The sequence below is a fragment of the Anser brachyrhynchus genome (assembly GCF_964034855.1).
Source record: "Anser brachyrhynchus genome assembly, chromosome: 8".
Lineage (NCBI taxonomy): Eukaryota > Metazoa > Chordata > Aves > Anseriformes > Anatidae > Anser > Anser brachyrhynchus.
In genome coordinates this window covers 29,239,634-29,350,135 of record NC_137702.1, presented here as the reverse complement: position 1 = coordinate 29,350,135, position 110,502 = coordinate 29,239,634, and the positions used below count along the sequence as shown (strand labels likewise).

General features: G+C 38.3%; 1 protein-coding gene across 2 annotated transcripts; it reads left to right on the top strand.

Moving 5' to 3' along the window:
* Nucleotides 1–962: 962 nt before the first annotated feature.
* LOC308199067 (uncharacterized protein) lies at nucleotides 963–79,230 on the top strand. 2 transcript variants are annotated; one of them, XM_080602544.1, is made up of 7 exons: nucleotides 963–3,297; nucleotides 9,093–9,158; nucleotides 10,025–10,121; nucleotides 27,355–27,497; nucleotides 72,719–72,787; nucleotides 73,632–73,707; nucleotides 77,231–79,230. In XM_080602544.1, the coding sequence occupies exons 4-7, from the start codon at nucleotides 27,394–27,396 to the stop codon at nucleotides 77,258–77,260; spliced, it is 279 nt and encodes a 92-aa protein (XP_080458670.1). In that variant the 5' UTR covers nucleotides 963–3,297; nucleotides 9,093–9,158; nucleotides 10,025–10,121; nucleotides 27,355–27,393; the 3' UTR covers nucleotides 77,261–79,230. The 2 variants fall into 2 exon arrangements, with proteins under 2 accessions (XP_080458670.1, XP_080458669.1); XM_080602543.1 differs by having other exon boundaries at nucleotides 968–3,297; nucleotides 73,632–73,681.
* Nucleotides 79,231–110,502: the final 31,272 nt, after the last annotated feature.

The following is a 110,502-nucleotide window of genomic DNA, read 5'->3' as shown; positions in this document are numbered from 1 at the left end:
ATCAGTTTGCATGGGAGTGGTGTTGGAACTGTAGTTAAAAATGAATAATTGTTGCACTTAATTTTTTCCTGTGCTGCTCCTTGCATGCTGGCTCAGTTGTTGCTCCCAGCATGAAAGGGAAATCCTGCAAAGTTGATCACGCCTGTAAGTTTCAGAATGACAATATAAGATGTTTAAAAAGCTAAACCTCAGCCCCACCCTACCAGGCACAGTTGAGTGTTTATGTAAGTACACCCAGAAAGTCTGCATCAGCAGAAAATAAAGTGTTCTTTTCACTCATTTTTGAGGATCCAGAATAGTGCAAAATTAGTGAATGGCAGCTGTGTGTTTATTTCTCTCCATGAAGTGGAGATCATGTCATAGTCATAGAAGTATTTTGTGAAATAACATTTGCCCCAATTTATGGTACAGAACATGCACTAGAAATTATGTGCTTCTTTTCTCTGAAAGTACTTGTACCTAGCAATTAAATCCTCAGATAGCCTAGTCTCTGCTACCTCAGTTAACTTGCACAAAATCATAACCAGAAGAATGGGGAAATCATGGATGGAGGGGCAAGGGTGTTGCTGGGGAGCTGGACATTATGGCAGATCAAAACAGAGAGCTGCTTGTTGGTGAGTTCTGGTGCTTGGAACTCACATTTTGCAGAAAATTAAATGCTTAACCTAATAGCAGTTTAGGAGGTGGAAAAATTGAAGGTTTTCCTCAGGGTCAAGGGCATCTGCACCCTCTTTCTCTGATAGATGGAATTTCTCTCTCTTGAGTCTTCACACATGAAGTGCATGATGGGAATATGCACTTACATTTAATAGCCTAAAACCAGTAGAAGTGCCAATGTACTAGCTTACTTAAATTAGTCAATACGGATTATATTTTAATAAGCAAGTAGCAGTGTGGTGAGGACATCATCTTTCATACCTGTCTGGGTAGACTCCACTGAGTCTATTTTTCACATGGTTTTTCCGCAGATGTGCTTGGACATGGCTGTACTAAGACATCTAAAATTGCTTGATTGCCTGTATAGGTGGCTGTCTGGATTGTGGCAGTTCTCAGAGAAGCATGTTTTCCATAATAATCCACTGTAGTTTCCTTTAATCTCAAAGAATGTGCCAGCATATGGTTGAAACTAAGATTTTGGCGAAGATGAACCACTTTTGTATCTGTTGAATTTTTGCTCATTCTTAAACATAGGTGATTTCTGGAACTTCACTACTATTTTTTTTCTCTCAGTTAATTTTGAAACCCACCTACCTCTTCCTTTCTTAATTCTGCCAGGTGTGGAAAGAGAAAGGGCAAAAGTGCATTAAAATGAGGGTTCTCGTGGGGTTGTATCATGACTGGAAATTGGGGAACATTGCTATATGTTCCATTAGAGAACAGTCAACATGAATTACAAACTTGTATTTTATGATCCTTTCACTATCACAAAATCTGAGTGTTGCATAAAATCATGCAACGGAAAAAATTACAGAAAAGTCATCCAATATATTGCTGTGACTTCAATCACAACGAGTATACAAAGACATCCTGAAAAAGCATTTAGCTTGTTTGTGAGGACCTCTGTGGGTTAGGACTTGCAAGTTCTCCAGGCCGTCTATACAAAGCACTTTGCTCTCCTTACTGCTAAAAGTGCCTGAAATTCTCTTTTTGCAATTTAAGTCCATCTACTTTGCCTACAGATCTTACTCTTACATTTTTTTGCTTGTGGAAGATTCCTCTGTATTTAAAATCTGCCAGGATGGCCCCCTTGTTCTCTTGTGCTTTAGACTAACTTATCCCAGGTAATGTAATCATTCCTCAAAGATTTTTTTTTCCCCTAGTCCTCAGAGATGTTTTGTTTTTTTTTTTTTCTAGACCTCAAGTGATTTTTTCCCCCCCTCTGGAATGTCTTTAATTGGATAGTATTTGTATGGGGACATGCATATAAACATTTTTAAGAATAATCTAAAAGGTCTTGCAGCTTTGAACAGGTAGTGTTCTGCACACCAACCAATGACATCTTTGTGAAGATAGTATGTTAGTGGTTTGACAACAATTGCTGAATATGACCCTGTTAGCAAACAATAGTGCTGAGAGCGTGCAGGGTTGTTCCACGTGTTGCAGACTGTTGTTGTATCAGCTTACCAAACACTGTTGTAAGTGTCAGTTCAGGTAAATAAAAACTACTGGTAACTTAGTGGAGACAGTTTTCTGACAAAAGCAGAACCAGTGCTCCTAGCTCTATTTGGATTTGTGTTTAGTGGTGATCAGGTTCTTCTCAGGCCTTGCTAGAGAAAACCTAAGAAATTCTGTGTGAGTGTAAGTGATCTGTGTCTTATTTTATACTTTGCTTGTGGCCTCTCACCTGTAAAGATTTCAGATAATTTGTTCAGTAGGCTCAGCTCCTGGCAGCGTAGCAAACTGGAACTTTTCTGTAGTTGTTTTATGCCACAAAAATCTGTTTGAAAATCACATTCCTCTGTGACTGCTGCGAGTAATGGAAAGTATTTTCCTGCAGCTGTGTGCTCTGTGCTTTGCCACTGCAGTCCTGTCAGCTGCCCGCATTGTGTTAGGCCGCGCCGACACCAGTGTCCCCACAGTGACCAGGCTGGGGTCTCCTTCAAGATCCAGAAGTGGAAAAGCCCACTGCTTCAGGATCTCCCTCTTGCTCTGCTTTGAGTCTTTTCCACTTCTTGTTTTCCATGAAAAAGTGCTTGCTTTGTATGGCAGAACTGCCAGAAAGGGGGTGCTTACACCGTATTTTTTTTTGGGGGGGGGGGAGGGGGAAGGAGTGGAGGGAAGTTCATTGCCATCCTGGGGCGAGGAGAATGCTCATACCCCAAAAACTGCGTTTTCCTGGGAGCCTGAAACAGTAGCCAGTAGTCCTTGTCCCATTTCTGCTGTGTCCCTGACTTAGCCTCCCACATACCCTGAGCTTCCTCTGTATGCAAGACTCAGCTTGACCTTCCTGAGCTACCAACAGGCCCATTAACATGCCCAGCCACAAAGACCAGCTAATTACTGAGCCTGTGATTAGGTAACAGGTAACGAGTGATGAAGGAGCTCGTCTCCCAAGCTCGGCCCCCTCGCAGAGGCGCCTCACATAATCCGCGCCCTGGCCGTGAGAGGATATCGGCCCGCGCCCCAACGCTGCGGGCACCAGGGGTACACAGCTGCCTGTGAGAGGCGGTGGCCGTCCCCTGCTCTTCAAACAAACTGCCAGGCCTCTTCCAAAGAGAGAGAGGAGACGTTTTTGCACGATGAAGGTTTCTGGCCGGGGTTCGGCGGCCATCTAGCGGCTGCCCGCCCGCACGGAAGGTAGGCGGCCTGGTGCTCGGTTAGCCCGCCCTCACAGAGGCGTTTCCTGAGGTACTTGTGTGGCACCGGGGGTTTGCACTGGTTCCTTCCGCTCACGCGTGGAGCTGAGGGTCAGAAATGCTGTGGGCAAGGACTTCTGATGTAGCGCAGCGTCTTGGTCCTATGCGATATTTTGGTAAAGAAAGCAGCATGATACAAAATCAAATGTATACCCAGAAAGGATTTGAAGTTGTTTATCAGGGGAGTTTTGGAGCTTCTGGTCTTGGAGTTGCAGCATTCAACATTTCTGTTAATGACCTGGAAGGAACCTGCAGTCATTGCTGATAAAATTTCGGTTTCAGCCAGACAGGGAGAATAGGGAGATGCTGAAGAAGATAGGTAATGAATGCCAAACACAGGGCTCGCTAGGCAACCTGAGTGCGAGCATCAGACTGCAGAGGTGGAAAGGTTTATTGTGACTGCGTGGTGAGAAAGCCTCAAGGTCGCAGTCTGCAGCACTCAGTGTGTAGTGCAGAGAGATAAATAGAACTTCAGGGAAAGGAAGTGGGATTCCAAGGACTTGTCTGGGTGCATGTAGAGGCAGAACTGTGCCCATCTCTCTGTGTTCTGAATTGTCTGGGAGGCACAGTGGCTATGACAATTTCCTTAGCTAATGTTAGCTGCTTGTTTCCATGAACATCATGGCAAGGTGTAAGAGCATCATGTGCTATATGCCATAATTCATATTGAAATGTGTGGATATACATGTGCACAAGTGTACAGTGTGACTTACAGCTCACACATGCACAATAAAACAGTTTGTGTTATTTTATATACCAAATATCCACAGAAGAGCAAGTCTGCAACTAAAGAAAGATGGATAAGTGTAATGTTTGCTGTTAGTGTTCTGTTGGAATCTTCTTCCTTGTAAAGTGGGTTTGAAAGGAACAAGTCTCCACCCTAATCCAGATACTTGTTGCCTTGTTCTTTTAGGAAAGAAATTAAATAAAAATATTATTTTCTGTTTCAATAGAAATAGTAATATATATTTTTAATTCCAATTGTTTAATGTTTATCCGCATATATCTTGACCCCCTTCAGTTAGTTTTACACAGGCTCTTTCAGCTGAAAAACAACAACAACAACAAAAACAACAAAAAAAACTTCACTGAGAAAAGGCACATCCAAATAATGAGAACAACTTTAATTGATGTGTCTAATTTTTGGTCTAGCTGAGAGGAGTGAACTGCTCTTCCATAGTCCTGTTTGGTAAAATTTTGAATAAGCTTAGAGATTCTCAGGTGGCTGTCATTCTTTTGGGTTATTTAATTACTGGTAAAGAAGACAGGTTTTATTTATTTATTGATTGATTGGTCATATCACATATATTCCTTATCACATTGACTATGATCAGCATAGATTAATTAAAAAGACCTTAAATGAACTTAGTGACTCAAGATAAATCCATTTGTTTGGCCAGCTAATAGCTTTCTGGTCGTATGATGACTCTGACTGTAGAGTTCTCTTGTTCTCCTGTGACACTTCCCACTGCAATCAAAACACATTTCTTGTATTCTAAAGAAGGTCACCAGCTTGTAAAAAAAAAAAGCTGAAAGCATCAGAAAAAGAGAGACAAGAACAAAAGAAGTAGCCATATGTATGCTGAAGCACGGTTTAAATTTTAGGGACAGATTTTGATGAAAAACATGGCCAAAAATACAAGTGGAATATAAACAGAGTTCATGGAGTCTACAGTGAACTTGAGTATGGAGAAATACTATAAAGGATTTAAAAATGTTACTGAACTTTTCAGTTCCTAAACTGCCTTCTGGAAAGACAGCTAGAGGAATGTTCTTAGTACAGTCAAGTTTTCAGTCTTTATAGCTGGCTGTTGTAAGTGTCCAGATGCTTGATGAAGATACATTACTTTATATAAATTATGAATCTTTTTCAGGGGCTGTGACTGAAGTAAACCTGAGTAGCTAGATAGTAGTGTTCCATTCATGTTCTAACATCCTCTGGAGAGGATGCTGTTACAAGATTTCTGTTTCTACAGGCAATAGAGAAGTTGAGATGAGTTTTTATAAATGAACTGTGAGGCTGAGACTGAAAACGTATTTCTAGATTAGGCAAAATGTGTCGCTGAATCTTATGAAATCTCATCATCTCATTGGAGACAATAATTGTCCTAGATTTTATTTTATTTTTTTATTATGGAGAGTGCATATGGTACCTAGATACAGTAATAAACTGTTCTATATATATATATATATGTATGTATATAGATCAACTTTATGCCTCTGCTAGTGGTATTTCTCAGTATTGCTGTGGGCCACTGTCTGTCTTGAAAGCAAGCAATTTTCCTTTTGGGAACTGTGAGAAATAGTTCTTATTTTGAAAGAGGCAATATGTAGCGAAATTTTCTGAAATTAATTTTGTCAGCTTCATCTGCTGGAAAAACAAAACAAAATGAAAAACAAAACAAACTTAGGCTTTGTAGAAAATTGACTATGCATGAAGAAGTTGCTTTTGAATGTTATTTAGATACACAAGTTCAGATCTGATGACACAGAAGGGTTCTTCTCTTTTTATATTAAACAGAGCAAAAATAGTCATTGAATTTTGTAATAGATTATATTTTATTAACTTAAGCTACAAATTAGTAAGCGTTATTAAGTGGAAAAATATGTTATAGACAAAAACTAAAGGGCATGCATTAAAGATATAAAATCTTACTCAGTTTTGGGGAGAGGAAAAAAAAAAAGTAGTCAGTGCAGAGATATAGCAGTATATAGTGTCCTTCTCCCAGCACTCCAAGTTCACAGAATCATTAAGGTTGGAGAAGACCTCCAAAATCATCTGGTCCAACCATCCCCCTACCACCAAAATCACCCACTAAACCATGTCCCTAAGCACCGTGTCCAACCTTTCCTTAAACACCCCCAGGGACAGTGACTCCACCACCTCTCTGGGCAGCCTGTTCCGATGCCTAACTAATAAGATATTCATGTATTAATGGAAAGCAAAAGGGTACCCTAAAATGCTACTCTGAGAATTTCACGCAGACTAGCAATCACATCAGGCTAACTGCATGATTCTGATCCTTTCTGAACATCAGGTGGACATAGTGACATGGCCAGTGTTAGTCTGCACTGTCAAGGTTGGTTGATGGTGGAGGAGACTGCGTCCAGTTCTCCATCTGCAGCTTCTCCATCTCCGTTTTCTCTGCTCCTGAAGCTGACCGTCTCTGTGTATGCATTCTTTACTCTTTTAAAACCTATTTACATAACAGTCTTTGATGTGTACCGCTTCTGTTTCCTTTGTGCTGAAACATGGAAACTTGCATATGCACAAATAGAGGATAATGAAGGTCATAGGATGAAATTAAAAAGGGGGAAGTTTAAGCTGAACATGAGGAAAAATATCTTGCCAGTGAAAAGTATTCTGCAGTAAGCCCAACCTCCTGGGGGAATAGTGGAAGCTCCGTCTGCCGGAGTATTTAAAACTAATGTAAAAGTCAAATAAATATGTGGTAGAAACAGTTTTGCCTTGGCAATGAGATAGAACAGATGGCTTAACAGATATCATCCATTTCTAACATCTATGATTTTGTCTGTAAGATGTTAAGTCTCTAGAATTATCCTGCACAGGGCTTGTGTCAACTGAAGCTATATAAGCCATAAAAAACCCGTATGCCTCTGGGTTTTATTTCATTTTCCTCTTAGAACAGCAATAATGGTTAAAGTTCAGGGCATATACTGCAGATAAGTAACTGGCTGGGATTAATGATGCTTGGTTGTATGCTGTGCTATCAGTTTTTGTCAGCTGACCATGAATTGAAAGGAGGTGACCTCCGCCTCAGTCACTATCACTTAAAAGAAAAATTTCCTCCCTTCCTCTCCTAGACGCAGTCAGCTTGTAAGCCTCACGTGCTCACTTTGGTGCCAGATTGTCAAGTCATAGGTTGGATGTCTGTTGTAGGTTATTTATATAATTTAATTGGCCCAGACATCCTTGGCAATAGCTTAAAAACATATGTAATGTTTTTATATTTTTAAGCAACAGCTTAAAAACTGCTATAATAAACAGTCTTATCAAGTATTCCACACCATTGTCCTAACAGAATAAATCCCCACTAGACTCCAGATTTTCTGCTGAGCCTCACCTATCAGTCATGTCCTGCCTGGCTGCAGAGAAAACAAAGGGGTTTGCAGTTATCCTGCAGGTTAATGCATTTAAACTGGGTGGGGGGGAACATTCTCCCCCCTTCCCCCTCCCCCAATCCCCCCAAGAAAAACAAAACCAAAAAAGCACAAAACAACAACAAAATTAAACCAACCCCCCTGCCCCCCCCCCCCAAAAAAAAAAAAAAAAAAAACTAAAAAAAAGGAGCTCCTCTGCAGGGCATGTTGCTTGTATGCAGAGTTCCTTCTGTGCAGTGTGGAATTTGTGTCTGTCTGCAGCATTAATGTGTGCAGACAGACACCCACACATGGTGCTGGTTAAGGAGCCAATTAGCCAATTAATGTATCATACAGGCTGCAGTATAAAAAGACTCCATAGAAAGGCTTTGCTGCTCTAAAACAGTTATTAACCTGAAAGTTTTAAAAAAAAAAATCCATTAAATGTTTACTGAGCTGACATTGGTTAAGATTCTGGGAGGATTTAGCAGGATATGGCGGTGACAAAGCATAAAGGAAATACACTTCTTAGTTGGACCCACTTTCCAGTGAAAGTGATAAATCTGCAATTCTGAAAAATACATGATTTTGGTTATTTTTTTCCCCCAGTAAAGTTAGTCTGAGGGAGATAACCCCAAGGTAAATGACGGCAGAATGCTTGAACTTTGGCTGATGAGAATCAACAGAAGAGTTCATAATGAAAAGTCACTTGCTAAGCAATGTTGTCTGTATAAAGTTTGGTCACTTTTCATTCATGTGTTATGGTCACAGACCTCATCTTGTCCTTACTATAACAAAAAACTTCAGTCATACAGAACAGGATGAAACTTCATAGTGGTATGGCTAGCTGTTTTTTCTTATATTTCTGTATTTTAAAACTAAGGAAATGTTAGAAGGAACTTTGTAAAATACACGTAGTAGATGGATTCCTAACTGCTCTTTGCAACTTTGAAAGCCTCCTGTTTAATACAGAATCCCTTTTAGCAAACCCAGAAGGCAGAAATGGATTGTAATCCAAAGCAGAGCTTGAATACTCATCTATAAGCCTGTAAAAAGGGAAAACATCATGGCTGGGAGCTGATACCAGAGATAAATGTGAGTAAGAGGGCTTCTAAGGAGCAGCTTTGGCAATGTGCTTAAACTGCCCTTTTAGAAATGCTTTTAACAGTATGTGATAAGTGTATGCTTAAAGGAGGAATGTATCTGGGGTAAGAACTGATTAAAAATTAATTTACAACATCAGCATGAAAAGTAGTAGAGAACAGGCTAATATTTTATTTAAAATGGCATTACCTTCCTATGTTTCTCTAGTGTGTGTTTTGCTATGAAATTGAAGGCCATAGGATGCAATTCTGTCAGGACCTCCAGGAGGATTGAAATGTTTCTTTGAGGAAAGAAATTAAAAAAAAGTCAATTATAGATATAAGACTGGAAGGATCAAAGCACCATGTAAAGGAATAAAATTAGGAGACAGTTGTGCTGGTGTTGAATATGACAGCATTTTCCAGCACTAAGAAAGAAACAAAAGGGTGAAGTGCTTCATTAGGTGAAGCCTGAGCTAACCAAATTAATGTAAAATGCATATATAGTGAAACACAAAGTGTAATGCTGCATATGTCCTTTGTAATCCTGAAGGTCATCTTTGGAAAAACATCTGGGCTCTTTGACATTTGGCCAGTCTGAATCAACACATACAAGGAGGTGAGCTAAATGCAGAGCCAGGTAGAAGAAGCAGTGTGATTTTTAGAACACAATCTGTATGCTAATTAGTGGGTTGGTGCTGTTAGTTTTAACTAATTATGCTTGTTCCTACATGTTGGCTAGAATTGTAAGGTTAGAATTATAGTCCAACAGATATCACAGCTGGACCTGAGTTAAAAAAAGAAATAGCATTGCAGGAAAATCTTGTCTCGTTATTACCATCAACAATAAGTTATTGCTGAACTGCTGGAAAGTGTATTTTTCACTCAGGTGCTTGCAACCCTATATAAGTCCTCCCTCAAAACAACAACTAGCTAAAGCAGCTGATGGAAATCAAGAAAACAGAAGCAAATGCTTAAGGAAAAAACATCTTACAATGTTGATTATGAGGAGGAACGATTTCAGAAGAGTAGTAAATATGGTAATAGGGCTGGAAGTGCATTGCATTTTTGGCAGGTCTTTCACTTCTTTATTATTGTAGGGATAGCTGCTCTAACATAGGCCCATCTACCCCTGGTTTTGATTAACAGCATCAGTTCCTTTCTGCATGTAGTTTTGTTGAGCACTTTTTTTTAAAAAAAAATTTCAGCTGATTTAGGATTTCATCCACTTGGATCAGTACTTTATTTCCACAGACAGGGACGTAGTATATGTAAAACGTGTCTATCTCTGAACATAGCAATCCGTATTTTACCAGGTACATTTCTAACAATATAATTCAGCTTTCATTTAGACAGTTTTGTAATAGTATACTTCCCCTGATTTCCATAAATATACTTTATATTTACTGTGGTTTAAGTGGGATTAGATAGGATCCTAGAGTAAAACTGATACTGGACAAATAAGACAAATTTTATTTTGACTAGGTACATTAAAAAAAATCCACCTCCCATGTTCTGTCTGCTGAATCCATGATGAAGCTTCTCTTCTGTATCTGGAGAGGGAACCATTTCTGCTCTGCAGGTGAGTGCTGGCAGTGCTGGATTTTTACTGTGTGTTTCCAGCAGAGGGCAGATAAATACACCTTTTCCACCTTCTGGAATATTTGTAAAGCAAAGTTCCACTGTAAAAACATGAACAGCAAATTTATATATTGCAGCAATAAATTATGAATCTGTAAAAAGAAGAAATAAAATCAAAACAAGCTCTTCATATAAAAACAAAGCCAAACAAGAACCCAAACTCAGCTTTTCACTTGTTGCTTTAGCATCATCCTTTTTTAAACCTAATTCTCTTGATATATTAAGCCACGACATCAGCCGTTTTCTCTTCAGATTTTCCCATAAAAATGCCCATTCCCTGTATTTGAAATAGATCTGAATTTCCTGTAAGATTTTAGCTACTACAGATAAGTATATCACAAATAGAAGAAAGATACTTGACTTACAGCTCTTTAAATATCTAGCTGCAATATAGTACTATTTTTCACTGCCTTCTACATCTCCCAAGTAGTGTCCAGGGACTCTAAATAAATTTGTGTTTTACCACATCAAAATAATTCTGACTTTTTACAAAGTAAAAGAATGTCATATTAGCTAACAACTGTTGTAATAATATTGATAAATTTCCAAAACCAACTGGACTTTGCCGTGTTTGCATACATGTTGATGTCACTATTTGTTTGTATCATCATAATGTCTGCAAGTTCCAGTGGCAGGCATCTCTGTCTAGGTGCAGTACAGTGAAGAACTGCAGTCTTAAGTCAATGAATTACAACACAGCAAAGCAGCCAGCGCTACTCTGCTTGGATAATTACAGACTTTGACAACAAATGGATTATCTTGTTGATAAAGTATACTGCCCAAACTGATAGGCTTTGAAAGTCATGATTTTCCTCTCGGGATAAAAGTGGCATATCTAATCAAACTCTCTTTGTCTTTAAAAAATATTTATTCAGTATATGGAAGGAAAGGAAAAGGGCCTGGGCCGGATTTTCTCCAGCTGGTGGTCACACAGGATTGCTATTGAAGGGAAATGTGGGTAAAAGTCACGGTGTGATTGCACTCTGTCGTTAGGTGAGAAATGGTATCACCATGGGCTTCTCTGTTCGCGTCTTTTGTTGAGTTCCAACAAGTGGCATCAGTCTGAATAGTCAATGAAGTCATAAGAATCTAGAAAATGGCAGCTTTTTTTTCTTTTATCCTGCTGTTCCATTTCAAGTGATTATACACATAATACAGGAACAATTACAGTGTAAATTACTAGCCCTTTACTGACAATTTTGTCTTTCACATGCTATTCTTTTCCCGGTGGCTTATGCCCTCCTGCATTGCATTAAATTGCTCCTAGAGCTGGCAATTAAGTTGAATATGAAAGGCCTAAACCTTCAAAAGGAAGCTGGAATATAGGAGGGATGCTGGATCTGGCATAGGAGGCAGCCATTTGGCTGGCTGCATCCTTAGGCTGCTGTCCAAGAGCAATTGGACTCTAAATGTAAGAAGAGCACTCCCACCTGAGCTGCTCCTCCAGCAGATTTGCTTTACTTTCCTCACAGCTCAGGTTAGTGCCCTGTCCACCCAGTTTCATGGCTGGAGAGAGCTAAAGGTTGAATAATGGCATGTTTACAATTCTTGAGGCATTCTGACTGTTTCGGTGGAGGTAGGAGAAGAGTAAGATATATTCTATAATAGAAGCAGATTCCTTCAGTAAGTAAAGAATATTTTTATGGGGCAATAAAACAGTTGGACATTAACTCATAGATGAATTCCAGTTGCCTGCATGACAGAGACAGGCCATTTGCAAGCCACAGGGCTATTTCTTTTTCTTCACGCAGGACAAATATGGCCGTTTGGATCATTTTTTCTGGCTTCCAGCAAGGGATTGGTGATTTCTATATGCTAAATGGGATGGTGTTTTGAACTACTTGGAACAAATGGAGAGAAAATTGGACTGTTGTGATAAGAGCAGGGAGTTTCAATGCAGATGGATTAACAGGTCACCTTTATAATCTAAACTGCTTTTTTTCTTCACATAGGGCCAGCATGCACCTAAACTTTGTCATAATCTATCCTAGTCAGGCTCCTTCTTTTACCAAATGAAATAGTTTAAAAATCTACCTTTTCTATGAATTAATAATACCTTCAGAATTACCGCTCCACTCTGTCATAACCAAGAAATATTGTTCTGGGAGTGGAGGATGAATATACTTCAGGAAAAAAATATAAGGGGAAAAAAAATGTTTCTGTAAAAGAAAATATCTTTTGTCAAAACTAAATGAGACCATCTTAACCACTTCCGATTGCTTCACGTTTCTGTAGCCTATGAATTGTATCTCAGGTGTAAACGTGTCTTGCCCTGGAGCCATTAGGGCAACACAGGGGTTTGGCTGGATCGTTAGGAGTTTTGGTCACTACCGCACATTCTGCTTAATAATTTACTGATACTGTCATTCTTGAATCATAAAGAATATAAAGGAAAAGTCATAAGTACCTTACTTTCCTCTTGGTTAGTGATGTTCTTTGCCAGCTGTTAAGCCTTTGGGATATCTTCTTTTGTGGTGTTAACTCTAATTACCTCACTAGCTATAGGATTTTAAAATATTAGCCTCAGCTAAGTGGTGGGAACTGAAGACAATTGGCTGATGTTTTAATTGTGGCTTCATAACCGATTACAGACTATTGGACATTTCCTGTAGCCTAACAATATCCACATTGCTTGCTTGTATTCTGGGGCAAACAATATACTTTTTTTTTCTCAACACTTTTCTCTGTATTCCTGTTTCCAGGGCTTTTCAAATTTATCCACAACAATTAGTAAATATTTGAATATGTTTGTGGAAATTGTAGATCTGGTTGTTTGGCAAAATTTCAGGGGCTTTTTTAAAAGCATTTTAGCATTTCTCAATCTGGATGCCTGGAAAAAGGCCAGACAATAATATCCTCACATATCAGGCTGCACAGCAGCACAAAGGCATACTGTTTCTATGACAACAAATAGCTTTTTCATCTCCCCAAAATCAGTTCTATGAAGTACAGTAGCCCAGATAACAGATCAGTGGGATGATGGCAAGTCTTCTGGATTTGAAGGTATACAGGTGCCCGTAAAGGTTCATATTTCTCAGACTTTGGTTCTGCTAATGCTGTAGTAAAAAATTTTGACTGCAGTGCAGCACAGAGATGCCTGAATGAGCTTCAGGTTAGGTCGCTCAAGGTCTGACAGCAATCTACCCAGTGCATAAGGAGCTATAAGTTCACTTGCTCTGCTGGGAAGTGGCCTATGGTGTTGGTTTGTCTTGTTCAAATGCTTCCCAGCGAGTTACAAGGAAGCTACAACGCAGAATACAGTTTTTCTAAAAGGAAAAAAAAAAGAGTTTATTTCCTTCCTATCAGCATTCAACATGCTCACAAATTGCAGTAAAAGAAGTTACTTTGGACTAAGAACAAATTTTCACATTTTTCTCACATCTTGCTAGGCTTTTGCTTTCACATTTTTGAGAACACCTTATATATCCCATTCCTCAGTTCCTCCCAGATCTCCACAGAACATTTCTTTTGCAGTCTCGCTTTACCAACTTTGCACTTTGCTGCTTTTAACAATTATTATTTAATGGTCGAGTTCCAGGTAGTCTTATCCTTCCAACATCTTATCTGGTACCCTCGATCCTCACTATTTCTTTCTCCCTCATCTTTCAAAACTCAGCATTTCTGGTTGTCCCTTGAGCCTGTATCTTGATGTCTTCTCTCTCTCTGTCAGCTCTGAACACCAAAGCAGTGACAGCAGCCTGCAGGGAATTCCTGGCAGTACACCGGCTGGCAGGATGGGTGGCAGTGCTGCTGTGTGCTGATAGTGTGGGCTCGCTGTCCTTCAGGCACCTCCTCTAAATCTAGTTCTTGGAGCTGCCAGAATGGTAGCCTTTTGTGGACTCTTTGTAGGTGCCAAGTTCCTTGTAAACGCCTAGGGAACAGACAGCTTGCAGCTTGCCTTCTCTGGTGGTAGCAACAGCAGTCAGTGGACGTGGCTACATTTACCTTCATTTTTCACTCTCCATCCAGAATGAACATATTTCTCACCTGCCTGTTATTACACCTTTAGAAAGATCTTCCTTCATTGCCTAACAGGATCAAAATACTAATAGTTGGCAGCAGGAGAGAATATTTTGTTCTGCATTGTCTATTGAGATTTTAAGTTTCAAAGGGAATGAATTGTATCCAAGATGATGTTGAGCAGCCTGTTGTCCTTAACCAGCTGTTAGTACTGTGTGCTGTGGAAGGAAGGCCTTCTTTTTCACCTATTTTGCTTCAGCTCTTTGGTGTACTGTATATTCACCCTTCCAAATTGTAAACTAAATTAAGGAAACAGCTTCCCTTTACTATTTTTTAAACAAGCACTCTCTTTTATTAAAATATTAGTTAAGCAATGTAAGTCACAGAAGGCCAAAATGAACCAAGAGGATAATGCTACTGGAGACGTTTCAGGGAGGAAATGCAGTTAAAATTCCAGCAGATTGTGAGTTTGACTCCAGCATATGTGATATTTTCTTAAGCAAAATGTGCCAAGAGTACTCCACATTATGTTCTGGATTTTGCACCTCATAATGGTGGATATAATTAGCAAATGGACTGGAATACACAAAGGAAAAGATATTAGTATTCCAGAAGTAGTGATGGTTCAGTGTTGAAATGCCCCCTTGTTCCTAAGGGAGCCCCAAAGTCATGCTAGCATCCTACCAAAATTCAGATCAGGTATTTAGGCCTGGAATATGAAATGAAGACACAAAATGAAAGAGAAGGATGGGGATTTCAGTATTCTTAATCAAAGTCTCTCTTAGATGAAGTCTCTCCTGGCTCTTTTTTTTTTTTTTTTTTTTGTAAGAAGAAAAATAGTCTTGCAGGCTCCTGTAGTAAACCTATCTTCTCTGTGTTTGAAAATCCTTGTCCCAGCTGAAGTTCAACTACCCGGAAATGAGAAAGGAGGAGCTGAATCACAGTATAAGAAGAGAAACTTTCTTTAACTTCCAATGCAATTTTGCTGTTTCTCTGACAAAAGAGCTGGAGCAGGGCGTGTGGTCACAGCTTGGGCATGTGAAGGGCAGGTGAGGTAGGAGTGTGACAGACATAAGGCGTAGTGAATAAAGCACCAGCCAGTGAGATTGGAGTTGGCTTTTTCATCTCTGCCTCTGACCAGATTTTCTGAGAAGGAGGACAAACAGCAGTTATGCATGCTGGGGGTGCTAGTCTTTTTTTTTTTTTCCTTGTACTCCTGAAGACTGGTCCAGATCCATTCATAGCAGTTGAAGTATTTCCATTTACTTCAGTAGTGCTCAAATTCCATGAGCAAACCAGCAGTTACAGGCTTTACATATTACTCTAATTGCTCCAGAAGACCACTGGGATTGAAAATATTCCAGAGCCTGAGTGTCCTGACTGCTGAGCTATTAAAAATTGAGTTAAAGGCTGAATATTTAGGTACATTTTTGTGGAGATAAATCTGTGATACAAAATCCATGAAGCCCTACCATATTGATTTGAGTCTGTATTGATTTAAGTGGAAAAATGTATTGTTTGTCAATACAAGACATATGGTCAGCTCCTACAATCCTGATGACAGTGAGATGAGAACTGAGTTCAGTATCTGGACTTTAAGGTTACAGTTAGATAAATGTACCTGTTGTGTTTCAAAATAATTATGTGCTTGAAAATGAAGACCATTTATTCACGTCATTTGTCTGTCTCTGACCCAAGAATGACGTCCAACTGCTTTTAGGTACAAGAGAAGAAACAAATGTTCTTTGGTAGAATTCATTTTAAAAGATGTCAACTAGAAGATTCCTTTGCTACTGTGTCAGGAAATTTCAGGGGGATATTCCAAGAGGGGAGGATTGACAGAAAAGGAATTGTCAGGGGAAATGTAGCTGGAGTTTAAAGAACTATGTCTGGTAGTAAGCATATGACACTTTTTCATTTGCCTTCTGCTCAGGGACTTACAAAAAAAAAATCAAAGCAATTTTCCTGGCTGCAACCTAGAACTGTAAACCTCATGAATACAAAATATGTAGATAATCCAAATACATTTGCAGTCAAGGTTTGTACAAGCAGATAGACCATTTCTGTAAGCCTCTTGAGGACATTTGCAAGAGCTGTGGCAGGGTTTGACCTTGCCTATGTATTTTGTCAAAACAAGGAAAGTTGTAATTAGGAGGTGTAGACTTGAGAGGTAAAGGTCAGATAATTCACAAAAACCACTATTTAATGTGTAGTTCTCTGAGCACAAATGCTGATGTATGAGTACTGTTGATTAAATCTAGTGTGTCAAATCCCTTCTAATACCATAATGCTTAATGGATTACAATGGAAAATCATAAGCAAGAAAAAGGAAGAACAGTGAGATTATTTAATTATGCAAGCATTAGAAGGGGAGGCTGCTTTTTCCTATTCAAAATTACTTGCAGCTACAGAAAATGTGAAGTGCTTGTTTTTTATGTGAAAGTAATTCAACTTTCCTTGACAAAATATTTCCTGCTCGTAACTGGTGCGTGACACTGAAACATTTGGCAAGCCATTGTGTATGGTGATAGGGCAAATTTTGCTACCCAGCAGCACCTTCCTGAGATTTGCCTAGGGGATCTTGTTGCAATTTCTCTCTGCCACAAATAGTGTTAGTAATTAACAGCATGACATGGACGTCTGCTTCAGCACCCGCTAGCACTTTTGACATACTCTTTGTTACTTAATAAATTAATAATGACCCAGTTGGATCTGAACTGACAGTTTAGGATTTGAGCCAGTCTGATAAAGTCACTGCCATATTTTGGGAATGCCCTTGGAGTTTACAGCTCAACTCATGATCTGAGAGACAAGGAAGAGGCACAGAGAAGCCTGTAGCCTGTTCATTCTTTCTGTTTGTGCTTGAGTGGTACATGGTCCCTTGGAGCCTGCTGCGATACGACACAGATTAAAGCAAGCCATAGCTGCAGTCTAAGCCTGGTGGAGAGTCACTGAGCTGTACATTCCCTGTATATGCCCTGTGGTATATTTAGTCTTATGCTCGTAAATAAATTTGAAACAAAATCTCTGCTTGAAATGTAAGGCTGCACCTCAAGGGATTCTACTGAATCCTCAGTGCTGTAGGAGGTGTGACTTTCCTCATTGTGGAGTTTGTGGCATCTGACTATACATGAACCAAACCAAAAGCACATTTTTATAATGAGCAGTGGCCCTTACCTCTTCTACATTAGTGCTCTGTGGAAGTCAGCCATCTGTCTGCCAGCAGGTTAGAACCCCCATAAGCATCTCTTCCCCAAAGCACTCACCCAGGAAATAAGCCGTGCGTTCATTATGACGGGGGTCTCAGGCTCTCTCATATCTCATTCCTGTCTCCAGGAATTTTACTCCTATAATGGTACTCTCAGGCTCTGCAAAAAATTACTGGATGAATTCTGAAACTTCTTCCATCTTGCCTTATTATTGCACTAGTATTATTTTGCATGTGAAACATACAAATTTCCCCTAATTCTTTTGCAATATGGGGCAAGTGAGTTTTGCAACCTGAGAACTTCCTGTAGTCAGAGCTCATCATGGCATAGCACATCCCGTCTTTAGGTATAAAGTTCTTCAACTGTCATACAGATAGTGAGGTCTTCTTCATAACAAAGTATTTGTTTTCATGTCTACATGATTTTTTTTTTGCAATAGAGTTGCATCAACAGCAAGAATAGACGATGGGAGTCTCATGTCCAATGGTAAAGGCCTATGAAGTGTGAAGTATGCAGATATACAGAATGTTAATTCTTTAGAAAGATAGAAGAAAAATAGTCAACAAAGCAAAAATTTCAGTGGTATTGAAAAACACTGCTTTATCTTTTGATCGATGGGTTGGTCTCTCTCTGACCATATCACAGCATCAATCTGGGCTATTCTTAGGAAGCGTAATAGCTTTACATTTGCACTGACTACATAAAGAGCAAAAGACCTGTATACAGTTTTAGGTACTCTTTTACTGTGTGGAGTATTCAAGGAAGGTCTCCTTTCTTCCTGCCTTGGCTTTAAGTTTTGATGAGAATAGAAAGTCATATGGCACATCAAGTCCCTTTAGACAGTTTAGGACTGATGCAAAACTAAGGGGTTCTAAAAGCAAGCTAAACTTTAACTGAGTTTTAGGCTTCTCTCTCCATGAAATTGCATCTTGTCAAAAAACTAATCTGCTATGCTTATCCAATAGCATAATGAACCTTTCTATGAGCAGGAAAAAAGTGATGAAGAGAAATGAATCAAAGCACCTCTTCTCTTCCATGTTGCCAAACCTTGCTTTTCATAGGCAAATAGCAGAAGGAATGCTAAGTTTGTAAGGGCATCTCTTTAAAAGGTGACCAAGTGTACATAGATAATTCATTCCATAGGACTGAAGGAACAGTCCGTTAGAATGGATCCTCTGGTCTCTTTACAAGTATGTAAAGTATGCGAACTCTTGATAATATCCTGGTGAAATCCCCCCAGCTTGGATTTGTTGAGAAACTTTAAACCATGTGAATGGGGTGTGGGATTTCATCGTCCATACTTCTCATAATTCTTGTTGGCTGTTTCCTACTAGCACGTCATTTCCTTACAAATTTTATTCAGTAACTCTGTTAAGTTAATGTAGAGACCAAGGGGCAAAGGCTGCAGATGTTATCCATGTTCCACCCCCCCCCCCCCCCCCCACCTTTTATCTTTGTTGATTTTTAGCTTTTTCCTATTTTCTTCCATCTGACATTCTAGAATGTCACACAAAGAGCTCTGGTGGTCTCAGTGCATCTACTCATAAGTGCAAATTAAGTGTTCCAACAGAACTTTTCTCAGGGAATGGAAACGGGATGTGGCCAGCCCTCCCTTCTGAAGCTTGTAGCAGCTAGTAATTTCAGGTTGGGTAACTTACGCTGAGTGTCTCACTCCCCCAGCCCACCACCTTCCAAGCACTGCCTCACCACATTTTTCAACAGAGACTTTCTCTTGATGTTACTCAGCATTTCACAGCCAAATGTTGTGTGACTACTGCTGGAGGGTGATTTTAATCCCTGCAACAGATGTGGCTGTTTAAGCCATAGCACAGGTCTGCATTGTTAAGGAACCCATTTTTTGATTTGTCACAGAGGCTTAACATCCCTTGCTCTGTTGGTGTTAAATGGGATCACCATATTGCAGGGCATGCTCTAAAAGATACAAGTAGAGCCTTTGTGGGTCCTTTGTGCATGCAAACAAATGCTGTTGAATGGCACTAGAAGATACTCATAAAATCCTGAAGTGAGAATTTGAGTATACGGTGGTTCTGAACATAAACTGACATGAACAAAATATTCCTAGCATGGTTTTTGAGAAATACCTGCTATTGTCTTAACGCTTTCAGTTCTGAGATTGACAAAATATTTATATAGTAATTATTCAATTTTAATTTTAAAATCAAATTAGAGGGGAACAGGGAAGTAATAGCTTTGTTCATGCGCTGTTATCTTCTGTTTACCACTACTCAGAACATCCTTGAGACATTTGTTATATCTGTCCTCTGACTGTGTTAAAACTGGAACAACATTATGTTGAATTTTGCATGCAGACAATTTGGTTGCTTTGTGCTAAGTCAAGATATGGGAACAGTCAAGTTAAAATACAACTAGCCAACAATATGTGTGGAATTAAAAGAAAAATAGATGCTGTTTTCAGTCAGAACTGTGCTGGTAATAAATACTGTCTATTAAAAAGGGCTATAGGAAAAAAAAAGTTAAAAATGTTCACTAAATACTATAAATTTGCAGGAAACCAATTTAAACATCCATCCAAAACAATTTTTCTTCCATTTGTGATAGATACCGCTTTCAGACAAAAGTATTTTGTGGCTAAATAAAAATATGCCTTCAGTAATAAGCCAAAAGCAGTAAAGAAAGAACTGTTGGAAATGCTTTAGGAATTTTATATTTACTACTGCCTTCCTAACTGGGAATTAAAATATGCTTTAAAGATTATTTCATCAATTGACTTCATTAGAAAATCAGATATGATTTAGGTCATAACTGATCTTAAATTACAAGCCCTTATTTATAAAATGTTCTAAAACTGATGAGCTATGAAACTGTATGCATACTCTGTCATTTCCAAAACACTGTGAAGTAAACTGTTACTCTGAGTTAATTGCTCCAGACTCTACAAATTTAAAATGCTGAGCAGTGCTAATGTTTGTATAGACTGTTCCCTCCTAGTGTTTACTAGGTTTGTCTGCTGTGGAGATGAAAAAGTAGAAAACAGGAAGAAAATTAATTTTAAAAGGTGTTGGAAAGGCCAGACTATATTACGCTCAAATTGAATCAAATTATGCAGTGGTTTAAAGACAGGATTTTTGTGCTAAGAGAGACTTGGATGACTTGGATGAGGTATTGAAAATATTCTTCCTTTTTTTTTTTTTTGCTGTGGTAGTTCACTGTTTGTAGTTCCTCTGAAAGGATCCAACAGCAGGGTTGAGGAAACATGCAAGACTCTTAATAAGAACGTGACCTGTATTCTCTGGCCCCAGTGAGATTGCTTCGGTCACTGATATAAATGTGTGCTTTGCTAGAAATAGGGCAGAGATCACCGTGTGTTGAATAGTGGCTATGTTACATTAGTCTTTTTTTTTTTTTTAACATAAAATAGTTGAAAATAAACTGCTGACATCTAAGCCCAACAACTACAAGGAAAAACACAGTAATGGAGAAATTGCTAGGATGGAAGAACAACCTGAGTCACTTGAACATATGTGAGAGGTGTGTTCCAGTAAGAACATTGGCTTTCACATAGCTGTAAAGCAATTCCCTTTGCAGAGATCTAGTTGTTTGAGGAACAGAGAGATTCTCCTTCAGTTGAGATTTGTGTTTTCTTTTTTTCCCCATTATAATCATACACAAGCACAATCTTAACTGCATTCTGAATGTCTTCTAGAAAAGAAAATCACCGGTTACTAAGTTCTTCATTTTCTTCTTCCAAGAGAAGCTCAGTTTTGTTATTTTGTCAGGTTGCGTTAGAAGTGGAACAACCTTTCCCACTTGTCATGGAAATGGCAGCTGGACTCTATTTTGTTCTAACTCCCTGACCTGTTCTCTTGTAACAGCTGCAATGCAGGTCGTTTTGGGTTGCTATGGTGTTTGTCCACCCTATTTTTCCCCTTACTCCATCTGTCTTTGATATGAAAGGTCTGGAAATTCTGTCACCATAGTCTAGTTGAGTCAAATTTGTAGCCCCCCACATTGTAAGCTTTTTTTTTTAGTGTAGATTTAAAAAGAATTTTAATGGAGGTTTCTGCCAGCCTAGAAAGATGCATTTTCTCCACATCTTACAGTTGAATATGTGCATGAAGAAGAGTTGTAGAATTAAGCCCTAAGAGATCCTTAGGGTATCAGCTGTTACTAATGTATCTGGAATCTAACAAAGGGCAATTTAGAGCTTATCATTGCCTGATTTGTATGACACATTGAGTAGTCGTGTAGAACAAGTCCAACAGAAAACTGTCCTGGTAGAAAGAGCCAGTTCTTTTTACTTTACTGACAGCTGTGTTGTCCTTTGAGCAAAATTCTTCCTACACAAATATGAAAAAAAAAAATCTTAATTACTAACAGAGCTAAAAAACTGTCATAAAGAAAGGGTTTAGGCAGACTGAGAGATATAAACATTGCCCCCATTTTCATCAAAGATTAATTTTGTGATTTCCTTTAAGGATACCATGATGAACAGGAACACTGATATCAGATTAAGATTTATTCCTCATTGGCTGTAGTTCTTCAGGGTGAATGACTTGTTTCTTGAGACAGTGAACTGTCATCATCTCACTGATTTCCAGGAGCCTTCTGTCAGGTGCCCTGAGGCACCAATAGGCCTTAATGGCCCTGACCAGACTCACCTGATGCCTCCCATCACCTGCCTATTTATGATACTCTGTTTAAACTCAGCTTTGGTCTATCACTCCCTCTTTGAGTGCTATGGTAGGAGTGCTGTTCTCCAGCCTAGCTGTGTCTCTGTCTGCAGACCCTGCTGATTTGCAGCATGGCCTATGCATGTACCTCCTAGCTTGGCTGCAAGCTTGTTCTGTCACTATGGGCCTGTCTGGCAACCTCTGGACTGTGTCTGATGCTGAGATATGAACTGACTGCCTAGCTTGACTGTGGACCTACCTTGTCACCACTAAGATGCATGATGACTGGGGCTTGTGGTTGAATCTAGATGCTGTCTTCGGAGCTGCACTGCTCTCCTTGTCGGGTACTGTGGGATTGGCCCTGCTGTAACCCACCACCCTGCCCCGCTGAGTCTTTCCATCCCCCCTCAGGTTGGACTCCTACCTTTATGTCTGTAGATCTAGTGTTTCCAATTACTTACTAGTTTGTGCGCACATGAAAACAAATTTACTAGAAATAAGTTCTTTTCCAACCTTAATGATTCTATGATTTGTTATCAACATGCTGGAAGATCTGTTAATTCAGTTGGTGAAAGCATATTTGTGACTAAAAGAGTGAAAGTGGAATACGTGTAAATATTTTTAATAAGTACACTGAAGTTTACTCAGCAACTTTCTGCTAGACTTCTGGGTTATATTGAGCAGGATGGGAACTAGAAAACTAACTCCATCTGAAACAGGTTATGAGAAGATACATTCCAGGAAATGCTGAAGGTCCTGGAGGACAATGAAACAATGAAATAGCTCGTGATTTATTTTTGTAGCTTCTGTAATCTGGTGACTGTTAGCAGTCCTAGATTTGCAGCTAAGATCAGAGGGAACCTTTAACATGTTGTCATAGGGAAAATGAGAGAGTGAATAACTTGCCAGGGGCTGCCCCACGAGCCTCTTTGAGGGCTGATGGGAATGCAAAGATAAATGAGAACGACTTCAAGTGAAGCAAGCAAGCTGTCTTTGCCCATGGGTTGTATTAGACTTACTTCTGTTTTCAATAAAAGTTTAAATTTTAGGAAAGGGTCAGTATGTAGAACATGAATAAACACTGGAACAAATGCAAGCATAATTTGAGTTAAAGGCTTAGCTGAGTAGACTGACACAAAGCATCTCCATGTGTCAGGATAATTCCCCATGTGTGAGGGCTTTTCAGTGATCACTCTTTGTTATAATTGTTTGTCTTTATTTGCAGTGAGTGTTTACATGTGTTCACCATTTCTCTTATCATTTGTTAATTGGTTCAGACTTCTGTGACAGAGGACAATTTCTCTCTTAGGAGAAACTCAATCTGTGAAAAGGCTGTACAGTTGCTTTCCTGATATATTTTTACACTGGATTACACAGGCTTTTGTCAGGAGCAATGTATGTATAGTTACCTATTTCTTGAGGCGCTGTTTGGATACTGATTCTAGGTATGGTTGTAGTTAGAGCAATATATACATTCTTGAATTAAACTTCTAATTTTTCTTTAAATCCTTGTTTTGTTGGCTTAAAGAACATTCTAATTTGATAAACCAATTCAGCCAGAACTGCTCTCAATGCAATAAATTTGTCTTAACTTTCTGAAATGTTATCTATGAATGCAGTCCTATGCCTTGTCCATGCATGATGGAAAGAAGCGTGGGCTTCCATTGCTACTTTCTCTCTATTAAGTACTTGTTGTTGTTCTTAACTGGCATTCTATGGTGTTTTAGTCTCCTACTGCTCTTTGTGTATTGCATGATGTTTCTCCACCTTGTGCTATTGAAGTCACCTGCAGCTGCATTTCCACATATAAAATGGAAAAAAAATAATAAAATAGATAATCATAAAATTCAGATTCCTTTGTTATTCCTCAAGCACTAGCTTTGTCTCTATGATTGACTCACTGGTCCTGTTTTCAGCATGACTGAAACAGTGGGATGTGGGGTTGGCCAAAGCAAATCCAAGGAGATACAGAGGCTTCTGGATGTGTACTTGCAAAGGGGTAACTATCTCTGGAATTTCAAGGCAAACCCAGTGCTACACACCAGCCCTGGCCATTGCTCCACCACCACAGTAACAGGAGATTGAGACAGGTGGAGTTATCCAGCTGTGCCCTTCACCCCCCATCTGGATTCATGAAACAAGCATCAAATAGCATTGGAGGCTTTTTTTGCAAAACTACTGAAAACCAGCAGTGGTTTATAGAGTTTCAGATCATCAAGATACATTGCTGGAGATATGCAGTGGTTTGACCTTGGACTGCAGCCAAATGCCCCCCCAGATGCTCACTCACTGCCCCTCCTTAACATGACAAGGTGGACAAATTGCATGAGAAATCTTGTAGATGGAGATAAAGAGCAGGAGATCACTTACCAGCTAACATTATGGGGAAAAGATGACTCACCTTAAGGAATATTCCTTTATTGCCAGTTAAAATAGATTTGGATTTTGAGAAACAAAACAACACTCCTGTGTGGTGCAGGGGGCACAGTAGTTGTGGTCAGTCTGTAAAAGCTCCTCTCTGCCACCCCTTGTGCCTCACACTTTTTTCCCTCATCCAACAAGGGTCCTTTCCATGGGCTACCATCCTTCAGGGAGCATCATCCTACCCTTGCATGGGGTCTGCCATGGGCTTGCTGTGGATGTCTCCTCTGCTGTGGTCCTCTCTGTGGGCTGTGTGGGGGGGTTTCTGTTCCAGTGGCTGGAGCATCTGCTCCCTTCCATCTCTGACCTTGCTGGTCACAGTGCTGTTTCCTCACACTTTTTTTCTTCACTCTTCACCGTCAGTGCAGCATTTTGCCCCTTTTTTTTTTGAATACTTCCACAGAGGCACCCCTAGCTGGGTTGCTGGGCTCAGCTGTGCTCTGTGGTGGGGCCGCTGTGGAACCATCCAGGACTGGCAGTGCCCTCACAGAGGCTGCCCCTGCGGCACCCCCTGCCAGCACCTCGCTGTGGGCACCCGGCACAAGAACAGAACTTGTCCCTGTGCTGAGGTGTTTGGTGTTGGGGACTGTCACAGCCCTGACACCCGCTCCTCCTGTTGCAGCAGAACAGGCTGGCTGACTTGTGTGGATAGTGTTTGGGAGCCCCTGCTCCTCAGATGGGCTGTTGGGCCTGTTAACCAGAGAAGCCATTTCATTATTCCCAGTTGCATTGTGCCAGTCAGCCAAGCTGCAGCTTTGACTTTTCTTTTACTGCTTAACTTCCTCAATGGATCTCCTGGTCCTTTGCCCAGGAAGGCTCATGATGCTGGGATCGAGCATGGTTAGAAAGCAGTCTTATTATGAGTTGGCCCTGGTTGCTGGAGGCACAAATGTTTGTGGGCCCTGCTGTTCTGGGGGACTCTTCTCATGTAAACCATTACTTGTCTTGAGCTCTTGCTGTCCATTTGGATTGCAGAAAGAAAACGTCTGAGTATTCAAGCAGCTGCTGAGTAACACTGTGGGTTTGGGAGCTTGGGGAAATCCAGTTGTGGCCCATGACAAGAATTAGGACTCTAAGCAGATGCTGAGAGAGTGTTTTCAAAGTTACAGTAACCAAGGACACTCACTGAGCAAAACAGCTGATTTTAGTGACTTCTGGAGCTGAGGCTATGGTGTGTGTAAACATATTTAATGCTTTATGAAATTATATAATGAAAATGTCAGCAGTGTTTTATGAAAGCATCAATAATATTTATTTTTCATAAAAACATTATGAAACTATTATATAAATTGTTTTCACGCTTGGTAGATGAGCTATTTTCTGTGAGGAAGAACTTATGTAGTTATGAATTTATTGGACTTTTGACTTCAAATTTTATACTCTATTCACTTATTGTCACAATTCTATTAAATTTGCAAAGATGATGGAGATACAACCTGGTGAGTTAATGGGTGTTTTCCCATGTCATTTCATGAAATATTTCATTAAAAGCAACTTTTTTCTGTGTAAATTATTTAAATTATTAAAATCTAAATTATTAAAATTCTATTTGTTTAATGTTTCACCAGAATTGTAGAAATGGTTAATGAAATATCTAGGATGGTATGGAGTATTTGGTAGCTCTCAAAACCTCAAATCTCAAAATCTCAAATTTGGTAGCTCTCAAATCTCAAAATTTCCTTCTTTTACGTCAGGTTTGATAACTTCAGCCCCATCTTTGGAAAGTCAGACTTTTGTAGGACTTGATTCAAACACTTGCACCTCTTAACAAGAAACAGTTGCACCTTTGCACCCTCCGTTCCTGTGTGTGTATATATGTACACACACATAAATATGCTAAAGCTATTAGTATGTTTTCTGTAGTTTTGTTGACAAGAGTTGTTGCAATTTACAATCTTCAGTCTCTTGCTTGTGGCTGTTCAGGGCAGTCTGGCTATGAGATGGGTGGAAGGGTTTTAGGAGGGTCTTGTTAAATGGGCCACAAGGGCAGAAAGGATTTGGTCTCAGTTATATTAACAATGGTGATAATAGAGTAAGTACCTATTTTTGAAGGATCTATTGTTTCTTTTGTGGACAGGAAGCTGAAAAGATTTTTTTTAGATGTCCACAAACAAAACCAAACAAAGATATAGAGAAGAAATTCAATTGGCAAAATGTTTCCTGTGAGGTTCAGAAAGGCATAGCTATGTAGTCTAGAGAAAATGACAAGGCAGTTCTGCCACATAATCTTACCATCATTATAAAACACTGTTCTGTAAAATTCCATTTTTTCTTTGGTAAATATGGTAAAATACAGTTTTGCCATAAATGTTTTGAACAGAAGGGGTTAACTGTTCTCACCCTCCAGCTCCTGCCACACTGAAACCCTCAGCTGTTGTGAATTCTCAAGTGAATGCAAATCAGTACTATAGCATGTTTTCCCAGTAGAATTTCTCCAGCCTGTTAATGTACTGTTTCACCTGAAAGCCCCTTGTTAAAAAGCTGGGATGAAGTGCTGCGGCCTGTGTTCTTTACTGTGGTAGGTGCAGTGCTATGAAATGCTCCACACAATGTGCGAGGAAACTTGCAGTCTCCAGAAAATGTACCCAAAATGTTTCCCAGAGTACAGGCTGGCTTTTGTTTCTCAGGGAACTGGAGTAGCAGTTGATCTTCTCCCTTCTGTCAGTTTGAGAGTCTGTCCTCAGTGACCTATGTACCATGCATCTCAGCTGGGAGAGGTTTCTTTCTGTCTCTCTAATATTGACAAGTAGCTTCATTACTGCCAGGAGTCTATCTTGTTTTGATTTGTTTTTGGCTGTCTTGCAAGTGTCCTTCAGTTCTTTTATCTGCAGGGCCTCCTTTCTGTGACCCCTCTCAGCCACTCCATTAGCAGTAGCTTGGTATGTCCCCGTACTGATGTTTTTCTGAAAGGGTTCTATTTTTAATCCCACAGGGTAAGGAAAGCCGCATTTTGGCCTGAATCCAGCGCAATATGAAGTGCTACAGAGTTGTGATGATAACTTTGGATATGAGCAACTGGAAATGGATTTCTCTTGACTGTGTCAATGCGACTGTGGAGCAACAGCCAGCCTACAGGTACACACTGAAGTTATAGTACTTCAGATTCTACTGTGTAGTGGTAGAGGTGGTTCTAGATCATTATAGCTAGCAGTCTGCTATAATTTTATAAGCAGAGGACTTAAAATACTGTCTGAAGGGAATATTGTGGCTGATAATCTGCCTGAGTTGTGTTGAGAGGTAATTCAGTGAAATTAAATGGGGATGTATGCAAAAAATATATTCCCTTCTTTGACCTCAGTAAACTCTTTGAATCATAGCTGAGTTGGCTGTGATACTAGAAAGTGACCCTTGTTTTCATGTATTTCTAGAGACAGGCAAACGTGCCAAGTGTGTATGACAATTCTTGGAAGAGGTGTATTGTCTTTTTGATGTGGTTTGGGCATATGCTGTTGTCACTGAAATAGTCTCAAGAGGGACTGTGTTGGTGCTTGCATATGTTGTAAAGGAAGAAGGGCATGCTGCTATCTTCTGTTTTCCTTCTCAGAGTGTTATGCCCGTTTGGGTTACTTGTACAAGAAGGAAGCATTTTTTTTAAGAAAAATATCGCTTGTGAAATGTTTAAAAATCTCTTTTCTGGAGCTTTATGTAGGAGACTGACTTCTGTGTGAAGATGTTAAGAAACAACTTACAGTGCATTTAAAAAAAATGTGACAATTAGTAGTGCCTCAAGCAGTTACAGACAAGAACCAATAATAGCTTATTTGTTTATTACAGAGTTAGCGAGTAGCTGCTCTAAACAGTGGGTTGACTGTTTCCAAGGCTGTAGGAATACCATATGCCAGAGGACTTGTGCTGCTTTGACAGTGTGACTATTGACTTAGCCGTTCATTTCAACAACCGTTGTTGTCAATAAAATAACCTGGGGGGGGAGGGAAAACTTCCCTGTTTCCAGCACCCATTTCATATCACAGTGCTCATTCAGGAATTACTGCTGATGTTTCCTATAACCTGCAAACATGTTTGCTAGACAGGCTATTTCCGTGACCCCGAAGTAAAGATTTTTCTTGCGGTGCAAAGCCATAACTTTTAATTAAATGATACAAGTAACTGAAGAACATGGAAAGATATATAAGAAAATGGAAATTGTGGAACAATTTGAGAACTTTTACTGAACGTTTTCACAAATACTGAATAGGTCAAACGGAAATGGGGAGGAAATGGAAAGCAAAATGTGTCAGTACTCTGTTACTGGTGTCAAGAGGTCTCTCAATGGTTTGTCTGCTAATAGTCCTTCTCCAAATGTGCAAGTATGTCATCTGTTCAGTACAATAGCACTGGCTGCCTATTCAGAACAGCACTGAGATACAATATTTCATTTTCATTATGCTGTGAATAGGAGACAAAAGCTTTTCATTGTGAGGGTTGTTACTTAGGGAATAGAGCTGTTCAAATTATTTTATGAATATTAATAAAGAATCTATTTTTAGTTAATGCACCACTTGCCAACCATCCCAGCTCTTGCAAATCCTCTTGTAACATGTTGGCCACTACTGAATAGATTTTTAACAGCTATCTTTTAGACTGTCTAGGAGTTCTCCACCTGGCTTCTATTTTTTTTAATATTGGTAGTCATCTAAGAAGTACAGGATTGAACTCCTAAATGTGGTTACTAGTGGAAACTTCTGCTTTTCAGTGTTGTGGCTGTGTTGGTGGTGTCTTCCCTCCCCACCCTCAACATTCACCATTTTGATGAAGTATTTTAGAGGTTTATTGTTTGGTGAAAAAAGTTTCACTATTGTGTGGCTTCTGAGAAGGGCAATTTCTGGGGGTGGAGGTGGGGAAGGTTGGGTTAGAGCTATTTAATCCTGCAGTAGTTTAGTAGCTTGATATGCTAGTAGGCCAAATAGCTTTGCAAATCACATGTAGCCTGTGAGCTGTAAACTGAGAAATTCTGGTCTAGACTATATCTATGAACATCTAAGATGTGCCTAGATTCTCCCATGTAAAGGTTTCTATTGCCTTCATAGATCCAGTTTTCCAGTGCCTCACTGTTCCTGCAGGGCAGATTTTTTTGCTTTCCTAAAGTGGAATTAATAATCTTTGCAGTAAATGAAGTCACTTGTTACCAGTCTGGTATTAGGCAGTTCCAAAACTGGTTGTTAGTGATCTGGTCAGCGGGCTTTGACAGTCTGTTTCCTTTCTTCAACTGTGAGCATGTGCATTTGTGCAGGTGCAGTTGCTTCTAGCTGCTGTGGGAAAGGTTACAAAGCAGTGACTATCCTTGGCTCAGGATGCGTGCACTTGAGCAGGCTGGGACTGGTGGGGCAGCTGTCTTTCATTCCTGTGATATCATCTGATAAACTACAAGTCCGAGATGACAAGAGGTCTGAAAGTTTGAAGGTAAAGGTTTTAAAAGGCTTAGATAAGATATCTGTAGTGGAATTTCTTATCTTGAAGCTAAGGAAATTGTAGAAGAGCTGACTGGCCTAATGGTTTATTCCTTCCCCTGTGCCCTAATGGGCAGGTTATCTACACAACTGGATGTGAGAAGTAATTTGAGGGTGGCTGATACCTCCAGTATTTTGGCTTTCAGAAGGAAACCATTACATGCTATGCATATTACAGGCAGGAACACCAGGAGAGAAATACTCGATCACAATTTAAACACAGCAATCATTTGTTATACTACTGTATATTTATTCCAATGAGAAAATGACTGCATATTGAACCATACAGATCCACTAAGCGAGAAAATTATAATTTAAGAATTTTTTGAAACGGATGTCTGCTTTCTTAATTACAGAGATGCTAGCTGAAGTTAAACCTGTTTTACCAGACAATTGTTCTCCTACTGTGGTACTTTAACTAGCTGAGTTTCCTTGGTAATGTGGCAGATATTTCATCATTAACAGTTGCAGGATATGGGGGCCCACATATTTCTCATTCAAGAATTTAATCTATGTATTCCTTAAAATTCTTGCATGCATTCTTCAGTTTTGATTGTAGTTCAGTTCTTGCCACCTCTCAAGTCGAAGCCTCAGAAAGGTAGGTTAGAGCTGTCAGTGGGGTAGATGTTTTCAGTGAAATCTGAAGTAGATTGTAAAAGTGATTATTACAGACTGTGGCAGCTTTCTGAAGGGCTAAGAGTCCTTTGCTTACACCTATGTCCCAAAAAGCAAAACAATAACGATCAGTTATATTTGCAGAAACTCTGCTGTGAGTTCCAAAGCATGCTGCACTGAGTAGTAGTAATATATTATGCAAAAGTAACTATACAAACCTGGGATGATTTTGGTCATCCAAAATGATGCTATATGCATGTATTTAGGCAGCTGAATTTTCTTTTCAATGCTGATGAAGTCAGGAAAGCTTCCTAGAAGGTGGTAGAATTATTGTGTTGGTCCTGTAAATAAATTAGGAGCTGTAGTTGGTAGGCACATAGGGTAGTAAATGTTTCCTATGGTATCTGAATTCTTCAAAGTTGTGACTTCTTTAGGAAAAAGATTCTTATCTCTCTTACCTCTTAATGAAGGTTATGGTTTTGTCCTGCTTTCCTAAGAATTTCTGGAAACTTTGCTTGTCATAGAATGTTTTATTTAGTACAGGTATTCAAATAAATAGTTGACATGAGCAATCTCTAAAATAGAGTTTATGCTATTTCAGAAGGAAGGATTTTAGAAACAAAGCCTGTGGATGCAGTCTGCAGGTCTGTTCAGTAAAAGTGCGTATTTCCATCACTTGCCACTGCTGTGGAAGTGGGCAGTTTAGCAGAACTGGTAAGCATCCTAGTAATGGGGCAATGCTCAGTTGTACAATGTTGTTAGGATTTTGATGCTGTAGCAGGTAACTAACACTTTAGGCAATAGTTTGGAAGTAGAATGGGACAGGATTCTTCCTCAATTATAAATGCTTGCTACATTTTAAATAGGTCTAAATGCCAACTGCACACTGAGAATGCTGTATTTAGTCACCTAGCTGCATTCTGAGTTCTCATTTTTCTTGTGTAAGTAGCAAAGAGGAGTTTACAGGCTTAGCTGTTCAGAGTACAGGTTATTCCTACTTGCCTCGTGGGGTTGGCAAAAACTTTTTATGAAGCAGATCTGACTTTGTAGCTTCTATTATTTATTTTACTTTTTAAAAAGTATTAGAGCAATTGAGAAAAGTGTTTCTGCCTGTGGATGGATCCAAAATCCTCTGGAAGAGGTTCTTAATCACTCTCTATCTCTAGGGTGTTGTAGATGAATTTCTGTAGAAGCTAGTAGGAAATAAGCATACAGATTTGTATAGAAATGTAACCAAATTTTACAGAACTTGCCTACTTGTGTCCAAGTTATGTTTAGATCTTCAGCCAGAGAAGTTCTGTACTTGTGTTGAGTTCAGTAAAACTATATAGATTTCTACCAAGAAAGAATTAAATTTTAGCAGCCTAATCTTTTCAGTACTACTTTTTATTTTATTTTATTTTATTTATTTTTATTAAGAAAATCCCTACTAGATATTGGTTCTTGTGATTACTCAGCAGCGTGATTTTTTTCTTACATTGGAGCTTTGTCTCTTGACTTGCTTGTCAGAAACTTCAGAATTGTTCCCAAGATGCTGCCTTCCTAGATTTGTGATAGATGCAATCCTTCCAAAAGAGAAAAAAGAACAAGCTTTGCTTCTGAGCATTTCCTTCTGCGTCTCCAGCAGCCTGCTAGGTCAGTGACATCTCTTGTCCCCAGGGGACTGTACCTTACTGCCTTGCTCATCAGTGCAAATCAGAGCTGTACCTGTGCTGAACATTGTGGGGCAGCAAGTCATATGCTCCCAGATTGTTTTAACACCACGAGCCTTCAGTTTAACAGGTAGGAGACATCCCTTCTGGCAGCTGCTGATATGACAAATATAATTCATTATGTATGTATTCATTTAACTTAGAGCTGCCATACACCAGGATTTTCATGGATGCGCTTGCTTTTTCTCCCTTGGTAGGTTTTAAAGATGTCATGGCTTTGCTTAGAGTTTCTAGGTGTCTGGGGTCCTACCTTTGGATGCTTCCAGCATATACATGGTGTTAATGTTGGGATTTTCAGTCCAGCAGCAGTTCTCAAGCACAGCTGAACTCAATATGCTGTGCTTGATAGCAATGTGCAGGAGGCCAGATGCATCACTTAGGTGCCAGGTTTCCTATCAGCACATCTTATGTCTGAGATGTTCAAGACAGAAAGCCTGTCAAATATTTGGGAGCAGGACTTTCCTGCAGGTAGAAAAAGCAGAGAAATTGTGACCGTGATTTGAGCAGCTCTCCATAAATCATTGCCAGTTTGGAAACCTCTGACATATTCTTGTAGTTTCAGGTATGTGAGTTTGTAACCCAAAGAATTATCTTCTCTTGGCCTATAGCAATTCCAAATCCATTTTGTTAGAAATGCTTTAACGCTGCATATTTTTCAGCATTTTTTGTGATGTTTTTCCCAATTATATGCAATGTAGATTAGTTTTAATTGTATACTAAATATGTATACTAAAAATGCAAGTGATGTTTTTCAAGTTAGCAACCCAGAAAAGAAAGGGTAGGAAGGCTGGCTTTTTAGTCACTTCGTGAGTGGGTTTTGGTGTCTGATCAAATGTAGGTGTGTGTGTGACTAAGTTTCTTAAGTACTGTCCTAGAAATATGTCTTAACTTGATATCCTTTGTGTTTTGAATAACTGAAACATCTGTTAAAGGGGCATAGTAGCCCTTTGCTACAGCATTTTATTATAGAAATGGATCTCTTTCAGGAAGATATTAATGGGACTGTCTCTGGAATCAAAGTACTTTATTTTCTTGATTTAGATTCTCTTTCTTATAGAGTCTGGTCTCTACTTTTCCATCACACACACGTCTTTAAGCTGTTAATTACACTGACCTTTTGCTGGTCAGATGGCTAAATGGATTGCAGCAGTCACAACCCCTTCTGTATTGCTGTGTTTCATTATGTGGTTTTGTTATGTTCATAAAGACATTAGATTTATGGTGCTTTTCTCAAAGCAGCCCACATTGTCATTTTAAGAGCACTGTTACCATTCTCATTAAAATATTATTAAGCCTTGAAGTGCTACTGACCTCATCAGAAAAGCCTATCTGCATATCAGTCACTCCTTCCTTTCTAGTACACTTACAGCTGGTTTTGCCCCTGAGTGAATAGTTATTTTCATGACCGGGAAAATGGCTCTCCTTGTGACTAAGGGTAGCAAACGATTATCAGCCCTTGTGTGTAAGCTGAAGTTCGTGAGTACCTCATGTTTCTGTTTCATATTCTCCTAAATTAATATTGTCATTGATAGCTCCCACTGCTTCAAAGGATTGGTCACCTTAATCTGCTTTAAATATTTGTTTACTGTGTAGTAGCCTACCGATTGCTTTTCTTTCTACTGATATTGTTTTGTTCAGGGCATGAGTTTATTTAAAACATTTCAGAATTTTAGGACACTTCTCAAAGGGTTTCCTTGGCTGCAAACTCTGCTGAGAGGTGTGTCCTATGGACTTAAAGGGTTTTGAAGGCTAGGCTCACAGCTGGTTACTGTGAGTGCAGGTGACAGTGGAACAGCTCAAACCTTTCCTTTCTGCCATGAAGTTGTTCCTTTTGTAATGAAATTGATTGGGAGACAATGAAGTTTAATTTGAAAGTAATCTTAAAGTGGAAACATCAGTATCTTTGGAATGGTTTTCTGAAATCACTTGTTTTGGAATAATAAAGATGTACCTTTACTACAGATGCCAGGTTCTCAGTTCAGTTTGCACTCTGTTGTAGCAGACTGAGGTTTTGACTACTTTTTGTAGAGTTAGATGTGCGTTTAGCCTCAAGCATCGTTTCTGCCCTAGGCAGGGAAGCTTTCTTGAATTGTGGCTTCAGGTCAATGGGATTCAAAAACAATGCAGAAGGTGTGAAATGCTGCAGGCTGTGGTGAAGTGACTGCTACAGCTCTGCTGGGGTTCTCTGGGGCCAGAAGGCTGAAGGGGAACCTGACCTCAGTTGTAGCATGCAGAGCAGGACTGTACCAAGTGGTCAGCAACGTAAGATTTCCATGCACCACCATCTACACAGTGCCTGAGCTCTGGTGTTATTTGCAGGCATATCGAGGTCCTCCTGTAGGTGGTAAGCTGACTGAGGAAGGCCAGCACATCTGGGGCACAGGCACTCCATTTGCTAAAAATGTGTAGCACCGGTGGTCACGTAGTAATTGCAGTACATCATGTATCTCCCTGTGAGAGCCTGGTGCGGATCAAAGAACTCAGTGTCCATCTGCTTGTTGTGATTTAGGCTCCAGAGTCAAGACGTTTGCACCTGGAAGAGGCCAGTTTTTGCTGGCCTTGTTATTCCTGGTACACTCTGTTCTTCCTTGGCATTATCCTTCTCTCTTTTTAGATAGCACTATGAACATATGTCTGAAAGAATTAGACATATATATGTGCAAATGAACTCCTTTCAGCACTTAATTTCTTGATAGTAAATTATTAATTTCTGTAGCCAGCACAGTTTACAGGATGTTTAATTTCCATAGTCAACACAGTTTGCAGGATGTGAGATACTTTTTGTTGCAGTGCTCTGCTGGTGCTCTGCTGACAAAGTGCATAAATCTGGCATAATCCCTTGATCTCAACAATATCACTGCTTGGGGTGATATAGATAACAGTGCATCCTGGACTTACTGAGATGTTTCCAAGGTTGTCTAATCCAAGGTCATCTAGTGCCCTTTTATCTTCTTTTCCCTTTCATAGTTGAAATATACATAAACCTGTACTGGGCTTGTGTCCTGCTGTGCTTTTCTATATACAAATACATTTATATATATATATATATATTTTTTGACAAGCAACAGTCTCTCATATTTAAAAGGATGTTCTTTGAATTTGATTGTGCGGTTTGTTGAAGTCCAAGGCTAAGAGAATGCAATTACGGAATCAGATTATACAAGCCTTGCTCAACACTGGTTGAAGATGATGTGACGTAAGCAGTGATATAGTAAATGATGGGTTTTGTAAGATCTGTTTACAACGTTGAACAGAAATCTGCCTTTTACAATAAACTGGTACCTTTTTCAGAAATGCCACTCTTGCCTGCTGTCAAGTTAAACTAGAGTTTAAAAGAAGGCTTTGGATTTGTTCCCAATTTCCTGTCTAGTTTCTTTTAATAGAGGAGAAATCAACAACACAGGTTATAACAATCTTTGTAGGAATTATTTACTATGAACATGTATGTATTTCACTGGGAGTTGAGGAAAATCTAAGACAGAAGAGTTCTGACTGTCCTCTTTGAGGAAAAAAAAAAAAAAGAAAAAGGAAGAAAAATGAAGCTCCTGTGGAGATAATTGAAGCTGAACCATTTCTTATGCTCTTGAGAAGAGCTGCAGAAAGCAAATTGTATGAAAAGAACAAAGGGGGAAATGTCATGTGTCAGCCCTCCCCATTCTCTTCTTGGCTGCATGCCCAGTCTCTAAACTCCTATTAAGCTTTGCCATAGCAACAATACCAGTGAAGCATTTTCCAGTCCGGAGCATACCTCTTGCTGCAGATTTAGGGAGGAGAGATCTTGAAACTGTTTGTCTGCAACCTTATACTTTATTAATCATGAGCCTGTGAATAAGTGGGTGCCCAGGAAGGTTAAAAAACAAATGAACAAAAAAACCCAACCCCCCAAAAATACAAAAAAAGTAAACCAAAATGCAACCAAAAAACACTTGCTTTCAAAAAGGAAGTAAACTGAACTCTGCAATAAAATTGCTTTACACTTTCATGGAAAAACTGAGGATGTGCTGTGCTCAGAAGGGCATTGAAAAAATGGTAAGCTGTGGGGTAGCTGATGTTCCCCGCTGAGAAGGACTGCAACAAAGCATCCTGGAGGATCACAAGGATGTTGCACGTTCAGTAAGAATACAGCCAGTACCAAAGGACTAAAAGCTATTTAGCCATACGTAGGTTTTTTATGGACATGACAGTGTGTAATCTCAAACCTGGCTTCTTGCTTTGAACCAGTCTAAAATGTGGTAAGTCAAGCTTTGAAGAGGTGAGGACGTAGGTCACTACCTGCAAATGAACTCATGCTGAGGCCATGATCCTGCAGTAGTACTCATCTTTGCTGGCATGACAATTGAGAAAGCATTAGAAAGCAATGATTTTGGCATCAGAGGTGCTGGAATTTTGTACATGTAAGTATACATATGCACAGGATTCTTTCAAGTTTTCAGTGTACTCCATTAAAATAGATGCACACATAGCTATGGTTATATATCTGGCAGAAACTGCTCTGCCCTCCATAATGTCTACTTCTATGTTTTGTAGTTTGGGGGAAAATGCTACATCATGGTTTAGTCTTGATGCCTTTCCCTTATGCTCTGCTAATGCTTGGTGGTCAAAAACTGGGACCTGCAAGGGTTGTGTTTGTCAAAAGGAAAACTAATGGTAGGAATCAGTTTTTGGTGCACCTGTCTTTACAAAGGACATATTTAGAGTCATAGAATCCTAGAACCATAGAATGGTTTGGGTTGGGAGGGACCTTAGAGATCATCCAGTTCCGATCCTCTGCTATTTACAGGGACACCTCCCACCAGACCAGGTCGCTCATGGCCCCATCCAACCCGGCCTTGAACACCTCCAGGGATGGAGTATCCACAGCTTCTCTGGGCAAGCTGTTCCAGTGCCTCATCACCCTCGCAGTAAAGAATTTCTTTCAAATATCTAATCTAAATCTACCTTCTTCCTTGGTCAAGGGAGGTGGTGGGGAGCTGCTTGCTAGTACTACTGCTGTTGTCAGAGAAGACATGCAGACTACTGCATTACTCAGTTCCATCTCATTTATGCAGTCTCATTTATTTTTAAGAGCATTGATGTTACCTCTTTAGTATGTCTCTCTTCTTCCAGGTCCACCTAATGACAGAAGCGTAGGTTGCTCAACACTGATCAATACCTCAAGACCTGTGCAAATCATTTGTAGAGATCTCTCCATATTCTTTTAAAGTGATTTTTCTTCACTGTTAAGACTCAGCAGAGTGGAACAGGGGCTTGTGTTGTTTCAGATAAATTTAAAAGGGCATATTCATGTTTATCCAAAGGGTCATTGAGCATGCCCTGCTCTGTTTGTTACCCACAAATCAATTGTACGAATTGCCAGAGATCACTGATACCCAGGAGTGCAATATTGTCTTGAGTAGAGTTGATTCCTTAGCATACCAAAACTGTATTTCCACAGAGAATTTAAATTAATTGCCTTGTGCAGATGGCCATCAGCAGATCTAGAATTGTACTTCGACAGCAGTTGATTTCAGTGGCAGTTCCAGTGTATTTAGTCCTTCTTTCTGTCTTTGTCCCCTGGGTCAATATAATTATTCAAGGAAATCTTTATTGAATTGGTAGGAAACTACATGAGGTCAAAAAGTACCCTTATTTCTCAAGAGCCATCTTGTATGGTTTGCAATAAAATCTCAGGAACAGTTGTACTTACATAAAGCAGAACTAGGATGAAAATAAGGGATAAAATGTAAGAAAATGTTTATGATGGTGCTACCACTGGAAGAAGAATACTCAAATTGTTCTTCACCATCTGAGGTGTAATATGAATGCGTCCTCTTTTGACGGATAGTGGAGGAGGGAGGACAAGCTATGGACAGAAAAAATGCGGGGTGGATATATTCATTATTTGCAGTGGAATGTGAATATGTAGTTTGAGCATGTACATATTGATATAAAATAGTAATTTGATATTAAATTTGGAATACACGTCCTTGGTAAGAGGAAATTGATTTTCAGCCTTTCAATACACATTTAGAATTTCTCTTTTGATACTCGTGGTTTAGAAATTACCATCCTACACATTTAGCACATATAAAGCAGAACATATCTAAGTACAGATGCGTCGTTGCTACACTTGCATAGTGTTATTTCATTGACTGTTCAGTCATTTAAATTGTTGGCAATCAAGATTTCATGCTGAGAAGTATATTGATTCTAGCTTGCTAATGCCAAGAGCAAGCTGTTTGTACTTTGTATTTTAGGGAAAGAGAGCACCTCTCCCACAGATCTTCTGTGTCTAGTTAGGTTGCTGAAGAGACCAGCTGTCTGTTTGAGTAGCATTACTCCAGAAGGCTGCCTCTGGATAGAGGCAGGGCATTGAGAAAGGGTCACAGAGCACTCATCCAACTTGGTGGAGAACTAGAACAGAGGATTTATTTTGAGTGATCTCAGCATTGTGGTATGCCCGAGGCACTACGTAAGTACTGCACAGGCTGTGATGACTGCTTTCACTCGCTTCCCTTTAGATTAAGGAAGGTTCTTGTCTCATGAGTCAGAGCCATTGTATGGCTGCTTGCTGGCAGCAGTAAGGTCTAAGCATGAAGTTTATGCTATATTATACACTAAGCATCCTGTCTGTATCAAACCAAAATCTTTTGGAAACCCAAGATATAGGTAATGCCAGCAGTGAAATAGTAGATGTGCCAGGGGCTTAAAGCTTTTTACTGGATTGTGTGGAGATTACATGCAGTGCCTGACCTCTCTCATAACAGTTTAAAAGGTGATCTAGATAGACAGTGGTTCTGACCTTTCCACGTAACAAGTGGTAGCAGCTCCAAATCAGAGCTGAAACATCTTCAAACTTGTAGAACTTGCAGTAGCATTAAAAAAAACAAACGAAAAAACACTTCAGACATGTATGTGTGCTTAAAAAAGGTGTAGTACTACAGGAAATCATTCAGGAAAACGTTTCACCGCATGTTTAAAACTCTTTTCTTCTGACACTTGGTTTCATTTCTCATTTTGTTAGTTTTATTGCAAATCTGAGTTAATTCCTGCCAGAAGAAAACAGAGAAAACAGATACGTATTCATGTTAGCAAAGCATAACATAATTGGTGTGGCCATAACAGAATGAGATGGTACCAAAGCCAGTAAACCTGGACTGATGGAAGAGCTTAGCTTGGGTGCAGCAGAGTAGTATAAGGCATTGTGATGTTTCACTGCACAGCATGCATGTCCCAGCTAGTACTTCTGCTAGTTTAGATTTCTTTGCATTGTCCTTCATTTGTGATTCAGACATGTTCAGAATAACACAAGTCTGAGATGTTATTTTCAGGTGTGCATATTTCAGTCTGATGCAGATAGTTCTGGCAAGGGGCACTTTAAAACTTCATTTTGGTGCTGTTCCCTGCTTGGAGGGGGGAACATTATTCATCATTTTTACATGTAAAGGTTTATATTTTAGAATTAGAGGAGAAAGATGAACAATTTAGTTTTTATATTTACTCCAGGACACGTAACTATCCCAGTATCCTCCATATGAATGAATATATACAGAACGCCAAATGGTGAGTGCAAGCATTTTTAGATTAGATCATTCCACTTCAGAGATTTTTTTTAAACTTCTAGTCTTTCAGGAAAAAGTGTTTTTAGTGTTGAAGTCAGAAGTTAGCCAATTAGGTCCATGCCAAAGCATCTAATTAAGCAGTTTATTTTTCAAAACCAACTGAGGCCAATAAGAGCAGATGGTTCTCAGCACTTTAGAAATTCAGGCTGGTTATTTCAAGTCAGTGCAGATGGAGTTGCCTAGCTTTACAACCTACACTTGAAAATATTTATCTTGGCTATTAATATAAACACTTTTTTTTTTTTAATCTAGTCTACTGTGTATTTATGAGATAAGGCCACAGTTTGAGTATGGCCCATGAAACCTCTAGTATATCCATCTGTATGTAGAGAATCGGTAACCTCCATGCTGTGTCTTTATGGTGCTGGTTCCTCCAAGTTGGGTGTGTGGCTCAGGCAGCATTTGGAAGTGACAACCTTCAGTTGCTCTGACAGTCTATGGAGCCAGTTTCTGCAATTGCACAAAGCCAGCTATAATATGTTTTAAACTGCTCCAGGAGTTTGTGTGTGGAGCCAGTTCCAGGTCTATGAACTGCAGAAGTGCTATAGATACATAAGCCAAAGAAAAGCAGCAGCAAAGTCCTTAGCTCTAGAATCTATACTCATTTTTCCTTACCATATCAGTAAATTAATTTACTCTTTTTGATAGCTCTACTTCTATTAGACACAGCCTTCCTGTGCAAGCAAAACACTCCTGATGGTGTGCAAACAGGTTGCATAGCAGCTTATTTGGTGAGTATGCCCCTGATGAGTGCTCAGGTGGGGCCACTTAGGGCAAAGCACTGGTGAGTGCAATGGAGCAGGAGCAGGGTGTTCGCTGAGACTCTTGTCTGAAGCTGGAGTTTCAGAACAGCAGGAGGCTGAGAAAAGAATTAAGATACAGGTTTCAGTGATGAGGGAAAGATGAAGGAAATAGTGTTGGGACCCGTGAAGAGGGAGGTCATGAAACTGCCAAATGTTTAAAACTTGAGGTCTGACTGACTTGTTCATAGGAACATAAGTTTACAATCAGTTTCAAGGCACTGTAGAAAAATGAGCAAGGCTGGAAATTGGCTCCTAACTTGATAGCATTGCTTTGTATAACCAGATTCTACTCATTAAATCCTTTTTAATTCTACGTCTACAAATTGTATTGATGTTTGTATACTGTAGGCATTCTGAGTGCATGGTGATATGAAATCTGTGTACCACTAACTTATATCACAACAAATGCAAGTGCTGAAAGACTGTTTTTAAGGCTGTTTGGAAATGATTGAAGTGCTTTTGTAGATCTTCATGTTACTGTTGATCTTTGTGGTTGTCTTAAGATATGCCAACGCATTGCTAGAAAAGTGCCAAATTAAAAATAATGTTGCAAGCATGAATTTGTTAAAGACCTAACATATGATACTAACATCTATGCTAACGTGCTGACTCATCCCATAACAAACTTTTATACAGAATGCTTTAAAATATCCCTATAGTGAAGAAGATATAACAGAATTCTAGTCTAAAATATCAATAATTTATATCATTTGTCACCAGTATTCATCTGTGTCATTTCTGACAATAATGTAGTTGTTACTCAGAACTGTTTCTTTTAGTGCAGCTTTTAGAGATGCAGTTAGGGACTGCAAATTGTAGTTATTTCACTCTGGTGTGTTCCTTGGTTTTATAAGTGATGTTTTTTCTCCAAATACATTGATAAAGCATTGAGAGTCACAGTGTATCAGCTCTATTATTTAGATAATTTTGTCTGCCAGAGAAGAAAAAATTTCATCAGATGCTGTGGATAATATGCTATCATTCTACCCTTGGTGCTGATGCATTTCCTGATTACAGCTAACATCACTTCTGTGATGACCCCTGTTTTGGCCTGGAGGATTGCTCCCTATCTCTGTATTGCTGCAGTCATTTTATTTATGTATACACTGAGCCCAGTCATTCAGGTGTGCTGATGCAAGGTAGAGTAGGGTACAAAAAATATCATCTTGTATGGCTGCTGATGAAACAAGTTCTGTCTTGAACTTGAAATAACATTTTAATACTAAGCAAGAAGAAAATGAATTTTTAGCATGGCATATTTCAATGTAGGATATCCTGAAGGCAGAAGATCATGTGTTTTGAATGTTTCCTTGATATCTTCGTAATATCTTAATAGTCAAATTCCACCATTTAGATCACACATAAGGGATAATAAACTTGCCATTTCCCTTCAAGGATAACAGGATTAGCATCTATATACAGAAACATAATAAGCAGAATATTAGACTGTAAAAATCTTATTCTAGAATACTTTGGCTGGATTCATCAGATATCAAGTGAGACAACTTCAAGTTTTATTGATTTATATATATCAATATATATTTATATTGATATATAATATATTTATACTGATATAATATATCAATTTATATATATTATATAATATATATATATAATGGAACTAGTGCTGGTATTTGATTACTTCTCATTCTTTTTTCTTCAACAAATGAGAAAATTGTGATTAAAAGCCTCCCAGCATTTACCATATTCCCTGCAGTATTTGTAACAGCATTAATAGAAATCTATAGCAAATTGCCTGGAGGGCATACTAAGTGCCAGGACTGGCTACAGAGGCAGATCACCCCATAAATGCTCGTCATCGCCGCATTTTAATAAGCTGTCTGGTTTGCACACTGGTAGCCTAACGGTGAATTGTAGTTGTTCATTGCTTGTCAGTAAAGAAAGCCCCTTGCTTCTAATCATTCTCTATTATATCCTTAAATAGACTACATTCTTTTTGCTTTCTTAACTGTTTTCTGCCTTTTGAATAATAAAAAGATGGCTACTTGGCTGGTGATGTCAGGAGGAGTACTTCAGTCTGCTTATGCAAGGGATGAGGACAGCTAGGGAGTGAATTGGGAAACAAATCACTGATATGCTTGCTAATTTATTCTGATAAATAACCTCAGTTGTATTATGCTTTGCAGCTTGCAGGAAAATGTTAACTTCCTCCTACTTCCATTTCTTCTTTTCACCCAAAGAAATAAGACAAAATCAGCTTCCTAGCTGGCACTTCTCAAGTGTTTGCTGTTCCTGCCATGACCTAGTCAGGATGGATCTCTGGTATTACTGTGAGTGGCACACGTTATTTGGGCCATGATGATGTATTTTGCGTAGAGTTTTGGGCTCTTACTCTGTAGCTGCATTCTGTCACTTCATACACGCTGCACATTCCATCAAGCTAATAAAGCAGCTGTTTGCTATGCATGACCTGCTCTGGAACGCGGCTGACTGATAACTGCAGCGTTTTAAATCTAACACTATATCATTAGACCTGCTGCCAGGCCCTTGGTTATATGTCAGAAATATTTCTTGCCACTGAAACTTTAGAGGGATGGAAAGTAATTTTATAGGGTCATTGCAAACTTGCATGATGTAAAGTGCAGGGATCCATCACAGCTAAGGCATTAACTGCCAGGCTTCTGGGTGTGGAGATGTATTGACACCAAAACCCCCAAGAAAATGTATCCCCCATGGCACTGTTATTCTGTATTGGGTATGAAATCAGTTCAGCCTTGTGCTACCTCTGCTGGGATCCCTGGAGTCTGGGTACCCTTAAATACAGGAGAAAGGGAATGTCTTTGGGGAAACTTTTTTTTTTTCCTCTTGTCTGAAGTAGCCAGTCTGTCGATATTCAGAGTACATCCCTTTAGAAGGGCTTGCCTGGTAGCGGTAGTTTGTTGCTGGTGTACCAAAGAAGAAAAAGCTGAAGAAAAACTGTTCCATTGTGAAAAATGCATCAAATACATGTTTAACTCCTGTTGTATAAGCTGTTTCCTTTCTGGTATATGCAACTATTCTAAGAATTATCTTAATCCATTCCTTGGGAAAATGGAGCTAGTAACTTGGACTTCACTCGGGTGATTGAGTTTTGGGGTGTGATAATCTTTTGGGCATGTGATTGCCTGGGCAGGCATTTTGAGGGCCACTTAATGTCTGTTTAGTACTTTTTTCATGTACATTATCTCAGCTTATGTGGATAATCAGTAAAATAAAAAGGATAGATTGAATAAAGTGTAAAAAGCTTATATTGGTGCTCAGTGATTAGTGGTGAGAGATTGAGTAGATCTTTAGTTGTGTGTAACCGAAGAAAAGGACTGGAGTCTGTGTCACTTGGCACACAAAATGCTAGGCACAGCGGTGAGTTACCACGACTCACCGCTTGTTTTATGGTCACTGCGCTGCTTTCCTAGTAGTCCTACCTCAGCCTAAACAGGCCTCATCTCCACTCACACAGGAGAATTTTTTTATTTTTTTTTTAAGGCCAAGCAAGATTTCAGAACAACTTCCCTAGCAATCACAGAGAAGGGAATGTAGTACAAAGGTATTGTGGCACTGAGAGCTCTGTAGGGAAAGTCAGCAGGATGCTGACACAGGGAGACAGGGGTGTCTCCTACTTGATTTTTGACTCCTGACATTTGCCAAGCCCCTCACTGCCTATATTCTAATGTAGAACAACAAGTTCTGAAAGGCAGGCCTGAAAAATGATACGCTGCTGTGGGATAACAGTTTATAGTACCTGACGAAGGAGGAGAAGATTATGCAGAAGTAGGATATATATGTGTATGAAGAATCTACTTGTAAACAAGACATGCACCACAAAGCTTGAACTGCATAGGATGAAGTTCTCTGATCTATGTCAAGCTGCCACCTTGGTACCTGTCTGTATTTCGCACATTTTGATCACCCTGTTAGGGACATTCTGGAAAACCTGCCGATGCCTGAGTAAAAATGCAAAGTGGGAGAGTGGTAGATCTGTGAGCATGGGAGATCATTAGGGAGGCAGGTGGAATTCACCTTCAACTACTATGCTCTAATCTGAATATCAGACTTGACCCAATTGTTCTGGATGGTGTGTTCTTGAATAAGATAATACAAGAAAATAATTCAGTCCTGTGTTCCCTGTAAATGCAGATAACTGTATAAGAGTTTAGTGTCAAAGGCTGAGGCTCAGAAGCCTCATTCAATGCTTTTATTTCTGAGGGTCCAGTATCACATAAGTGAAGACTGGTTTATTCTCAGGAGTGCAAAGTTCAGAGATGTGACTTTGTTTTCTTTGTGGTGCATGATGGACTTTGAAATTCTAGCCAATACTCATCTGACTTTGCTGCAAGAATTGTTTTCATGTGAAAATGGTACTCCAGCTCCATGCTTTTTCATTACAAGCTTTTTGAATTCTGAGAGAGGCAGAGCAAAATAATTATAATGGTTTGAGGAGTCTTATTTCTTAGCATGTGGAACAATGGTCTCCTCTGCTGCTTTGTGGTCACTAGGAGAATGAACTAATTAGTGAATCTACTTGAAAAAATACTTTTGTAGAATGTCTGAATGTGAAAGAGAAAAGAGGAAATCTCACTTCTTGGACAGCAGTGTGTGTCTGCATTTTTTTCTTCAGTGGGAGGGAAAGTAATTTGGTTTGTAGTCAGTTACTAGGTGGCAGATGTTGTACAAATATAGGACAAAGACATGATCCTTGTCCCAGAGACTTTATGATCTGTGTATAAACAAGCAGCAGGTGGATACACCAGACGTGGGGAAACAAAGCAATGAGATGAGAGCCGTCAGCATCACAGAGATCATAGCACAGCAGCTGCCTGCTCATTGTTCAGTTTTAGATGGGTATCATGGCAAAAGGCAGTCTGGGGAGATTTGGAAAAGATTAATGTTGATTTGGAGAATTATTATTTATTGTGTGACTTATGCTGGAAAAATGTTGTTAACAATTGAAAGCAGAATTCAAAGACAGGTTTAACATTAGGTTTAATGTCCTGTTTCTTCAGGGGAAAAAAATATCCTCCTCCCACCCTCATTTCTTTAGTGTAGAGCTCTATGGAATGGTTTCTAAGGTTAGCCAGTCTCTCAGTTCTAGCAATTATTTACATGGCACTGGAATATGCTTGTGATTTAATCACGGCATTTGCAATTCTAACCTGCAACTGTTTAGAGCTTTATCTTTCTGAACTGTGGAGCCATATCTTATTATGATCTGTCATGCAAAGTTTGCATTTTTAAATCAATATATGGTAATCTAGTCAATATACAGTGGGCACTGTACTGGGTCGGGCTGGGATGTTAACTTTCCCTGCAGCAGCCCATACAGTGCTGTGCTCTGCACTCGTAGCTAAAACAGCAATGGTATCACACCAGTGTTGTGTCTGCTGCTGAGCAGTGCTGGCACAGCATCAGGACTCTCTCTCACTCCCCTAGGGGTGGGCAAAAATGTGAGAAAAGAAACATCGCCAGGGCAGCTGACCTAAACCAACCAAAGGGATATTCCATACCATATGATGTCACACTCAGCAATAAAAGGTGGGAAAAGGAGGAAGAGGGGAGGGGTGGGCTCTCATTGTGAAAACGTCTGTCCTCCTCCCGAACGCCGGCTGCATGCGTTGAGGCCCTGCTTCAAGGACGTGGTCAAGCATCGCTCATTTGTGGGAATTAGAGAGTAATTTCTTTCCTCTGCACTTCCACATAGCCTTTACTTGTTTTGTTTAGTTTTCCCTTTCCCCCGCCCTTTTCCCCTTTCCTTTTTTTCCCCCTTTAGTTAAATTGTTAATTGTTTAGTTAAATTGTTTAGTTAAATTTCTTAGTTAAGAAGTTAAATAATCTTTCCTTAATAATTATTTTTTTCTTCCCTTTAATTAAATCATCCTTATCTCAACCCGTGAGTTGTTCTTCTTCCCCTCCTCATCTAAGGAGGGGGAGTGAGAGAGCGGTTGTGGTGTTCAGCTGCCTAGCACAGTGAAACCACCACAGGCACATGTTTAGATGACCTGTTATTGCAGCCAAAAATTATGTTAAATTACTTATTACTGCATACTGGTTTTACACCAAAATTCCGTGAGTCATTCTAGGTGGTTTCATCCTGGAAGCTCTTGTCGCCATAATTCCTCCTTTCTGTTGCCATCGGACCTCCCCATTCCTCTTCAGATTGCACTTCAGTTTCTCTGTAAACACTACTCACACCCTGTATTTCTGCTCAACTATTAATTACAGATTATATTTACACTTTTATTTATAGCTAGAAAATTGCCTGTTCCTGGTACCAAATGTTTGTGATACGTCTTTAATATATTTAAACGTATACTTTCCAAAACAGCTATACAACTTGGTGATAATGCCTTTCTGTACTCATAGGACACTTTTTCTTTGTACTTACATAGTAGTATTAGTACGCGAGATAAAAATGTAAAAAGCAAACTGTGCAAGGCAAACAAACAAACAAAAAGCCCACCTCTGCTACTGCCTCCGATTAATCTCACTGAAACTTTAAAAGGATGTCAAAGTCTTGTTTTCCCACATCACACAATCAGTGCCACTATTCAGTACACTTAAAGTTGCCTCTTGCAAGGTACTCCGCATTAAAATCCCAGAACCATGAACTGCTGTGAATTAGAGTATTCGGGGGAAGTATCACGGCATGTTTATTCCACTTCTGTGTTTTTCTGGGTGTGTATCACTGGCCACTGCAGAGAAGATACAGCTAAAGGAACTTCTGTTCTGCTCCTCAGAGGCTGTTCCTACACTCTTGCTGAGTGCATGCTGACAGGAGCAGGGGTGCATTTTACAGCTCTGTGTGAGAATACCAAGGTGAAACCTTACCACACTATTTTCATTTCAGAGTATTTGGGCTACCCTCTCACTGTAGCAAATACATAGTCAAATTTATTAAATGAGTGAAAATGGAGGAATCAGCAAAGATTTCCTTGGGTTTAAACCCCTGCTCTATGGCTCGAGAGACCTGGTGTTAGTGGTGAGCTCTGAAAAACTCTTGGGGAGGCTGAATTATTCCCTGCTTTGGTTCTGCATTGGTAAAATGTGCCTAACAGTATCTTATTTCTCACTTTCTTTATTGAAAACTTCTTGGATATGCAGCTTATTTTATTAACTGTGATTTCAACTGGAGCCTGGAAGCTCAGGTTTAATATCAGTAGTTATAATGAAAGCAAAGTACTTCAGCTATTGCTTAGGGCATACAGCATAATCTATGTGATGCAAAGGAGTCTAAATGCATGTGTTCAAGGCTGCCCTTAATTTAAGCTACATTTTTTTTTTTAAATGTTGAACCACATGCTACAACTTTAATGTTACAGAAACTCTTTTCTGAGAAAAGCCATGTGTTCAGGTCACCTCAGTGGGAATTTTATCTGAATTGGGACTTCAGCAAGAAGTCCAAGGGGACATTTCCCAAGAGAAACGGCTACTGCTGTAAACCAAGGTTGCAGGACCTGGGCTGTTACATGTGACCTGCAGGTAAAGGTAGTCACAGACTTGGCAGTTGAGACGGAGCAATAGCTTTATTCTTTCTGCACTTTTGCCACTGATTCTGAATGTTCATGTTTCCTTAGTGCAAGCTTTTGGTGCTGTTTATTAAACATATGCTCACAGTTGCTGCACAATGTATCCTTTTTTTGCAAGACTACAAATGTTCAGACAGCAAGCAGTAAAGAATGAGTGACTGCTTCTTAAAAGTCTAACAACTGTGAGAAAGCAACAAAGGCTGGTAAAAACATTTTGAGCTCTCATTTACACACAGCTCTAGCCCATGTGGGAGAGGCTTCTCTACTTTTGTGCATCTATACCTACACTTAGAAAGATATATTCCCACTGAAGCCAATGCCAGCATTTTTTATGTATTCAGTCTTGCACACAGTCAGATATAGTAGTATCTGACATGATATTAAACTTAAGTGAGAGCAACAGGTGAAGCAGCTTGGTACTATGCTGTGATTACGGAGAGTTTTTTGTTTTATAATAGTTGATACTTAAAAAGCATGTCAAGGGCTGCACCAGCCCCTTGTCCATAAAATAAAAATGAAAATCATATAACATTTATTTTTATTTTTTTTCAGGGTTTCCTTAAATGTTCTTTTTGCCTTTATTCTGGGTGTGTGCAACTTACGGTGTGTTTGCAGTGGTAACAGCACAATATCTGTATTCCAGTCAGTACCTCCAGGATACTCAGCTGCTCCGGTGCAGCAGGGAATGCTGCGGAGGAGCAATCAGGACAGCGTGCTTCTGGGAAACCTGGCTACTGAAGTGGCAGGAGAAGAAGCTGCAGGCTATTAGGGATTTTGGTTCTGAGTTATTCTTGGGGGAGAGCAGCGAACAGGGTCTGAGGAGAGCTGGGCTTCTGATGTGCCAAATAAAGAAGCAAAAGCAATTGGGTAAATGGGAGCGAAGATCTCAGCCCCAAGGCACTTCTTTGGTTTCCCCAGCCACCCCCTCTGCCGCAGTGCTCTTCAGAGGAGGTGGGCTGTTGTTCCAAGGAGGGGAGAAGCGCCTAACAAGAGGACAGAGACAGCTTACTAATGTGGAAGAAGCTGTCAGGTTTCATAGACTTAAATATCTGCTCCCAATTCTGGTTAACCTTTTATACGTATGCATTAATAATACAGTCATGCAGCATATGAAAACAATGACTTTGTGAATCTCATGTTGTATTCATACATAAACATATCTTCTAGAAGAATTGTTTTCTTTTTGAAAACAAATCAGTCATTGCATCTTTATACTTGATGTTATTCAAACTGAGTGTAATGCTACAGTTTCATCACAGGGTATAAAAAAACCTCTAACTCATAACGACTAAGGAATGTATTCTTTGCTTGAGACAAACGTATAACCCCATTACCGTTGGTGGCATTATGCGTGTGCATCAAGGGTGTGGAAGCATAGATCATGGAAATGCTGGATTATATTTGTGACCCTCAAAATGCCTGACTTGTTTACCAAATTTGAATAAATTAGAAGCTATATTTACTGGGGAAGATGACACTTCAAAACCTTCTGAAAACATGGATTTTATTTTAACAGGGGAACAAGAATCAGGGCCCAAAATGAAATTTAGTCAACATAAATTGGTTTGCCAACCTTGCCTTCTATAGCCTGTTTGAAATCCCACTAGTGGATGTCTTTAGTTCCCTGTGTAGTCCTTTGGTTTATTAGGCCAGGAAGCATCCCTGCTTTCTCTGAAAATCTCTGAAAAATCTATTATTTGGTTAGTGCTTTCAAGACTTTTGCTGGAATGGAAGCTCTTTAACTGGGCTGCATGGCGTAGAACAGTCAGTGTCATTGGTGTAGGACCTTCTGCATTTCAGTGGGAAGAGCTGTAGTAGTTACTTCTCCATGTTTTCCAAATAGTGACTGAGTTTTTGTGAAAAATGTACCCTCTGCTATTCTTAACCAGCTAATGAAGAGTCTTATTTTGTAGTTGCTGACAGTTTCCTCAACTGTTATATTCTAGTGGAAAATCTGTTTTTTAACTGAGACTGACATTTTTAAATGCATCTAGGTACTGAATTTTCTCTGGGACTATTTTATGTCTTTCAGTGGAACATTTGCATCCAAATACGATCCAGATCCAGGCACTTTTAGGTTTATTCAGGTGTCTGAAGCTCTGTTCTGTTCCAGTCTTTAAGGGTGGCAGCACAGGAAGCTGATGGGAGTGTGTGCTCCAGGAGGCTGTAGCGGCTGTCTCATCACAGATGCCCTAGAGCCCAGCTGCAAGCTCACTGAAGTCAATGGAAAGAATCTCTTTAACCTTGTAAGCTCTTTATTTAGCCCCTGAGCTCATCAAGCCTGTAGCTGTCGCTTTATTTTATGTTTCTACAGTTCTGGGCACCACAAGACTCTATTCCTACATTGATTTCTGGGCACTGTCACATCAAAACAGTTAAGTTAAAGATATATTTATTATTTTTTATAAGTACTTTCATTATTTACCATCTCATTTCTGTGGTGTTGCTGTCACTTTGCTGTGCTCTTTTTTGTGTGCTAACAATTTAGAGGGACAGGTGGCAGAGAGGCTCAGCTTTACGTTTCTACTTATTCTGACCAGTGATTTTAGGTTCTAGAAAATATTTTTGAAGTTACAAGGTCACTGCCTGGGAAATTAATGAAACATTAATACTTCATTTTATTACATACCGGAGTAAAAGCAGACTGTAATGTGCTTGCTGCCTTGTGGTGGAATCTCAGTCAGCTTTAAGAAATGAATGCATGTTGTGGTAATCTTCTGTAAGCAGATGCAGGCCAGTCTCCTGCTCTGTGCAGCAACAGCCAGAGCAAGGGGTGTATGGTCATGGCTCCTGCATGCTGCTGTAAGATGTGTTCTAAGTAAATATCATCTTGGGAAGCTGTTGTCCTGCTGCTGCTGTGCTCTATACCAGGAGCAAAATATCTCACCTCATATGCCTCGGTTTCTCTATGGTAAGGACAAGTGATGCTTTCTTTTCCATACTGACAGCCTGAAAAGAGCACTAGAGTTAAGTGCTGTTGAACAGTTGGTAGAAACTCCTGAAATCCCCCATGTTTCAATGAGCACTCTACAATGGTGGGTGGGGGTCAGGGTATTTGAGGGAGTGAAATGGAACAGCTATGGGAGAAAGCCAAGTTTTGCACCAGCGTTGCTGTGTAGCTTTTGGCATCTTGCAGAGAGAAGTTAGCTGTCTGTTACTTCTGTGTAATAAGATGGGGGGAGAAAAATGGAAAGCCAAAGAAAGGGAAAAATATAAGGTGTGACTCCACCAGTTTAGTTCGCGTAGACTCAAAAACACCTCTGGAAAGGAAAGTTCTGTGGTTGGGCTCTAAATTAATCTAAATGCTCCATATATTCCTGGGCTGCTCGCTAAAATAGCAGCGCATCAAGCAGCCAACCTGATTTGACACGCGAAAGTGTGGCTGAGATTTGGACAGGCTGTCAGGCCATAAAGTCCCTTTCATTGGCTCAACTTCATCCTGACAATGTGATAAGGTTGTAAAGCAGATAAGCGCACATACAGGCACCATCCAGATCTCTTTGAAGCGTTGAGGCTGCAGCCTTCCTCACAGGCTGGCAAGGCTTTGGATGAATTTCTGGCTGTCAGATCTTATCCATCTCATTCAGGTGCTTTTGAGCATCCACAGCATTGTCGACAGTAGGTGCTCTGAGTTGGACATGACTAAGCAGGTAATGCAAAGGGCTTGCAATTTGCTACTGTGATAACTTTACAGTGCTCAGCATTTATTTTAATTTGATTCTGAAGCAATCCCTTCTTATGCGTAATAAGAATGTCTCTATAGTATCTTCAAATAAAAAAAAAAAGTGGAAAGTACTGGAAAAACCTGACCACATTCCTCTGGAAAAAATCAAAAACCAAAACAAAACTAAAAGCCACTGTCCAGGAGAGGAGAGGAAGGGGAAGCTGAAACTGAGTTCCTCAAATCTCGTAAGACTGCTGCGATGCAGTTCTAAACAGTTGGTGTTTTGTGACCTTTGGGGTCTGCAAGCAGTGTTTTTTGGGTGCCAGAGTTGGCAAGAAGATTAAACAGCCTGGACAGAATGCTACACTGAAGTAGCTGTGCTGCTGCTAAGATGTTGACTGTCTTTCTCCTGGTCCAAGTTACTTTCCTAGCTGTATTTCTATGACATCAGGAAAGCAATGTCCTGCTTGGTGTGTTCATCATTTATCGAATTTTGCCTTTTCTTACCTTCATCCAGATTCCACAGGTAATGGTATCTGTGGGGCAAGGAAGGTCAAAGCTTTTATGTATACAGTTAATGGTAAAAAATGCCAAAAAATTTCTAGTTTTGGAACAGCAGCAAGACAGTGTTGGTGGATCTGATAAATGATAGCATGCACAAAAATCCATTTTAATGTCATTTTCTTTTCAGTATAAAATTCCCCAAATTCCAGCAGGTGGCAGTGAGCAACAGTTTGAAATTCAAATGCTGCAGAAGGGAAGTATAATTTCCATTACTGAAACTAAAAGGATACTGGATTCATTTAGGAGCTAAATGGCACAATTGTGGCTGGTACATGAAGGCATCTAAACAAATGAAACACATTTTTCAGACTGGTAGCTTTTAAGTCAGCCTTAGAAGGTGACATCTTGATCCCTCCATTGCTGCTTTGTAGCTCCTCGTTGGGCAGGCACTATAGCTTTACGCTGTGATGCAGTGCTCTGCAGATAAGGGTTGTTAGCTTTACAGCGTAGAAAACAATTCACTCTGCTAGATTAATGGAAATGCAGAATGTGATTTTGAAAAGCTCATTTTACATCAAAGTCTTTTCATGGAAGGTATAATGAATTGAAGTGTGATAGGTGATTTAATTCATTACAGCTGTCAACCAGTGAGCACTGCTGCACTTGATTTGTTTTGGTGCCTCTTGCAGGTTGCTGCCAAGGTGTTAGTCATTACACTTCATTTTGTGAACTATCCAGGTGGCGAAAACATAGAAAAGGTTACTGGGCAGAATGGGAGCAGAGCTTCCTCTTCTATAGATGTGAGGAAAATGCTGGAAGAAAAATCAAAGTTATACTGCCCAAGTGCTTGTGCACAGAGGTAAACATTTGAGCCTTTGTTTAATTATGTGACATTGGTGGTTGAAATAAGATATAAATGCATCTTGTTGTATCTTGGTATAGTTGACTTTGCTCTGAAGGGAGAGAATAAATACATTCTGAAATAAGCAAAATAGACATCTGAAAATCCAGTTTATTAATTGTGTTTATTCACTTATTTACCAGCTCAAATATAAAACTCCAACTCAGGTGCTACTGGCCATAACTAACACCTGTGAGTGCAGAGGATTGTTTTCTGTGCTTTTCTATTCTTAGGGCATGTGGTCTTCCGTGGAAATGAAAAGCTGCTTTTGTGTTTGAGGTGTCCTGCAATGTGACTACTTAAGTATTATGCTTTATTTGTTTTAATGTGATTCCAGCTGAGAGTAATTCCCAGAGACAACAAACGGAGGGCATCAGTTGGGTGAGATTGTGTTTTGGCTCTGAAGCTTCCTATGGTCTAGTTCTTGTTTAGCCAGCAGACTTTATAGTTTCTAAGTTCTCAGATGGACCGACTGATTTAGTCAGTATTAAGGAACACATTACTTCACAAAGCATTCAAAAGCATACAAAATGAGTTTTTTGGCACAGTGAGCTAATACAGCATGGTTTCATATTATGGGATGGGAAAAATGACAGTGCCCTAGCTCAGTTAACTCCAGATGCTGCTGTTCCTCACTGGAGAGGTGGCTGCCTCAGCAACCTCTCCTGCCGTCAGTAATGCATCCTCCCGAGTGATGGATTGAAAGGCGTACTCTGCATCTCCACATGTCAAAACAAATAAATTGATTTCAGTCGTTGAATACAACAGCTGATCTGAATGTAAAGAGAAAACTGAATTATAAGAGATGATTTATGCCACTAAGGTCATGTCATGGTGAAGTGGAACTCAATATTCTCTCCATAAACTGGAATACCATAAAAAGGACAATAAAGAAACCAATTTAGACAGAGCCGAGCTCTTCTGTGCAATAATTGCTTGATTCTGGCAGGGCACTGGTGAGATGAATGCATCACTCTGTGTGTGCTAATCCAGCACGGAACAGAATTTGGACTGTATTACACAGAGGGACAATGATTTATGTGAATATGGAGGTAGCCTGGGTTTGAAATTGATTACAGGTTTCAGGTCTTTGGATGCTCTTTGGGAGATGGCAGGCTTTATCACCAAGTTGCTGTAGATTACAAAAAAATCAACAAGCCAAAATCACAAAAAACAGCATCTTATTTTTAGATATGGTGTCCTCTGCATCAAATCAAATACCTGATTACTTCAGTCACATACAAGAGTATGTGCAGTGAACTGGATTTTTCCCTGGAATTCAGTAGCAGTCCCTGAACTATTGTTTTTTGGGAGCTGTAGAGATTATACAGGTGGTATTTTGGGCTTCTGAGAAAGCTGAAGTGTGCTTTTTTTTTTTTTTAACCTAGTTGATCAGTGGGGTGGCATGTGAGGAGACTTTGCAAGGTGATGAATGCTGTGAGAAGTACCAAATGCAGTGAAAATTGTAGAGCTGTGTAGGAAGTAGATATTTTTGTCATGCTTTACATTCTAGGAGATAAAATATTTTTAAAATTTCTAGTAGTGTGTTAGGATATTTTAGATGGATCTAAAGCTTGCACTTTGAGGAAAAATTAAAAAATGATTTTCCTTATCTTCAGAAAATATTTTCTATACTGAACCTATGCAGGCAGTCTCTAATAAAAAGCCTGACAATAAAATTAATTCAAATAATTACAAATGCTTTGACTTTTGACTAAAATGTATGCCTTACATCTGTCACTCTGATTTCAGCTAAATACTTTTGACCTTTGGTAGGCAGTAAAACAAAACCTGAATGTCTTCCCACATGGACGATGATGCAGCTTTTTTCTGTTCACCCCTTCCCTGAGCACAGCCCTTGGCTTTACGTCTCCTGGGCTGTAGCTCTGCTCTGTGTCTGTTCTTGGGCTGGGATCTGTTTGGGTGAGCCCTGCAAGGCAGACAGGGATGTTGTGGTACCAGCTGATCAAAATGGCTTGAAGTGAAAAAGTTCAAAGTGTAAACTTTTTCCTGTTTTTACTACACTGTTTAAAATCAAACCAAAACTGCCATTGGGCCAAAAGTGTATTTGCAGCCACAAGATGAGTCAGAATTTTTCAGCTTTCTCCCGTTTTTTGAGCAGTGGCTGACAGTTGGTCCTGTCCAGATCAGGTTGGCTGCTCGATAACCATCTCCTGTCACTTTTAACTGATGTGGACCCCTCAATGGCTGGAGGCTTGAGTGGGTGCGGTAACTGCCTGTGCTAACTCATGGTGGGGTCTGTTTCTGTGTTTGCAGATGAGCTCTCCGACTGTTTTTAGGAGTAATTCTCTATCTTGTGTTTGGATTGCCTAGCTGCTTTTTGCCAGAAGCTTTTTTTTTTTTTCCTTTCTGTAGTTAATTATAGGATTATAATTGCCAATTAAGTGATAAGCCACAAAAGAGTTTGTATTCCTGAGGTACTGGTGCATGCATCCAGTGTATTGTGCAGCACAAGCAGCATAGGAAGTGACACAGGATGGTTAGGAGGTCGTCATAAAAGCCAGCCAATTTTTTCCATTGTCTATTGTGAACTTTAGAAAAGAAGACATCGCAGGTGTGAAGTGGAGCTGAGATTTCCTTGTGGACAGTGAAATAAGAAGTGGCAACAGAAATCAGATGAGGAACAGAATGAAAATTCCTTCAAAACTCTTCATTCCTCTGCTCGGAGTCTCTCCTTCCCTACAGTTTAGTTGCTGTCTGTGTCAGCATGGGCTCCATTTTGCTTCAAGTAATCTTTTAACATGGAGATGCTGAATCATTCTTAGGTTAGTGGATAGCAGTGAGAAGTGCTCACGCTTTGATTCAGGCTGATCAGGGACTTTAGATCTCCTTCAGCTCTTTGCAACAACAGAATGCATCTCTCATTAGAGAGAATACTTTTCCTTGGAAGTTTCATCAAGGTTAATATATTAGTGCAATAATATTGCAAACAATCACCCAGCAAGTCCATGTTTTGGATAAATATATTTAAAAATATTTTCAAATAGAAAATAATACCCTACCAGATTTCGTAGAAGACCTGTACAGGTAAGAAGTCAGATTGTTAATGCAAATCAGTATAATATCGCTGCCATTAAATGGAGAATGTTTATGTTGTACCCCAAACTATGTACCTCAGAGATCATATATATCGTATTTGCGGTATGTATCAATACTGAGGAATTACTGATGTTCATTTTTGGTGAGAGCGTCACATCATTTATTCCGAAAACTTGCGCAGAGCCACATTGATTGTGGTGGGGATGTGGTATGGGTAGAGGACCCCACCTGAGTGGGGTTGTTTTAGGGATACACTATGATCTACACTTAGTCTAATCTATCTCAGCAAGAATTTTGTTTCAGGCTTGAAATGAATGAAGATCGTGCCTTGGAATCAGGCAGAAGTGTGATCACTAAAGGTTGATTTCAGATCATGGGTATCTCCTGAGTAATATTGTTCATATTTTCATAAGAAAGAATGACTTCTGTAGGAAGGCTATTTCTAAAGCACAGGAATGTGAAGGAGCTGAGGTTTTATCCACAGCTGTCACAAGAGCAATAAGACATTGTCATGGATTGTAAATAAATTTATTGTACATGTATAGAATAATGATTTTTTTTTTCCCTCTGGAAATCTCATTATCCAAACAGAAAACTGCACCAAAAAAAAGCTATTTGGATAAGAATTATTCCCCACTTTTAAAGTGTTAAAGTAAAACATTGTTCTCAAATGTAATGCAGTTTGGAGATCTTGTTAATGAAGGGGAAAATCAAAATGAAGTTGTTCGAAATGACCAAACTGAATGTTTCAGTCAAGTCTTAAAACATATTCTTTATTTTGCTAGTAACCTAATAAAAAACAACTAACCAAACAACAACAAAACACCACAACCTTTTTATTTCAGCTTTGAGAAGTATGTTACATCTCAAATTGTTACAAGATTGGGAAAAGTTTCCCGCTCATTCTCATCAACTGAGTTAAGTTTGAAAAGCAGAACAATGCATTTATTTGGTAAATAAAGTGACCTATTGTTAAATTGATACTGTAGTTATCCTAACACGAGTGACCTATGTAGCACAAACAAACATCAAAGCAACAACCTTGTGGTTGAATTACTCTAAAAGTATTTTCAAATCTAATTTGGAGATCAGCAGTGCTCTGAATGCTTAGTAGAATGGGCTTCAGTGCAGCAGCTGCTGGTAGAAGTGATTGCAGATGCTTAAAAGTCTTGTATGGAATTTGGGAACAGATTTGTTTTTTTGGCCGTTTTAAAACAGAAGTGCTGTATTGTAGATCAGAGTTAAGTTGACGGCTAAATTGGTGAGCTATGAATCTGGGATCTTGCATTCAGTAATAACAGCAAATAGCATCTCGTCAGTCTGAGCTGAGTTAAACATCTTCTCATGGCTATTACCGTCAGTTGTGATGCTAAGAATGGCAATATTTTATGGCTGAGGCTCAAGATTAACAGAAAAATGGCAGGCTGGATATTATGGATGAGGCTTGGATTAGATTCCTGGTAAATCTGCTTTATTCAAGGTGTTTTCTTTTTCCTTTTTTTTTTTTCTTGTTGTTAGTCCTGCTAAGCTTTTGGAGTCACTTATTGTGAGTCACTGGATGTTGTAATTTATTTCCATTAATCAATGTTATGCATTTATATATGGGGTCTGAACAATACAAAGGGGTAATGAGGCATGGTGTTTATTTTGATGCATTTTGTAGGAATACTCATCTCTGGAAGAAATGAACTGAAACTTCTCTTGGGGAGTACCTATTAATGCATTACACTGAATACACTACTTCATTTTCACCTCCCTTAGGAGAGAGCTTTTTTCCTTCGGTCAATTGAGTATGGCACAAGGGTAATAACAAGTCTAATGGATGCTGTAAACCACCACTTTTTAAATGCATAATGTAATTGAATCAGAATATAGTGTCTATACTGATGGAGTCCCTGGTGCTTTAACAACTGAAATTATGATTAGAAAGATCCAGATAATGCTGACTTCTCAAACATTAAGCCCCTATTATAAAATTTTCTTTCTTCAGCACATTCACTTTTACTTTTGAATTATGCAGCGCTATCTTAAATAGTTTAATTCTACAATGGAATCAAATTCAAAGCTTCAAGAAGGCTTTATCATCTTTGTGGAAATACATACGGAAATAAATCTGTAGTGGTGCTGTATGACTAATATTTCCTCCAAACAGCTCTCATATAAAATTCTCCCTTTAAAATTGAATTATTTGGCAGAAAGTTAATTGGAAAGGTAACACTCCTCTGTAAGCCAGCTGTTAGAGAACAGAATGTGGAACAGAAACTGGCTCGTGAGCTGAGTGTGAGAGGGGCTTCTGCAGGCTTGGAGATAGCTGGGCTTTTTTCTTTTCTCTAAAATACAAAATCTGAAGACTCATTCTAAACAGAAGTGGATTGGAGAAGGTGCTCTTAAAAGGCCCCATAAATCATATGGCCACTGGGCTGCACATGAAATATGCTCTGCTTTCACACTTAGAGAGAAAACTCCTATATCACTATTAGCTGACAAGATGCTTCATATATACATATATATATATATATGTACCAAAAATAGAGATTTCAAAATTGTTAGTTTTGTCTGAGTTGACTGAAATATTCATTTGCAAAATAGCTAGGGTTAGGTTCTTCAGACTTCTATTTACATTTGCAATCTGTGATATGTATTGGCTGAGCAGGAAAAGCTACAGTAGGCTGCATTTGGGTATTGCCCTCAATAATATGCTTGTGTCATTTGGGATGCTAGGGAACTGGACATATACGGAGCTTGTTCTCTCTCACGCAAAATATTTCACTAATTAGATGGCAGTTATGCTTGCAGTAAGATCAGTGTCTTGGGTACTCAGTATGTGTTCTGTAAATCCCAAGTGGGTTCATAAAGTCCAAAGGCAGCTTGTCATATTTTCTCTTCTATCCATCAGACTTGTGCTGGTGATTTGAAAGATTTTCGTATGTCCGTGATGTGTCCATCAGGCCGTTTTATTTCTAGGAGGCTATTAGATTCTGCACCATGTTTTTCACTATCACTATCAATAGGTTTTCTTAGCTTTTTTTTTTAATGGGAGCCAAAAGAATGTACAGTCAGTGCTGAGATATGATATTTAATTTTATGAATGACTTCAGAGATTTCTCCTGAACAGGTGTGTTCAATTGGGAGATTCTGGTTTGTTATGATCCCAGTAAGAAAGGCACTCAGATTCTGAAGTATCTCTTTAAATTCCATTTATATGAGCTAATGCTATTAAGAGAAAGAGGAATTTGTCTATATTCTTATGTCCGGTCCTGTTAGCGCGTTAGGGGAAAATGTGATGAGTAATGGTGTCTACTTTCTCCCTTAACGTGTTGCCATGACACAAGTGTCCTTATCTCCACCTTTTTTAACTTCTAATGAAGAAACAATTCTTTGGTATGAGTTACAATTCAGTTCTTGCAATGGTATTTCCTACACTTGGAGAAATGACCCACTCTGACTGATTTCTACATGATTTTTTCCATCACTTGTCACTATGCAAAATCAGATGGGCACTTTGGACAGAAAAGGGAAAATAAAATAATCAGCACTGAAAATCTTTCAGATTTTCTCCCTACTTTAGGAAATATGGTATATTACACACTGTAATTTAATTCTTTGCCTTTTGTTAAAACAACTACTTGTATTTTATCATGATTTCTAATACAGTGTAGCAATAGACCGGAAGAGGAGCTAATCTGTCAGATTTCCGAAAGATCTGCATTGTGAATTCACTTGGGTCCCTTCAGGTGCTGGGAACCCTGAGTTGTGTGATATTGAGTAGGTCTCCAATGGCTGAGGTCACACCTCCAAAGACAGTAGTCCAGAATAGCCGAAGCTGTGTGGATAAATGTCTCTGACTTGAATATAGTTGAGACATAAATGCATGCTGAAGGAGAGAATATAATGTTTGAGAAAGAGCCTAGTGAAAACAGGCTTGTCTTCTCTGTTCAAAGCCCTCAAATAGCGACTATATAATTAAAAATAGTTTCTCTTACTTGAGTAGCAGATATGCCTCTTCACTATTAGTGTAGTCAGTGAAGCTGTAGTGCAACGAAAATGAAATGTGAACCCATGCTGACTGCCTTTCAAAACACCAAGGTGGTTTTTTACTGGCATGGTGGCTTGAAAGATGCAGAAGAATTTGGAATTGCATGGTAGGTTGTGCTGTATGTCAAAAGGGATCAGAGGCAGCGTACAGCGTTTAGCCTTTGCGAGAGGGAGAGTATCTGTGGGAGTCTTCGTGTGCCACAGCAGAGAAAGTTACACTGAATTCCAATAAGTAAATCTCTTGCTGCTGAGAAGGTTGGTTTGAGCTAGTACCACTTGGTGTTAAATATTTTTAAAAATGGGCATAATGAAGCAAGGCTGAAACTTTGGCTTTCTGTATTATAAAACATCTAGCATTTATTCAATAAATCTTTGTCTTAGTGGATAGAACCAAGCTTCAGTGAATGAAGTATTGATCTTTGTGTGAAAGCTACTGAAAATTGCATGAACATTGGAGATGGTTGAGAATACAGAAGTGGTAATGGAAAATGCTATGAAATGTAGCTTAATAGTTCCTTGTATCCTAGCCTTGTCACTTTGCTTCATAGCTGATAAGCATGTCCTATTAATGAAACTTGTTTATGTACACAGAAGGTTTTAATCAACTCTGTGGATTAAGTCAGGCCTTTCTTAAAAACTGAACTCCTAAACATCTCTGTACTGAGAAGAAAAGCAGGAAGTCTTGCTGAGCCCAGGTTTTAACACAGATTGAAGCTGACAAACTGTCCCTTAATGTGACTAAACTCTCTAAGAATATGGAGATCATACTTGATCTTCAGAGATTTGGTTGCAGCAGAGGTTTTTTCTTTTGGAAAAGAATGATGCAGAGACGGATTATGAGTCTAGGTAGGTTTGCGTATGCTCTATTTCTGTCATCAATTTAGCTGCGATTAGTAGGCAGCCCACAATTTTCAGAGTTAAGTGAAGAGGGAAGTATTAGATACAGATCAAAGACTTCCAGCTTCTTCTCTAATATTGTTAGAGATCCCTAAACTTGTGATCCAATCCTGGAATTCCACCTGTAGTAGATATCTTTCTGAGTAATTTCTGTGACAGTATTAAAAACAGAAAAATGTACCACCAACAAAAAACTCCTTTGCTTCAGCAGAGCAGCGTTATGTGAATGAGACTTTCTTACCATTTAACTGATCAGAATGGCACAGGCTGCAGAAAACATTTGATCGGTGCCAAAAGCAATCAGCTAACTAGCTTGGAAAAATTGTGAAAATTGTTTTTGCTTGCAATAGTTTTGTAACTTTAAATGAGTCCTAACTGAATGACAATTTTAATTCAACTACTAGCTGGAAATAAAGGTTTTAACTACATTGCATGTTCACAAAAACCTAGGAAATCAGTAATGTGTGTACAAATTGATGCAAATCACTGCTTAGTACATGTGGGGCTGTAAATCTCTCTCCATTGACTCCAGTACCAGCATCACGTAGCACAGATGTTGCTGTCTGTCATTTCTACTGGTTAGTTATACACCATGGAATACCTTGATTTTTTTTTTTACTGTTCACTGTTGATCCCAAATGATTCTTGTTGTAAAAATATTGTTCTTGTTTCTCAGCTGCTTTTCTTTCGTTGTAGTAATGAATTTTCCTGATGTCAGCTGTCATGAGTGCACTTTATCTACAAGGAAATGCATACAGTCTTGGTGAGGTTGCTTGTGGTGATTTCTAGGTCTCAAGTCTTAAATTGTTAATTAAAAACAGGTAGAAAAGACGCGTGTTACTTCAGATTTGTGAAAAGAAAACAACCTCATGCTTGTGTTGCAACTCATGTACAACCCTTATTAACCCAATTAACATCCTAGAGTTGAACATTTTTTTTATAGACTGCTTTAGTAAAAGCTTCTTTGTTTTTTCCTAATGCTTCTTACCTGAGATGTGGTAATTGGCCTGTGATATCGTATGCTGTCAGTCACTTCTGTTGATGCCACACTTCTTCAAGAGTCCATGAACCAGGTCATAGGATACTTGTAGTACTGGTAAAAGTTGTTTAGGTCATTATCAGTGTTAATTTGAGAACAAAATTCTACTAACATGTTATGCATGCAAATAATAACAAGTAGCAAAATCCATGCATTTTGCTTTTATTCAAATTGCAGGGAACAAAATCTTGTATAAAAGAGTTTTTCAAGTACAGAAATAAAGCCATTCAGTTCAGTAGAAGGGAGGTAATACATAGCTTCTTTCCATATTTCATGTAGTTCTCAGTGGGTTTGTATTCCATAAGGGAATCCCTAAGCCTAATCCAAGGCCTGTGATAGTTAATGAGAACAGGCCTCTGTTCTAGCTCCATTTGGATGAGGGCATTTTGGATTGTTATAAACCAATGTACTTGCATGCCATATCTTGAATTAAAATGACAGATTAGGCATACTTAAAATTATTTGGGAAAGTTCAAACCCTATAAACGTACTGGTGAAGGAGAGGTCTTTCCTTAGTTTTATTTTTCTGATTAATTTCTCTATTTAGAGTAAAGTTAAATTACAAGGTCTAATCCAGTTTATACTGAAGCCAGCTTCTGGCTGACATCAGGATAAAGCTAGCAGCAAGGTAAAGATAGCAAGATAAAGGTAACAGAATCTGTATGTGCAAAATGAAGGAGACAAAGACAGAAGTCAAGAGAATGGAGGAAACCAATAGAGAAGATTGTCTTGAAAAGAGGTCTCCTGCAAGAAGACCTTAGGTATTGGCATGAGCAAGAGCAACCATGCAAGGAAAACCTGGTTTCTTTGTAGACAATGGTGGTGCAGTGGAGTGCTGATGTGAACAGAGCTCCCAGTGCAGTTCATTAGGTGGACATGCTTCTAAGGGACTGCAAGTTTGAAATATTCTTTGTTGGATGAGAAAATATTGTCATTATAGGAAAACAGTGTGATTCATGTCAGGTGCTTCTCAAAGTCTTCAGAACCCTTTTTCCTGTCTCTTCTTCCCAGATGGAGATCGATGATTATGTGAATGAGGGAGTGCTCATATTGCTTAACCATTTTCTTCAGTAAAAGCATCTATTTTCTTTCTATACAGACTTTTTTCTCTCTTTCCTCTATATTTTTTCTCTGGGCTTTTTAGCCTAACTAGCCATTCCCCTCTTTGTCCCTGAGGACTGTGGGGTAGGTTGTACCCCCAGATGGCAATGCCGTGCAGATTTCTTTGTCAGTGTGAAACACATCAGGCTTTGCTTCCCTAGGAAGTTTGTTTTTTGTTTTGTTTGCAGCTTCCAGTAGAAATCCTTGAGTGCATTTATCTTTTCAGGTGTTACCCTATATAATGGGTTTGCTGTATCTCTGTGGTATAAGCTGTTTGAATTAAATCAGTATAGGGAAAAATACTTGTAGTTAAAAATGCATACGCTAAATTATATGGCATCATAATTGCTCTGAATTGTGCTTGTCCACATGAATAAACAGATATTGCCTGCCATCACATGTTGTTTTAAGTATTTTCAGTTAGCATTTAACTGAGAGAAAATGGCTGTGGGGAGCACAGCCAGGATATTTTACTGAATTCTTGTGTTCCCCACTGTGTTGATTTCCTGGTCCCCAGCGACTGTACAGCTGTCTGATGGTCACCAGAGGGATGTATTTTCTGTACATTCTTACCTGCAGTAATCCTGTAAAGTTAGCATATGTTCTCAATCATGAGGGGAAAAATAGGGAGAAATAAGAATGGGGGGGGGGGGGAAAAACCAAACCAGCATGAGTGGTGTGTATCTTCTGATTTTCTCCATTGAAGTTCCTTGGGGCACATTGCATGAAAACAGTTTATTTTGCTGTAAGACCCAATGAGTGGGAACTTATGCTCTGTGCTGCAAGGTGAGAAGCAAATCTTCCTTAAAAGTTCTGTTCAGCAACACTGGGGATTCTTTCAGCTTCCTTAGCATTGCTTTAGCAGCAGACTTGCAGGTATAAGTTAGCAAAAAAAACCATGAAAACATAAAAAAAAAAAAAAAAAAAAACCAAAAAAAACAACTTTTTTTTTTGCTGCTGGTTTCTGGACTCAGTTTTTAGTGTATGTTTTTTGGAATAGCAAGTTCTGTTTGCAGTCTCTAACAATGCTGAGATTTTGACTCATTAGCGATGTGATGTTTGATAACATTGCTCAGATGCTATAATAAAAATAATGAGAAAATCTGCACAGAGGAAAAATAGTCATTCAAATTGTAAGCTGTCTCTGGAATTTGTAAGTAGAGCAGGGTTATAAATGCTATGTGTGATTGAATTCACTACATGGTCTTAAACAGTTAACCTATTCTCACAATCTGTTAGTTATGGTAATAAATAGAAATATATCTAATAGTATAAAATTATATCCTTCAAAACCTGCCTTGCATTGAGCCTATGAGCAGCACCTTTGAAGCTGACGTTGCTAAATCCATAGTGTGAAGTAACTGCTTAAATATTTTGGTGGACTGTAGTTACAGACTTTAACTCTAGAAATGATTATTCTGCTTGCAAAAGTAAGTCAGAAATAACATTGGTTACATGTCTCTCTAGTCTTTTATTTGAATAATGAAGCTTTTTGTTCGTGACTTGTCCAGTAAACTTTAACAGCTGACATTCCTAGGGATGACTAATGATAGTTCTTAATATTTCTGAGTCTTTCTAAATACTTCTGTCTGTATATGCACGTGTGTAAATATATACAATATTTTTTAAGCTATGAAGAGTTAAGATCTTCATGCATTGGAATTTATTGGGCTCAGGGATGAGCAAAATCATTTGTGTTTGTACAAAGCAGATGCATCTCCTCACCTATGGTTACAGAACCAAAATAATAGTTCCAGAAATACTGTTCCAGACTTTACCAGAGTCCTAAGAATCAGAAAATCTATTTTTCCATCTTGGGTTTCTATTGAAGTATGCTAATTATATAGTAGCATGGTGTTTAGTGATAACTCAAACAGGCTAATAGTTAATATGAGCCTGTAGCCAAAATTCCTGGGTGCCTTAAATTTAGATTCTAAGTTAGGCACCTCCCTGAAAATGTTAGCTTAAAGTTTTCAGTCATAGTGGCGATCAGCCAGGTTGACATGGATTCATTGTATGCTCAGAGCCTGTCTCCATTCTGCCTGAGCTGCAGCCAAATTCAATTTTTTTTTTTTTTTTAAACCAGGATACCTCCTCTGTTTTGCTATTTATTTGGCCTGTGTCCTGGGTCTACATCTTTTTGTTTAGTGTGATCTTTGGTTGTGAAGTTCAATTCCCATTTGTATGAGAACTGTAGAAGAACTGCGCACTTCTAACTGAAAAATAAAACTTGTTTGGCTTATTAATATTCAATTGCATTTATTTTTAAAGTGACTTCGTTCAGTGCCCTAGAATGCTTGTACAAAGGCTGCTTTATAATGTAAATTTGATTTGATTGAAAGTTCTGTAGAAGCCAGATGTATTTGGCAGTGATTTTGAAGTCACACATTCTGATGTTAAACCACAGATGACAAAAAGAAGACTGCTATGCTTGTATGTGCAAATTGTTTGAAAAAATCTTCAATGGGTATGAAAACTAGATATAATTAAATTCTCTACTGTATTAATTTGCAGTGTATTAACAAGGAAGTCACATCCTTTATTCAACATTTCAATTAAAAAAGGCTATGATGTTCTTTACAAGTTCTATATTGTCTCAGACAGCAATCAGTTCTATTTCATAAAAAGCTGTACTGATATCAGGTGGAAGTGACTGCAGACCGGAGAGTCCATGCACATAAACCTCTGGGATAAGTGGTCAGATGGACTATGTGCATGAAGGAAATGAGCAGCTTTTCTATTTCTTATAATAGAATTTAATATGGAGCTTTCCATTTTTCATCCATATTTACTTTTTTAAGTAACCTATTTCTCTGAAAGTCTGCTCTCTACCACACAAGCTGATTAAATAGAGTTTAAAAAAATAGAAGTACTGAATAATAAGGAACTGTAAAAGAAATAAAATAGCTGATTTATTCTCATGGGCTTCACATGTCATCAGCCTGAGCTGGAACAGTCCTGGTGATGCTTAATGCTAACCCTGCAAGGTTGGTACACAATATATGAGCAGTAACTTTACAAGGGTGAGAATAGTATCCTAGTAAGTAATGTCTATCCTGCCTGAAAAATAGTAGTTGCAGTAAAATAGTGGTAGATAGTAAAATAGCCATTGGAAAGCTGTTAGATATAAAAATATAATGCACATGTGTTCAACCACTGTGACAGTATGGGAAGCAAAAGAATAAGGTATCTTACTGTATGAGGCAGGCCACAATCTACTGGGAAAAACTAAATCCTGCTTAAAAGGTTCTGCTGTATGCTATTAGGACAGGCAAATGCAGAGAAGGAGTAATATCACTGTATGGGGCAGGTTGCTTTAACACTACCAAGCAATAAACTCCTCTTAAGGAATGATACTTAAACTCCTTACTTATTGGAGAGAGAGAAGGAATAAGGATGTAAAATTACGTTATGTTCTACAGATAATTGAGACTAGAAGGCACAGAAGTGAGAATTTTTTTGGACTAGCACTTAATGCATCCAGAGCTTCAAGGTACTGGAGTCCCATGGGAGTGTTAATGAGCAATAACACTGGACAACATAAAGCAGCAGCACACACCATCAGTCTCCACTTCTTGCTTTTAATGTGTCATCCGATCCATTTACTAAGAAGTCAGATTTTTTTTCTTTCTCTCAAAGGTAAAGCCTAAAGCAAGAAATGCATAAGTAATAACACGTTGAGTATTGACTGCATTACTGGGTCCCTAGTGGGAATAATTGCCAAAAATCAATTATGTGGGAGAATGCTTGAGAATTTGAAAAGAAACCAGAATTAAACTATATGAAATTTCTTTGGAGAAGGAGGGGGGAGAATCAAGTATGGCATCGAGAGAGGCTCTGAGGTGAAAAGAAAAAAATACTAGAAATAGATTTAAAAAAGTGAGGTCACTGGGCATGCATGCTTATCCTCAAGAAGAGGCAAGATAATAAATTTCATAGTCAAAGCCTGAAGCTTCCTTAATCATTTGTAGACCAGCTGTTTAGTTCCTGCAGCGTATATCTTCTCTGCTTTTCTCCTGTGATTTAGTGCAGGTCCTAGTTGTTTCTTCTCTCCCTGTGGCATGAGAAGATCAAAATAATAGCAAGAGATTTTTTTTTCTAGACCGTATTTTTTCTTCTAGGCTTAGATCTCTTGATTATTTCTTCTTTGTAACAATGTCAGGATAAAGGTCCTGAGCACCTTAATGTCTGTTTTTAGGAATGGTGATTTGTGGGTGTTTGTGCTTTTCCTGTAGTAGTCACCTGCAAATACAGTGGAAGAAAATGAGTTATCAGGCTTTTCACCAGTTTATTTGTCAGTTGGAAGATTTGCTTCTCAGAAAGCTGGATAGCTGAATACACTCCTTATAATCAAACAGAATTACTTGGAGACAATAAATGCTGTCTGTGGCACTCAGAATATGGAATCTGGGGATAAAGTTTCTTGAAGGTCTGTGTTCATATTTTAGTTTCTACTGAAAACTGCATGTGCCTGTGACTTCTGTAAAAACAGATTGCTATGGAACTGTTCAAGTGTGAGCAGTTTGGAAAAAGAATTGGGAAGCAAAGAACGTCTAGCATAGGGTTGTGTAGGAGGAACGCATGGCGGTGGTGGATCATGTGGGCATGCCTCTTGTGCATGGGTCATCTATCTCAGGGGATGGGGCAGAGTCAGATTGAGGTCCTCCACCCTTTTTGTGTGTGATCGGACAAGTTCCTAAAGGCATGGCTTGAAAGAGATGCAAGATCCCATATTCAAGAAAGGCAGTGGGACTCACTCTTCAAACGTGCTGTAATGTCCTCCTACCGCTAAAACAATGACAAATAAATTGGAACAGAACAACTCCTTTCTTTCTGTCATGTGGCAATGACAGTTTGATTCTTGGCACAGGAGAAAATAAGGGACAGCTTGAGTTTGCTTCTGTTTGATTTTTTGAAGTGCATTTCTCTATGTGAAATTTATGGATGTTGCTAGTAAAGCACGCAAGTAATTTATTGCACCTAAAGAGAAAAGATTCTGCAACAAAGATGCATGAGAAGATGAAAGTGGAAAGCAGCAGTAGTTTAAGGAAGAAAAGCTTGCAGCAGGACGGATGACATCACCAAAGGCAGCACACTTTTAACACTACCGCCAAACTGAGCGTAAATTGGCCCTACTGGATTCATTATTTTTTACTACATAGACAAAAAAGCTAAGATGATCTTTTTTTGGTGATAATATAGCTGGACAGAGTCAGCAATGTGCAAATAAAAAACTGGGGGATTTACTCAGACTGAAGTTTCTCGTGTCTCCCTGTGACATTACTCATCTACCTGCAAACCAGGGAGTGGGTCATACCGCAGTCCCTGAAAATGTGCATGTGGGGGGGACAGAGATGGAAAGCCATTACTTTCTGTGCCTTGTGTAGGAGAGGAGAAAGTTTTAGCAGTGAGTCCCCACAATACAGCAAAGAAAGCAGTCACTTTGGGTTCTTGGATATACCATGCCTTCAGCTGAGTGGTCGGCCCGTTCTTATTCACGAGCATTGAGCTTTCAAGAGCATTGCAAGTCTACAGTGATATGCTGCTGTGTTCGTAATGCTGGCAGCTCTGGGAAAGTGGATCCAGGGTTGTACTTGCTCGCTACTTACACACTACCTATAGTAGCACATCCCTGTCAGAAGACTGTGGCTATCTACAGGAAAATACTTTGCTGTACTGGCAAGCAACAGGCCACAGTCCTACTTCTTTTCTTGGCACTGCCAAGAGTGTCTGTGCCAAAATTCTGCCTAGACCAGGAGGAGGATTGATTGCTGTGGCTCTGTAGAACAACAGAAAGATACTATGGGTGAGACAATTGGGCCGTATCTATAAAATTTTACTCTTGTACCTTGTGAACTATGTGCACAGTTTTTATAATAACCATTGAATATATATACTATTTCTGAAGATGCTAAGAGTAGAAACCTGAGATTATATGTCCAATTCAAAAAAGGAAGGCTTTTAAGATAACACTTGGAAAAGGTGTTTCTTCCCTGCATTTTTTCTGATGCAGAGAATTTCTCCCAACAAGTCTGAGTCAAGGTTTACAGATTTTTTTCCTCTTACATATATTTTTTCTTATTTCTAGTGGAGCTAGGAATGTGCTTTGGCTGCTACAGTAAACTTTTCATTTAATTAAAATAGAGGAGTGAAAGAGCATGGTTAAGGACTCAGAAGCTGAGTGAGGTCAGATTTTTGTATGGACTTTGCACATATTGTTTTGTATTCTTACTGTTACAAATAGTTGATCTCCCCAGAAAAGTTTTAACATCGATCTAATTTAAATATTTGTTTGTTTGAAAATGGCTATCGATTTCTGGGGATCTATTTGGAATTTATGAGAACTTGCCAGTCAGCTCAGCCAATATATTTCTGTGATTAACCTCTTTGGGAGCTGCTCATTTTGAATTTTCATGGTGTGTGACTAGTCACCTAACTAGCACATTATTGCTTCTGTTTCATTTTTCAGCAGCAAGCTATTAAAATGGAGGTGAATAAATAGAGAGAGGCTTAAAACAGATACACAGAACACGTTTTCTGTGTGATCCTTGGATCTTTTGAGCTACCATCTGTGAAAGATTTAGGCTCAGTATTTCTGTGAATAAACCCAGGATCAGACACAGGAACAAAGAATAACAGAGTGAACAAGCAAATTTGTTTATATTTCAGAAACATTGGTAACTCATCTAAGGAATTGCTTTGCTCAGATGAGCTGTGAGACATGTTTAGTACATGTGACACTATTCTATATGTGGATATTCCCTATGAATTTGTATGTAACATTTGCAATCTGAGACATCAGTCAGCAAATTACTGCATCTTAAACTATTTTACAACCCCTTTTGTGTACAAAACATTAGGAAGATGAAAGAAATGACTTAAGCTGCATTTTAATTGTGTTACTTGATTAGCTTTGTCTGCATTGCTCTTCTTAGTGTTGACTGGTTTTCAACCCTGAAGTTTCTCATCTTTCAGGACAGAATGCTGAAAAATTCTGGGACTTACTGGTTTGTTTAGAGTTCCTGAGTGTTTGGATTGTGGTACTTTCGGCCTCTACAGTCTTTCTCAGAATGTAAAAGTTCTAGAAGGCAAATGATTCCTGACATTTAAAAAAATAAAGTTTTTTTTTTTGAACTTTATTCATTCCTTTCTTCCTAATGAAGAGATTCCGCTTGCTTCAGGAATGCTGATTAAAGGCTACCTCAGAAATTCTGTTGGTTGTAATGGCATTGGGGAGAGCTGAAAAGGAGGTCACAATTGCTGATGATTTTATTACCAATCCAATTTCTTTATTGGACCGATCACTGGAAAAAAAAGTAACAAAACTTTAATTCAACCAAATTCTTGGTTGGCAAGCTAATACTATAGTGATAGCATGGCTTCAGAAAATAGGAATGGAGAGGACTTGCACGTAGGCAGTTACATCCTGTTCTATTTGCATACGAATACAGTCAGTTCATCTTTTTCTTTCTCAAATGAAGACACTGATGCAATTGTTTCACTTTTTTACTTGTAACATCAGGAGGATAAGGTTGCCACTCTCTATCGTCTTGAGTGCACAATTCCTTTAAACTATTTAATTAAACTATTTAATAAATTGTTTTCCCTGTTGTCAATAAAGTTGGTGGCAAGGAAGTTCTAATTCTTGAAATCTAAAAATAAATGTTGGAAAACACGTTTCACAGGCAAGTCTTCTGTTATTGCTACATGGTCTTGGTGTAAGGAAAGATCAAAACGTTTGGCTAACAAAAATGAGATGTTTGAGGTAATCAAGATAATGAAATATTTATTGTGGGTAAAGGTGCAGAATTTGTTGTCAAATGTAAAATGCAGGGCCTGAGTATGTCACTCCATTACTGTACCACTTTGATCCAGATCTTTGGGCTTTATTCAGCTCACTTGGCCATGACAACTCTCTGCATCTTCCTCATTTAAAAATAAATTTTTGGATCTTTTCTTACATATTTACCAGCAGGATAGCATAAGCTAATGAGAACCTAGTTACTTTTGCCTGAGGCATTTATTTCTCAAACATAATGTTTTGGCAGCTTTGCCTGTAGCAGCAGTCTACATCCTCTTGCAGTGCAGCCTGTTGTGACCTGTGCTGAAGGAAGAAAGATCTGAGACAGTGCTGTCCCTTCTGACCAGCTGTTTTGCAGCAAAGATGCTTAATTTAGGCCCCAGGGTAAGGCAAGGATCCTTGGTCTATGTTTGTGTCATGGGTTTGGCTGGGATAGAGTTAATTTTCTTCATAGAGGCTTGGATGGTACTCTGGTTTGGGATTTTTGAAAATAGCAGTGTGTTAAAACATAAATTTTGAATTGTCAAAGAAACCTAAAAAGGATATTCTGGCAGATTAAAATTATTTTGAGAAGGCACAGAGTAATGTCCAGTGGAATATGAGGATTTAGATTAGTCTTAATGTCAGAAAAAGAGAAGGAAAGGCATTCAGATTATTATTATTTTTTTTTCCCCCTCAGCATTTTGGTGTTACTAGAAGTTAGAGGTACAGAATGTGATTGCCAAATTCTAGGTTAGTTGGAAAGGATGCAGAGCCTACATTTTGGGTCTCCATGTACAGAAGTGGGCTTCATCAGAAAGCATTTACAAAGGTCTGGAAGAGTCTTATTCCCTTCTTTTTCGTGGGATAAGAGAAAGTATCATTCCGAAGTCCCCAAGTGCCAGTGGACTGTATACTGGTTTTGAACCAGGTGAGGCACATGTAGCATGCTAATGTTCCTGTTATGCATTAAGGTAAAATTTTCAAGCTTAGCCTCCAGTATGAAGCAACTATTTTAATTTATAAGGCTGCTTGAAAATGCTAGGTGTACACGTGCTGTGCTGAAAAGTCATGTTGATTTAAATGAGAGCTTTGCTCAGATAAAAAGACTAGATATATTGTGATATGTTGTTGCTCTAGGCTTTCTTTTCAAATAGAAAATACAAAATTATTTCAATTTCTCATGTTTTTCTCTGTGTTTTATCCTGATTCTTAATTGTTCCCATTTTATAAATGCTGTTGTCCACTGAAGATACTCACGAGATACTCAGTGTGGTGATTAATAAAGCAAAAAAAGGCTATGGAAAAAATCCAGTTTGGTGTTTGTTAGTATGAAATGTGCTGTTTTTCTTTAATGAACTGATTTCTGTCATTGAAGTGTCTACCAGTGTTCTGGTGCAAAGGGCTGATATGGATGACTAGCAAAATTAGATAAACCCCAATTAACTCAATGCAGTTTGATTTTTTTGATGTAGCAGAAATTTATTAGTATATCTTACATGAATCCAAAAAGCTACAGAGAATAATTTAGGAACAGATATGATTCTTTGTGAAGTAGATGTAATGGAGAAAAACATTAGACTGGCTTAGAAACAGCAATTGTAGTGTCATTCCCAGGATCGTCACAGACAAAACGTATTGCTTTGTGATGGCCAAATATGGAGACTTCTCTGAACTGCAAACGTGGTAAGCAATAAACATGGGAATCCTACAGATCCTGAGAGAATTCCCAGTACTTAACTGAAACCTGCTTAGCAAACAGGAAACAAAATCCCCTCTCTCACTAACTTAATAATACTTTTGCAGCAGGGGAGGGGATACCAGTCCTAACAACATCTGGGTTTTCTTGCAGAAGAACAAAAGGTCATACATAACGTAATCATCAATATGCTTATGTAGGAAATTGGACGAATGCTGCGTAACAATCAGAGGAATTAGGTCCTGGAACAATCTTGTGTAGTCAGAGCAGTAGGGGCAGAATCCTTCCTGACCAAGATAAAAACTTTGCTTCAGGAAAGGCACTGTAACTTTTGCAAGACTTGCTGCTTTGTTGGGAATGCTCCTATTTAGAAATAGTTTGGGGTCAGGGTGAAAGACATGTACAATGACAATAATGAATGGGGTTGCCTAAATACAGCTGTATATGTGAAAGCTGGGAGCAAGCAAGCAAAATTCTGCAGTCTCAACGCTGCAGTAGTTGTCATACAACATTTTTGCCACTGCTGTATGCCATGTCAGGAGAACCTGATGAAGCCTCCTTGGGGAGTCCTGAAATCAGTGCCAAGGAGTGCTTCCAGGACCACTGAATGTACCTGAAAATCAGTAAAGAGTTACTGCTCTTTTTACTGACTTTTTTTTAGAGAGGCACAAAGGGGAAGAAAATGAAAGCCTTTAGTGCAGATGAAAAACGGAAGTTTTGAGGGCTCAGCAGTTTTGCTTCAGGAGTCTTAGACTGTATTATTCTATTAGATTTTATTATTTATTAGTTTACCATCAAGGTTTTTAACTAAAGAGGTTTCTCTGCTTGTAGGATTGAAAGCTATAGGAGGGGACTTCAGGGACAGTCACAGTACAAAAAAAGTAGGCTTTTGAGCATACACAAATGGGTGAGTGTAACAGATGTTAAGTCTTATTCTTTTTATTGGCATTATCTTTAAATTAGTGCAATTCTTCTGGCTGCATTGGCATTTCCCATGATTTCCATCAGTGAGAACATTAGAGTTAGACCTAATGATGTGCAATTTCATGTGCAAAATGGAATGCTAATTATCAAAATGCAAAGCCTTTGTTCATTTTTGAACAAATTTTTTCTTCGTTGCTAGAAAAAGTCTGCAGTCATAGCTTGTTTGCAATTACTATGCACTGCAAAAATAGGAAATCTTGTGATAGGAAAATGGCTTGAATGCATTTGAAAAAATTCAGCTATAATGTTCACGTTAAATATATTCATATTACCTGTCTTTCTGTGTATTTTGGAATTGTGTGCTTGATGAATTACTAATTTAAAAGCTTAATTCAATTATCTATAACTACTGAGAAAAAATGTGCTGGCATTACTTTATGCAATTCACTGAATGTACCTGCTCATTGCCTTTTGGTGGTTAGTCACAGAGATATGTTTCATTAATAAAAGCCTACAAATTAACCCTTAAAGTACAGGGCTATTATAAGTCAGAGGTATCTCATCACCTTCAACACTGATGTAGGTGTTATATTTTGTCCCAAAAGACATACTGTATAATCTGTGAAAGCTTACATGTACTGCAAGATCAGTGATTAGTTTGGAGATGTAAACTAAGATGAAATGACAGTGTAATTTTTACTGGAAGTTGAAAAGTCATTTGAGTATTTCCAGTTATTACATTTCATAAAGTACAAGAGAAAATATGGTAAATTTAAATACAACAATCAGAAACCTGATGAAAATACTTTGTGGCACATATTTGTCATGTGATAAGAAAGAGGCTCAAAATTATGTAGGATTTAAGGGTGACGCATCTGTGATTAGATGGGATAGAGGTGCAAGAAATTAAGCAAGAAATTAAGAAACAGAGAATCGTTAAGAATTAGTTCAGCTGCTGGTATGTGAATGTAAAATAGAAGTTGTCGTGAAGTCATTTTTTGTGAGGTACATGATTGCTTTTATACGGTTGCATATACAACAGTACTGGGAGAGGAGTAAATGCAAGGAATTAGGTTCATAATGTTTTATTTGGTTTGTTTTCTTTAACTTATGTATGAGATGGAACATGAATCTTCTGGTTCAAGATTAAAGTTGTATGACAACTATCTGGATTGAGTAAGAAACTTCATAAAATAGTTGTTGCATCATTATTATTTGTGAATATTTTAGCTTCTCTTCCTACTTCTTCCTTTTCTCTCTCTTTTATTTTTTTTTTTAAACTATAGTTCTGATACTGATTAATCGCAGAACTGGACTGGGATACAGTTTGTCTGTTGTGAGACATTATGTTTGTAGATCTTCTTTTGGAAACAATTCTCCAATTTCCTACAAAAAGAGGAAAGACTTCAAAAAAGCTTTTGGAGTGTTTTTCAAGACTTTCTTGAAGACTATGAAAATGTTTATTTGGTTTTGTTTTCTATGTCTGTTTTGATATCTTTTCTTGGGTGGACAATATTAACACCTGATTTTTGTATCTCCATATGTATTAGTTGGAGAACAAAGTATAGGATGGGAGCAGAATCATTCCACCTGGTTAGAGAGTTACTTCTGGACAGCCATCCATGTAGTGGCAGAGTGAAGTGGGAGCAGGAGTGTTTATATGTTTATTCCCGTTAACAACTAACTTCGCTATATTTAAACAGACAAAAAAAAGTTTTTGTTGCAAATAACTAATAGTCTTTAAAAGATCCTATAATGTTAATATTAATTAATCAGTGGTGGAGCTGTTTCCAAGACTTAATCACTGTCAGGAGACTTATTTGATATCTTTGATATCAACTTAAACATCTTTGATATCATGTTAATTAGCTTAACTGATTAAATTTGTAAAGAAAAAAGGTGCTACTAATCAAATTAGTTTGTTGTTCTGATGGGTAGAAAGCTTTAATGCCAGTGACCTCATGCATGTTGTATGCTAGTGTCACTCTATTGAAGTCAGTAGATTAAAAAATAAAAAGTTAGGAACTATGAGCTCTAGGGACTTTGTCTTAATGGATTACTTGCTTGTATATAATGCCATACTAATTCTGTAGTCATATTTGCAAAATTTACTGAATTTCATGGGTTAGTACTGTATATAATTTCAGTAGGAATTAAAACCATATATAGTTCTTATCTGAAAAAGAAAACAATAAAATACATTATAGAAAGAAGTGGGAAGTAGTAGTAGGCAGAGAAAATAGTATCCATACTATGTAGGTCTAACTTTGCTCCCATCTGAATCAGTAGTAAATCTGTTATTGAATTTAATGAGGGTCACTTGGGATAAAACTGAATGCCTATAAAAATAATTATTTTAGGGAATTTAATAAGAAACTTTAATAACATGTTGAAACAAAGCAATTATTTTGGCCACAAATGGAAATTACTGCTTGCTTATACGTGCAGGTTTTAGAATGAATTTTTCCCACTTAAACCATAGAAAATTAAGTACCCAGTCAAGGGGTAGTTCATCCAGCCTTCCTTCTGATGCCATAAAGAAGGTGAACAACCCAAGCAGGTCTAGGCTAATTCCCCTCCCTCCCCTTCGCCCCAAGTAAATTGCCATGTAAAAGTGATGACACTTCTGTTGAACAACAGTCTGTAAATACGAAGAACTCTGTAGTCAGTGTAGTCGTGACATTATGAAGAGCTTCGAGAATATTTAGAATAGGACCAAAGTTTTTAACCAATTAGTACTGCAGATTGGGGGATGGTATTTTACAAATATTCCCTGTGACAGCTGTCATTGCAATTCTTTCCTTATTCGTAAATCCATTATATTTTTTTACAAGTAAATATTTTTATTATTCAATCAGTCTAGAAAAAAATATCAAATTGGAGAATAACAATGACCAGTAGAAGATGGATAGGTGTGATGAGCACAATAAACTAAGCTAAAAGTTAAAAGGATTATAACCTTATGCAAATGTTAGGAATAAACATTGATGTGTACAGGTTGTTGACTAAAGTAGATTACAGTAAGAGCAGGAATCAGGAGTGTGAGATTTATTAAAACAGGCATGGTTTCAAAGCACAAGTAGGAAAGGACAATTCACTGTCCGACAAGTGAAGTCAACTGATTATGAATGTCCTAAGAACAAGAAATGACATCTGTCTAGTAGCCTATAAGAAATAATTGTTAGATGTAAATGACATCACACAGCTTTGGAAATATGATTATGTACATTCATGCTCAGGAGTGAAGCGATTGGCATGTGATGGTTATACCAGATGGGAAGCTACAGTGGTTAATAGTAACACCCATACAGCAAGCATAACTATGCTTCCCAATGTTTTTTTCTATCTGTATTTAATGATGCCCTTTCTTCACTGCCATTTATCACAGGACCTTGTAAACATGAAGAAAGTAAGGAAAATGCATTGTGTTTAATGATGTCTGTATTTATTCACAACAGTTTTGTATGTGTTTTTCATTACAGTCCCTTTTATCTCCATCTTTACAGGGTCCTGTGATGGCAGTGAGGAAAAAATGATGTTATTTCTTCAGAATTTTTCTCCATATTTAGAAGATCTTGTCATTAAACACTATTCAAGGAAACAATGTGACATGGATTCAGAATATAAGTCATGCTGTCAACTTGTATCAATCCATATCCATCCACTTAGCATTCATACCTGTTTGTGATTTGTATAACCTTGGTAGCTGCAGTGGCGTTTGATTCTAAACAGAAGGAAAACCACCCACTTTTGTTTGCAAGCAGGATGACATTCAACAGCAGTGAAATAGGGCATTCAGTCCTCCTGGAAAGAGGAGGAGTGACTTATTTGTTGTAATTTCTTGGACTCCTATTCAGATTTACACTCATTACTCCAGTCAATGCTCTGAGTGTGTAGCATGTGATTTTTCTGGCATAACATTTGGTCATTGTTATGATTCTTCATCACACTGAAGAGTTTTTTTTCTTCCCAGAAGCTGTCTTTTTCATTCAGTGGAGCCTCCCAGACCCCCCACGTTTATTTTCATCTTCATCCTTCTCCATTCCCAATGTTCTTTAGTTCACTTGTTTGACAGTTCATTTTCATTTCTATTCTTTGACTCACCATGTAGACAGATTTTATTTTTCCATTATGCAAATTTTCTTTCCTTACCTTCAAAAGTTACTAGTAATAAATTATTTCTTGCTGCTAAATCCCACTTTCTTTGTTTAAGAAAAAAATCACAATTCTTTCACAGCACTGCGTCAGTCTTGTGTTCCTCTAGCAAATCTCTTGCTCTGTTACGTGGGAATTTTTGATGGTCATAAGTGCCCATGTTCATGTCTTATTGGTTTTCAATAAATTTTCATTCAAAATTACATGGATTCTCTGAACAGTAATCTAATATGTGCCTGATTTCTTTTGGAAAGTCAGTGTCAACAGAAGTTGTATTAAACCAGTACTGTATTTATCTTTCAAGCAATGCTTTAGCTGCTTCTAACTTGGAGTTTCTTGGACCTTACTTCTCTTAACTATTTGTAGCCCACCTCATCAATATACTTCTTGAGTGCAGGGTGAGCAGTACTGTTTGGTTTACAGATGTTCTTGGAATTCAGTTCTGAATGTTCCTTTTCCATCCTTCTAATGAAATACCTCTGTTCTCCAGTTGCCACAGTGGCCACAGCATATATAGTGGGACTGTGCTTTATTTGATGTAGTGTCTGTCAGAAGGTAGTAAGGAGGTTTTCAAAAATGTTTAATTCCATTTTTTTCCTGTGCTGGATCAGCTTAAGCAGTGTCTTCAGTCAAGTCTTAGTTTTCTTCAGAAAATGCAGCTTTACTGAACTGAAACTAGACACTACTGCCTATAAAGTCAAAATAGTTGACAAATATAATTTGTTTCACTTTAATATTTTTGAAGAATTTACATATCTTTTTTCCCCATCTTGATCTCTTACTCTTGTGGGCCACATATTAAGCCAAACTTGGAAGCTTGTATTCTTACAGGTCCACCAAATTCTTCCAGTAAGTGCTCCTAGTTCATTTTTGCTGTTATTAATTCGGAAAGATGTAAAGCAATAAGTTAAAGGAGATACAAAAAGATCATGTTTTTTAGGTGTCCAGGGATGTTTTTTAAAGCATGGGCTTTTCAAAACCATTTTTTAAATCATGTGTTATGCATGTGTAAATGCTTTCCTGACCTTGTTTTCATCTTTAGGTATATCAGCAACTTTGAAAATATAGCACTAAGCTCATTAACAGGTCAGGGATAAAGAAGTGAACAGACAGAAAAATATCAAATCTCTCCCAAGTGAGACAGCGATTGATTGAATTCAAACTTATCAGTGTTCTGCTTTTATATCTATAAATATAACTTAAATATTTGCTTGAATGTTTTTTTTTTTGTCCAAAACCTGTTCTGGCTCTTCTTTAATTGCAGTTTGGTGTTTGTGGTTTATTATTCTTGTTTGAAATGTTTTAGTCATTAAGTCAAAACACTGGCAACATATAATAAATTGGCCAAACATTCCAGAAATAATAGAGGAGTGTGGCACTGAGGTGAAGATTTTACAAGCATACCAAAGACTGAAGTTTGTTAACATGAAATATTCAGCAAATACTTGCAGGTAACTAATGTTTGAATAATATTATGGTCAATTGTTGGAGAATTTGGGATTACGAGGGGACTACATTCACAAGAATACGATTCACAATGAATAATTCAGTAGGCACAGAACTAACCTTTAAAACTCTGATTTGCCTCATATTTCACAAATTTCACACCCCACCATATGTTACTAAGAGTCAATCTTTTAATTAGTTTTCTAGAGATCTTATCTGTTACACAACCTTAGAATAAAAAAAAATTACAAGTTTCTTTGAAGTTGGTTTATAAGTAAGAAAACATGGTTTAATTGGTACCATTGACTTGAACAATGGTATTTACATAAGTCTGTAGAATGGATCTCTCTGTTAAATAGTAAATTTTAGAAATTCTGTATAGGTCTCTTGTTAGGCTTAGTTTGCCTTTTGATATTTTCTGTTTTGTTGAGTAGAAACATTTTAGTGTCTTATTTTATTTTGCAGGGGCAGGAGACTGACTATACTTTTTTTTTTTTAAATAATTTTGAGGCAATGGTAAATTATTTGCTTAGTAGAGATGCTTATGTTTTATGATGAACACAGTATATTTTGTCCTTTTCAACTAATGAATTATCCATGATCAGGTTTATTTGCTTTTTAAAATTATTTTCAAAAATAGTTCTTGACCTTCACAGAACTGAGGATTCAGTGTTTTCAGGTTTGCTAGCTATATATATTTGACACCAATAGTGTTTACAGAACGGGAGTTTACTTCATAGAAGGAGGATTGGTGAGTATTCCAGGCTGTGTGGGAAGTTTTTTTGATGTAAACTTAAGCTTAGTTTCATCAGCTTTTGATTAACTTCAGATAAAAAAAAGGTGAGTTTGTGCTGAATACGGTGCTGACTTATCAGCATATAAAAGTTGAATTGCTTTCTGTAAAGCACTTAATATCAGTAATGAAAAAATGGAGAAAATGACCTTACTGTATCATGAAGCACACAAGTCAGAGGAACTTCAAAAAATGAGTTTTCCTGTAATTAGTTTAACCATAAGTGTCATATAAAGCCTTGTGGTCTATCTGCTGTATGACAGACTGTATGGGTAAAATTGTAGAGATGGTGTAGCATCTAACTTCTAGCTTCACCTCCCTCTGTGCAACACTATATTTTAATTAGTTATGAATTATGCAACTACTTCCACAAACTGGCAGAACTATCTATCTATCTATATCTATATCTATATATCTGATAAACAGTTGCAATGTTGCCAAAACAGGCATGCTGCTCGGGTACCTTATGGTTGGTCTTCAGTGTTTGTCAGACACAAGACTGATCTTCACATACAAATCAAAACACTTCAGTTCTGAAGATGCAACCATGATAGCAAGGAACACTGTGATTATGTCTTAGAGGAAAACAGAATAAACTAGTATTGGTTAGTTCACCAAGTGATGTGAGACCTGCTTCCCGGGAGGTTTTTCCAAGCTTTTGCTTGCTTTCTCCTCCTGTGGCTTGCAGCTGAATCTTGTGGTTCTTTCAGAATGGGAATGTGGGACAATGGGGAGATGGAGCAAATCCTACTGATCTTAGGATTTGCTTTCCCTACTGATTGTCAGAGTTCAGTAGGCAAACACTGATTTAAGGAGTACCCAAACTTCCACAGCAGCAACTTTGGCCTAACACAATGAAGCGTATTACTAAGCTTCTCTGTTTCTCTTGTGTAACCATACAAAAATAGTAAATGGTGGCTGTAACTTTGAGGATTGAAGAAGAGACTCCAACTGGACTTGGTCCTTGTTCTCTCATTTGTCCAGTAATGGTGAGTTGCTTGCTCAGATAAACCAATACAGAGCATGTTGTTATACAGGGGTAAGAATTATTTTCTTCATAGTATTTGTTCTGAAGTAATTTCTACATGCTCCTCTGAATGGTTTTCAGGTCTTTTCATCTCTACTTCTGATTTTTTTCTAATTGCATATCAAGAAAATATTTATTTACCCAATAATAAAGGTCTAATATCTTGCAGAACTTATTTCAGTTGAAATCACTGAAAATTAAAAAGAAACAAAACCAGCAACAACAAAAACGCTGCCTCAGCTGCTGGAGAGAGGAGTCCAAGCTGTTCTGCAAGGTGAGGGCTGATCTGGAAGCCAGTGCTGGCACAGGAAGCTTCCTGTTTGCTGCAGCAGGCTTTGGAGTAAGCATTTTGATTGCAGATGTTTTAATGAAAACTTTTCTCTGTCCATTGTATGTTACTGTGTGTAGTGGATAACTGATCTGTGCAACACATTTTAATTAATCAATATTTCTATTTGGGCTAAATTACTTATATGTTAGTAAAGTTTTTTCCAAACTTAAGAATTCCCAAGAGATCGTTCAGAAGAAAGTATCAAAGCAATACATGCTTGATAACACAAATTTTAATTCCTTCAGATAGGTAATATCTGATAATTAAACAATTTCTGGTCTGAGGCTTTTCTTCCGTAGAAGATGGGGGTTAGTGGGTATATCAGGATGGTTTCTAGACATTGAAGTAAAAAAAAAAAATTGTCAAGGTTCTACTGCCTGAGGGTTTGGAAAGAACAGACAGGGAGTGATATTTTGGTTTGTTCATAGCTTCTAGCATTCTCAGAGAAGGTGAATTAAGTTTCTTGATCCTAAAGGAAGATAATTACTAGTTCTCTATAATCCCCCAAAGAAAATCTCCTTATTATAATGCTAGATCATATACCAGTTTGTCCCTCATCTAATACAACTGGCTAATTATTAAAATTCTCCATTTTTCTCCAGCTGTTGTCTTCCTGGGTAAACAAATTGCTGAGTTCAATTGGCTTCCATTTGCACTTCATTGCTTCTTGACAGCAAACACTCTGTAAAAATGAGCTGCCTCAGGGTGTTTATAATCTCCAAGGGAAGAAGAAACAAATGTATGCATAATTCCTCCAATTTTTTAGTATTGGCTTCCACAAAACATAGCACTTAAAGTTTTGAGTGCAAAACTGTTTTTTCAATAAGCTAATATAAAGGTTACAACATTACCCTTTTTGTAGGCAGAAAGAGCCTTTCATTTGTTTCAAATCGCTTTCTATTGCAACGATGAAAATTGCCTTCTGAGAAGTGCAAGGTAATTAAAAGGTCAAACCAAGGGCAAGAAGTATATGGCTTTACTTGCATAAAGAATTCTGCTTAGAAATGGCTCAAACAGGCTTAAACAGTGACCAAACTGTGCTGAAATGTGTTAATCGAGTATTTGGTTTCTTTGTTTCATTTATACTGCAAACAAAAGAGGGGTAAGTAGGGAGGAGAGGGACACAGTCACACAGTATCAGCTGATGCAAGTCCATCAGCATCAGTGCTGCTTTGCCCATCCTCTTCCCATAAGAATTTATACTGTGGGAGTTCTCAATTGTATTTCAGCTACAAAATAGCAATCTCTTAAAAGCTTTTCAGTTTATTTTCTTTAGGTGTAAGATAAGAGGTAGATAATCACTAAGTAATAGGTATTAAGGAATCAAATTCTCTAAGGGGGTCCCAGAATCTCTGCCAAGAAAAAATACGGGCTAATAGTTTGAAGTTCTTAACCGTCCAAATGAATTTTTAAAGGTTCCTTAAAGGATGTGCATATGTAAGCCTGAATAATTTTAAGACCTTGGAATGTTATTTTTCTCTGCACTACATTTAGTTTCATGTCACTTCTCATGAGAAAAATCTTGTGAAGCAGCAAGAAGTGACTTAAGAAAACTGTGATGCTAGAATTCCACTTTTTCTATATATATGTAGTTAGCAGGACTACACATGAAAATGAGTGGCAATAATAAAAGGCAAATAATGTCAATGGCATAATATTTTGCACCTTTTCAAATCTAGTGCACTAAAAAGGATCTCCACGTGAATTTTATGACTACATTGCAGCGGTAGGCAACAGGTCATCCTCCATTTTGGGACACTCCTGTAGGAAGATCAGGGTTACAAACATATTCTGCTATGTTCTGTAGCACAGAAATTTTGTTGGTGAAACAAAACTTTCTTGTTTCAATGTAACATATACAGTGGTAAGAAAACCTTAGAACTAATCAGATCACTTAGTGAATTTTCTCATCTTAAATGAAGTACTAATTAAAAAAACCCTGCAGACAAGTGCATTTGTATTATTAAAAATAGGAATTAAAATATTTTACATAAGCTGTATTTCCTCCTAATAATTTGAAGTTATGATTTTAACTATGAAATATTTTACTTTCATACTAATACACTAAAATTAGTACACTTGGCTAGTGATGAAACAAACAGCAATTTTCAGAAGCATAACATAACGTTTAATCATACTGACACTTTATAGTAATTAATGTACATTCTCTATATTTATTCCCTTTTCATAAAGTGCTTCTTACATGGATGCTCAACTTCCCTTCTCATTGTAAGATAGGACTTCCCTTCCGATCTAGTGTCTATTTATATGAGTTTATATGCATATATAAGTTTATATATGCTCATGTGTATGTGAATATTCACATGCATATGAGGAACCTTTGCTGTTAACATGTCTAGAGCCAAGGGGGTTGAATTTAATTTCTGGTGTTAGCAGCTGCTTTATGATAAGGATGGCAAAGATGTGTCTGTGGCTGAATCATTTCATTGCTTCACCTGGGTTTTCTGTGCAAAGAAGGTAGCGTTTTGTGAAGTTATGCCAGTATATATTAAAAAAGCTGCATTACTTAGTAAGAATGCATTGATACCATTGATACCATACTACCACCGCACTCAAACTATAGTATTGAAGATTGCTGAGGTAATGTGGAAGGGGAAAGGAGATAAATGATGTCAGATTCAGCCCTTCAAAGAGGAAGGTTGTTCAAAACCAAATGTAATGTGAAAAAGTTGGTTGTGTTCTACAAGTTTAACCCGTGCCATTCTAGAATAAGAGTATCATTTATTGAGGAGTCAAATTGGCTGCAGTATTATACGTGAGCATCTGTAGATATGGAGAAATGAAATTAAAAATGAGAATTTGGGGTCTCAGTGACAACAATGGGCAAAGTTGGCTACAGTGAACTAAATTGCTGGAGTGCTTGGTTGTGCTTTAAGTCAATTATTTGTACAACACAGTAGCTTAATATTTAACAGTGCATACTAGATATATATGTGGCAGAAGAAAGAGCTGTGAACTTTTTTCCACTTCTGCTTGTCTATTCTGTTTTTGAGCAAGCTGTCATAATAATGGCATGGTACATGCTCAGCCTTATGTTAACAACTTTCTGGAGATGATGTACTATTCCCTTTGGGCAGCCTGCATGCCAGCTCTTGGCATATGCACAAAGGGAAGAACTGAGAAAGGGAAGGGTGGATATTTATGTGATCAGCAAATATCTGGGAAAAGATGAGACAGCAGACTGTTTCCATACTGCTCAGAGGTAGCCTTATTTTTTTCCAGTCTTTTCCTTAAAAAGATTGAGTGCTGATTAGACCTCAAATGCAGTTTTTATTTTACTATTTAAACAAAAAACAAACCCCCAAATTTCACAAACCATATCCTATTACTTTTTTTTTTTTTTTTTTTTTATCAGAATAGAAGTTAGCCCAGATTTAGAAAACAAACAAAACCCACCTACAGTGTGAGACTGATACCTTGAAGATGTCATCTGAGTGCCTATGCAGTAAGGCAAGGGTGGCTAAATTGCAGTGCTGTCCACAGGAGAGCAGTGCTGGCCACTGAGCAGTCTGCAGAATTGGGGCACTCAGCTCTAAGCCAGTTTCCTTGTAAGCTGTAAAAACCAGTGATTCATTTACTCGTCCAATAACCTAGTTAGATACATCAGTATACATCATATATATATATATATGATGTAATACATATATACACGATACATTATACATATATATATATATGACATGATATATACATCAGTATAATTTGTTTCATTTCCAGATATGGGGACTGAAATATAGAGGTCAGCTCAAATTAATTCAGATTTTTAGCTTTTGGGTAGAGAACAATGGTCATCCAACAATGTGCTCTTCATTCCACATTCAACATCATGCCACGTTCAGCGTAGCATTCATTTTAAGGTGTCACTGAAGTCTTGGTTCCTAACATAGATTTGCAATGTAGGTATCTTCTACAGATCTGTAGATAGACACTGCCATTCTGACAGCAAAGTGGAAATTTTTTTAGTCCATGTTCTCAAGTCAGGGCAGACCAACTCTCCTCCTCTCCCTCCCCTCCAAATTCCTTTTAGCCACGGTTTTGAATTCCTAGATATGATGTTCAAAGTTCATGGACATACTGGAAAGAGTCTAGCAAAGGGTCACCAAGATGCTCAATGGACTGGAGCACCTCTCCTGTGAAGAGAGTCTGAGAGAGCTGGGACTGTTCAGTCTGGAAAAGAGGAGGCTTGGGGGCGGATCCTATCGAAGTCTGTAAATACCTGAAGGGAGGTGCAAAAGGGATAGAGCTGAGCTCTTTTCAGTGGTGCCTAGTGCCAGGATGAGGCATAAAGGATTCAATTTGCCATCAGAAAAAGTATACAGAATCACATCCAGTAGCAGCAGCTGAAACAACCTTTCCTCAACAGTCAGGTTTCTTCTCAAGCTATGGCCATCTCAAAACCTAGTGATATCATAAATTGTATTTATTTTAATGGCAATAAAACCTAGTTAATTTTTTTCATCTGTTCCTAGTAGCAATATATTGTAGAGATACGGTGACAAGTACAGGGAGACATATACTATGTGTTAAAATCAAGTGTACTTGGTTTGAACTGTACAAATACTTCCATTTCAATGCGGACTTTTGAGGAAGAAGATACTACTCAGCTTGAGTAAATTGATCAGAATCTGGTATACAATTAACACTCATGAAACTGTAGCTTGAGTATTCTGATTGCTGGAATAGACTAGTCTTAAGACTAAGCAAGACTTGAAGCATACCTGCCACCATGTGCTTGGAATTTCATGTTTTCATTTAGGATTATGCATCTGAGATACGGTAAGCAGCATTTTGTGTACTTTACAGCGCATGCTGTTGTGGAACTTCAAAAAAGTCTTGCATTTTGAAAAGATGAACATTTCTACGTTGTAGAAATCAAGTTTGGCAGTATACATGGTTATATGAACTCAAACTTTTTTCAAGTCATGTGCAATTAAAAATGCCACCATACTAATTTTCCTGGTAGGTGGGGTGAAGCTAAGCAGACTGTTTGTGAAATTAGATTTCTCACATGAATTAAGAGAACAATCCTGAGTAGGTCTGATACAGCTTGCAACTCATTCCTGCTGGAGGCTTCCCCCTGCCAGTTTCCTTAGGGCTGTACTGGACCCTACCATAAACTGGGAGAGACAAAGCTCCTAGGTCCTTCTTCATAATTTTGCTAGCTAATCCTGGCAGTGGGAAATTTAGCAAGGCAGATTCCCTAGAAGCTATACTGTTTTCATTGCCCAGTCAGTACTTTCATATTTGTGGAGATGGGATAACCTGGAAGAACAGGCTGCAGTCTCTACAAAGGATCATCTAATTCTCCAATCCTCTACAACAGATTATCAAGATAAATCTTAATTTCTGGTGTTGCTTTGAAACACTATAGAAGTGGTCCAAACCTGTGTAACCACGTTTGTGGCAATCTGTCCAGGTGCTTTTCCACTCAGCAATCTTTTTAAAACATTTATTCCGTATTTATTATGGTGTCCCTTCAGGAGTCCAAAATTAACTGTGGACCATTGTGCATAACCACAAATGCTAGCCAGTCTTTTCCTAAAGAAGTTAGTACAGTTGAGACTAGGGTGAAGCAATCCCTTTCCATTTTGATGAGGCATCTTTTCAGTAATCTGTGCTCTATAGATTGATGTAGAAAACGTTTATAGCCTTTTATTAACTTGTTGTTCAAAAACAAATCTGCACATATAAGATTGGGCTACCAAGTTATATGTATTCAATGTATTAAAAACTGTTCTAATTGGGCAGCAAAGGCTGCCTACTGGTAAGATAAATCCCTGTGCAGAAAAAAGGCAATGGGTTAGCTATCTACTCTGTTCTTCATCCTCTGGGTATACTGCAGCAGCCTTGCTTTTGCAGGCAAACTGGAATTTAGAGTAGCTGTGATGCAGCTCTAATTTACATCAGAGAATAGGTATGTTCAGTGTGTCCCTGAAGGGATTTTTATTAGTGGGTCCAAAATAATCCTCTTTTTCTGACCTCTGGGCAAAACCTTTAACAATACGATAATTTGAATCCTTTGGGTTTAGTAATAATGAATCTATCTCAAACTGTTTCCTTATAAAATTGAAGTCATTCTCAAATGTTGTTCTTTCACTTTTCAAGCCAAAATACTGCAAGTTTATTGCATAAATAGCATTTATAGTAGAAATGAGAAATGAATATATTACGACGGTAATCCTTACTGCAAGAGACAGCTGGGACCAACCTGGTTTTCTGTTTCACGGTTCAGATTTCACATGCATCTTCATAAGCATCAGATAGGGAATGAAAGTATTGCCAGAATTGTTTGGATACTGTGTGTGTTATTGCAAGCATCAGAGGGGGGCGAAGCTATCCCCTGAATTGTTTTATTTTCCTATGTAAATGTTAATTTTTCTGCTTCCTGGTTTTACTAATATTCTGAAGCCAAAACGTTTTTGATTTCCAGTGCAGTATGAGTTTTGAGGTGAGCTCTGTCTGTTAATATTTCTTTTAAGGTCTCCCAGTTTGGCCACCCACAAAGGAAGGTGAATGAAGTCACTGTTTACTTCCTAACCTACTCATTGACTGATGCGTCTTATCCCTCAGATGCATTTTATCTTTAGGAAAGTATGACTTCAGCTGTGACTTTAATTCGAGCAGATGAGATTTTCTAATACATTTGAGTAAGAATAGAAATTTTACTAGCAGATGAGAGCTGGCTGAGTGATGTTTTTAGCCCTGTTAATTTTTGTGTAGACTACAGCATATAGCACATGGCTTGCCAGACAATTGTCTGTTCCAGTCAAAGAAGGGGTGAAAATGTTGTGTCCACCGGCGGGGGGGGGGGGAACCTAGAAAAAAAAACAACAGACAGGGATCACAAATACGATCATACATCTTATTTTAATCTATTTTTAAAGTTGTATCTAATCTCTGCATCGTCCTGAAAAGTGCTGAATGTTACATGAGAAACCACAATTATTTACACGTTTCTACTGAAATTGTTACTGTATTTGTTGATTTTAACTTGGTTGTAAACAAGTATTTTTATCAACATTAAAGTGCTCTTATTCATGTCAAGCTGCACCTGCATTTCCATCCATTTCCATGCCTGCAATATTTATGGGCAATTAATTATCCAACAAGCAATTATAGTCTCAGGTGTATTCTGGGTCTCTATTGAAAATTAGGCTGATGAATCCAATGAAGCTGGAATTTCAGAGATGTCTTTCAAATACTAAGAGTCAGAAGGTGGTCTGTTTGCTCACTCACCCCTTCCTCTATTTGTATTGCTTCAGAGAGGCATTGTGCAACAGTGTAGTTACTATAAGGATGACTAGAGAATTTGTTGTTTCTCTTTAAATTCATTCCTCCCTCTTGTGCAGAACTTGCAAAATATCGAGTATTTAAGAGGTGAGATGTGCTTTCATCTTCCTTTGCCTGGAATAAGACATAGGAATGACCAGTGTCTCTGTAGAAACATTCTGTACAGGTGTAGTGGAAACAATTCACAGAATATTATGCCTAGGACTGAATCAATTTTTCTTTGCCGTCTACTGTAACAAAACATACCTTTTATAATTTTATAACATTTAATAAGTGGAACTCAGAATTATTCAATTAGCTATGCAAATTGCAGCATGGAGGACTATAAATAAAGAAGTTTGGGGGCAAACTGTAGAGCATTTAAAAGCATCATCAGTCAAATTTTACTGAAGTTAAATGGAGCTGTGATCGGTCAGCATCGCAAGAAATTCTTTACACCTGCTTATGTCCCTAGTGGTTATGCTGGGGGGGATCTAAAAGGCCAAAGAAGACCTGCCAGTCTTTCAGTTTTCTTTTAGCATACTTATGGATATGATGCCCACTTAGTGCAAAATTAGGAGTTTCTAATCCTTCTCTGTTCTCTGTTTCTTGGTTGAGATCTGCCTTTGTAAAAATGAGGTAACAACCTGCTGCTTTGCTTTTACTATTTGTGCAGTAAAGGGGAACTTAAATATACTCTGCGTACTGGAATGGAAAGAGTGAAGGAAACACAAACTTTGCTCAGTTCATCTTGAAAAGTTTTAAAATAGAGAGGTCAGACATACAGAATTTTGCATTCTCATGAGTTGCCTGCTGGTTCTTATCCTGCCTGCCAGGGAGCATGAAGTAGTAGCGCAGCTGACAACTCCAGTCACCCTGGATCCAGCTCCTGCCAGCCACCTCCTCCTAGCTGGTCTGCACGCAGGTCTGGTACAGGCTTTTCACTCTGCCATAAGGTCACTTCACAGCAAAGGGAAAGCATCATTATTTTATAAGTAGGCAGTTTTTCTCTATTATGAAGAACTCTTTGTTCCTGGACATAAATAAGCAGAGCATAGTGCTAATATAATAGCAACTCATAAGATGTCTGAAGAGAAAAAGTAGCGGTCTAGTGTTTCAGAATTTCTGTATCACTTCTGAAGTTCTTACAGCAGCTTTTCAGCTTTAAATTCATATTCATATTACTGCTGGGAAGATTTTGTTCCTCTTTCTCACATCTTGAAAACATCTTGAAATCTGGGTGTGAAATGGCATACTTCAATTTGTGGTAGCATTTCATTTGTGGTTTATTTAGATGCTGTTTGTAGTCCCATGGTCAGTATACAAGTTAGTGATGTCTTTTCATGGTCCAAAACAATTGCTTCATAATCATACCAGGATGAAAGGAAAGGATGTTTTCTAGCCTGTTGTTTGACCCTCTACTTGCGTTTTGTTCCATATGACTTTTCTCAGCTATCATATCAAATATCTTTTGATCAAATACCTCATTAGGAATAGATGAATTGTGTTCTTGGTTGTAGAACTGACTCTTGTTCCCGAACTGAATTCAAACTAAAGCTGTCAGATCATGTAGAGAAAGATAGCCAAGAGCAATGAAAAGAAATCTATTAGTGTCAAGTGTGCGCTGGTGTTGGAAGAAGCTGTCATAACATTATTGCAGTGATAATTATTCCTAATATAAAATAATAAAGTGGCACTTCATTGAGAAGATGCACAGAATATAGACTACAGGTTACTCAGTGAATGATACTAACTATAGAAAATCAAATATCTTTGAATCAAAAAGTTTATACAGAGCAGATTGTCCTCGTGTCTTCCTAATTTATTGATTAAAGAAGGGAAAGTACCTATGAAGACCTAATAAAATGCTTAGTTTTGCACACTTTTTTTTTTTTATTACATGAATTCAACAGAATTAGACTCATTATTGGTTACTCTTTTTAGCAATATTCACTAAAATTGTTTTCTCAGAGGGGTGTCTGCTCTGAATGACAAACTTCATTGTTGTCCTTGCCAAAAAATTGTAGTATAATTAAAATGTAGTATAACAAAATATAATCAGCATTCAATTGATACTGTGCATTGATATCAGCAACAGAAGTGATACTACTTGAAGAAATTCTGAAGGTGTGATATTCTTGCTCTTCAGAATGAAGAGATTCATCTAGTAAAGCTTTGTATAGTCACATAGGTTCAGGCAGGAAGAGTTTTGAATTCTAACGAAAGGTTGGAGATAAAAGTTATTCTGTTTCCATTTTACAAGTGAACAGTGGTGGCAGAGGGAACAAAATTGTTGAGAGAATTTTGAAGTCTAACTTTCAATTGCAAGCAATAGGGGGTAGGTGCAAAAATGTACTTATGGACTGTCATGCACAAGCAGACAAATTAAAGTAAAATTTGATAAGGGCCATTTATCACCGTTAATTAAAAAATAATAATCCAGGAGATCTAAATTAAAACCAGAGGGAGACTTCTGTTACATTTACATAATGTCTGCAACCATCGTTCTCTTGCCCTGGTTAAGCATTCAGGAAGCACTTTGCAATTGGCATACACAATATTGAATTATCATTTATTCACTGGTAAAATACCAGTGTGGGGCAGCATAACTTAATGGTGATCTAAAAGCATTATAACTGGGGTGGAGAAGCAAGCTTAAAACTGTGGCCCCAGTGCTGCAGAGGCTTGTTACATGTATTTAATTATTCAAACTCTGAAATCTGCTGATCACTGTGAATGTTATGCTTAGAGTAGGTTAAGTCTATGTAGAGTCATGGCTAGTTAGCCTCAGTACAGTGCCAATCCACAACGCAGCGTTACTTCTCACAGCAATTGATATAGATGAGCACATATATTCTCAGCGTGAGAAGAGTCAGATAACTCACTTGATTGGAAAATGTAAAGGAAACAATTATCTGTTTCCAGCAGCCGCAGCGCAGAGGACACCCGGGCACTCCTGTATATCAACTCTGTGCAGCCCACCCTCAGAACCAGCTGTAGGCTCGCAGCCACCACAGCTCCACTGCCTTCTGGTCTTAAGGAGGGATGGATGAGTCAGAATCCAGTTCTGCTTTGGTTTAACTGGGATGCCTTCTTTGTAAATAACTGCAACAGCTTAAGTACAGAAACACAATAACCCATTGTCTTAACTCAAACTAATATAAAAAGAGAGATAAATGGGAACCATTGTTTCACTCATCAAGGCGAATTATGTGGTCACAAGGGTTCAGCGTCTTGCTAATTTTTAAAAGTGCTTGATCAAGAACTTTAGCTATGAAATATACTATAGCATATTATAGCATAAATTGTTAATGTTCATATTTAAATGTTATTTTACTAGTTTTTGAAATACACCTACCATAAGATAGTCACTTGACTATTTAAAAATTCTTTGTACTTTAAAAAAAAAAAAAAAAAAAAAACAGAAAAAAAACAACACAGGAATTGTAGTTGGCAAGTTGCATCTAAATCTGCTCCTGAAATGAAAAAGTATTTTGTACTTACAAATTCAAAAGGATAAGTAATTGAAAGTGTTGTGTAACAAAAATCCCATCAGTTTTGAACTGATAGCCCAGGCCTAAACTTTCTGCCTGATTTGATTTGAAATTGCTTGTTAGTAAATGTACAAAATTGGAGGCAAAATTGTTAAAAGCTTGCAGAGCATGGCTTGAGCTCTTCTGCAAATAGTGCAGAAAAATAGACTTTTTTTTTTTACCTTGTATTTTTGCTTTAACTGTGAAATATTGCTCTTGGTGTAACTGCAAAGAGAAGACAATTATTCTGTAATGCCATGTATTTGCTAGACCAGCACAGGGGTAAGATTCATAGCTGATTCACTCAATTACTGTTTTCAACAATGTTCTTAACAGGATATTGCTTTTTGGGCACTCAAGAAAACCGAATAAGATTGGATTTTATGCAAAATAAACCATAAAAAAGGGGGAAAGGGGAGGTTAAGGAGCACTTAGTTATTGGCTCTAAAAAACTTAAATTGTCAATTTAACAGTTGATGTTAAATTCCGATAATTTTTTTAGTATCAGAAAATAAAGGTGTTTGAAAATTGTAGCACAGTCAATAATGAAATCTATTAAACAATAGAAATTGCCTTTTACTTGTTCTAAAATACAGCTGTGGTTCTAATTTTAGGAAAAAATGAATCCCATTTGTTTCATGCGCTACAGACTTCCTCTTGATATACCACTGGGTAAAAAAATAAACCAGCTCTGGAGCTACTGCTATTAACATTATTTCTGCTGTGGATATTATGTATTTAGTAAGATATTTCTTAATCTGTCTGTTCTTACACACACCCCACTAGGAAAGAACATGCCAATAAAACCATATCAGCGTTACACCATATGGGATCTTCCCTGGGCTTTTCCAATTGTTTTTCATTTCTTCTGAATGGAGTGCTGTAGATCAGCTACAGGATTAAAGCTGATGTTATGAATTTCCAGAGCTCTGAAGATTTATTTCATGTATATATGTCCAATGCGTCTACTTGTATATGGCATGTACTAACATGCATATTAGTACAATTGTTTTTTATTTCTACATCAGGAGAGTTTTAATTTCATTTTCAGCTGGAGGTCAAGGATAACACCCATTTTTTTTTTCAGATAAACTGTTATCTCTATCCTGTACTTTCACAGGACACCAAAAATAGTACTTTATACTCATACTCATTGCATTATATTGCATATATTTCATACAATTTCTTTACCTTTCCAAGATTTTTTTGTACTAGAATGCTGTTTCTTAAACCACTGATAATCTAATTTTGTATCTTCTGCAACTTTGATACGCATACTTGCCATCCTCTCAGTCAAGTCATTACTGGAAAATATGGACTAGTACTGGGCAGAAGCAGACCTCCAAGAAATCTCACTTAAGGCTTCCTTCCAGTTTTACAATGTACTGCTGACAACTGATTTTCAAGTCCAGTTATTCAGTCAGTTGTGTACCTGTTCTACAGTAGTCTCATTTTTTACTGCATGTTTTCTTAGCTTGCTTATGAGAATACTGTGAAGATATTGTGCCTGATCGAAACCAAGATGCATCATCTCCAGTGGCCCCTTCCGCCCCCCCCATATCTAGGTGTCTTACCCTGACATACAAGGAAACTAGTTTGGTTTGGCATTATTCTTGACAGAGCTATGGGGACTGCACCTTGTCCCTGAATTTTAGTAAGTCTTCAGTTTTTGCTTATAGCCAAAAAAAAGAAAAAGTTGACTTGATATTGGGAAGGTAATGTTGATTGCAATTGAATTTTTCTTTAAATGTACAGAAAATCTGCCAAACAAATAGAAACTCTCACAATGGAGCATGGAAGGAAACAAAGTTCAAAAAATTTTACTTGTAAATCGTTTGCATTATCTCTGTCTGTGGCATATCAATAATAGGACAGATTTTAATGGAACGCTGCACAGGGTTGTTAGTATTCTGTGTATGAACATGTGAAACACATCAAAGCTTTTTTTGCTCTAAATTCATGTATGTTGCTAACCTAAGAATCAGTGTATGCTGCAACATTGATCATATCCCTGACTTCGATTTGGACCTTGGATTTACTATTCTAGTCCTTTAACGTGTTGTCAGCCTATGATTTTCCAGACTGAGAAAACTGAAGAGAACTGTAGAGAGGCACAACTGTGTTTATCTGCAGTCCTGCATCCTGAGGGAGCCTGTGCTTTGTATGCTTGTGGTCTAATCAGCAGGACTGCCCTTACAAGCTCAGAGTCAGTTTGGACTCTTAAACCTGTGTAATGAACAAAGAACATGAGCGATGAAATACTTGATGCCTGTGTATGTGCTAAATGGGCAGATTTTAGAAGTGAAGCAGTCTTATGGGCAATACACTAGGGACAAGATGTCTCTGTAGTACCTTGTTAAAGATTCTCCTTTTCTTTTTACTTAGGGAAAAACGTTGGTCTGCACGTTGGGAACAATTCTTATTTTGCTTGGAACTAGCATTTCATTCAGCTATGCAAACTGTGAGGAAATGAATAAACATTGACTAAGAATGAGCTGGGTATTTTGTGTTATAGCAGGCACAGAGGAGACACTGAATGCTGCTAAAACAATAATTGTTGGTATGTGTGCATATTTATTAGAGCCACAAATGGGAAAAATTGAGAAAGCCCTAACTTGAGTTTTCTGCTGTTTGATAACAATGGCTGCAGATGTCTCACCCTTTAGAAATGTTCTTTACATTCTTAATGCTAATATTCCCCCCCTCTAAGGAAAAGCTAATGAACTGTTTAAATTAACTGTTTTAATTAGTGAACCAGCTGAATACCTGAATGTGGTCTTCGCTTCTTCTAAGGGGATCATATTGAAAGGAGTGATATAGAAACATGAATGCTTCTGTCTTCACTTGAGAATATTCTAACAAAAAATGATTAGCAGGCCAGTTTTTGCACTCACAAACTTTAGAAAGTTATGGTACATTCAGTAGGTAGTATTTTTTTTTTTGTTAGAATTTGCATTTTGGAAGCTGATATTTAGCAACATTGGTTTTTTTTTGAGCATTTGATTACATACTGAATTAAACAAAAGCTCAGGAACTTGGGGGAGTGACACTATAGTGATGCTGCTCCTTTGACATCTATGGACCTGTGCTAATTCCCATCGTTTATGCATCTGACATAATGTGTTCTCTGGAGTTCAACCTATATCACCAAAAATTAGATGTTCCACTGGATGCAGATTTCAAAAGTCAAGTGTGGTTCTGTAACAGGTCTGTTTCAGTAGACCAAAGTTGATCTATGCAGTATATCCCAAAGTTAATAAGTGTACACCAGCTGCAGTCACAGCTATTAAATGTGAATATAATTTAAATTCCCAGAAAATATGTAGGCATTGTGGAAGTTCACCACATTTGTTTTTGATCCACGCTTAACAATGTACTGTACTTTACACGTACTTTCAACATGTTCACACCATTTGATGAGGCATACCAAAATCTTTCACTGTCTAGAAAAATTTTCTTTATCACCTATAACCAGAGATGTGCACAGAGATTGACAGACCTACTCTAGTGCCTGAAAATCAATGGTTAGGTTAGCTGTAGGGGAGTAGGGAACAAAGAGTCTGTCAGGGTCCTTATTGATTTTCTGAAATATGAGTGAAGTGATAATGATACAAAGCTGTGCATCATCCAGTGTTTTCACATGAAAGGAGAAGCAAGAGGCAGCTTCTCTGGGAGGAGGTATGGTGCACATACGTGGATGGCTATTCTTCATTGATTTATCTGTCCTGTCTTGCCTTTCGTAGTCATCAGGTTCTGGGTGTAAAGGGGAGCTAAGGATCAGAAATGAAGGCAGTATTTTATTTTCTCTTCATCTTACTCCTTTCTTCCCTATGATGACAAGGAAGCTCCAGCTGGTAATGCTTAGCGTATATGTATACTACTCATTGTGTGAGGGAACCTGCCCTGGAGAGGTCAACTATCAGTTAGGAAAACAACAGGAATCAGAGTTGACTGAAGGTCATTAAGGAATTGAGATCAGAGGGTCATCCTGCCTGATATCTTGCATTTGCTTCATGAAGACGTGACTGCAAACCGTTCTTCATGCTTGCTAAAGCTAAGGTAGATACTCATCCTCTTTTTCATCTTTTTGCAGAGAAGTGAATATTAAACTGCCTAAGGCTCCATCATGCACTCAGTTATCAAAGCATAGAAGTGCTGGAAAGATACTTCGCAGTTGCAAAAAACCACAAATTAGTTCTGGCACTCAAGTGCAGGAAAATCCAGTTAATTGGAAATGGATTTTGTTAGACCAAACATTGATGGAGTCTGGATTTGTTCTACTTTTGTTTGACATGCAACTCCGTAATAGTTAGATTAAAAGGAATCAAAGTAAACGCTACTAAATATTCCTCTTTGCAGTTTGATCAATACAGTCATTTTCTTCTACCAGATATTAAATATCTAAGTAATACTTATTTTTCAATAATATTTAGTATTTCATGGAAGGAAAATAAAATAATACAGCTTGTCTCTCTGTACCTACTTACGTACGTATTGCAAATTTCCCCTTTTTTTTCTAGATGAAAAATGACCATGACACTGACTTTTGAAGATAATTTGTATGTAATCTTCTAAAGAAAGCCAAGTATTTTAATTGCATGCAGCTACTGACTCTTCTAGTTCAAAGAAGGAAAAAAACAAGCAGCAAAAAGAACAGATACTGTAGGGTGCAGGTTTTTTTTTCTGACTACTCTTAATACATTATTTTTTCTTCATGCTGTGATAATTTATATATGGTCATACTGCCAATGCAATGTGTATCCATCAGAATTGCTGTATAAAGGACAGAAGAGAAAAATGTCACAGCTTTAGGAAGGAAGGATTATAAACACTGATAGGAATGTAAGTCCTGGGGGGAAAAGAAGTATTACATTTGCTGCAGTCATGGTCAAAAATACTGTCAATTACAGTTTAGCTATTTATTTTGATAAAGACATTTCATGTAACCAGACCCTTTGTAAAGCAAATTAGCCATATTAATGAAAAGCATAAAGTATTCATAACTGATAGTTTTACACTCAACTGAAGCAAATGAATGGACTTCAGTGTTAGTTAACATTCACTAGGCTTCTCATTTTATGAATAAAATTGACCTTACAGTGCACGTTTAATGTATTTGTCTTGTCCCAATGATCAATGCTCTTTAAGGTGTGGAAATTCAGGTTCTTGTGTTTCTGTCTATGATTCTTCCTTTAGCTCTAAGGCGTATTTCCTTGCTGCTTAAATAGTTGAGAAAGGCTTGAATGAGTGCTAAGACATATTTATCATCCTACGTATCCAACATTTATCCAATAGTTGTGAGAGTCTGAATTAGTTCCTGGCAGAAACTGGAGTAGGTAGAAGGAAGGAGATAAATGCTTCAATTCAGAAAAGATGGTAGCCATTTAATTTTGGTATTTCTTTTTAACTGCAATACATCTCCAGGAGCTGTTCTGTTCAGGTGGTAATTCCTCACACCTTTGAGTCCTGTGTTATGTAACATCTGCTGGGGTATGACAAGAAAAGAACTCATCCAGAACCAGCGTGTGGTCCATTCAGGTCTAAATCAAAGGTGTTCTTGGCACTATTTGGCAACATATATGATGCAAAGTAATCAGAATATTGTGATTTTCTGCAGTTTTCCTACTGAGGGCAGTGTAAGTTTTTGATTTATTATGTATTAGGCATGGGTGCAGGGCTGGGAAGTACAGCTTACATTTGCAAAAGCAGATTGTCGTCTTTGCTATATCCTGTTCTTCATTGACCTCCTTTGAAGTAGCCTGTAAATTATAGTTTGCTGTATCTTGTCACCTAATCGTGTTATCAGCTGCTGCACATTTTTTTTAGTAGTTTTATGAACTCGAAAATTGTTAGAGGAAACGGTCTAAAAGCAGGTCCATCTAGGACAGTATAAGGCTACTGTAAGCTTAGGAAGGAGAGGGCTGCTCTTGGAAGCACACCCTGGCACGTTTCTGTTTTATTTCTCGTTTAGTATTTTAGAGACTAAGGCTCCATTTCCTTCAGGGTTTTAGCTCCAATAGCACGTACCATTAAGTTATATTTTCTGGGGTAAACAAACAGTGTAGGTTTAAATTCAGATCTGATGTCTTTATGTTGGTTGAATAATCTGACTTATTATTTTATATGGTGTACCTGGATGGTATGATGTACACTCTTTCATTGTAATTTCCTATCTTGTGTAATCTGAATTCCATAAAAGCAAAAAACAAACAAACAAAAAACCCTTCATTTCTCTTATCAATACTGTTTTAAAAACAAAAACCCCCGAAAATGTTAATTGAAAATACTTGTTGCTAACAAATGTTAAGAAACTTGAGAAAGCTTGTCTGAACACAAATATAGTCATATAAAGAGGCAGAGCATTTGAAATTGCTGTTGTACATAGGAAGAAGCTGTTAAAATGTCACGTCATATTTTTAAATGTTCATTTGCAGTTTCACTTTGATAGGTGATTTTAAACTATTGGAAAATCAACGTAGAAAATGTCTTAATGGAATTCCTCAGAAAGCCAAAGACTTATGCTAGAGTTATATGATAATAGTTTTTTTTTTTTTTTTTTAGCATGCCTCTCTGTGAACAAGAAATGTATTTGGCTCCAAATGCCTATCTTTATTCATGCAACAAAGGTACGGTACTTGTTCAGCCACCATCACTGAGTTATTGGAAACAAAATGCTCTTTCAGTATTGTTACTGAATCGAATATTTTCTAGGCTCAATAAGATGAGCAAGTATCCTTAGAGAGAAGAAACAATAGCACCGAAATAACATGTTATTTCTAGAACCTCTAAAGTCTTCAATGTGTGTAGCATGTAATTAGCAGCTGAAGTACTGAAGCCTGTATCAGACTAGAAAATGACTAAATCAGAAATAATTGTTGTAGGTGAGGTAAATCAACTTTTCTCTGAGAATAACTCTGAATGCACTTGACATTCTGTGAGCTATTTCCATGAAAATATATTACTGATTTCAATATTTTAGTGAAACAAATCAATATTTCATAATATATGTAAACTCAATGACACCTGAATACTGAGCCTGCCCTGTGTGATTTTGAAAGGCGAGGAGGAAAACGCAATCATTTCTTTCTTCTTCAGGAAACAAAGAATATTTTAGTGGTTCAGGATCTATCCTGAGTTGAATGAGTGAAGATTTGGCTGGCTAAGGACAGGTAAGTATGCCAGGTGCAGGCATACTCTTCCTGTTAACCCTTGGGGATGCTATGAATGTAGTAATTAAGGCTGAAGTATTATAGTAGTATGCATGGGCTCAGAGACACTTGTGGAAAGATACTTTCAAGGCACCCATGTGGTGCCTCTAAAGGACTTGCTTTCTCTTAGTGTAAGCTATTACCAAGTTCATTTGGTGAGGAGCAGAGACAGAGGTGCGATAACCCATGCATGTGTGGTCCCTGAAGAGCCATACCAGTGACATGAGCGGGATAAGTCCTCCAGGAAGAAAATGCTAGCAAAGGGGTAGTAAGAATGGATGCCAACAGTTTGTTACTGGTGGTCCAGAAATGGACCCTGTTGTTTACTTGGATGGAAGAGTTTTAAGCTCTTGGATTTTCTGGTTGGAAAGGTGGCTCCCTGCCACTTAGTGATTTGTATCTACCAGTTCCCAAACTGTGAAATTCTCAATACGCTGTTTGTGTTGCATCTAATTCCTGCCAAACAGTCCAATTTTTGGATGAATGACATGCTTCATAAAGTTAAGAACCTCCTTTTGTACCTAATGGCATAGTAAATCTCTCTCATTTACATGAAGTGAAATATGTTAGCTTTGCACTGGTGGTTCAGAAGCAACATGTTATTCAAAAGCATCATATTATTCTACAAGTGAAATCTCTATACAAAAATGTTTGGGGTGAAAGTGTTCTCATGTTTGACCTGGATTTGTTTTTAAAGCAATTGAAACATTCTATATCTAATATATTTCTTCTCCTTTAAAAAAAAAAAAAAAGCTGTTTCAGATGAAATCTGTTCAATAAATTCATACACTTTAAAACTATACAAGTTCTTCTCATACACCTTTCTATACTTCTATTGAAGTCTTTCATTTTCACTAATGTTCAGAGTATATTAAGGCAGATCTGATATAATCCCTTATCTTGTATTCCTGACCATTCTACTACTAACATTACAAGTTACAATAAGAAAAGTGCTCATCTGTGGGAGTTTTTCTCACGATCTAATCTTAATAGAAGTTCTTCAAGGTACTTATGTGATTAAAGGAGTATTGTCCGTATCTTCCTGATTTAGGGAGATTAAAACTAATTCTTTAAGAATAATCATTGTTTTGTTGTTAAAGAATGAGCCAAGAATGATAGCTGCTAGTTCTTTCACAAACATAATCCCTTATAGCGTTCTTTTTATTTATGCACAGAGCTGCTGATGAATGAGTGGAAGTAGGATTTAGTGGGATTTAAAAATACTCTCAGTTGAAAGGCTTAATTTAATATGCAAATTCTAGTGGGAATTTTCTTTCCCAAAGAGATTTTATTAGCATTTAGACATTTTAAATGTACAAAACAGATCCTGCTCTAAAGCACAGAAAACAAGTCCCATCAAAGTATTATTGCATTTAAATACAGGCCTTGATAGAAGCTGCATACAAAACTCATAAAAGTGCAATGTAGGCTTATTTTTCTTAAGGCTTTGAGGTGTCTGTCCTATCTCATTACTGACTCTGTTTAATACACTCTTTGAATCTGCTTGATAGTCCCAGTAAAGCAGAATGTAATTACCCACAGCTGGTCAATTGTAAAGAACCATGAAGCAAGTGTCAGCTACTGGGCATTCATCCTCATATGGTCTGAGCCTTCTCTTCACAATCTGTATTTGTTATCAGCAGTGATCCTGAGAATGAATGCCTTTCGATTTCCATGAGTGACAGATTTGCTGCAGCTGCTCCAGCCAGGTGTGATAATGCAGATATAAAATTAGCTGTAAATCTGACTAGTTGAATTGGTTTACTACCACATGGTATCTATGAACTTTTTACACCTTCTTCTTCACCCCCAAAATTCACAGTGGTTGTGAACAACACATTTGAAACACTCTAGCATCTTCTGTGTCTGTAAGGAATTATTAGCCTTAGAAAACCATTTTAGTACCTCTGGGTATTGTAGCTGAATGCTAGGATAGGATCTCAGGCAGTCCTGCTGTAATATTGTTGGATGGATTTTGTAAAATTGAGAAAAATTGTTGGAATATTAATGTGGTAATAGCTATCTCTGTCAGCTGAGTTGGAGAAATAGCAGCTATCAGTTACTTAGTACTGGTTTGGAGATTCCAGAGGATGGTTTACTGAGCCAGAAAATTGTCTAATAAAGTGACTTTTTGTAGAGATGTTTTGTGTAAATTTATGGTTATCTGCTGAATTACACTCCATGTAATTGTAAAAGAGTTTGAAAGGTATTTCAGCCTTTTCTACTGAGGTTAGAGTGATGGGCTTGGATCAATTAATAAAGAAAATACTTTCTGAAGCAAAGATTGCTTTTTTAGAAAGATGATAACTTACACTCAGGAAGATGACGCTGCTGTTGTTGCATACTTTTAGAAATATTTCTGCCCATGGTGTTTTAATATACCAACTTGGAAGATGAGTAGATAAAGGAAATATGTTCACAGGACTGTGATTGTACCTTCGAGGGTGAAAAGCAAAAATGTACAGTGAAAATAATTGGACTTCTCTCTGATGAAATTAGATAGAAATATGGAGGTTTCTAACTCTTGTATATTTGTAAAATAATAATACCATCTTATGGTTAAGATGGTTGATATTTACAAGCATCATCTGTACATACATCACAGTATTCACTGAAGTGAATAAACAGCCAGTTCTGGACTCATAATTACATAGAAGTAAAGGTCATGCTAGCCACCAGATAACATCTGTCAAGATCATCTGGCTTGTATTTTTCCAAACTATTTGGGTTTCTTTAAGCCATACTGAAACAGCTTGAATCCCCTCTGTATTCCTGAGGCTTGTGTTTCATGTTGGATAGGCATCTTGGCAGGGCAGAGCGGGCCAGGAGAAACCCCAGTGTGGGGGATTGGTGTAATTTGGACAATCCCTGTAATGCTTCTCTACTTACCCAAAAGGGTTTACTCAGCCAAATCTGTAACTTTTTCCAGCTGCAGCTGGCTGGAAGACAGACTCTGATGCTATCAAAGTGAACTTGCTGCAAAATCTGGAGAGGACTTCTTACTGCAAATATGTTCACATAGGATGTCTTAAATCAGTTCTCTACAAATGTAGCAGCTTCCCTAATCAGCAACACAGAAATCTGCATCCCTCTGGCCCCCTTAGCCCAACTGTAAGTGTTTCTTCTGTAGGAAATGCACTATCAGATGAAGTCTACCACTGGGATAAAACTAGCTCACCATAATCATCTATGTAGCTAGTGTAACATTCTTTTCTTTTAACCAAGGCAGTTTTTAAACTTCATCTTAAATTTCTCCAAAAATAGGAATACCAGTTTTCTGCATCCTGCTGTTTGTAGTAGGTGCTTTTGGTTTTGTTGCTTTAACGTTTATATTCTAAGTGCAATTTTAACTTTTGCTGTAGCGGAGGTAGAGGTCTGGAAGGCTCTACGTTTTGTTAAAATTCACTATTCAGTTTGTAATCATGTTCCAAAATTGTAGTGCATACTACATCTTTTCTGTTTAACTTCATTTCTAATTCAAATCCAAGAGTATCATATTCTTTTACCTCATGAGATGCTTGTGGCTATTTTTCCCAGTGTGTGTATCAATATATATAGTTGTCTACCTACATCCCCTTTTTTGGACTTCTTCACCCTAGATTACTCCGTTTAGCCATTTTATAGCGTACCCCACAAACAGTTGTATCAGCTCAGGCAGGCTGTGAGCTGTGGCAGAGACGTGGAAACAGGCAGAGAGATGAACATGGGAAGCTCTTTAACTGTTTTTTCTACTACTGAAAAGGAAATGTAAAACTGTTCTTTCTTTGTAGAAATTCGTGATTGCAGTCTTGATTCATGCCAAATCTGTAGCATTCAAGGATAAAACAAATCACTCTATAGTTTTTCCAAGCGAAATACTCTTTCTAATAAATCCTCAAAGTTATTTTTAACAAATTGTCCTTTCCACGAAAAGATGATTAAATGTTGGTATGTTATATGTATTATCAAAAGACAGCCCAAAGTAACCATTGTTTACGAATAGTATTGTCTACTTTTGTATAGCACAAAGTCATAAAGGGTTTCATAACAGATTTCATAAATCCATGTGACTGTCTAGATCAATAATTCAATAAGCACACAAGAGTATGTGAAGCAATGGGACAATGTCTTTAACGTTAACCTTTTTATGTTTCTTGAAGCATTGCTGTGTGTTTATTCAGTCTTTATAAATCTGAATGGAAGAATGCACCCGAAAGAGCTGATAAATGCTTCAGATGTAAATATGTCAGAGATTCATGCAGTCAGAGTTTAAGGCTATAATGAATAATGCACCACCTAATCTGACCTTTCCTATTTCACAGACCATTACACTTCTCCAAAAGAGATTCCAGTATGGGCTCCTTGTTCAGTCCCATCGTTTGGGATTGAAGCAAAACTGAAAGTGCCATTTATGCCAGTTCACTCATAGTTAACATCACTGGGTGAGAAATCTCAATTATTTTATAACTCTTACTGATTTTAAAATGTTGTTTCTTTAGAAGTTTTTCCTTAATGTTTCCACTTTAAAGTTACTGCAGAGTATTGCTTTTGTAGGAATAGAAATGGAAAATAGTGTTTACCAAACTCATACTTCCTTACATCTAATTACTTGAACTCCTAAGGCCCCTTGTCTGTAATGTAGCGAAACACTTTGTAAAAGGGCTGAGGAACTTCTTAGGAGTGTGCCCAGCAGTGTCAGCAAACAATAGGTGACCTGATCCTATTGAGAGGTGGATTCAGACAAGATCATATCCAAGCATGACAGTAGAGCCAATTTCTACGTCAATATATGTAAATGTATGCTAATTTAAATGGGTAATTTGGCAGGCCAGAGGAAACCCTATTTAGCTGCAGATGAGCAAGGTGACCCAAAAGAATACAAATTAGGATAAAGGTGAAAAAAAGAGAGAGAGAGAGAGAAAGCTTGATTAACTTTACTAGGCCTGCTGTAGCTGTCTGCTTGTTTATCAAAATTTCTGTAATAAACCTCTCATCTCCCTCACCTAATTTCTGGGAGGCCAGGTGGCAAACATGTAGAGAAATGCCCAGTTTGTGAGGCTGTGTGACCAAGTGGACTAGTTAGGCAGTGGCATGACACTTTGGCAAGTGGGATTTATTCTGTCAGACAAAACTGCTTATGCTAAGTGCTTTCTTCTAAAGCTTGTTATGCTGTACAGTTTGCTTGACTTTATTAAAAATGTTCCTTTGATTATTCAGGCAAACAAAGGAGGAACGCGATAGCTCCTCAGGAGCACGTGCTGGAAGCTTTACAGCTTCCCCTGGATAAATATCCAGCTGGGCGCACTGAACAGTGGCAGCTGCCAGAGCACTGGGGTCTGTGGCTGTCCCACTGTGGCAGGCTGTGGTCCCTGCAGGGCATGAGAAATGTTATTCCAGGTAGCGAGATCATTTTGGGTTCTGGGAGTCCAACTAGGAAGGGGGTAGTTTTCTCATGCTGGGTGTTCTTAGACTTTTTTCTGCTTCTGGTTGGTTTTGCTTCAGTTGGTGCATAAGTGATTCCCCTAAGATGCTATATTCTCTCCAGGCTTGCTCTTAAATACTACATAGAATTCAGGCACAGTCATGTATCTATGATTACATCTGCTTCTATACTATATATAAAATCAGTTCTGTCCTTTTTTATTTGCAACTTGGAAGGAAAACCATGAAATAGAAATTTATGTAGCTCTGTCATTCAGATGTATTTGATGCACTGTACATACTGATTTATAATTTGTCTTTAACATAAGGATCGCCTTACTCTGTGGTGTAAAATACTTCCATTCCCATATCTGTTTTCTCACAGTTTTAATGTTGTTGAATAAGCAGTGTTCCATGCTCATAATTATGATTTTCTATATTTTGTGAGCCAGTCTAATGACATAGTAAATACCCATTTTCATATGGTACATAAATATCCAGTTTCATAATTATCTAGGCATATGTCATGCATATTGACATTCAGTAAACACTAATAAAATCAACAGTTTGTGTTTACTTAGCATGTTGTACTGAATAGCTGTAACTGAGTGCTATTAAGGTAGATGATGTATTGTGAAAAAGTGTACCGGGATCATTTCATTTATTTAATGTTATACTTTGCAATGTTTATCGCCTTTCAGACTGGGGATTGTGCTGCATATGGTATCATTTTTCTGCTCCGTATCATGATATTGCCATGCTATTAGAATAACAGCATATTAACATTTGCCATAAAAGTGCAATTTAGTCTTTCAGAGTGAAATTCATGGCTGGGCTTAGGGCCAGGATGAGGCTTGTGAATCTCCCAAGTCCTACTTCAGCTCTCACATCAGTGTAAAAGCGTATACAAACTGTCACGCTTTCTTCCTTGTTTAGCCTGGTGAACAGATGCTTTTGTATATACTTTGGTGGTGAGGTTTGTGCTCTGAACTGAAGGGCGCTAGTCTAGACATATAGAGGCCTAAAATAGATGTAGGTTCCCACTGTTCTTTCCCAAACCATATGGACAGCATTGTGGGTCAGTGCAGGACTCCACTAAGGGCTGTGAGCTAGGTTATACCCATCCCTGACACTGTCACTGTGGGAGCTTCTTGGTTGGATAAAATGCCCTGGGCTGTGATTAATCCTTGTTATGAGCGAGGGAAGCTGGTAAAGTCCAGCAGCGCTGGAGTTGCTGTAATTCAGTCTGTAGGAAAGACAGGCCTTTGCAGGTATGCAAAGTAAGGGCAGCGTCAAAGTAGTCACATATTGCACCCTTTGGATTTCTTCCACATGAATGAAATAAAAAAACCTCCTTATAGAAGTGGTATTCTTTCTTCAGAAATCACTTAGAGCCTGTTATTAATGGTGGGCACATGGTAGTCATGAGCTAACTGGCTGCTTGTGCAATACATGCTGCTGAGACTGAAAGTGTCGAGTTAAAAATATTACCTTGCTGGTGTGCAAAGACATCTTTGCAAGGCTGAAAACATAGGAAAAGCCATTAAAAATCAGTGTAAGTGCAGGAACTGAGCTTGGGCAGAGGTATTTGATTCTTCAGATGAATGGTATGCTGACTTGAGATACAGGAAATCTAACATCAACTCTTGGTGAGCCAAAGAAACCTTATTAGGTTTAGCTTAAGCTTAGAAACCTTATTAGGTTTAGCCTAAGCTTAGTTCATCTTAGGCTGAACTGCTCTCTGTCCAAACTGCTCAGTCTGGAGAATGAGATTTGTAAAAATGTTCTTTCCTCCCTGAAGGTGTGGGAAGCTTGGTTAATTATTGTCTGTGTATTGCCTTACAGTCCTGAGGAGGTGGCTAAGAAATGCCTGCTGTGCTCAAGAGCTGTAGGAATGAGTTAAAGCTGTTCTTCTGTGCACTTTAAAAGGCACTTGTCTCTTGAAATCCTGAGAAACCATTAGTCTGTTATGTCCTTCAAGGTGACAATAATCCCAGTTTACCCAGATGAGGGAAGGCTGAATAAATGGCCTGTCTGCATGCTGTGACACAGAGTTGGAGCTTAACGCGAAAGGCATAAGCGTCTTTGACAGGATGCACACTCAATTACTGTGACGCCTGATGTCCTGGAGATGGAAGTGTTGCTGACCACCTTGAGGGTGTGATCCAGAAGGGAGAAAAGGAGGTTTAGCCTGCTCTGGTGAAAGATGATTCTAATTTAATTTCTCACCATTGCAGACATGAAACAAAATATTTCCTTAGAAATAAATAAAAGGGAAGAAAGCTATCTTGAATCTGTTCAAAATTATTTCTTTACAGCAGCCCATGATATACAATCAGTACTGCTTGTAGGCACTTTTATGGGCACAGTAGATCTAAACTTTACATAACTGGGAACATAAATTTAGGCCTTCTCCAGATGAAGCTTGCTATGCTATAAACCTTTTGTGCAGTTTGAGTTCTATCTAAATAACCCTTCATTAAAATTCACACTGCAAGATGAGAGGGGTTGGGGAGGTTTAAGTGAAGATCAAGAAGATTAGAATAGAACAAACAGAAGAGAAAACTACAAAGAAAAATAAGCTGGAGTGGTTTGTGCATGTGGCTGATGTTGTGTGAGGGAAATTAAAAGAATGACTTTAAGAAGTTGAAGAAAATCAAAGGAGCGACACAATTCAGTAATACAGTATGGTACATTTCTTTTAAATTACTTTAAAACAACAACTTGCTGTATAGTCATTTTTGTCTCCAGTTGTTTTTCATGCTGTCATCTTTCAAACTACATGTATATCTTTACATAAAGGATGTATAGCAGTTGACTCCTATGTACGCAAAAATCCATTTTCCTTATGCTTCCAAACTCAAAGCAGTGAGACTCAAAGCGATCAGATCCCTGGGGCAGAAGAGTTCTTCTCCATGTACACCCAGACTGCATTGACTTGGCGTAGGAATGAGCGGCTGCAGATTGACTGCACCTATCCAAGCAGCCCTGGGCTCAGCCCTGTGCATCTGCAGAAGGGAAACTCATCCATTGCTAGCCAGTGTGTAAGTGCTCCACTGCACAGTTCCCGAGGAAAATGGCATTTCTGTACAGAGGATGCAAAGTTGGGGGGCGGGATGCAGCTGATCTAAATGTTACCTACATTTGTGGTAGCCTGTGCTTAAGACTGCCATTTTGGGAAGAAAAAATCCTGAAGAAGCTTTGCTTCACTTTGATGGCCGAAAGGCTTCTGCATTGTAATTTTAATCAAGTGGTCTGGTGGAATAGATACAGGCAGACTCCACAGGCTCCGCTGCTACTGCTCAGCTGGCAAGCTGTGCGTATGAGTCTAGCAGAAACTTCTAAAGGTGATTTTCCCCACTCCTTCAATCTCAGCGATAGACAGACATCATCCTGAGTCTTTAAGAAGTTGAACACTTTTATGATAAGCTTCTGCAATCCCTATTGATATGGAGATCAATAAACATGATTTGTATTTTAAGAGCAAATATTTCTTCCACATGCTGTTTCAGGGGGAATACATATTTTGATATTTGGGGCCAGTCCCTACATTTATGAATAATCCCTACTGACTTGGATGAGAGCTGGCCACTGCAGCAAGGATATGTCCCTTGTGTCCCTAGTCTGATCAGATGGATGGTCTGTTTGCAGTGTGGAGAAAACTGCACGTCTCATTTTCGTGAATCTGCAGTTGCATCTATCTAATCAACACAGTATGTCTCCTTCCTAGATCCCCAGCAGGAGCCATACTGCACAAAACTTTTGTTCGTGGATAGTCTCTGGAACATGGTGTTGGGTAACTGTCTCCTGTTTCCCAGTAACTGAATGTAGAAACCCCTGTAATAATGAGCTTTGCATAATCTGTGGGGGAGAATAACTTTATTAATGAACAGTTCAAGGATAAATTTATAGTTAGGTTATTTGCTTGCATATTGATGCACGTGTGTGGTCACGTGTGGGAGAATTGCTGAGGAAAGCTCAGCTTAGAGAATGGGCTTTGCTTTTCTTTTTGGCGATAGGATTCTCTGTTCTTAGTGAGGCAGAGGTTTCACGCTAAGCTGTACGGCGTGTGGAAGTTGCTGTGCATGCCTGAGGCCCTATATGAGCTTCTGGTGGAAGGCAGCTCCTGCAGGGTGTGGCAGGGCAGGGGGCAGTGCCTGCGGCAGCACGGGCAGCCGAGATGCAGCTCTGCAGCTGCATCAGCCTATTGTGAAAAACATGCCCAGATGCTTAGCATTGCTTCCTGAACTGCAAGGGTGTAGAGTAAGACTTGCTGCAGGGAACGCTTAGATGATTTATAGGAAGATATGTTCCCATCCAAAGGATTTCCAGAAAGATTTTGACTAGCACAGAAGTCAGTACAAATCAAAACTGTTCCCTGGAAATTCTTGAACTAGAAAAGGACAAAACTTACCAGCTGAATAATTTGCTGTGAGTGGTTTGTTCATGTCTAGCTCTCCTGTTTTCTAAGCACCTGGGTATTATAACAAATTACCAGGTAAGGGATTTATTCATGCTGTGGTTTGAAACAATCCTGTTGTCTTTTGCTGTGGATCCAGCCTACTGAGCTGAGTGACAGCTAGTGCCCCGAGCTGTCTAGAAATATTCTCAGTTATAAGTTTTTATTTTATTATTATTATTTTAAATTAAATATCATATTTTGCTAGTAGTGATGAGAGTGGTAAGTAGGCTCCAGGGTCACTGCCAATGCTCTGGTTAATGCACTGTGACAGATAGGAGCAGCTGAGCAGCCTGCCTATGTAACTATAAACCTCATAGTTACTCGCTGGGACGAGCTGCCGCAAGGGACTATAAGAGATGATTACTGTTCAGGGAGCCTTCTCTGTGGAGAGTTGTTGTACCCGTTTTGTCATGGGGAATGGTTAGCCCGTTGCAGGGAGGAAGCTGCGGGCCTGGCAGTATGCATCATTCGCAGCCCTCAGGTTCCCTGGGAGAGGCATGCATGGGGCACCGCAGGCGTCCCTGCTGCCAGCCACATGGCTCTGCCAAGTGTAAGGATTGTGTCTGAGGTGCAGAAAGGACACGGTCCTTTTACATGCTTATCCCTTGAAGCAGGAAGCTGTGATTTGTCACTAAGTCAGTAAAATAGGCTCTACAACTAACTTTCCAGTGTTTAAAGAGAGTTTTTTTTTTCTAAAGTATCAGTACCTCCAACAAACAGCCTATGCTTCAATTATATGAATAAAAGTTTACTTTGATATGTAGGTTTCTGCTATATTACAAAGATTTTCTGTTTGTGCTGCTCAGTTATGAAAGCAGAGTTTGTAACACTTAAATTTGCACATATTAAGGCATGGTGTTTGCAGCCTTTGTGGAATATGACTTTGGAATTTCCTGTGTGGAAAAGACATTCAGATCAATGCAGATTCATAGAAAAATGAGCGCTTCCTAGCAGGAAGCAGTGCTACTTCCCTGGTAGCATGCCACCAGGTTTTGTTGTGTTGATGCTGTGTAAGCTGTTATTTCGTGTTCAAAGGTATTGGAATCCAGCCCGCTGTTACTAATTTAGAAGGGCAGGATTTCTTTAGGTACGATATCTATGCTTTAGTGCAGCAGTTTCATCAGTAAGACAAA

Coding starts and splice junctions, on each gene's coding strand:
- LOC308199067 (XM_080602543.1), top strand. CDS start 27,394: ATGAAGTGCTACAGAGTTGTGATGATAACTTTGGATATGAGCAACTGG. Junction 27,498..72,718: donor GAGCAACAGCCAGCCTACAG/GTACACACTGAA, acceptor TGTCATTCCCAG/GATCGTCACAGACAAAACGT. Junction 73,682..77,230: donor ACAGTCACAGTACAAAAAAA/GTAGGCTTTTGA, acceptor CCATCTTTACAG/GGTCCTGTGATGGCAGTGAG.